This window comes from Drosophila takahashii, chromosome 3L, assembly GCF_030179915.1.
Source record: "Drosophila takahashii strain IR98-3 E-12201 chromosome 3L, DtakHiC1v2, whole genome shotgun sequence".
Lineage (NCBI taxonomy): Eukaryota > Metazoa > Arthropoda > Insecta > Diptera > Drosophilidae > Drosophila > Drosophila takahashii.
The window spans coordinates 2,799,315-2,907,410 of NC_091680.1; the positions used below are offsets into that span (position 1 = coordinate 2,799,315).

General features: G+C 43.7%; 4 protein-coding genes across 6 annotated transcripts; 1 reads left to right on the forward strand and 3 right to left on the reverse strand.

The window, feature by feature from the left end:
- Positions 1 to 3,625: 3,625 nt before the first annotated feature.
- Positions 3,626 to 4,951, forward strand: Grl62c (Gustatory receptor-like 62c). Its single transcript, XM_017140876.2, has 2 exons — positions 3,626 to 4,600; positions 4,658 to 4,951. The coding sequence occupies exons 1-2, from the start codon at positions 3,626 to 3,628 to the stop codon at positions 4,949 to 4,951; spliced, it is 1,269 nt and encodes a 422-aa protein (XP_016996365.2).
- A 12,184-nt stretch (positions 4,952 to 17,135) lies between these two features.
- Positions 17,136 to 18,138, reverse strand: LOC108056875 (protamine-like protein 99C). Of its 2 annotated transcripts, none has more exons than XM_017140899.3 (4): positions 17,814 to 18,138; positions 17,444 to 17,764; positions 17,320 to 17,384; positions 17,136 to 17,250 (listed from the first exon to the last, which is right to left on the reverse strand). In XM_017140899.3, the coding sequence occupies exons 1-3, from the start codon at positions 17,979 to 17,981 to the stop codon at positions 17,346 to 17,348; spliced, it is 528 nt and encodes a 175-aa protein (XP_016996388.2). In that variant the 5' UTR covers positions 17,982 to 18,138; the 3' UTR covers positions 17,136 to 17,250; positions 17,320 to 17,345. The 2 variants fall into 2 exon arrangements, with proteins under 2 accessions (XP_016996388.2, XP_016996387.2); XM_017140898.3 differs by having other exon boundaries at positions 17,441 to 17,764; positions 17,814 to 18,137.
- Positions 18,139 to 19,756: 1,618 nt separating this feature from the next.
- On the reverse strand, positions 19,757 to 104,796 carry LOC108056855 (titin). Of its 2 annotated transcripts, XM_070215934.1 has the most exons (43): positions 104,573 to 104,796; positions 103,275 to 103,645; positions 98,781 to 100,365; positions 97,817 to 98,046; positions 96,394 to 97,758; positions 93,497 to 96,295; positions 87,879 to 93,437; positions 87,533 to 87,820; positions 87,236 to 87,467; positions 86,987 to 87,158; positions 86,740 to 86,926; positions 85,634 to 85,982; positions 84,260 to 85,571; positions 83,930 to 84,059; positions 74,712 to 80,174; positions 73,219 to 74,454; positions 72,800 to 72,867; positions 72,412 to 72,715; positions 72,029 to 72,103; positions 71,113 to 71,217; positions 69,983 to 71,046; positions 69,686 to 69,746; positions 69,437 to 69,478; positions 62,895 to 68,750; positions 62,561 to 62,733; positions 58,589 to 60,004; positions 51,560 to 53,902; positions 48,291 to 50,708; positions 46,967 to 48,077; positions 46,530 to 46,754; positions 36,396 to 45,971; positions 29,110 to 34,251; positions 28,849 to 28,890; positions 28,534 to 28,785; positions 27,445 to 28,413; positions 25,694 to 27,361; positions 23,827 to 23,968; positions 22,392 to 23,407; positions 22,014 to 22,319; positions 21,695 to 21,799; positions 21,436 to 21,630; positions 21,073 to 21,375; positions 19,757 to 20,733 (listed from the first exon to the last, which is right to left on the reverse strand). In XM_070215934.1, exons 2-43 carry the CDS (start codon positions 103,471 to 103,473, stop codon positions 20,543 to 20,545), a joined length of 56,274 nt encoding a protein of 18,757 aa, XP_070072035.1. In that variant the 5' UTR covers positions 103,474 to 103,645; positions 104,573 to 104,796; the 3' UTR covers positions 19,757 to 20,542. The 2 variants fall into 2 exon arrangements, with proteins under 2 accessions (XP_070072035.1, XP_070072034.1); XM_070215933.1 differs by lacking the exons at positions 19,757 to 20,733; positions 21,073 to 21,375; positions 21,436 to 21,630; ... (26 more) ...; positions 103,275 to 103,645; positions 104,573 to 104,796 and adding an exon at positions 100,505 to 100,655 and having other exon boundaries at positions 83,403 to 84,059.
- LOC138912841 (titin-like) lies at positions 53,965 to 58,464 on the reverse strand. Its single transcript, XM_070214335.1, has 3 exons — positions 58,422 to 58,464; positions 54,041 to 58,380; positions 53,965 to 53,976 (listed from the first exon to the last, which is right to left on the reverse strand). Exons 1-3 carry the CDS (start codon positions 58,462 to 58,464, stop codon positions 53,965 to 53,967), a joined length of 4,395 nt encoding a protein of 1,464 aa, XP_070070436.1.
- Positions 104,797 to 108,096: the final 3,300 nt, after the last annotated feature.

Genomic DNA, 108,096 nt, shown 5'->3' on the forward strand with positions numbered 1-108,096 from the left:
CAAATGTTGATATCAGAACTTTTGTATGTTGAAGGTGCGGTCGTCACTAGTTTTTTACCTCGTTAAGAGGTGTTTTTATTTGATATCAGAAGTTTTTGTTTGTTTACATTTGCTCTCATAGGAGCTAATATATACATTTAAATTTAAATTGGTCAATCATAATTTTTAAACTATTGTATTTTAACAAATTAAGTTAAAAAGGCGTTGAAGTATTTCAAAATACCTTTTAAACAAGGTATAGCACATGTCTGTACCTTTAGTAGTATAGAACTTACAAACTAACGAAATTTAGCTATTTTTAGCTTTTTCCCGCTAAAGTAGCGGCTTTTTCCAAAAGTCGTAGAACAAAAGATTCCTATATGGAACTCTTAAGTGCAAATTTACAGATTCCATGACCCTAAAATACAGTTCGGATACCCTCCCACAAAATTCAATACTCAGGGAGCGTTAATTGTTCGAGCTGGCAAAAGTGGCTATTTTCGTATAAAAATAACTTTTAAACGTGACTTTTTACAGTAATGTGTTATATACCAAAATTTAAGGAATCTCAAGGGCTATACAGTTTAAAGTTTTCAAGAAAATCGTTAGAGCCGTTTTTGAGAAAAATAAAAAAAAGCTAAAAAAAAAGTTTTAAAAAATTGTCTTTTGTTCATATCTTTTTAATTATTACATTTACACAAATTGCATATAGAAGGCGTTTATAGCATTTAAAAATACCTTTCAAACAAGATGCAGCACAAGTCTGTAGCTTTAGTAGTATAGAAGTTACGGTTTTCCGAATTTTAGCTATTTATAGCTGTTTTCCCGCTAAACTAGCGAGTTTTTCCAAAAGTGGTAGAACAAAAGTTTTTTATATCGATGGGATGAACGTCATATTAAATTTTCAAAACTTAAGAAACATGTTTTGGACAAACTGACAAACTGACAAACTGACAAACTGACAAACTGACAAACTGACAAACTGACAAACAGAATTAAATTTTCATTTTGGGAAGAAGAAGGAAATCTTATTTTGGCTATAACTTTTGAACGGAGCGTCGGATTTTGACAAATGACCCCTCATTCGACGGGTATTTTCAAAAGGAATACAACTAAAACATTGCGAGGGGGCATTTATCCCCACCGGCCCCAACAGCTCCAAATTTCGAAATTTTCATTTTTTCACTTTCACCGCTCTCTCTCCCAAGCCAATTGATTTTCTTAAAGTCTTGGTATGCAATCCTTTAAGTTATTGCAATACCTTTCGATTGGTGTATCATTCATTATGATCGGACCATCACACTAGATTTTCATTTCTTCGTGTATATATAGTAGTCGCCTTCGCACACTCTCCTGGTGCGCTTCGTCACTACATGGACTGCCGTCCATAGTGATAAAAAGTAAAGTGGCAGCAACTTTGGTGGTAAAAATTGTGGCAGACTTTTGTCCAATTAAGCCATGGAGAGGCTTAGAAAATTAGACAAGCTGAAAAGTTTAAAGGGGGAAAATACCTTCGTAAACAGACAAGTTTGAGACTAATAGTAATGATGATGATAAATATTATGGAAAATTAGTTAATTTAATAGCTTTCTAAAAAAAAGAGGTTTGCTTAAGAAATACTTCTAAAGATTCCGCTACCCAAAAAATTCTTAAAAACCTTTAAATAAAATTCCTAAAAATTCTGTTTGCCAAATAAATTAAGCTGAAGAGCTTCTGGCATTCCACATTGAAAGCCTCAATAATATCCCACCCCTTTTTTCCCCCACAATGACGTCTTATTTAACTGCCGTCGTAAATTCGCACTTAATGAAGTGGTCGCCGGATATCAGCCATCTACTTCGCTTAGGTGTGATGGTGATGTGGCCCAGACGGCAGCTGCTAACGCTGATTGTGATGTTTTCCAACGCCTACATTCCTGCAGCTTTTCAGCCTCCACGCGACTGACGTCTCTAATGATTGTTTGACAAACATGCCCGGCTAACTGTCTGCCCTTCTTCCTGCCTTCCTTCCCTTCCTTTCCTTCAATTCTGGGAAAAGGAAAAGGCAAAACCCAACATCCAACAGCCTAGTGTCCCGACATCGGCCGGTCGAAGCTCTTTATTGAATTCCAACGTGGCGCCCGAGCAGGTCCTTGGTTCTCAGTACTGGTGCCCAGTCAACTCGGTCCTTGGTCCTTGGTCCTCGGTCCTTGGATATCCGTGCCTGGGCCGACATGTACAGGATTTTAAAAATGCCACATAAAAGCGCTGAACGCTACGACACGAATTCAAAATTGAAATGACAAAGTAAACGGCGAGCGGTGAAAGCTGAGTAGGAAAGTAGGTGCACCCAAAGAAAATGTTTAGCAAGAAATAAATTTAAAGAATTTAGAAACTATAAAATTAGTATTTTTATAATCATCGGGATTAAGAAAACTTTTATTAGGGAGCGCAAAAGTATGCAGTAAAATCAGTATGTATTCAAAATTTATTGTTGCAAACTTTCCGACACCTTTTTAAGAATTTGTAAGAAATCAATTACAGAATTATTTCAGTAAGATTTACACAAAATTTGTTTTGTGTGTAGTACGTTTAGCAGCGTAGAAAAGTCGCCTAAGGAAGGAGCCGCTTGAGTTTGACAGTTTTGGGTTATGCTGCGATGAACATGGCCGATATGCTGCCATGCAAATCTCCTTCGCAAGTGGCAAGTGGAGAGTCGAAACTCGAATGAGGGAAGTGAGTGTAAGCAGCGATTGAGACCTGAACAAATTAATCGCCATTCGGTGCTGAACTGAAAGTCAGGTTTTGACCGAGTTTACACACTCTCCGCTTTATTTTACCCACTTTTTTTCCTTGTCGCTTTTTGCAAAGGTGTGCTGCCTCTGCTGCTGGCTCTGCGGTGAATTCCCAGTTTGCAAATAAATTAGTTTGCTACGTGAGCGACGCAAATCTGAAGTGGGTCTGACAGCAGCGTTGCGACGGTTCGGGTAAATTTTTAAATATTTAAGCGTGTGCAACTTATCGATTTGGGGGACTGACTACAGAGTCCGCTAATTGAAGTGGTTTCACTGTGTGGCGATGCCATCAATTATCCGCAGCTCCAGAATGCTTTTTTCTGCTAAAAGCATTTGCGAAGGGTTCTAAGTAGAGAGGAGAGCAACACTACGAGGAATTTTAGGGTAAACAGACAATAAATTATTTTTTTTTTAATATACGAGCTTAATACTTTATAAATAAATAAATATAAATCATATTTATTTTAAAATAATTAAGATCTTATTTAATAGGGTTATAAATTAGAAAACTTCCGTAAAACTTTAGTAAGTAACTTAAATCACTAATAAAGGTGTCTAAAAGTATGCAGTAAAAACTGTACACAAAATATCCTGCTTAAACATAAATTGTGGCATAATTTTAGACAGGTTATTTCAAACCACATGAGACTCCAAAGTTGATTAAATTAAATGCTTTTAAATGCAGAACTTTTACTTTTACGAAACTGTTGTTACATTTTATCACCGTGTAACTCTATCCTCACATTAGAGCTAAGTACTCACCAAATTGTTATTGCCCCCCCAGTCGCATTTTTGCTCCTTTGACTGCACAGGACTCGTCGACTCGCCCTGTTGTCCTGTCGTCCGATGTCGTTAGTCCAATTAGTTGGAAACATGCCGCTGTCAGGGCCGCTGCACAAACTGCTCTGCGTGTGCCACATTGTCAGCTACTTCGATTACCAGAAGAAGGTGTGCCACCTGCTGTGCCTGTACAATCTGCACTACAATGAGGACACCCAGAAGTTCAGCTTTGGCCATCAGGTGTTCATCTACTTTGTCTACTTCTACAGCCTCTTGTGCCTTGTTTTCTACTTTCTCTGGCTCGATGAATTCATCATTGATCGCGGCAGCCTGTATGTCTACATATTGCCATGCCTTTACTATATACACCTGAAGAAATCCCTGCTGAGAACTTTGAATCAAATGGCAAAGGTTCACAGGGAGCTGCAATCCACAATGGGAATTCTGTTTTGTGTGTCTGTAAAGAGAGCCTTTTGCTGCTCCTGGCTGATTATCATTGAAATCTTTTTCGTTATCTACTGGCAAATGACGTCCATGAAAAATGACGTCCAACGTTGGACTGTATTCACCTGTCTGCTTGGTTGGCATCTTCAGCTTCTCTTCATGGTAAACAGCTACATTTGGCTGCATTCCATCTATGTGGTTATGAACCAGGTTTTAACGGCGGAACTCAGAAATAAACAGCGCTGGAAAATGCTCAGGAATATTCTAAAACAACACAGTCGTTTGGCAAAGATTCAGCGAGATATATCCCACTATTTCAGTGTCTATATATCATCAGTGATCTTGCTCATATCAATAATTTTCTACAGATCTGTAATATTTGAAGCTGGCTTTGACTATGAACAAAACCGATTGGTTTTGCTAAGATTGGAAGATTGGCAGTTTAGATATCTAGCGAACTTAGTCGTCTTGATTGGCACTCTGCTGATGGTTGTTTGGAACTACAAGTCGCAGAGAGATAAGTTACTCAGGGGTCTTTGGAAGTCGCAAGAAATATGTCAGAGAACTTTGAATATCAGAAACACAAAGCGCTACAAGCAGACCCAAGATATTGTGGATATGATGGTAATATAACTTAAATATTATAGCTTTAATTATTTATTGATCTATTTCAATTCACAGATTCTAACTGGCAATACACCTAAAAATATGATCTGCTCTAACCTCATATTTTGGGAACTGAGATTCAAAGAAGCCACCATCTTCTCCCTGGAGACCGCTTTCCTCATCAATTACTTTTTACTGCTGATGATCACCGTTTGCTTTATACCCTTTGTGGCCATCTCGAACGGATTTGAATTCGTCCTCAAGGAAAGGCCCTTTAATTTCACATACTTTGAAAATTCAGAGGAATTTACAACTATTGAAAACTTTACGATGAATACCTATATTTTGAGCCATGCACTGGGTGGATAAAATCAACGGAGGCCTGTCAATCGAGAAATAATTATGCAAAGCACGTCCGCTGTGTGGGTTGCACAACCAAAATAAAAAAGAGCTGAAAAGCAAAACCAATAAATCAAAGGAAAAAGGATGCTAACCCATTCATTACACAGCAAACACTCAGCGGGCCGCAGCCACTTAAACAAACCCCTTTTCTCTGAATCTCTCAATATACACAAAATGTCAAACTGGAAATCTATTAAATTTCTCGAGGGGCTAGAGTTGTTCGAACCTTAATTAGCTCATAGCTGTGCAACGTGGCGTATGATTAACACGCGAGTAATGAACGTCATTGCTGCACGGTTAGAAAAAAGAGCAAAAAATACTTATTAAACTTATTAATTTGTAAAGAGTTTTAAATTTGGATTATTTCGATATTTTTGTCTTTATTAATCGATAAATATATATATTTTTAAATGCGCGCTAGTAAATATTTCTATTCACTTTTTTTCTTTTAATAAATAATTTTTTTTAAGTTTCGATATTGTTGATAATTTTGATGATTCGATTATTATCGATAATTTCGATATTTTCTATTATTCGATTTGTGTTCTTATTATTATTATTTTTTAAATCTTCTTTAGAACATTTCGTTAACCATATATATTTATAAATATTTAAATCTTGATTTATTACATTCAATTCGATTATTCAATCTATGTGTACCTACGACTATTCCTCTACTGCCGCTGACATCGTTCAGCTGTGAATGATTGAATTAAAATCCATTCGGCGGACCTGGCATAATCAATGGAATTATGGCCCTGGCCACGCCCACTTCAGTTCAGTGCACAGGCGGAAACTATTTCCGTGATTTCTAATTTTCGAACTGCCAGTGTCCCGAGTTCCGAGTCCCGCGAGGCCAGTTGACTGGAAAATCTTTCGATTAACTGCATTCGGATCGCGGAGCCCTGCAACATTAATGAGGCACGCCCACCGCCCATTAGCAGCCTCATTGTCGCCACGCCCCCCTTTTCGCCGCCCCCATTTACACACCCATACAAAAACCCACCCACCCAATTTTCGGGGCTTAATTGATATGCATGTGAGTGGGTGGGTTGGTAAATGCAATTTCCTTGTCGCTCCTGCTTCTATTTCCCTACTACTGCTGCCTTCTCTAATGAGTTCGAAATAATTCCATGTTATGGCATATAGCTATCTGTCCATCTGCACTTATATACACCCCATTAAAGTCCCCCGAAAATCATTTGATATGCGGCCCAATAAATTGTGTAGTTGTGCAAAAATAACAAAAAAAATAGAGGTCCACTAAAAGACAACACAAAAATGTAGAGGATAGGATAGCATGGGTTAGGAGCAGAAAAGCAGAGCTTACGTATTGCAATTTGTGCAAAATGCAAATTTCCTCACTGATGACAGCCGCAATTTTGTGCTCCATTGTTGTTAGTGGCACTCGGGTTGTTGCTATTGTTGTTATACTTGTTGTTGTCATAGTTGTTGTTTGCAAACGTCCCCATTGTTAAGGACATGAGTGTGGACTTGTGTGGATGTGTTGGCCTGTATGTTTGGATGGACACATGTCCACAGGCGGGGTTAAGTTAATAGAAACAGATTAGGAATATTTAAGTGGAGTAATAATATTACGAAAGGGCGAATAATTTAGTATTTATAACTATAAAATAAAAATAAACTGAGATATAAACAAAAATTTCATCGATACATTTTAATACATTTGAAGTAAATGAGATATTTGTCCTACGCCTTAAAGAATGCCTTAGTTTCTATACATGTTTGCTACAGCTATTTTGTATAGCAATATTTTAAGCGGAGTCAACATGTTTAATTGCTTATGTTTAATTACTCAGAACTCCGTTAAAAAAGTTTTTAAATCTTTTGGAAATAATTATCAGAAAGCTAAATAGTTGAACTTGGTTTTCTTTAAGAGAACTTACTTTGCCGTTTGCCTGTTATGGAAGTTCAAAAATAGTCGAATACAGTAATTTTTTAACAAAAATATATACCCTTTTCACACATTCATACACAGGTTTAGATACCTAAAAATAATACTTTTTTGCCCCAAAGACCTTTTACCATGGTCTTAACCTTGATTGTGTGCCTGCATGTCGGACAATAAACACAGAAGGCAGCAGGCCGGGCCAAAAGCCAGCCAGAGTTGGTCTGAATTCCTGACTAGCAAATGTCTGGCCAACGGATCGGCCATTGGCCATTGGAAACTGGCCATTGGCCACCGGACAGCAAAACAATGGCTGACCAGCGTCAGCAAATGGGGTTACTCCCCAGATCCTTCCTATCTTCTCCTATGTCCGCCTTTGATTAACAATGATGGGCATTATTTTTGCAAATAAATTCTGATGAGCAGATGAGCTGAGGGAGGTCAAGGCTTCAAGGAATGCTCGGCTGTTTGTCCAATCGTTGACATTTTTCCATGCTCAAGTTGCACTTTATTGATTTATGGCAGTCGGCTGGCGTCAATCATCGGGCCCATGTATGTGGGTTCTAGGTTCTGGTCATAATTGCACATTTGCTCTCCAAGAGCAGAGCAACAAGGACACACGCTCCTTGGAGCCTGTTGGCAGGAAGCTTTTAAGCAAACAGGATGTGCTTGTGCAACAGCTTTTGGGAACAATACTTACAAGTCTGAGAAGTTGAAGGCAAAACAATGCATTTGTTATGCAAAGCCTTTGATGTTGTCCTTGGGCCAAAGTGCTGAGAGGAAGGACTCTCTGCAGATGCAGATGACAAAATGATTTCGCAGTAAGCGGCACAAAAAACACTTTCTGCCTTTTTATCGGAAAATGCTCTTCAAGTTTTCGAGTCCAGTTTTTTGAGTTTTTGGGTCACCAGCAAAACAGCGAACTTGGCTGCCCACAGAAAGTTTTTGGTGAGACGAAGAAAAAATTTATATAAAGAACCAAACAAAATAATTAAGGTTCTTCAAACTTATTGACGTTATTTTATTTTGTGAACGGGTGGCGGACCAAGTTTATTTTTTCGAGAGATAATAATTAGGGCAGACCGCAAAAAGAAGAACAAAAGCCAGAAAAAAGGAAGCTTAATAAATATAAAAACTCAGCTAGGATAAAGAAATAAGAGAGAGGGCGGGAGTTAATACCCTGCTAAATTCCTACATAAACGAATGTCGGGCGCACTTAGCAGGCAATTGCGAGATAATTTAATTATGCGCCACTCCTGGCAGCAGCAGAAGCTCCGCAGGATAACAGGATAATGATAACGAAATAAGCAAACCAAAAGGGCTTACACCGCATTCAGGCTATAAAATGGTGGCACAGCACAAGGAATAAGGCCCAGATAAATGTGAAATGAAAAATGGCCAGAAGAGAAAGGAGTGTGTGAATGTGTGTTACAGACCGATAACAATAATATCAGCCAAGTGGCTTATACAAATTGCCAGCAAACCAACCAACCAACCGACTTAATTGCCAACCGGAAGCGGACAAAACTTGTCGCCGGATGCGAAATACACCATATATTCTATAACGAACAGGTAACAGCTGGAAAATGACTGTGAAAAACTACGAGGGCATTAAGCATAATTAGCGTGCAAATAATTTATTCAAGAATTGGAAAATGGAAAAGGTCAATTGCGGCCAACTCGACTAATTGCCGTTCTCTTGTTTTACACATTTTCAATTTGAAATTCGGTTTCATTTTCCATTTTCCATTTCCATCATGGATTATGCAAAGTTTGCCATTGGGGTGTCGGTCGGTGTCACATGTGCATCAGTTGTGAATGATGTTTTGCGGTTGAGCTGATTTAGCGGAGGTTAAACTATTTGACTTACCGAGAAATTAGTGTGACTGACAGTTGTTTTTGGTAATTTATGGGTGGGATTATTATTTAAGATAATAAAATCTTAATTACTTTGGGTAACATACATAGAATCACTAGGTTTTTAAAATCACATTTAAATGTCAAAATAGGTGTCTAAAAGTATGCAAAAATATTTTTTAAACTCATACGAGCTATGAGTTCTAGAAGGAAAAAGATTATTCTATATTTACATTTAGAAGAGATTTCAAATGGAAAATTAAAATATTACTAAGCTAAGATTTTAGCTGATAAACTTGCAAAACTTTAAATCTGCAGTTTATTTTCATAATTAATAACTTTTAAAACCCCTTTTGCTTGGTTAAATTTCAATAAAATAAGCATATTCATAGAACTCGCTTTTCTTAGAAAGTAAAAGTTTTACAAAATATTTTTCACAACTTTATTAAACTTTTCATCAAACTTTTTTTCTGATGCCTTCCTAGAAATACGAGAACGTTCTACCTACACTACTCATTTATCAAATAAAAACACCTCTTAACGAGGTAAAAAACTAGTGACGATCGCACCTTCAACATACAAAAGTTCTGATATCAACATTTGTGACGAAAAATTATTACACTCGTCATTAAATAGACTTTCTAATATTTTCTCATTCGGCCCGCCCTAGCAGACTATTCCAGCCTTTTTCCCTTCACAGGCATTTTCTATTGCAGCGTGCCGAATGAAAAAATATTAGAAAGTCTATTTAATGACGAGTGTAATAATTTTTCGTCACAAATGTTGATATCAGAACTTTTGTATCCACCGGCCCCAACAGCTCCAAATTTCGAAATTTTCACTTTTTCACTTTCACCGCTCTCTCTCCCAAGCCAATTGATTTTCTTAAAGTCTTGGTATGCAATCCTTTAAGTTTTTGCAATACCTTTCGATTGGTGTATTACTCATTACGATCGGACTATCACAGCAGATTTTCAATTTTGCGGCTATATAATAGTAGTCGCCTTCGCACACTCTCCTGGTGCGCTTCGTCACTACATAGACTGCCGTCCATAGTGAAAAAAGGTCTGCCCTTTAAGAGGCGTGTACTACTTACTACCATTTTCCATTTTCGACACTTCTGCTGCAAAACTTTCCCCTTCTCTTTGGCCAAAAGGATCCTTCATACATTTCCCGCTGGAACCAAAGCCAATGGGCGATTTGGCTTTAACATTACGGTTAAGCATGCATGTCAAGCACATTGCCACACTGAAAAGTTTGTTGCCCCAGCTGCAGTTGTTGCTTCACTTGCGAATTGCAGTTGCAACTTGCAACTTGCAACTCGGCGTTGGTGTGTTGGTAGTGGTAGTGTCACCCCCAGGCGAAACGCCTTGGTGCCCCCGTTTCAGTTCCTTGTGCAATAATTAAGTGAGTGCCAAGTAGAGTGAAGCGTGAAGCGACGCCGGCGCTCTCATTTTCCCATTTACCGCCATCGCAACCCAAGAAGCCCTCCTGCAAATTCATGCGTAAACAAAACAAGCAAAGGCGGTGGGCTGAAGGGTTACGATTTGGGGATACCCTGTAATTTTGGGATTTTTTAGATGAAGATGTGAACATATAATTTAATCAAGGGTATAATAGAAAATCATATAAATGTTGAAATTCTTTATGAAGGTGTCTAGAAGTACGAAACAATTTATTTTGAAAACAAAAATCACGGTTTTTTTTCACTGCATACTTTTAGGTGTCAAAGCAATTGATTTCTAATCTATAGTGATTTCTTCCTTTTTTATTCAAATAACATTTAAAATATATTATTTTTTTAACAATAAAATAAAAATAAAAAACTAACTATGACAGAAAAGAATTGCTAATTTAATGGCCAGCACAAATCCTTAAAATAATTGCTAATGAAAATCACTTTTGTTTAGACAGTAATGATAATAAAATTTATAAAATGTATTAATTAATATCATAAATTTCTAGTCATCATTAAAAAAGTATCATAGAACACCTTAACTTCGTATACCCTATAATTTAAAATACCCATTGCCTGGTAAAATGAGCCGGAGATTCTGGAAGAGAAGGGAGAAGTTCGACGGGATGTGTTCGTGTGTGTGTTATTTTGGCTACCCTCGCGGGCACCGAACGCGGCTGAGTAAACGTTGCACGCATGAGAAATCAAAAGCAAGCAGCACCACGCAGCGGACTTCACCGCCCACTTAGCCACCAGCCACCCACTTGGCCAACCACCTACCCTATCCCAATCCTCCCCCTCAAGTGGCAGCTCCTTATGCCCCTCGTTTTGCCGCTTGTTATTCTTATTCTTATTTCTCCTCTGCCAACGAAGGAGTCCTCCTTGGCTGGAACTTCTGCCTGCCAAGTGCTCCAAACTGTAGCCACATGCACATGAAGGGTGCGCTGATGGTCCAGGGGATGTGGCATGGCAATGTGGCACATTTCAAGGAAATGGTAAATTACAATAAATGGGGGAAAAGGAAAAATGGAAAATTAAATGCTTAATCGAAGCTGGGGGCAATTAACAAGAAATTGGGGTCAAGGAAAAAATGAGCAACAAAATATTGGCAAAAAATGCAGATAGCAGATCAGATAATTTTAATTGGGGAATTGCGACTGGTTTACTAATGACATGGTAAATGAAATTTTAATAAGATAGCTGAGACTTTAAACTGATATAAACCAGTATTAAATAAATCTATATTTAAAGAATCTTTTTCCCTATAATAAAAATCAAGGATATATCTTTAACTTTCCAACTTTGTTACCATAATCACATAAATTTATTGCTCTGGTCAGTTATTGAATGAAGCCAACTGAAGCCAAAAACCAGGGCACATTTTATCGCTTTGAAAATTGGGGTTTATCTGCTAACTTCTTTATAGTTTTGAAAATCACTGAGGAAACTAGCTGAAATTCCCCAGCGGTTGATTGAAGTTCGCCAGCAGTCTTATCGTTCGCTTTAAGCTCACTTGTCTTAACCTGTTCGGAAACTCGAGTTGAAGTTTCCCTTAAATGCTCTCGACTCGCCTCGAACTTTCATCGTGAACTGGAAAGTTCGGGCCATAACAAGGACACGTAAGCAGCCGCAACACGCATTCACTTATTTCGCCATCAAAATGCTAGCACTTGAAATCAAATTTAAACATCTCCCCACAGAACACACACACTCGCATTTATTTATCCCCTGTGGTAGATGGTTGGTTGGCAAATGTGCGTAGTTTTTTCTATATTTTCTATATATTTTCTCTATTTTTTGCACCATCCTGGCTTCTTTTGAGACGAGCGACACGTACTTCCGCTCATAAGCCAAAGGCAAACTAGGCGAGAAGCAAAATGGTGGCGAACTAAAATGGTGAAAAGGGAAAAAATAGAAAAAATATAATAGAAGCCAGGGCAAAAAGTCCACCGCCCTACACTTACACTCTCATACTTTTTAACATTGTAACGAGATAATATTTTTCCAACATATTCGTGTGTTCGCCCAGGACAAGGCTAAATGATATTACCTGAAGTAACATCAGCCCAACTGACAGACAGGTGCTGCAGTTGGTAGAAGGGGGCGTGGCCCTCGGGGCGGAAGGGGGCGTGGCTGGCTTGCACAACTAACGGAAACCGGATGTGCTCGGCTTGGCAGTTGTGAAGTGATGTTTAGGCCAGGATGGCAATGCTCGTAGGCAACCAACCACTATATATAAGTACATGTATATATGTTCGCTTAACCCGATGTGCGAAGTCGCCCATAGGCATCATCGAGTGCCACGTTTTATGTCTTGCCAATGGAAGCCTCGAGCAGACGCAGCGACTCCAGTCGAGTTACACGCTCCGATGTGACGGGCAATAGAAGTGTGGGATCGGCAGGTAGTGGTGCACAGAAATAGCTGATTTTTAAGTATTATATTCATAGGAATATATTTTTCAGAAAACTTACAACCATTGCCTTTAACTCCAGTCCTTTTGAATAAAAAGTAAATAAAGACGCGAATTCTTAAGCAACTTAACTAACAATTTCTTAGCTTACTTCTACAATTGCCAAAAATACTTGAATAAAAAACTAAATAGGTTATGTATGATGATATGAAACTAATACAATTGTTTCTTTGAAAATTTTAAAATTAATATTATTTGCATATTTGTTAAGTGCTAAAGCTTTATAGAATTTTAAACTAATTATTCCCACATGTGTGTTAACCGAATTTAAGGACTTTAGCATTATCAAAAATATACGCGAATTCTTGAGGAGCATATTTCTTTTAAATTCAATCAGAATCCAACCTAAGGTACTTTTATAATGTTTTTTTTATACATACAAATATTTATTTTCAAAATTATTAGTTTAAGGACACAAATGATGCATAAATTTTCTAAAAGATCACCATAAAAGTCTGAAATGTCAGCCAACTGCTGATTTGTCAGCACTATCGCTTCGCTGTATGTTTGACTGCGAGTAGAGATGTTATGGCCCCACAGGCGCCGCTCACACTTGCTTCTTTGTCTCCTCTGCCTCCGTCGAAGTCGCCCACTAAATGTGACAGCATAAATCGCTGCCACTGGCACAAAACTGGTGGCAGAGAAGAGGATGTGGAGTCGAGATCCCCGAGAACAATAAAGCCATATTGGCAATTTAATGTGCTGCAAAACATTAGAACATTCGATTGGCGCCGAGCGAACGACAACACGCATACGCACCGTATGCCCAAGCCGAGGAGTGCATTTTAAGCAGCTGAGGCTGAGCACGTAAACAGAAACATTGCCAGTGAATAGTGAACAGTAGTGCACTTGTGCAGCTGGAAGGCAAAGCTAAGTTCACCGTTTACTTATCTTTGGCAATGCCCAACACGTATCCACATTAAGTCACACAGCCGCCCAGAGAACCACCTCATTTCCTCCCCCCGAAACAACTTCATTTTCAGCTGATTCTCCAGCCAGAAGTTCACAGAATTTAAGGAATTTTTTCAGCTGCCTTTTGCCATGACCCTCATTCGGCAGCAACATTTCCACACGGGACACAGGACACCAGACCACCACCCATTGTCATTTGCATACTTTTCGTTGCAATTTTCGCAGCGAACTTGTAAATTTGACTTTATATATGCAAGGTGCAAATCTGTTTAGCGTCCCTCGTGTGCCGGAAAAAAGCTGCATCAAAATGCATTTATGCAAAGGCCAATGGAACTTACAGCGAAATTAAGTCACCATGGCCGGAACATCTGACTGATGACTGATGAGGCTGACGATGGAGTTGAAAGTTGGAAGCGCGAAAAAATTACTGCGGGGTATAAAAGTGTATATATATCAATGGCAGCTGATGCAGAAACTTCTGCGGCATTTGCATGGAAAATTCTTGCGGGCATAAAAAAAATATTTTACTTCATTCAACCGGGGATTTTTCGTGAATTATGGAAAGTATTAACCAATAAAAAACAGGTCAACGGTAATTAAATATTTATAATGTGCGGGAAAAACGAGAAATATTATACAGGATTGTAAATTTCGTAACGAAAACACGAACTTTCATTTTATGTAACGTGAGAATAATTTAAAAAAGTAAATATTTATGAAATAAAATTTTCAATGAAGTGAATTCAATATCAACAATTTAATATTTCCAATTTAATCTTTCCAGAAACTTAAAAGGTAAATTTAAATAGCCTGAGAATAAATTTAATAACTAAATATTTATTAAATTTAATTTATAATTGAGTGAATTCATCAACAATTTAATGTTTCAATTTTATTTGCACAGTTTATAGTTTACGAGCTAGTCATAAATATCTTATCGTTCTAGATAGCTCTAAGTTATCGCTCATCCTATTCATTCCTTTCCAGTAGTTGATTCATATTCAAAAGTGTGCCCAAACATTATCTCCACTGGCCACAAAAAATATGCTCGTAAATGTGAAAACACTCTATAATGAGCTAATCAAGCAAACTCCCGAACGGCAAAAACAACATAACAAAGTTGTTTGCGGATAAATGCAAATGGTTTTCGTTTTTCGGTTGCTGAACTTTTACGACGGCATTACAAAGTCATAAAACATCCGACTTTATTTTTGGGATAGCACCTAGATTGGCAAACGCAGCACAAAAGTATGAAATCAAAATTACAAATAAAGCTTAGGGTTTTAGCGATTTCCTCGGATTTTGTAGCGCCAAGTTGAATTTTGACAGACTGTTTTCTAATAAATTATAACACAGTTTTGTGGTGTTTGCTAATAGCTGGAAAGTCAACGAAGCTAATGCTGTTGACAGAGGGAAAGGAGAGGGGTGAAAATAGAGGGGAAAAGAGCCATACCCCAATCGCATTACGTATACGCCACGTTGAGCGCATTTTGGCAGAATGGCAATTGACTTTAATTACTTCGCCTCTGAAAAGTCATGTGGGAGTGTGTATGTTGGCACACGATGTCATCAGATGTGTGAAGAAAGTGTAGGTGGTCAGGGGGCTAGGAAGAGGAAGGAACTTTCATTAGTTTTTGGGTGGAACCAACCGACTGATGCCATGTCGGAAGCCACTAAAAGTCTTTACATGCTCCTCCTCTTTCACCCACTACATATGAAAACAGTTTGTGAAATTTAATTTTCAGCACTCTTGATTTTTAAATGGCAGTGCGCGGGCGGAAGAAAGAGTGCAATGAAATTTGCTGTTAATTTGTACAGAAATGTCTCTATTAAATTTTAAATTGGTTTCTGCTGGTAAATGTTATGAATTGCCTCAAAGTGTGGCCACCAAAGGTTGTAAATGCATGTAAGGCAAAAAAAGGAGAAAGAAATGAGAACGAGGAGGAAAAATTGGCACGTTCTTGCTGCGGATGCTTTCAATGCTATGCATTCAATGGGAAGGAAGCGCCTCAATGGACAGGGTATGCTGCATATCTGCCTGTGAAAAGAAGCAGCTGCACAGCAAAATGTTTTCACTGTCCTGCAGTTGTGAAAATGTTTTTCAGGTTGAACTAAATTCATGCGAAATTAAAGTCAAATATATAACCTATTTTTTAAAAAAAATCTTAAGAAATAAATTTCTAAAATAAATAAAAATAGTTGAGATTAAATCTGAATGCTAAAGCTTTTTTGCTTGTGGCTGTGCGGGGACTCTTTAGCATTTATAAGCTTTTTTTGTATATTTTAATATATTAAATTGCTTAAACATTTTTAAATATTTTATAATCTCAGTGAGACGTAAAATTGCTTTTATAAAGTTTAGTTTTTAGATTGAATTAAATTCCTGCTCAATGTGTATTTTAATAAATTAAATTGCTTAAACATTTTTAAATATTTTATAATCTCAGTGAGACGTAAAATTGCTTTTATAAACTTTAGTTTTTAGATTGAATTAAATTCCTGCTCAATGAAAAACAAATATATTGATTGAAACTTATCTCACAGAAAGATCTAAGTAAATAAATAAATTGAATGGCATAAAAGAAGAAAGGAAAGTATTTGATATTCTTCAGCAGTAAAGATGCAGCTTAACACGCATAGTTTTTCGAATATTTTATTATCTCAGCGAGATGTGAAATAGCTCCATTAAACTTTATTCGAAACTATATTAAATTGATTTCTTAACCAATTCTTTTCCGTGCAGGAAGGTGCTGTTGAATGAAACCAACTGCTGTTGTGGGATGCGTGTGCAATCTGGCAATAAATATTTTATATTTACAATATGCTGCTCTGCTGGGAGCCAGCAGCAAAGTCGGGCATATTGATTCTCCTCGAATGTACGCAAATAGTTGGGAGGGAAAAAGCGAAAAAAAACAAATTGTATTGTTATTTAAATCGTTAAAACTCGCCAGCTGAATTCTTAATGGTCGTGTAGATCCACTTTGAATTTTAGTTCGCTGCGATGGCATTCCACACGGGCCTCGTAATTCTCTACCGTTTATGGTCTTAAATGTTTGCTCACTTTAACCCAACGGAAATCGGTTGCACAGCCTCACCGGAAGTTGTCTGTTTTTTATATTTATTTTATGTCTTTTATGACGCTGCATTTTGTGGCATGTATGGGCCGGGTCAGCTTGTTCTTGGCTTTATTATATCCCGGCCAAGGAGTTGGCCTGGGCAATTAAATAAAGACATTTATACAGCTGCTTCGGCCTGGCTGTTTGGCTATTTGGGGACTGAACCGAACTGAAACTGAACTGGACCGTGTTGCGCATCGTAAATGAGTGGAGATATTTTAACAGGGGCTAATGTCTGGCCAAGCGACTCATTGGGGGCCATAGCCTTGGCATAATAAACATGTACTGTAATTAACATTTTATTGGAGCTTCTTTGTTAGATTTAAGACCATAGTGTAGCCGAAGGAATTTCATAGCGTTTAATATTAAATGAAGTAATCATGATACCAATTATAAAACCTATATAAAATAAATATTCATTTACATAATATTGGAGTTTTATATTAGGTTTATAGTTTATTCCTGGAAAAAAAATACACGATGTTCAATTAATCATAGTCCATAGTACTAAAGCTCTTCTGCTACTTCCTTTTCCTTTTTCCAGCCTTTAAAATATTTACAAATATTTTAGAATATTTTATAAAATATAAATTAAATTACTGAAAAACACTTACTACTACTTAATCATTTTCGATGGTTTTCAAGCCCTTCCTTTCTGCATGCTCTTCCTTTTGGCAGCCTTTAAAATATTTTAAAATATTTTACAAAATAAAAATCATTTATTTTAACACTTACTACCGTACGAAATTGATCTTGTTGCTGCTTGGTGAGCTTTGACCAAATTCTAGCCGCCTTTTGCAGCCTCTTCTTAACGTCCACGTTGACATTTCGCTTCTGGTGTTCGCGCAAAAAGTTTATAAAAGCGGAACTCATCACGGGACTGGGGAAAGCCTTTCTAGTCCTAACTGTAATTTTCTTCTTGCCCTGATTACGCATAGTACGGACGGCTTTCTTGGCTGCATTATTACGCTTTCCGCAAACGGATTTCTTTTGCTTGGTCACTGCTTTCCTTTTCGCAATGGCTGGCTTTTTCTTGACGGGTATAACTCTTGGTCTCACCTGGATAACTTACTCTATAGATGCTGTTAATCAACTGACAAAAACTCACTTCAAAGTGCTTTTTCTGAGAGGGCAATAGCTTCCCCCAGGCATTTTCTCCCGATCTCTGGACCTCCTCATCGTCCATGTAGGCATGATTCCTCTTATAGGTCCTCATGAAGTTCTTAAGGGCCTTGGACTCCGTTTCCGAATAGGGCTTCACATTCGAGGCACCCATGGTATAGATTAACTATTGTATAATTTATAAGAATTTTGGTAAAAAATAATATTCTTGAATTTTTAGGAAATTTCTTTACAAAATATTTTATAAATTTTATCACAAATTTTGGTTGCGTTTGGCTGTGTTAAAAATTTGATGTTGATCTGAATACTGGAGGTTTTATCAACGCCTGCCTATTTCTCTATATTACAAGATGTGTTCCTAATTCGGTTTCCTTTGGGCTCACAAGTTGATAATTAAATTTATTTGGCAAACAAACGTCTTTGTTGTTCTGCCATCCTTATTATTTTGGCAAGTAATTAAGCAAACTTTCTACTGTCGTTTTTCTTATGTCTTTTGGATTTTGTTTTTATTCGTAGGCCATCACGTTTGACATGCCTTGACATGGCCAAAAGGAAGAAAATAGGAAAAAGGAAAAGAAAAACCTCACAGAATGGGCCTCAATTTTCTACGTGCACACCATAAAGTTGATGTGTAATTTGTTTTTATATGCATTCAACAGAACTTGCCAAATTCTATTACAAGTTTACAATTGTGTTACTACTACGAAGACGAAGAGAGAGCTTTCCGACTCGTCTTCACCTTAATAAACCATAACTAATGGGGTCGCACAAGCAGAAGTATCTTGAGCATCTCGAGTATCTTGGCTGTGTGTTGTGGAAAATGTGTGGAAAATGCAGGAAAATGCTTTAAAGCGTCGAAAGCAGCTTAGCAGCTTTCAATTTTGCAAAATAACAACGTGGGGAAAATTGTAGCCCCTCCAAGAAAGGAAAAAAGGCAAACAAGTAAATGAAATTTCCGTTGTGAGCTGTTCTGCCTTCCCGATCGTTTAGTGTATCAATAACTGAATAACAGGCTAAGAAGACTGTGTGTGTTTGGTGCTGCTTTGTTTGCCTCTGCAATTTGAAGTGCCGGAAATATGCTTTAGCTTTATGGGCTTCTCGCAGATAAAGTCTGCCTTCAACCTAGAAAGTTCTGGCTAAAAAGTTGACTCAAATTACTGCGTCTAGCCGCACAGAGAGTTACATCTCGGGAGCTCCCTCCGAAGAGATAATATCTTTTGATTAGTGGCAACCGCAAAAACTTTAATTAAATTCGCACACACAATGAATGCTCCTCTGCTCGGCTGCTGCTGCAAAAGTTTATGCAGCATTTGTGCCATGTCACCAGATAAGTTTTCATCGCCTGGACAACACACACGCATTTGGACTCCAGACCTGCGCTTTAAGTTTTACAATTCGAAAATAACTTAACGGAGCAAAAGTTTTCCATACAAAAGTTATGCCGAGTTTTAAGAGGGAGTGGGCGAAATCTAATGAATTAATTAGTGGATTTCAGATGAAGCCAAAAAGCTTCCGCCAAACCAGCAAACCACTTGAAGCCGTAATTCATTGAAAATTCATCGTTTCATTTATTTTGTTTATTTATTTGTTTGGCTTTGATAACTTTGAGCATTGTTAAGTTGATTAAGAACCATATTTCGTCTCGAATTTCTAGTAATTTCTGTCCTTTAATATTACAAAATGCATGTATAATTTATTGAATAGATTTAAAGATTTTTAATTTATTCACTTTTACTTTATTTTTATTTATTTTAGAGATTTTGGAATTTAAATTATTTAAATAGATTTAAATTGTTTTTTTTTAAACGTAGTTTAAGGAGCCCAAATTTATTTATTTAAATATTTTAAAATGACCAATCGCTTTTTCACCCCCAACTTTAAAAGATGTCGCCATTCCCGCACCCAAAATGGCTGCGGCGCAGTAAAAAATTCATTGTTATATTTTATTTTATTCATTTATTTATTTAGTTCTGGTAACTTTAAAGACATACGAGTATATTCTCCCTCACATTCCTATGCCATAAATTCCGAACCAGGGCGAATCGCAGGACAAAGGCAGCGGCAGCCAGCGACTCGCAGCACACTCCCCAGAAATAACTCATATCGAATTGCACCATTTGTTGTTTTGTCTCCCTAGGGAGGATATTGAGTTACGCTGGCTGGGATTGGGATTGGGATCCCAGGGTGAAGTTGTTGTTTCATTTTTCGGAGGGCTGCGGCTCGTTGGCTCCCATTGCCCGATGCCAATGGATCGCCACTTGGTGGCACTTTTATTCTGTTTCATTTTTTGTGTTTGCTTCGTTTGACGCTTTCGATTTTGATTTTGATAGATTTATCACAGCTTACAAAAATAAGGCGAAAAGTAAAACGATAAAAAAGGAACTCTATGCAAATGAAAAATCTAAAATTATGTCCATTAACTGGACGGTGTAATGGCCATCCTAATCATTGAGCCACGCCCACGCCCCCGAGCCTTAAGTTTGTCTTCGCTCGCACTCTTCGACCGGGTGACGTGGGCATCGCTGGCAATGGGATGCCACATCAACATTACACCCTCCTTACAATATCATCGTCATCTCCTGTCTAAAAGTACAAAAAGCTAGAAAATCAGGGGAGCTTATCCCCTCACTCTCTTGTCATATATAAAATACAATTTGAAATACGCTTAACCTAAGGACTAAAGTGTTTCTTATGTTTCGTTGTCGTTCAGTTCGACTATTTGGAGCTCTTCTTCTTTTTGCTCTTGGGCAAATCCGCCCACAGCCGGAAGAAGTACTCGTCGCGTTGGAGCAGCCTGCCGCGGGCATACGAATGGATGTCCGCATCCATGTTGTGGTCACGCAGCCACGAGGAGGTGTTGCACGAACTCATCTCCGTGCGCGGCTCGTCCGGCAGGCTCTCATGACCTGGTTTTGGATGAGAAAATGAAATATATGAACGTTTTGACAAATTGTTTTAGCCAGATTCCCAATTCTATTTCCTTAAACGGGAACCTTCAATAGAGAACTGGCAAGTTAAAAAAAAAAATATTTTTTTCATTATAACAAATATTAATGCATTTTTAATTAACATATTTTCATGTTCAAACTCATTAGAGATTTGAAATCACCTAAAAAAAGTGTCTAAAAGTATGCAGTGAAAATAAGAATAAACTTTAAAAATATTGTTGCATACTTTTAGACACCTATACATAGATTTTGTGAATTAGGATTGCAGTTTTTCAATTAGATCTAAACGACACTCACCAGCAGTCATGACCTTGTAGGGCTCCTCCGATTCCAGAGGTTCACTCAGACCAATCTCGTTCTTCGCGAATATACGAATCATGTACTCGTGGTTCTCCTGCAGATCTCGAATCTGGAATTTCTGCACACCGGCTGGCACACGACCCACCTCAATCCACATGGTCTTCTTCATGTCCCTAATCGCAATGTGGTAGCCGAGCAGAGGCGCACCTCCATCTGACTCGGGTATACCCCATTCGAATATGTGGGCATTGGCGGCGAGAACGCGCGCCTCCAGTGGAGCGGTGGGTGGTGAGGGTACGGCTATAGAAAGATAGATATTAGTATAGGATTTATTTTAAATATCTCCCAATTTAAACGTACTGGCATGTGTCTTGAGCGATATGCTCTCGGTGACGGCTGGTGCACCTAGTCCAACCTCATTCTCCGCAGACACACGGAACCAGTACTCGCACTTCTCCTTCAGATTGTCAATCGTGTAGTGCAGCTGGTGAGCATCCAGAGTGATGACCTTTGTCCAGGTGGTAGATGTTGAGGAACGTTTCTCCACGCAGTAGCCTTGAAGATAGTTAAGAAACAGTAGAGGATTTTTAAAATATTCCTAAAAATATCCATATCTTACCCGTGATTTCTGATCCACCATTGCGGGCTGGCACCTCCCAATCCAAAGTGACACTTCGGCTGGTAACATCTGGCGCCCTCAAGTTCTGGGGTGGCGATGGAGGCGCTGGTTATAAAAAAATATTAGCATTTAGTAGCCCAACACACCAAACTTCTAAAACTTGTACCATACCTAGACTTTCACTTTCATTAGCTGTTGTCATTTTGGGGTTAGAATTGCGCATGTTTAAGCATTAGTGGCATTTTAAAAAAATATATAAGCATTTTGCGAAAGCAGTAAGCAATTGTTATAATAGGAAAAACCTTTTCAGAAAACTTACTTATCTTGCGGCCCACGACGATCTTCTCCGTGGTCTCGAACGCCTCGCTGGTGCCAACCTCGTTTCTCGCATAGATGCGGAACAGATAGCCCTTGTTCCTGACCACCTTCTCCACATGGATGTTGGTGACAGTGCCCAGGGTGACGCCCACCTTGCGATAGGTCGTCTCAGTCTCTTCCCTGATCTCCACAATGTACTCGATGATCTTGGAGCCACCATCGGTTTCCGATGGCTCCCAGGCCAAGTTGAAGACAGTGTCGTTCATGCCCGACACAGTGGTTGGACCACGTGGTGGGGATGGTTTTTCTGGAAAATAAAAAAATAAAAAAAATATAGCAATTTAGCCGAGAGCTCTATACAACTCTTCCGCACACTTACCGAACTTCTTGGTTATAGTCACAGGATCACTTTCCGTTGGCTCGGACTCGCCAATGGGATTGGCGGCCACCACACGGAACATGTACTGCGCATTCATGGATAGTTTCTGAACCGCATAGGACTTAATGTCCTTGTCAAAGTCGGAGACCTTCATCCACACATTGTTCTGGATGTCGCACTTCTCCAACGTGTACTTGTTAATCTCCAGACCGCCATCATCGATGGGCGGTGTCCATTCCAGGACGATCGAGTCCTTCTTGATGTCCTTGATCTCCAGGGACTGAGGTCTGCTCGGCTTGTCGATCACCTGAACCGTGCACTCGACATACGTAGAGCCCGATTCATTGGTGGCCGTAACCTTGTACTTGCCGGACTGTTCGCGGGTCACCTTCTTGACGGTGTACGTGGAGCTGATCTCAGTGGTCTCAATGGTGACCGTCTTGGTGGTCTTCTGCTCCACGGTCTCCTTGTGCCAGGTCACCGAGGGCTGCGGATAGCCGCGGACTGTCGCTGGAATGGTGAGAGTGCTGCCCGTGCGCAGCTTCTGCGTCAAATACTTGTCCTCCACCTCGAGAACTGGTTTCTGCTGCAGCTTCAGGCGGCACGAGGTCTCCACGGAGCCCTTCTCGTTGGTCGCCACGCACGTGTAGGTGGCTTCAGTCTCAATGGTTGTCTTTTCAATGGTGAACTTGGCCACGCGGTTCTCGTAGCGAATGCTCGTCGACTCGAACACCTGGCCGTTCTTCTTCCACGTCACCTTGGGCTCTGGAATGCCGCCGAAGACGCAGGACAGTGTGACCTCCTTGTCCAGTTCGATGACCACATCCTGCAGTGGTTCCCGCACGCTGGGCGCCTCGGTCTCGACCTTGGGCACCAGCCGGATGGGTGGCGACAGTGGAGAGGGTGGCGATGGTCCCACCTCGTTGACGGCAATCGAACGGAACACGTACTCCGTGTCGATCTTCAGCTTGCTTATGGTGTAAGTGGTGTCCTTGATCTTTCTAATTTCAGTCCATCTAGGGGGTGAATAATAATAATTGTTTAGTACTTGGATAACTCAAGGGAAATAAGGAATATAAGGGATAAGGAATATAAGGGAAATAAGTATCTTGTTTTAATTTAAAAAAAAAAATAAATAATTAAATAAATAATTTAAAACTCGAAGTAGAAAAACTTTCGAAAAAGCATTTTATAAAATGATTAATTTGATATTACTTAATATTTAAAATAAATAAAAAAAGAAATAAAAAAATAAAAAATGTATAAAACAATAAAACCACCATAACTTTTTCTTAAATGTCTACGAATTCTAGTTATTTAAATCTTAGAAAGACAATTTTAAATGAAGTATAATAACACTTTTGTTCAGACAAGAAAAAGCTGTGCTTACATTTTTTATTTAAAATCCCCTTAAGCATTTTCTTCCTGTACTTACTTTTCTTCCTTAACATCGTGATACTCCAGAATGTACTCGATAATTTCCGACTTGCCATCGTCCTCTGGCGCCTTCCAGTAGAGCGTAATGGAGTCGTGCATTATCTCCAGCGGTTGCGGCGTTCCAGGTGCCGTTGGCTTGCCTAAGTATTTGATTAGGGTCTTCAGTAATTAACTGGCATATGGGCGGTTCTTTTACAAACCGAACACCTTTTATTGGCTCACATTTTTGATTTGCCTGAAACTTTTTTTACACGTACTATTCGGAAAATAAGTAAACACGTGTATCAGGATTTGACCGAAAAAAAATTATTTTCCTAGTTAGAATTTTTTTAAGTGTGCCTAAAATTGTCAAATTTGAAAAAGTACCCTCTCATTGTAAATCTGTATCTCCGGTTATATGAATCCAATTGACTTCATGTCTTTTGCATTAATTCCTCTAAAACCTCTCCTTTCAAAATAAAATTTCTTAAAAAAAAATTTTTTTTAATTTCTTAATAATAAAAACAAATTAAGATTTAAAAAAATTTTTTAACTATTGCCCCCACAAAAAAAATTTTTTTTTTTTATTTTAATACTTGCGCCATATTGTTAGTTACAATCGGTTTTTGTAAAAAGTTGGAGCCACTTTTAGTTTTTAAAATATCGAATTTGTTTTAGCAAGGCCTCGGCTTTTTTCTATGAAAAAACGTCGCAGCAAGTAGATCTACTCTCTCACTCTTATCGGATCCTAATGGAATTTATGTTTTCTCATTGTTTATTCGTCCTTTAACAATTGTTAATGATTAAAAGTTAAGTTTTAAGTTTTTTGACAATTTCTGAATGACAAAAAGTAAAAAGTCATTTTTTAATCAATTAAAAACTTACAACTATTTATTTAACCGTCTATTTAATAAACAATAATTTTAAATTTATTTTATTTATTATTTTTTTATATTATGTAATTTATTAAACATTTTTAAATATTTTTTTTTAAGTTTTTAAAAAAATTTATTTAATAAAAATAAAAAATTATAAAATTTAATTATTTTTTTTTTTTAATTTAAAAATAAATATTTAAAAATGTTTAATAAATTACATAATATAAAAAAAATAATAAATAAAATAAATTTAAAATTATTGTTTATTAAATAGACGGTTAAATAAATAGTTGTAAGTTTTTAATTGATTAAAAAATGACTTTTTACTTTTTGTCATTCAGAAATTGTCAAAAAACTTAAAACTTAACTTTTAATCATTAACAATTGTTAAAGGACTAGTAAACAATAAGAAAACATAAATTCCATTAGGATCCGATAAGAGTGAGAGAGTAGATCTACTTGCTGCGACGTTTTTTCATAGAAAAAAGCTGAGGCCTTGCTAAAACAAATTCGATATTTTAAAAACTAAAAGTGGCTCCAACTTTTTACAAAAACCGATTGTAACTAACAATATGGCGCAAGTTTTAAACCAAAAAAAAATTTTTTTTTTTGTGGGGGCAATAGTTAAAAAATTTTTTTAAATCTTCATTTGTTTTTATTTTTAAGAAATTAAAAAAAAAAATTTTTTAAGAAATTTTATTTTGAAAGGAGAGGTTTTAGAGGAATTAATGCAAAAGACATGAAGTCAATTGGATTCATATAACCGGAGATACAGATTTTCAATGAGAGGGTACTTTTTCAAATTTGACAATTTTTGGCACACTTAAAAAAATTCTAACTAGGAAAATAATTTTTTTTCGGTCAAATCCTGATACACGTGTTTACTTATTTTCCGAATAGTACGTGTAAAAAAAGTTTCAGGCAAATCAAAAATGTGAAATTTTTTTTTTTGCCAAATCTGTTCGGTTTGTAAAAGAACGGCCCATATATAAAGCAGGGGCTACTTACGCATAATGACCAAGTGAAGGCTGGCCTCCGCCTCGCCCACCGGATTGACGAGCTTGACGGTGTACTCGCCCTCGTCATCGTCGACAACCTTTTTGATGGTTAGCGTGGCCGACTGCTCATCGATGGCCGGGATAGTCCGCTTTGACTTGGGTATGACAACCTTGCGCGCGGTCCAAACGGCCTCGGGGGTGGGTACTCCCGTGTACTTGACAGTGAAGGTGGCATCGTCGCTCTCCTTAACCTTGATGGTCTGATCCTTGTCAGAGGTAATGACGGGTGGCAGTTTGAGCTCCTCGACGCACAGCTTAGTGCTGCTGGTGACATTCTCGGCCACGCAGCTGATCTCGCCGGCATCCTCGTCGCTGGCATCGTGGATGACCAGCCGGCGAACGGTGCCCTCCACAAAGACCTCGTGCTTCTTGTCGGGCTTGATGGGTTTGCCCTTCTTGCACCAGGTCACCTCAACATCGGGCTGCGACAGCTGTACCGTAAACTCGGCATCTGTGGTCTTGGTGGCCAGTGTGACATCCGGCAGGCGAATGACAAAGTCCACCAAGGGTTCTTCCACTGTCAGTTTGCCCTTGGAAGACTTATCACCCACCTGAACGGAATATTCACCCACGTCTTCGGGTTTGGCCTTGACAATCCTCAGCGATTGCTTCTTGCCATCGATGGCCAGTTGAATGCGCTCATTGAACACAATCTCCTTGCCGTTCTTGAACCATTTAACCAAGGCATCGCCCTTGCTTAGTTCCACCTCGAAAATAGCATTTTCACCCTTGGTCACCGAAACATCCTTCAGAGGCTCGACAATCTCGGGCGGCAACTCGATGACCACCAGCTCACAACTGCACTCCTGTCCTTCAATCTTGCAAGTGTACTGACCCTCATCGTGGATGGTGGTATCGCGAATAACCAGGCGACGGGCCTTGCCATCCTTGATGAACTCAACGTTCTTGTTTTCGGGAGTAATCTTCTCGCCATCCTTGTACCAAGTGACTTCAGTCGATTCGGTAGTAAGTTCCACATCCAAAATGGCGGTATCCTTCTCGGTTACCTCGTAGTCCTCCAGCACCTTGATAAAGTCGGGCTTACGCTGCAGAACTTCGACAGTCGATTGGGTTTCCTGCTTCTTCACCTTGCACGTGTAGGTTCCGGAGTCACGCAGGTTAGTGTTGCGAATGACCAACTTGTGAGTCTTGCCATCCTCAACCACAACACGATGATCCATGCCGCTGAGTTCCTTGCCGTTGAAGAACCACTTTGTGGTGACCACGTGCGAGGTTTCGCACTCCAGCGTGAGAGATTGTACCTCCTCAATGGTGATGGTCTTCTTCAGCTTCTTGGTGAAGGTCACTTCGTCGACCTCGACAATCACTCGGGCACCATGCGATGTCTTGCCAATTGGGTTACTGGCAATGCACTTGTAGTCACCCGAATCGGTTTCCGGATTGGCATCCTTGATGATGAGCTCGATGTTCTCGCCATCGTAAACCTGCTGGATGCGCTCGCTGGGGAACAACGGAGTGTTGTTGAACAGCCATTGAACCTCGGGCACCGGATTACCAGAAACCTTGGCTGGCAAGTGAATCTCGCCCTTTTGCGGAACATTCTGCTCCTCAAAGCGTTCGACGAACAGTGGTGGTTCGGCATTTCCACTGGTGGGTTCTAAATTATAAGGAAATAAAATTAGTTAGTACTTGTGAAATTAAGACACCTTTTCAAAATTAAACATAAAACAAAGAACCTACCTTCAATGGTCAGATTGGCAGTGGTCTCCACACTTCCCAAGGGATTCACAGCCTTAACCGTGTATTCACCCTTCTCAGACTTTTTGGGCGTGATCAGTGTTAGGGTATGCAAATCCTTATCGGACTTGGCATTCTTAACGGGCTTGCCATCCTTGTACCAGGTTACCTTTGGTGGTGGGTTGCCCACAATCTGGGTGGAGAGAACCACACTCTCGCCCTCGCGAATGACCATGTTACGCAGGGGTTCCAGGATCTGGGGGGCCTCCTTGTCGGTGGTTCGCACCTTCAGGGTGATGGGCAGACGTGCCTCACCCTCGCGATTGGTGGCAATCACCTCGTAGGTGCCCTCCTGCGACTTCTTCACCTTGGTGATGTGCACCACGCTGCAGTACATGTGCATGTCCGATTCGGTGACGATGCGCACGTTCTTGAGCTCCTCCTCGTCAATGTCCTCGCCATTGAAGGTCCACACAATGTCCGGTTCTGGCACGGCCACCAGTCGGCACTCAAGAATCACATTCGTATTCTCGTCGACATACTGGGCCTTTGGTTTCTTGGAGAAGGTGGGTGGAATGCCCTCCAAGATGTCAGCCAGTGACGATTCACGTGACATGCTGCGACGTGAGAGGGCTGTGGCATCGGATCCATGATCGGACAGTGGGCTCTCCACAATCAGTTCCGTTGTGCTGGAAGTGAAGCCGGCTGCATTCTTGGCCACTACGGTGAACTGGCCAGCATCCTCGGGAAAGACCTCGCGAATAATCAAAGTGGCCACATTGTCGTCATCGTAGAACATTTGGAAGTCCTGCGAGGGTTTGATGATCGCCGTTTCGCGGAACCAGGCAATCTGTGGTCGCGGATTGCCCTCGACCTTGCACTCGAATTGCACAGTATAGCCATCAGGAGTGTGAATTGGCTGCAGTTTCTCAATGAATCTCGGGGCAATGGGCTTGTCTTCCGGTCCAGGACCTTAACAGTTCACAATCACAACAAGAAAATACAATAATTTGTTAATAACAAAAACGTGGACGGCGACCAAACAGTGTTTAGGCAGACAAATAGACATTTCTCTTAAAGATAATAACTTACGTTCGAACACAGGCAGCTTATCGATTTTCTCGTGCAATTTGTTTTGCACATACTGCGCGTATTCCTCGGGCTCCATTAGATATTGCGCTGGAACCCAGCCCTCCTCTTCTGTAATGCTCTTCTTGACATACCACCACTCGGAGCTGTGACGTCCGACGACCGTTACCTTCTCACCCTCGACCAGGTTAATGGCCTCATCGTTGTCGGCAATGTAGTTGCAGATGGAATACATAACATTTTGATTGTCGGACTCTAAAATTGATAAATTAACATGTAATTTCAATGTTACAAATATCTAAATTAAAGTCTACTTACCTTCAACATTCATTTCTCTGGTTATATTAAGAGAAGCTCCATCTGTGTAAAAATAAAACATTGTAAATACCTTCTCTCGAAGTCATTTTAATTATTTTTAAGTTGTGAACAATGAATGGTTAAGCGTTAGCAACCGACATTCAAGTTGGGTATTTTTACCTTGCCACTCTGATATCATATAAGCTGATATTTGTTTATGTAAAAGTAAAGCATTTTGATTTGTATGTAAATTACCGTTATTGGTGACAAAAGCCGACTTACCTTCATTGAAAAGTTGTTGAACAACTTTACGCTTCTTCTTAAAGGTGAGCGAATCCTCGTCGTAGGTCACCGAATCGCGTTTCGGGTGACGGATGCCAATCAGGAACTGTTCTTCCTCCTCGTCTTGAACGGAGTAGGCTGGCTTGGGTTGTTTCTTCGGCTTCAGCTTGAAGTCCACTTCGTCTGGTGGCAATTCCTCGACAAAGTATTCTTCTGGTTCCTCGACTTCATCGATGGTATCCTCATCGTCTCTGATTTCTTCGATGATGGGCTCCTCACCATCGTCGTAGTCCTGAATGATCCTGATCTTGGCCTCGTCGGCTGCTTCAGAGAAGGTCTTCTTGATTGGCTTCTTGAGCTTGATCTTTCCAGACATGGAGATCTCCTCCTCGGCATACGAGTCTAGGGCAATGTTGAACTCCTGGTCGACATCTTCCTTGGTCTTGGTACTTCTCGCACGGAATGTGACGTTCTCAACGTCAGCGTATTCGGGAATGTCTACTTGCTTGCGACGCTTCAGTTTCTTCACCGTGTAGGCCTCCTCATCCTCTTCGGTGATCTGCAGAGGCTTTGGCTTTCTTCGCTGACTGACGACGAACTCCTCAACATCCTCGCCCTCTTCGTATTCCTCTTCTTGCCGCTTAATGGAAAGTTCAGCAGCAGCTTCATCCAAAGTAGTGGGCTTGACGGGTCGTTTCTTCAGCACAGTGGCAGCCTCCTCCACACCCTCGTTAATAGTGTGGGGCTTTTTGAAGGAAAGACTGAACTCAGTTTCTTCGAGATCTTCAACAGTTGGCTCGAAGACCTTCTTCGGCTTCCTGCGAACGACGACCGCTTCTTCGACGATCTCCTCTTCTTCAATTTCCACGGGTCTTTCTTCAACGACAGTTTGCTGCAGCTTAAGCTCATCCGCCGCCTCCTCCACCGGTTTTTGTGGCTTCTTCTTTTTCTTCAGCTGTACAGTTTGGTCAGAGGTTTCCTCGGTTACCTTCTTTTCCTTCGGCAGCTTAACATCAACAGAGAATTCCTCTTCGGTAACCTCCTTCGGGGCCTTGGGCTTCAGGGTGACTTCAGCAGCCACCTCCTCTTCCTCTACTGGCTGTGGTTTCTTTAGTTTCACAACCGCTGCATCGACAATGTCTTCTGGCTCAGGCTTCTTCTTTTTAATCTGGACTTCCTCGATGACCTCTTCTTCCACGATCGGCTCGGGGATAACTTCTTCTTCAACCTTGACCGTAAGTTCCTCGGCGGCAACTTCTTCGACAGGCTTCTTGGGCTTCTTCTTTACTATCTTTGCTTCTTCCTGGACTTCTTCAATCTTTGGCTTTGGTTTCAGAGTAACTTCGGCTTCTGGTTCTTCGACCACCGGAGATGCCTTTGGTTTCTTCTTTGGTAAGGTAACTTCTTCTTCCTCTGGAACTTCTGGCTCAGTTTCTTTAACGCCAATCTTGTACTCAGTGGGCTGTTCTTCCGCGACTTCTTCGATTTCCTCGATGATTTCCTGAACTTCTGGTTCCGCGGGAACTTCCTCAGCGATAGTTACCTTAAGCTCAGCAGCAGCCTCTTCTTCCTTAACAGGCTTCTTAGACTTCTTCTTGATCTTGGCTTCCTCGGTAACTTCTTGTACTGGCTGCTTCGGCTTAACCACGAACTCAGCCTCGGGTTCTTCGACAACCTCGGCAACTGGCGCCTTCTTTTTCTTCTTCTGGAGCGTGACCTGTTCCTCGGGCAATTCTTCCACAGTGGGTTCCTTTTCGGCCTCCTTAATGGCAAAGCTGAAGTCCTCAGGTTTTTCTTCTAGGGCCTTTGGTTCCTCGACGATTTCAATTTCTTCGATCTCTTGGACAAGTTCTTGTGGTGCAGCCACTTCTTCAATTATTGTTATCTTCAGATCAGCGGCTTCCTCCTCGGTCGGTTGTTCTGGAACAACGGGAATACTGGCCGTGGCTTCCACTTCATCGACAGGCTTTGGAGCAGAGACAGTAACTTCCGCCTCGGGTTCCTCCTTAACTTCTGGCTTAGGTTTCTTCTTGCGAATAACCTTGACCTCCTCTTCGATGACTTCCTCAACCAGTTCACGAGGAGTTTCCTCAATGACCCTAACCTTGTGTTCTTCGTAGACTTCTGGTTGCGGCTCTTCCACAATTGGCTCCGTTACCACTGGCTCTTCTTCGACAATTACTTCGGCAGGTTTCTCTGGCTGAGTCTCCTTAATGCCTATTTTGTATGTCTTTTCTTCAGCCACCGGAACTTCTTCCTTGACTTTAGTGATAACCTCTTCCTCTTCGACTTCCTCAATTATGGGAACTTCTTGTGGAATCTCCTCGGTGATCTGAATATTTAGTTCCTCAGCTTCCACCTCCTTGACCTTCTTCTTCGGCTTCTTGGTCTTGATTTGAGCTTCCTCTGTAACTTCTTCAATGGGCTTGCTCTCCTTAAGAATTATTTCAGTTGCGGGTTCATCGGCGAAAGTGACAGATGGCTTGCGTTTCTTAACCGTAAACTGTGCCTCACTTGGTTCTTCGGGCTTGACTTCAGTTTCTGAAACACGAATTCTGAACTCCTCAGGCTTTTCTTCGACAACGACTTCCTCCCTTTCTACAACCTCAACCTGGGGAGCTTCAATCACCACTTCTTCGGGAACAGGCGCTTCGGACTCGACAACCTTGATTTCCAACTGAGCTTCTTCTTCGGTCTTCTTTGGCTTTTTGGTCTTCTTCTGCTTGATTGCAGTTTCCACAGTAGTTTCTTCCGTGACCTTTGGTTCAGTCACCACAAACTCGGCCTCGACTTCTTCTGGTTGCTTGGGCTTCTTCTTTTTGAAAACAACCTCTTCAGGAGCTTCTTCCTCTGGCTGTTCTTCAACTATGGCAACCTTTTCTGCTTCAGTTTCCTTAAGAGTGATTTCATAGGAATCAAACTTCTCAACAACCTTTTCTTCCTCTACCACTGGGATTTCCTCAGGAGTTTCCTCAACAACTTCGGCCGGCTTCTCTTCGACAGCTTCGGTTTCTGAAATCTTAAACTCATAGGACTTCGGTTTCTTTGTCTTCTTCTTTTCTTCCTGTTTTTCGACCTCCACAACAGTTTCTTCAACTGGTTGTGGCTTTTCTTCTTCCTCCACCACTACAACCTTGTCCTCCTTGACTTCCTTAACAGGTTTCTTCTTGGTCTTTTCCTTGACTGTGACCTGTTGTTCAACTGGCTCTTCTGGAGTGGGCTCAGTCAGCTTAAGTTCAACCTCAAACTCTTCTGGCTTCTCTTCGGCTTGTTCAACTGGCACCACAATTTCAGCCGAAACTTCCTCTGGTTCAATCTGTTCTTCCTTCGGCTCCTTCAAAGTGACCTCGAATTCTTCCGGCTGCTGTGGCTTTGGTTTCTTCTTGCGCGTCACCACCCTCTCTTCAATAACTTCCTCGGTAGTTTCATGACGCTCATCGAAATCTTTGACTCGCACTTGATATTCCTTTGGTGCCTCTTCTGGTTCCAAGACTGTGGTTGTTATCTTGTACTCCACTGGTATTTCCTCGGGCACCTCTTCAGGTTTCTGCTCTTCTTCAGTGACGACAACCTCTGCAACAGGTGCTTCCTTGGGTTTCTTCTGTTTCACCTTTACTTCCTTTGGCTGTTCTTCTTCAACGGGCTCTTTCACTGGAGCTTCCTCTTCCTTTACCAAGACCTCGAATTCTTCTGGCTTCTGCTCAGAAATCTCTTCCTCCTTTGGTTGCACCTTCTTGGGCTTCGATTTCTTCGGCTTCTTTTCCTCCTCCACAGGTTTCTCTTCAATTTCTTTGGTTTTGGGCTCCTCTTCCTTGGGCTTCACCACTGCTTGCTCGACAGGCTCTTCAGCCTTAGGAGCTTGAGGGACGGGACGTAGCTTAATTTCAGAGTCAGTCTCTTCTGGAGCATCTCTCTCGGGTATGCGGAACTTAACTTCCTGTTCGGGTACCTCCTCTTCCTCCTTTGGTACCCCAGGAACGATCTCCGAGATAATTGTCTCCGGTTCGGGCTTTGACTTGTCCTTGGGCTTATACTTGGTCTTAGATGGCTTCTTGGGTTTATCGGGCTTCTCTGGATGTTCGAAGGGCTCAAGCTCTTCAGGAACATATTCAGGGCGATCAAATTCAGATGGTTCGAATGGCTCCACAACAAACTCTCCTTCCTTGGGTTGCTTTGGTTGTTCCTCAACAACAACCACCTCCTTCGGTTTCATTTTCAGTGCAACTTCTTCCTCGACTTCTTGTGGCTTTTGAGGAATCTTCTTGAGAGTAACATTTTCGGGCTCTTCTTCCTCCTTTGGCTTCTTCTTACCCTTGCCCAGCTTGAGTTTGACTTCCTCCTGCTTTTCTTCTGGCTTTGGTGCCTTTTCGGGCTTCTTATAAGGTGCTTTCTCCTCCGGTTCCTCTTCGCTACTGACATACTTTTCGTACTTCTCAAGCTCTACCTTTTCTAAGTCATCCTTGATTTTCTTTATTTTCTTCGTCTTATGTGGCTTGAACTTAAGGACTTCTTCTGCCTCTTCGATGTTACGAGACAGGTCACCATTATCTTTAATGGCGCCAATATGAGAAATTTTCGGAATAAGCGGAGCCGGAGGGTATTCAACCATGACCATACGGGCCTTGAGTCTGAACTTCGGCAATTGTACAGTTTGTTCCTCGGCGGGTTTCTCCTTACGTTTGCCGGGCTTAAGCTTCACTGTTTTGGGAACATCAGTGGCCTCGACAATTGTCACCTTCGTCGGCTTCTGTTCCTTGCGCTCGATTTTCATGGGCTCAAGTGTGGCGAATTCGGGTTTAAGCTTCTTGGGAACATCGAATTCAATTTTCTCGTACTTCTCCAGTTCCGTCTTCTCGATCTCCTGCTCCAACATCTTTCTAATGAGTTCATCATGATCATCGGTCTTCTTCTTGACAATCTTCTTTTTCCTGGTCTTTGGCTTCGAGACGTCCTCAATAGTTCCTTCTTCAATGGGCTGTTCCTCCTCCTCTTCAACCTCTTCTACAATGGGCTGTGATTCTTCGACCTCGGCGACTTCATCGATAACTCGGACTTCCAAAATCTTCTGGGGTTTCTCTTCCTCGACGGGCTCTTCGTGAATGATGCTTATTTGATAATCTTTTTGAACCTCTGGTAGTTCACCTGTTACAAAAAATGCATTAAAGTTTAAGTGAATGTTGCTTAATACGGTAGATAAACCCGGGGAACCGTGCGTTGCTTTTGCAAAGCAAGCTGATCGGTGAACTGGACAGAAGACATAATTTGAGGCTATATTTACATAGATAGCAGTTGAAGGAAAACATTGAAAAACTTAACCAAAAGAAAGGATTAAATTGGATAGTTTAATAACACTAGTTTACAAAATAATATTCTTGGTGTGCTCCCCAGCAATTGATGGCAAATTCTGTTAGTGCTGGACCCCTAGATCACAAAAATAGCACTTATTTTTTTTTCGATGGCACAGTTTTTTTTTAAAGATTTTTTAAAGTTCGAAATGTTAAATTTCGGACTTTTTTCGAATTTCTTCTTATATCTCGGCAGATATCCACTCGGTTGGGCCAGTTTTAGTTTTATTTTAAAGTCAATAGATCAGAGCTTGACTTTGCCATACAGAGCAATACGATTGGATGAGTAATGGCAGCGCAGAAGCTCGACAAAGATGAAAAATGTGTTTTTTGGTCGTCTGTAAGTCGGCTGTAGATATCGTAAAAACTCAAAATAAATCCGTTGAAAAATCATAATGGGTACAAACTTAAAGTTTACATCCTAACGAATAAAACAGGCCGGATATGGCCCAAATCCATGGAAAACTGGATTTATGGTGGATTTTTAAAGTTCGGATGTTTCCACTTTTTTCGGTTGACAGAGTCCAAATTTAAGATTTATCATAGGCGGCGACATGTAAACAAAAATAATTGGTGTTGGCAGCCGGGTAAATTTAAAAGCTATAAAATTATAAAATAAATTCAATTTCTGAAAATTCCTTTAAAAATATAAAATTGCTTGCGTTATGACTGTGAGTATTTTTAACTAAGTACTATCCATTTGGATAGTTCATTCTTATGAAAAAAGTAACTTTAATTAAAAAATTAAATTCACTTTAATAATTTTCTAGCTTTTAAATATCTGATTTAGCTATTTAGTGACCCGTCTGCCAACACCAATTATTTTTGTTTACATGTCGCCGCCTATGATAAATCTTAAATTTGGACTTTGTCAACCGAAAAAAGTGGAAAAATCCGAACTTTAAAAATTCACCATAAATCCAGTTTTCCATGGATTTGGGCCATATCCGGCTTGTTTTATTCGGTAGGATGTAAACTTTAAGTTTGTACCCATTATGATTTTTCAACGGATTTATTTCGAGTTTTTACGATATATACAGCCGACTTACAGACGACCAAAAAACACATTTTTCCTCTTTGTCGAGCTTCTGCGCTGCCATTACTCATCCAATCGTATTGATCTGTATGGCAAAGTTAAGCTCTGATCTATTGACTTTAAAATAAAACTAAAACTGGCCCAACCGAGTGGATATCTGCCGAGATATAAGAAGAAATTCGAAAAAAGTCCAAAATTTAACATTTCAAACTTTAAAAAATCTTTTAAAAAAAACTGTGCCATCGAAAAAAAATTTAGTGCTATTTTCGTGATCTAGGGGTCCAAATCTAACAGAATTTGCCATCAACTGCTGGGGAGCATTTTGGCTGTAAACTAGTGTAATAAGAACAGTTACAAAGTTACACGTTTAATATGTGGGAATGTGGGTAAGGTAATCGGATTAGTTGAAGAATGAAGAAATATATAGGTGAACAACATTTTACATAGCGAATTAATGATTAAAATGAATTTTGATACCAATTTCTACACAAGCACAATTTATATGTGTTGCCGCTATTTACCCTTTACTAACAATTGAAAACAGTAGAATAAATAACGACAATTATAAAAGGCTTAAACTTTGAACATAAATTCTAAACTACTTGGTGGTTAAAAACATAAAAACATCATGCATAAGAGATTATTATAGAGTTACTGTGTTGGGAGGCTTTAAAGTTGAACTGGAAAAGATTAGGACCGCAGTAAGATTGGCTCAAATGAACAGAGCCGAAAATCAACAGCGAGAGAAAAGAAGAGAAATATAGGTGGGAATAGGCGCAACATTTGGAAATCAACGTGGTTTCAAGGGGAATAAACAAATGCGAAAGACACACACAAAGGAGCAGAAGGTGCTGCAAGGGCGGCGGGATTTTGTAGGCTCCAAGAACTCTCTTCTAATAACTTACTTGTTTCAACGCTTTTTTGTGTGTCTGGTTTTGTTTTCTTATGTTTAACTGTTTTCTGAATGGTATCTTTAGTGTCATCTTGAGTAGGTTTCTCTTCTTGTGCGCTTGGTGTAATTTGTGCAGTGGCTGTGTCCTCGGGTTGTGCAAATTGGGTTGGTGTGATCTCTGCTGTGTCAGTGGTGTCTAAAGTGGTTTCGGTCGGTACGTCAGGTGTTTTGTCGTCTACGGTTTCTGTCTTTGGCTTAGAAGTCTTCGTTTTCTTGGGTTTGGTCGGTTCGCTGTCTATTGGTGCTGGCTCAGTTGTCTCAGATTTAATCTCTTCCGGAATAATTTCAGAAGGAGCTGGCTTGTCAGTTTTTTCTGGCATCTCTACTTTTTCATACTTCTCAAGTTCTACCTTTGGAATTTCCTCTTCAATTAGCTTCTTTACATAGTCGTCCAAGTCGTCCTTTTTTATTTTCTTTACTGTTTTCTTGGGCTTTGGCTTTGGTTTTTCCTCGGCCTGCTCTGGCTGTTCTTCGATGGACTGTACGGGAACTATTTCGGGCTCTTCATCAACAATAACCGTAACTGAATCGTTGTCCTCGCTTTCAATAGTTGTAATCTTGAAGGTGGTTTCTTCTTGAGGTCCCTTCTTCTTCAAAACTCGTTTGGTAGTCTTTTCCTGAACTGGCTTGCCCTCTTCAGTTACAACCTCTTGAACTTGAACCTCTGCCGGCTGAACTTCTACAACTTCGATTGGCACTTGGGGCTGTTCAGGAGCTTCCTCCTCTACCACTTTAACTTCAGCTAACTGTTCTGGAACAGGACTTTCCTCCTTTGGAACATCCTTGGACTTAGTCTTCTTATCCTTTTTGGGCTTTAGAGAAGGCGATTCTTCTACTACTTCAATTACGTTATCAGATGGCTTGTCCTTGACTGTTGGCTCAAATTCTATTTTCTCATACTTTTCAAGCTCAGTCTTGGGCGTTTCCATGTCAATTAACTTTTGAATGTAGTCATGTAGATCATCCTTCTTAACCTTCTTTGTTTTCTTTTTAGGTTCCTTGGTCTTTTCGTCTTCCTTCAAAGTTTCTGGTTCATACTCAACAATGGTTATTTCCGCCTCAGGCTGATCGTCCCTAACAACTTCAATAATCTCTATTTCACCTTCGCCGTCGGGGCGTTTCAACTTTCGCTTGGTGGTAACCTGCTTATGAACTTCCCCTGTGTCATCCTTGGTTTCTTCAACCTTTGTTATGCTTTCAATTACCTGAATTGTAAACGGCTTTTCTTCCTCAGGTTCCAAAACAGTTTCCCTAACCGAAATTTCGTATTTTTCCTCAGAAGGTTGCTCTGTTTTTTCAGATACCTTTTTAGGAGTTTTCTTCTTTTCCGGTTTGATCTCTGTTTGCTCTTCTTCCTTGATGGAAACACTAAACTCCCGATCATCCAATTTTTCTACGTCAGATTCCTGCTGCGTAACCTCCAAGGGCTTCTCTTCAGTGTCCTCCATTGGTTGTTCCTCCTGAACTGTAACTGTAGACTTTGGCTTCTTCTTCTTTTCTGGCTTCTTAGCTTCTTCAACCACGTCTATTTTCAGTTCAGGTTCTTCTACAATTGGAACTGATTCCACCACAGTTATAAATTCATCACTAACTGTAGGTACCTCAGGAATTGTCTCAATAACGGAAACTTCGTCGTCCTTTGGCGCCGTATCCTCAACGGAAGGTTGTTTTTCTTTCTTTGGCTTCTTCTTTGTTTTTTCAGAGGTTGGCTTAGGCGTGGACTCCTCTATAACGGTCACAACGTCCTCAGCTTCAACTGGCTTTGGTGCATCCTCCTCAATAACTGCCTTTATGAAGTCTTCGACTTCGTCCTTCTTAATCTTTTTAGTGCGTTTTTGTTTAACTACAGGCTCTTCCTGATCTGGCGTTTCCTTGGGAGTGGTGGTCGTGACTGTTATTTCAGATTCATCGGTATCCTTATCAGTCACCTCGACTATGTCGTGAACTATTTCTTCAGGACCCTTCTTCTGCTTGATTTTTTTAGTCTTAACCACCTTTTCCCTTACTATTCCCTCTTCATCTGGTACCTGCTTAGTTTCTACCGTTTCTTCAAGAACAACAATCTCAAAAGGTTTTTCTTCTGGCTTTTCTGGAATGAATTCCTTAATAGTAAATGTTAGCTTAGGCTCTTCGTTGTCAGCCTCAGGAATTTCCGAAATCTCTTCAACTGGCTTATCCTCCACCGGTTCTTCTGTGCCTTCCGTTGGCTGTTCCTCAGAATGCTTAACCTTTTTGATGGGCTTTTTCTTCATTTTGACGGGCTCGTCCAAGTCGATCTTTTCATACTTTTCCAGTTCGGTCTTTGGTATATCCTGCTCAATAAGCTTCTGAATATAGTCATGAAGATCGTCTTTGGGAACCTTTTTGGTTTTGCGAATCTTTTTTGGTTTTTCCTCCTGCGGAACTTCTTCGCTAACTGTTTCGGCCTCTTCAGTGGTCACAATGACTTCGTACTCTGGAGTATCTCCGGTCTTGGTTTCCACAATTTCGATAATTTCTTCCTTGGGACCAATCTGCTTTTTGATTTTTCGCCTGGTAACAGTTTGTTTTGCAGTTTCCCCCTTATCGTCGATTACTTCTTTTTCAACTGCCTCCGTTTCGATTTCTTCAACCTGGAAAGAAGGTTGCTCAGATGGTTTATCTTCTTCGGTTTCGATCACAACTGCTTCATGTTCGGGAAGTGGCTCTTCTCTTAAGCTTTCTTCGGACTTTACCCTTACAATATAGTCTTGGCTTTCCTCTAAAGCTGGCTGCTTGACAGACTTAGGCTTGGTTATCTTTTTAGGCTTGGGTTGTTTCTGTTCGTCAGCCACAGTTTCCTCTGTGATACCGATGGTATATTCATCAGATTCTAATGGCTTCTCAGGAACGGACTCAATTGGTTTCTCTAATTCTTCCTCCACCACTTCAGGTACTGTGCTATCTGTGTGTTCTTGCTCTGTGACGGCGTATGTTTTTGGAGATTTCTTTGATTTTTTAGGTTTTTCCTCCTTGACTTCTTCTACCTCACTTTCAACTTCGTCAACTGGAACAGGCTCTACGAATTCTTCAATTACATTAATGATGTATTCCTCAACTTCTTCCTTCTTTAATTGTTTAGGTTTTTTTACCGTCTTCTTTTCAGCCTTTGGTTTTTCTTCAGAAACCACTAAGTCATCGATGGTTAACTCAACTACTGTAACTTCGGCCGTAGGCTGGTATTCACTTGTTGTTTCCGTAATTTCGAAGACGTGCTCCTTTGAACCCTTTCTACGCGACACCTTGCGTTTCTTTACAGTTACTTCCTTTACAGTTCCCTCCTCAGTGGGTTGCTCAACGACTTCAACAGTGCGATCGATTTCTTCCAATGGAGCGGGAGCCTCAACGACCTTTTTCTTTTTTAATGGTTTTTCCTTTTTGATTGGTTTCTGTTCTTCCGTAGGAGGCTGTTCGATTGGCTCGTCAGCTTCAACAAATTCATCGGAAATGTTTACAAGGTATTTTGAAGAATCGTCTGGCTGTTGTGGTACTTCCTTGACTTCCTCCAACACTTCTTCTGGTTGTTCCTCTTCTTCAGGTTCTGGTACGATTTCTTCAACATCAAACTCATGAATGGTAACGGGTAACCCGTCAACCACTTCAACTGTCTTCTTGTGATGAGTCTTCACCTTCTTCTTGGGCTGTTTGGGCTTCGCGTCCATTTCCGTTGGTTCATATTCTTCGAGAGGTGTTTTTGTGATTTCCTGTTCGATTAACTGTTGTATATATTTGTCAAGATCGTCCTTTACTGGCTTCTTCTTCTTCACCTTTTGAATGACCTTGACTGGTTGATCTTCTGCGACATCGGGTGAGTCTTCAGAAGGTAGCTCCGTTGTAGTGAACTCGATTTCGGCCTCTGGCTTGTTCTCTTGATATGTTTCTGTTATTTCGATGAGATACTCCTTAGGACCTTCCTTCTTCTTAAGCTTCTTAATTGTCTTAACTTGTTTTACTTCCTCGCCCTTTTCGTCAACAATATTCTCTATAACGGTTTCAGGAGCCATTTCTTCAATAACGATAGTCTTTTCAAGTGGTTTTTCGGTCGGTTTCTTTGGCTTCTTGGTTTTGGTTGTAGTATCGATTGGTTTTTCCTCAGGAGCCTCTAGCTCCTCAAACTGTTGTGGCTCACCAAACTCCTCTAGAACATTAATTACATAGCTTTCAACGTCTTCGGGTCTGAGTTTCTTAGGTTTCTTAATTGGTTTCTTTTCTTTAGGTAAAGGAATCACTTCTTCCGGCTTCTCCTCTGTAACGTCGACGATTGTAACTTCTGCCAAAGGTTCATCACTTGTCTTTGTCTCGGTGATTTCAAAGATTTGTTCCTTAGGACCTTGCTTGCGTGATACCTTCTTCTTCTTAACCTCAACCTGCTTAGTAACGCCATCTTTCTCTGTAACCTGAATTTCCACGGACTCTGAAATGTCTTCGATGACTGGTTCCACAAACCTCTGCGGCTCATTAAACTCTTCAAGAACATTAATCACATAGCTTTCGACTTCTTCAGGCTTAAGTTTTTTCGGCTTTTTCACTGGCTTCTTTTCCTTAGGCTCAGGAATGTCTTCTTGCGGCTTTTCCTCAGTAACCTCGATGATTGTAACTTCTGCTAAAGGTTCATCACTAGTCTTCGTCTCGGTGATTTCAAAGATTTGTTCTTTAGGACCTTGCTTGCGGGAAACCTTCTTTTTCTTAACCTCAACATGCTTGGTAATTCCATCTTCTTCCGTTACTTGAATTTCCACAGACTCTGCAATGGGTTCAATGACTGGCTGTTCGATATCCTCAAACTTCTGCGGCTCATTAAACTCTTCAAGAACATTGATCACATAGCTTTGCACTTCTTCAGGCTTCAGTTTTTTTGGTTTTTTCACTGGTTTCTTTTCCTTAGGTTGAGGAATGTCTTCTTTAGGCTTTTCCTCAGTAACCTCGATGATTGTTACTTCAGCTAATGGTTCATCACTTGTTTTTGTTTCGGTGATTTCAAAGATATGTTCCTTTGGACCTTGTTTTCGGGAAACCTTCTTTTTCTTAGTTTCGACCTGCTTAGTAACGCCATCTTCTTCAGTAACTTGCACAACTTCCACAACCTCCGAAATGTCTTCAATAACTGGTTGTGGCTGGTCTTCTGCTTCCTCTTTTTCGAATCGCATAGGTTCCATGAACTCTTCCAGAACATTGATCACATAATTCTTGACATCTTCAGGCTTCAGTTTCTTCGGTTTTTTAATTGGTTTCTTTTCTTTCACCTCTTCAACTTCTTCTTGGGGCTGTTCTTCTGTAATTTCAACAATAGTGACTTCAGCCAGAGGTTCATCACTAGTCTTTGTCTCTGTGATTTCAAAGATTTGCTCCTTCGGGCCTTCTTTGCGAGAAACCTTTTTCTTCTTAATTCTAACCTCTTTTGGTGTGCCGTCTTCTTCGATAACTTGCACAACTTTCACAACCTCCGAAATGTTTTCAATAACTGGTTGTGGCTTGTCTTCTGCTTCCTCTACAAGTTCTTCGAATCGGGTGGGTTCCGTGAACTCTTCTAGAATATTAATCACATAATTTTTGACATCTTCAGGTTTCAGTTTCTTCGGCTTTTTAATTGGCTTCTTTTCTTTCACCTCTTCAACTTCATCATGGGGCTGTTCCTCTGTAATTTCAACGATAGTGACTTCAGCCAGAGGTTCATCACTAGTCTTTGTCTCTGTGATTTCAAAGATTTGCTCCTTTGGACCTTGTTTGCGGGAAACCTTCTTCTTCTTAACCTCAACGTGCTTAGTAACGCCATCTTCTTCAGTAACTTGTACAACTTGTACAACTTCTGAAATGTCTTCGACGACTGGTTGCGGCAGTTCCTCTTCAACGATCTTAGACTTAAACGATTTTTTCGTTTTTGGCTTAGGCTTTTCTTCTGAAACCTTTATTTTGAGATCCTCAGGAGCTTCTTCTGTATCCTTAAGATCAATTTCTTCTACGATTACCTCATCCGGCTTAAAGTCTTCTTGTTCGGGCTCAAACTCTTGTATGGTTACTTCGTGCACAGTAATCGGTATGCCGTCGATAATCTGGGTAGATTTTTTGTGGTGTTTCTTGATTTTCTTGGGCTTTCTTTCTTCTGGAGATGACTCCAATACAGTCGCTTCATATTCTTCGAGATCTACTTTAGGAAGTTCCTCTTCTATGAGCTGTTGAACATAATTGTCCAAGCTTTCGGCCTTAGGCTTTTTCTTCTTGACAATTTTTATCTTATGCTCCTCCTCAGGTTTAGAGTCAATTGATGGTGTTATTTCAGTAGTCTGAATGACAAGATCTGCCTCAGGTTTGTTGTCCTCATATGTTTCGACAACTTCAATTAGATATTCCTTCGGTCCCTCCTTCTTTTTGATCTTCCGCTTGGCTACCACTCGTTCAACTTCCTTACCTTCCTCGTTTACTATTTTTTCGGTAGAAGTTTCCGGAGCAAGCTCCTCAATTCGAATCGTATATTGGGATATGGGCTCAGCAGGAGATTTTTCCTTTGGTTTCTTTGTCGGTTTCTTTTTGGTTTTGGGCAAGTTATCCCTTACTTCTACCGAATATTCATCCGTTTGGGGAATTTCCTCAGATTCCGCGATTTGTGTTGAATATTCTGTGATCGTTGAATCTTCAGGAATCGGAGAAGGTTCAGTTTCGGATATTTTGATCTGCTTTTGCTTATCAGTTTTCTTTTTCTTATCCTTTGGAGTACTAGGAACATCTTCAGATTTTGTTTCTTCGGTGATTAAAGGTGTAACTGTTTCCTCGTCAACTACTGTTGTGGTGAAGGAAGTAATATCCTCTTCCACAGAGCTTTCTCTGGCAGGAGCTGGTGTAATATCTTCAGAAATTTCAGCGATGTGTTCCGATGGAGCTTCCTCGACTATTCTGACAATATACTCCTTTAGATACTCTTTCTTCACCTTTTTAACGGATTTCTTTGGTGCTTCCGGTTTGGTAAGAATAGGTCCGTCGGTTGTATCTTCAGAAATTTCGGTCGTTATAACTATAACCTTAGCTTCCTCTGGTTGTTCGATTGGTGCCTCGGTTTCAATTAATTCGATTTCGTACTGCTTTGGTCCCTTTCGAGTTTTGACCGTGCGTTTCTTAATTATTTTCTCATCCGTTAAAGAAGTTACTTCAGGTGCCAGTGGGACAGACACAACTTCTTCCTCTACTACGACAATAGGTAGGGATTCACCCAAATCTGCTATGATTTCATCCAAAGCCGGTATGATTTGTTCTTCTGTTTGTTCAATAACTTCCTCTGGAGCACGTTCCGAATCAATCTTTTTGATAGTGAACTCATCGTATACCGGAATTGCCTCTGTCTCAACCGATTCTTCCACCTTAGTTGCCATCTTTGTCTTTGGTTTCTTGGCTTTCGGTTTTTCGATTGGCTCGTGCTCTGTGACTCCAATTTGAAGAGTTTCGCCCTCATCGATAATGGGCTTCTCAGGCTTAACCTTTTGCTTCTTGGGTTTTTTCGGCTTTCCATCCACATCGATTTTCTCATATCTTTCCAGTTCTGTTATTGGGATCTCAGCATTTATGAGTTGCTGAATATAGGCATCGAGCTCATCCTTTTTCATTTTCCTGGTTTTCTTCTTAAGCTTTTCAGCTGGCTTTGCTCCCTCTTCATCATCCTTTGTTTCACTAGAAGTTACAGTGATTTCATAGAGGGGCTCTTCACCGGGAGCGACAACCGATTCGACGATTTCCAAAACTTCCACTTCATCTCCCTTTTCATGTCGTATCCTTCGCTTCTTAGGCTTATCTTTTTCTGGTTCTAACGGCAATTCGGTCAGCTTCACCTCATAGAAGTCTTGCATGCTAGTTTCATAGAACTTTTGATCTGGTTCTTCTTTTAACTCTATGACAAAATCATCCAATTCCTGTTTGTTCATGCGCTTGACCTTCTTCTTAAGTACTTTGCTAGGCTTTTCGTCGCCTTGAACAATTTCAGAGCTTGTAACTGTAACTTCAAAGATTTTGTCATCGCTGTCTTCAGGAGAAACTTCCACGATTTCGATTGTGTTTTCTTCTTCTTCCGTCTTAAGCTTAAGCTTTCGCTTTTTCTTGGGTTCCTTTGCAAGCTTTTTACTAGTAGGTACTGTTTCAGTTGGGACATCTTCAGGCTCCACTTCTAACTCTTCAAACTTGTAGAAGGGTTTGAGCTTGACCTCTTCCTTTTCATTATCAGGCCTCTCACCTTGACGCTTGCGCAGTTTAAGATCGTCTTCTGGGGTTTCTTCTTGTTCTTTTGGTTTTCCAGGCGTTATTTCGTACTCGTTTTTCTCGGGCTTAGGAGTCGGCTTCTTTTTCCTTTTGTATTTCGGCTTCTCCTGTGTGGACGTTTCCTCAGTCGCAGATGTGTCAGACCCCTCTGGGAATTCTGAGGTGGTTTCAAGATCCTTAAACTCAATGGGTTCGAACTGAAGTCCTTCGTCAGTCTTGTCGGTCTTTTTGGTCTTCTTTTTCTTGATTACGTCTTCTTCTACTACCTTAACAATCTTTTCGCCGACATCTTCCTCTGCAATTTCTAGCTTAACCGGTTTCAAGTGAACTTCCTCAACAGCCTCAACATTTTGCGGAATTTTACCCTTTCCGAGCTTCAGTTTCCTAGTTTCTTCGGGTACTTCTTCCTTTACCTTTTTAGCACGTTTGTACTTCGGTCGTGGTTGCTCCTTATCAGATGGCTCTGAAGTTTCAGATTCGAATGCCACGAGATCGGCTTCTTCTAGTTCTGCCTTTTCGGGTTTCGTATGCTTGAACTTCCTTGGTCGCAACTTTAATACCTTTTCGGCTTCTTCAACATTTCGTGAAAGTTCACCAACTTCGCGATTTGTTTCCAATTCGGTAACCACATATGGGAAGCAGTATGGTGCGTATGGTATGAACCTAATCCAGCTCTTTAATTTTTTGTTCTTGAAAGATGCTTCAGGTTTCTTCTTTTTCTCTTCCTGAGGTCTTTGCTTAGGAGCTTTAAGCTTAAGCATTTGTGGGAATTCAACCACCGAACTTATTTCCACCATTTTAGGCTTTTTAAACTCTACTTTCTCGATTTTCATGGGTGTGAGCTTAACTGGTTGCTTGAAAGACGAGTCACGACGAGCCCTTTGGGGCAGTTCCATTTCCGTACGTTGGTAGCCTTGAATTACAGTTTTTGGAATTTCTTGGTGTATAAGGAATTGGATGTAGTCATCCATTTCATCACGCTTCGACTTGACCACTTTCTTTTTCTTTGGTTTTTCCTTCTTTTCAACTGGGGTCTCATCAGCAACAACCTCCTCAACCCTACCCTCAACCTTCTTTGGCTTTCGTTTCTTAACTGTCTTGTCAGTCAGTTCCCCTGTACCCTCTTCTTCAGTAATAACAGTCTCGTCAACTTCCTCAATAGGAGCACCTAGTGTCTTCTTCTGTTTTGGTTTTTTGTCTTTAGCCGGTTTTTGTAAGGCGTCAGCACTTGCCTCTTCAGGTTCAGTGATTGTGTACTCTTTGTTGTATTGGTCTGTTTAAGAAAGAATTATGTGTTTTGTGTTAGCACTAAACTAATTTTTACACTTATATTTGCATTTTATATAATGCTTTACAACACACGAACTTTGTACGGAGCACAAAGTTTGGCGTTTAGACTTGCATGGGTTAAGAAATGATGTGAATTTGAAATGTGGGTTATTCTTTAACAAACTTTCACTAGTTTATTGCAAAGCTTTTTTCTACTAATTTGGACAACAAGTGTTCTGTTTGTAAAAGATTGACCCATGTACGTCTTAGGCTTCTTGGTAAAGTTTTAATTTTCAGTCCCACGTACTTTCAAGTGAATTAGGTAAGTTTGTTAGTAAATATATTTTCCACAAAATATCAATTATGTTTTTGTGTGTGCAGTTTTTGTAGTGTTTAATCTATATATATATAAATGTGTAACAAAATATGAATCTGAGATCTACTGTGCCTAACTTTTCAATTGGGAATGTAATTTGTTTAAACCTCAAATGGTTTACTCTTTTAAAAGTTCCTGAATGTCATATGGATATGTAAATATATGTGTTTATAAAGAAAAAATCACCTGTTGGCTCGCTGACTTCGGTTATTTCAAGGTGTGATTGTGTTGTGTCTTCTGGAATGAGTTCTGTATCACTGAGGACTTCCTCAACAACGATTCCTTCCTCCTGAGAAACTCGCTTGTTTTCAGTTTGTATGGTCGTTTCTCCATCTTCATTTTGTACAGATTTAAATGTCGTGATGTAAACTGGGTGTTCCGTTTGTGTGTTATCGGCCTTTGGTTTCTCCACTGTATTAAGGTATTTATGTTTGTTTGTGTTTCGTGGAATGGTCAAAAAAATATGTTATTAGAGGCCTTTATAACAGATCAAATAATACTAAAGGAAAACAATAATACATTTATGAAGTAAAATGTAGAAACTAGGATTTTTTGCGTATACTTCAATTGGAGTCTTTTATGAGGAATGTGTGTTTGGATAGTGTGTTTGTTTGTGTTCTTACCCTTCTGCTTGTGTGGCTTTTGTTTGTGTTTGGGAACCTTTTCGTCATCAAGTTTACTAATATCGATAATATCAGCAATATTTTCATCGCTAACAACTCGTATAAGCGAAACGGGTTCCTTGCCCTCTTCATCAACCGTTTGAATTTGGAAGTATTCGTCGTCCTCCGGACCTCGTTTTTTGAAAGTTCGTGTTTTGGTGGTTTTCTTCTTTGGCTTCTCATTTTCGTCCAATTCTTCGGTAAACACGGTTTCCTCAGGAAGTTCTTCTATCGGTATGGGTGTGATGGATGTTTCGTCAGCTGGCACAACTTCAATTTGAACTGTAGTCAGTGGCTCCTTATCTTCTTCCTCGATTATATTAACAGTTGTAACTTCGTCGAGGTCATCGTCGATGGTCTTTTTGAAGGCTCTGGATTTAACGGTTTTCTTCTTTTTCGTTCCATCAGGCGAAACAACTACCAACTCTGTCAAGTGTTCGGGCAACTCAATTAATTTACTGTCATCTGGCTTGGAATCCGTTAACGGCTGTTCTGTTATAGATATCGAATAGATGGGCTCAGTGTTGCCTTCTTCGATGATTCCTATTTCAGTAACCTCTTCGGTATTATCAAGTGCAGGTTTTTTAATGACACGCTTCTTGGTTTTAACTATCTTTGGATGTCCTTCCTCGTCAACCGTTTCAGACTCGAACACCTCATCAGGCAAAATAACTACTTCAGAAATTTGTTCTTCTGGAAGTTCCGGGAATGGCAGCTCAAACTTCTCAACCGTTACTTTAGTTTGTGGTGCTTTTTCATACTCCTCAACAGTTTGAACCTTTGTCACTTCCATGTTTGAGCCTTGAATCTTTTTAATAATTCTCGTTTTGATAACCGTCTTGGTGGGAGTTCCATCTTCTTTTTCTGAGAGTATAACTGATTTCCGCTCAGGTAATTCAAATACAGTTACTTCATCCTCTGGCTTTTTAACGATAACTCTCTTCTTAAGTTTTACTTTGCCTACACTAGGAGCACTTAAATCAGTTTCTTCAACAGTGACCGTTGTTTCGGGTTGTTTGTCGTCTTCCTCGACGGTTTCGATCTTGGTAACTTCTTCTTTGTCACCTTTTACCTTCTTAATAACGCGAGTGCGGATTTTCTTTTTCTTTGGCGTGCCGTCTTCGGTAACGGATTCAACGACGCGAACTTCCTCTGGAAGCTCTTCAACTTCTTCAGGTATTTCTTCCTCAAATGGAAGTTCTTCAACGGTTACAGTGGTTTCGGGTTGCTTGTCATCCTCCTCGACGGTTTCGATCTTTGTGACTTCTTGTTTGTCACCCTTGACCTTCTTGATCACACGAGTGCGGATCTTCTTCTTCTTTGGCTTGCCGTCTTCAGTAATGGTTTCAACCACGCGAACCTCTTCTGGAAGCTCTTGAATCTCTTCTGGTTTTTCTTCTTCAAACGGAAGTTCTTCAACGGTAACTGTGGTTTCTGGTTGCTTGTCATCCTCCTCGACGGTTTCGATCTTTGTGACTTCTTGTTTGTCACCCTTGACCTTCTTGATCACACGGGTGCGGATCTTCTTCTTCTTTGGCTTGCCGTCTTCAGTAATGGTTTCAACCACGCGAACCTCTTCTGGAAGCTCTTGAATCTCTTCTGGTTTTTCTTCTTCAAACGGAAGTTCTTCAACGGTAACTGTGGTTTCTGGTTGCTTGTCATCCTCCTCGACGGTTTCGATCTTTGTGACTTCTTGCTTGTCACCCTTGACCTTCTTGATCACACGAGTGCGGATCTTCTTCTTCTTTGGCTTGCCGTCTTCAGTAATGGTTTCAACCACGCGAACCTCTTCTGGAAGCTCTTGAATCTCTACTGGTTTTTCTTCTTCAAACGGAAGTTCTTCAACGGTAACTGTGGTTTCTGGTTGCTTGTCATCCTCCTCGACGGTTTCGATCTTTGTGACTTCTTGTTTGTCACCCTTGACCTTCTTGATCACACGGGTGCGGATCTTCTTCTTCTTTGGCTTGCCGTCTTCAGTAATGGTTTCAACCACGCGAACCTCTTCTGGAAGCTCTTGAATATCTTCTGGTTTTTCTTCTTCGAACGGAAGTTCTTCAACAGTTACAGTGGTTTCTGGTTGCTTGTCATCCTCCTCGACGGTTTCGATCTTTGTGACTTCTTGTTTGTCACCCTTGACCTTCTTGATCACACGAGTGCGGATCTTCTTCTTCTTTGGCTTGCCGTCTTCAGTAATGGTTTCAACCACGCGAACCTCTTCTGGAAGCTCTTGAATCTCTTCTGGTTTTTCTTCTTCGAACGGAAGTTCTTCAACAGTTACAGTGGTTTCTGGTTGCTTGTCATCCTCCTCGACGGTTTCGATCTTTGTGACTTCTTGTTTGTCACCCTTGACCTTCTTGATCACACGAGTGCGGATCTTCTTCTTCTTTGGCTTCCCATCTTCTGTAATGGATTCAACCACGCGAACCTCTTCTGGAAGCTCTTGAATCTCTTCTGGTTTTTCTTCTTCAAACGGAAGTTCTTCAACGGTAACTGTGGTTTCTGGTTGCTTGTCATCCTCCTCGACGGTTTCGATCTTTGTGACTTCTTGTTTGTCACCCTTGACCTTCTTGATCACACGAGTGCGGATCTTCTTCTTCCTTGGCTTGCCGTCTTCAGTAATGGTTTCAACCACGCGAACCTCTTCTGGAAGCTCTTGAATCTCTTCTGGTTTTTCTTCTTCAAACGGAAGTTCTTCAACGGTAACTGTGGTTTCTGGTTGCTTGTCATCCTCCTCGACGGTTTCGATCTTTGTGACTTCTTGTTTGTCACCCTTGACCTTCTTGATCACACGGGTGCGGATCTTCTTCTTCTTTGGCTTGCCGTCTTCAGTAATGGTTTCAACCACGCGAACCTCTTCTGGAAGCTCTTGAATATCTTCTGGTTTTTCTTCTTCGAACGGAAGTTCTTCAACAGTTACAGTGGTTTCTGGTTGCTTGTCATCCTCCTCGACGGTTTCGATCTTTGTGACTTCTTGTTTGTCACCCTTGACCTTCTTAATCACACGAGTGCGGATCTTCTTCTTCTTTGGCTTGCCGTCTTCAGTAATGGTTTCAACCACGCGAACCTCTTCTGGAAGCTCTTGAATCTCTTCTGGTTTTTCTTCTTCGAACGGAAGTTCTTCAACAGTTACAGTGGTTTCTGGTTGCTTGTCATCCTCCTCGACGGTTTCGATCTTTGTGACTTCTTGTTTGTCACCCTTGACCTTCTTGATCACACGAGTGCGGATCTTCTTCTTCTTTGGCTTGCCGTCTTCAGTAATGGTTTCAACCACGCGAACCTCTTCTGGAAGCTCTTGAATATCTTCTGGTTTTTCTTCTTCGAACGGAAGTTCTTCAACAGTTACAGTGGTTTCTGGTTGCTTGTCATCCTCCTCGACGGTTTCGATCTTTGTGACTTCTTGTTTGTCACCCTTGACCTTCTTGATCACACGAGTGCGGATCTTCTTCTTCTTTGGCTTGCCGTCTTCAGTAATGGTTTCAACCACGCGAACCTCTTCTGGAAGCTCTTGAATCTCTTCTGGTTTTTCTTCTTCGAACGGAAGTTCTTCAACAGTTACAGTGGTTTCTGGTTGCTTGTCATCCTCCTCGACGGTTTCGATCTTTGTGACTTCTTGTTTGTCACCCTTGACCTTCTTGATCACACGAGTGCGAATCTTCTTCTTCTTTGGCTTGCCGTCTTCAGTAATGGTTTCAACCACGCGAACCTCTTCTGGAAGCTCTTGAATCTCTTCAGGTACTTCTTCTTCAAACGGAAGTTCTTCAACGGTAACTGTGGTTTCTGGTTGCTTGTCATCCTCCTCGACGGTTTCGATCTTTGTGACTTCTTGTTTGTCACCCTTGACCTTCTTGATCACACGAGTGCGGATCTTCTTCTTCTTTGGCTTGCCATCTTCAGTAATGGATTCAACCACGCGAACCTCTTCTGGAAGCTCTTGAATCTCTTCTGGTTTTTCTTCTTCGAACGGAAGTTCTTCAACAGTTACAGTGGTTTCTGGTTGCTTGTCATCCTCCTCGACGGTTTCGATCTTTGTGACTTCTTGTTTGTCACCCTTGACCTTCTTGATCACACGAGTGCGGATCTTCTTCTTCTTTGGCTTGCCGTCTTCAGTAATGGTTTCAACCACGCGAACCTCTTCTGGAAGCTCTTGAATCTCTTCTGGTTTTTCTTCTTCGAACGGAAGTTCTTCAACAGTAACAGTGGTTTCTGGTTGCTTGCCATCCTCCTCGACGGTTTCAATCTTTGTGACTTCTTGTTTGTCACCCTTGACCTTCTTGATCACACGGGTGCGGATCTTCTTCTTCTTTGGCTTGCCGTCTTCAGTAATGGTTTCAACCACGCGAACCTCTTCTGGAAGCTCTTGAATCTCTTCTGGTTTTTCTTCTTCAACGGAAGTTCTTCAACGGTAACTGTGGTTTCTGGTTGCTTGTCATCCTCCTCGACGGTTTCGATCTTTGTGACTTCTTGTTTGTCACCCTTGACCTTCTTGATCACACGAGTGCGGATCTTCTTCTTCTTTGGCTTGCCGTCTTCAGTAATGGTTTCAACCACGCGAACCTCTTCTGGAAGCTCTTGAATCTCTTCTGGTTTTTCTTCTTCAAACGGAAGTTCTTCAACGGTAACTGTGGTTTCTGGTTGCTTGTCATCCTCCTCGACGGTTTCGATCTTTGTGACTTCTTGTTTGTCACCCTTGACCTTCTTGATCACACGAGTGCGGATCTTCTTCTTCTTTGGCTTGCCGTCTTCAGTAATGGTTTCAACCACGCGAACCTCTTCTGGAAGCTCTTGAATCTCTTCTGGTTTTTCTTCTTCGAACGGAAGTTCTTCAACAGTTACAGTGGTTTCTGGTTGCTTGTCATCCTCCTCGACGGTTTCGATCTTTGTGACTTCTTGTTTGTCACCCTTGACCTTCTTGATCACACGAGTGCGGATCTTCTTCTTCTTTGGCTTGCCGTCTTCAGTAATGGTTTCAACCACGCGAACCTCTTCTGGAAGCTCTTGAATCTCTTCTGGTTTTTCTTCTTCGAACGGAAGTTCTTCAACAGTTACAGTGGTTTCTGGTTGCTTGTCATCCTCCTCGACGGTTTCGATCTTTGTGACTTCTTGTTTGTCACCCTTGACCTTCTTGATCACACGAGTGCGGATCTTCTTCTTCTTTGGCTTGCCGTCTTCAGTAATGGTTTCAACCACGCGAACCTCTTCTGGAAGCTCTTGAATCTCTTCTGGTTTTTCTTCTTCGAACGGAAGTTCTTCAACAGTTACAGTGGTTTCTGGTTGCTTGTCATCCTCCTCGACGGTTTCGATCTTTGTGACTTCTTGTTTGTCACCCTTGACCTTCTTGATCACACGAGTGCGGATCTTCTTCTTCTTTGGCTTGCCGTCTTCAGTAATGGTTTCAACCACGCGAACCTCTTCTGGAAGCTCTTGAATCTCTTCTGGTTTTTCTTCTTCGAACGGAAGTTCTTCAACAGTTACAGTGGTTTCTGGTTGCTTGTCATCCTCCTCGACGGTTTCGATCTTTGTGACTTCTTGTTTGTCACCCTTGACCTTCTTGATCACACGAGTGCGGATCTTCTTCTTCTTTGGCTTGCCGTCTTCAGTAATGGTTTCAACCACGCGAACCTCTTCTGGAAGCTCTTGAATCTCTTCTGGTTTTTCTTCTTCGAACGGAAGTTCTTCAACAGTTACAGTGGTTTCTGGTTGCTTGTCATCCTCCTCGACGGTTTCGATCTTTGTGACTTCTTGTTTGTCACCCTTGACCTTCTTGATCACACGAGTGCGGATCTTCTTCTTCTTTGGCTTGCCGTCTTCAGTAATGGTTTCAACCACGCGAACCTCTTCTGGAAGCTCTTGAATCTCTTCTGGTTTTTCTTCTTCGAACGGAAGTTCTTCAACAGTTACAGTGGTTTCTGGTTGCTTGTCATCCTCCTCGACGGTTTCGATCTTTGTGACTTCTTGTTTGTCACCCTTGACCTTCTTGATCACACGAGTGCGGATCTTCTTCTTCTTTGGCTTGCCGTCTTCAGTAATGGTTTCAACCACGCGAACCTCTTCTGGAAGCTCTTGAATCTCTTCTGGTTTTTCTTCTTCGAACGGAAGTTCTTCAACAGTTACAGTGGTTTCTGGTTGCTTGTCATCCTCCTCGACGGTTTCGATCTTTGTGACTTCTTGTTTGTCACCCTTGACCTTCTTGATCACACGAGTGCGGATCTTCTTCTTCTTTGGCTTGCCGTCTTCAGTAATGGTTTCAACCACGCGAACCTCTTCTGGAAGCTCTTGAATCTCTTCTGGTTTTTCTTCTTCGAACGGAAGTTCTTCAACAGTTACAGTGGTTTCTGGTTGCTTGTCATCCTCCTCGACGGTTTCGATCTTTGTGACTTCTTGTTTGTCACCCTTGACCTTCTTGATCACACGAGTGCGGATCTTCTTCTTCTTTGGCTTGCCGTCTTCAGTAATGGTTTCAACCACGCGAACCTCTTCTGGAAGCTCTTGAATCTCTTCTGGTTTTTCTTCTTCGAACGGAAGTTCTTCAACAGTTACAGTGGTTTCTGGTTGCTTGTCATCCTCCTCGACGGTTTCGATCTTTGTGACTTCTTGTTTGTCACCCTTGACCTTCTTAATCACACGAGTGCGGATCTTCTTCTTCTTTGGCTTGCCGTCTTCAGTAATGGTTTCAACCACGCGAACCTCTTCTGGAAGCTCTTGAATATCTTCTGGTTTTTCTTCTTCGAACGGAAGTTCTTCAACAGTTACAGTGGTTTCTGGTTGCTTGTCATCCTCCTCGACGGTTTCGATCTTTGTGACTTCTTGTTTGTCACCCTTGACCTTCTTGATCACACGAGTGCGGATCTTCTTCTTCTTTGGCTTGCCGTCTTCAGTAATGGTTTCAACCACGCGAACCTCTTCTGGAAGCTCTTGCATCTCTTCTGGTTTTTCTTTTTCGAACGGAAGTTCTTCAACAGTTACAGTGGTTTCTGGTTGCTTGTCATCCTCCTCGACGGTTTCGATCTTTGTGACTTCTTGTTTGTCACCCTTGACCTTCTTGATCACACGAGTGCGGATCTTCTTCTTCTTTGGCTTGCCGTCTTCAGTAATGGTTTCAACCACGCGAACCTCTTCTGGAAGCTCTTGAATCTCTTCTGGTTTTTCTTCTTCGAACGGAAGTTCTTCAACAGTTACAGTGGTTTCTGGTTGCTTGTCATCCTCCTCGACGGTTTCGATCTTTGTGACTTCTTGTTTGTCACCCTTGACCTTCTTGATCACACGAGTGCGGATCTTCTTCTTCTTTGGCTTGCCGTCTTCAGTAATAGTTTCAACCACGCGAACCTCTTCTGGAAGCTCTTGAATCTCTTTTGGTTTTTCTTTTTCGAACGGAAGTTCTTCAACAGTTACAGTGGTTTCTGGTTGCTTGTCATCCTCCTCGACGGTTTCGATCTTTGTGACTTCTTGTTTGTCACCCTTGACCTTCTTGATCACACGAGTGCGGATCTTCTTCTTCTTTGACTTGCCGTCTTCAGTAATGGTTTCAACCACGCGAACCTCTTCTGGAAGCTCTTGAATCTCTTCTGGTTTTTCTTCTTCGAACGGAAGTTCTTCAACAGTTACAGTGGTTTCGGGTTGCTTGTCATCCTCCTCGACGGTTTCGATCTTTGTAACTTCTTGTTTGTCACCCTTGACCTTCTTGATCACACGAGTGCGGATCTTCTTCTTCTTTGGCTTGCCGTCTTCAGTAATGGATTCAACCACTCGAACCTCTTCTGGAAGCTCTTGAATCTCTTCTGGTTTTTCTTTTTCGAACGGAAGTTCTTCAACAGTTACAGTGGTTTCTGGTTGCTTGTCATCCTCCTCGACGGTTTCGATCTTTGTGACTTCTTGTTTGTCACCCTTGACCTTCTTGATCACACGAGTGCGGATCTTCTTCTTCTTTGGCTTGCCGTCTTCAGTAATGGTTTCAACCACGCGAACCTCTTCTGGAAGCTCTTGAATCTCTTCTGGTTTTTCTTTTTCGAACGGAAGTTCTTCAACAGTTACAGTGGTTTCTGGTTGCTTGTCATCCTCCTCGACGGTTTCGATGTTTGTGACTTCTTGTTTGTCACCCTTGACCTTCTTGATCACACGAGTGCGGATCTTCTTCTTCTTTGGCTTGCCGTCTTCAGTAATGGTTTCAACCACGCGAACCTCTTCTGGAAGCTCTTGAATCTCTTCTGGTTTTTCTTCTTCAAATGGAAGCTCTTCAACGGTAACTGTGGTTTCGGGTTGCTTGTCATCCTCCTCGACGGTTTCGATCTTTGTGACTTCTTGTTTGTCACCCTTGACCTTCTTGATCACACGAGTGCGGATCTTCTTCTTCTTTGGCTTGCCGTCTTCAGTAATGGTTTCAACCACGCGTACCTCTTCTGGAAGCTCTTGAATCTCTTCTGGTTTTTCTTCTTCGAACGGAAGTTCTTCAACAGTTACAGTGGTTTCTGGTTGCTTGTCATCCGCCTCGACGGTTTCGATCTTTGTGACTTCTTGTTTGTCACCCTTGACCTTCTTGATCACACGAGTGCGGATCTTCTTCTTCTTTGGCTTGCCATCTTCAGTAATCGATTCAACCACGCGAACCTCTTCTGGAAGCTCTTGAATCTCTTCAGGTACTTCTTGTTCAAACGGAAGTTCTTCAACGGTAACTGTGGTTTCTGGTTGCTTGTCATCCTCCTCGACGGTTTCGATCTTTGTGACTTCTTGTTTGTCACCCTTGACCTTCTTGATCACACGAGTGCGGATCTTCTTCTTCTTTGGCTTGCCGTCTTCAGTAATGGTTTCAACCACGCGTACCTCTTCTGGAAGCTCTTGAATCTCTTCTGGTTTTTCTTCTTCGAACGGAAGTTCTTCAACAGTTACAGTGGTTTCTGGTTGCTTGTCATCCTCCTCGACGGTTTCGATCTTTGTGACTTCTTGTTTGTCACCCTTGACCTTCTTGATCACACGAGTGCGGATCTTCTTCTTCTTTGGCTTGCCATCTTCAGTAATCGATTCAACCACGCGAACCTCTTCTGGAAGCTCTTGAATCTCTTCAGGTACTTCTTCTTCAAACGGAAGTTCTTCAACGGTAACTGTGGTTTCTGGTTGCTTGTCATCCTCCTCGACGGTTTCGATCTTTGTGACTTCTTGTTTGTCACCCTTGACCTTCTTGATCACACGAGTGCGGATCTTCTTCTTCTTTGGCTTGCCGTCTTCAGTAATGGTTTCAACCACGCGTACCTCTTCTGGAAGCTCTTGAATCCCTTCAGGTACTTCTTCTTCAAACGGAAGTTCTTCAACGGTAACTGTGGTTTCGGGTTGCTTGTCATCCTCCTCGACGGTTTTGATCTTTGTGACTTCTTGTTTGTCACCCTTGACCTTCTTGATCACACGAGTGCGGATCTTCTTCTTCTTTGGCTTGCCGTCTTCAGTAATGGTTTCAACCACGCAAACGTCTTCTGGAAGCTCTTGAATCTCTTCTGGTACTTCTGCTTCAAACGGAAGTTCTTCAACGGTAACTGTGGTTTCGGGTTGCTTGTCATCCTCCTCGACGGTTTCTATCTTTGTGACTTCTTGTTTGTCACCCTTGACCTTCTTGATCACACGAGTGCGGATCTTCTTCTTCTTTGGCTTGCCATCTTCAGTAATGGATTCAACCACGCGAACCTGTTCTGGAAGCTCTTGAATCTCTTCTGGTTTTTCTTCTTCAAACGGAAGCTCTTCAACGGTAACTGTGGTTTCGGGTTGCTTGTCATCCTCCTCGACGGTTTCGATCTTTGTGACTTCTTGTTTGTCACCCTTGACCTTCTTGATCACACGAGTGCGGATCTTCTTCTTCTTTGGCTTGCCGTCTTCAGTAATGGTTTCAACCACGCGAACCTCTTCTGGAAGCTCTTGAATCTCTTCTGGTTTTTCTTCTTCAAACGGAAGCTCTTCAACGGTAACTGTGGTTTCGGGTAGCTTGTTATCCTCCTCGACGGTTTCGATCTTTGTGACTTCTTGTTTGTCACCCTTGACCTTCTTGATCACACGAGTGCGGATCTTCTTCTTCTTTGGCTTGCCGTCTTCAGTAATGGTTTCAACCACGCGAACCTCTTCTGGAAGCTCTTGAATCTCTTCTGGTTTTTCTTCTTCAAACGGAAGTTCTTCAACGGTAACTGTGGTTTCTGGTAGCTTGTTATCCTCCTCGACGGTTTCGATCTTTGTGACTTCTTGTTTGTCACCCTTGACCTTCTTGATCACACGAGTGCGGATCTTCTTCTTCTTTGGCTTGCCGTCTTCAGTAATGGTTTCAACCACGCGAACCTGTTCTGGAAGCTCTTGAATCTCTTCTGGTTTTTCTTCTTCGATCGGAAGTTCTTCAACAGTTACAGTGGTTTCTGGTTGCTTGTCATCCTCCTCGACGGTTTCGATCTTTGTGACTTCTTGTTTGTCACCCTTGACCTTCTTGATCACACGAGTGCGGATCTTCTTCTTCTTTGGCTTGCCGTCTTCAGTAATGGATTCAACGGCGCGAACCTCTTCTGGAAGCTCTTGAATCTCTTCTGGTTTTTCTTCTTCAAACGGAAGTTCTTCAACAGTTACAGTGGTTTCTGGTTGCTTGTCATCCTCCTCGACGGTTTCGATTTTTGTGACTTCTTGTTTGTCACCCTTGACCTTCTTGATCACACGAGTGCGGATCTTCTTCTTCTTTGGCTTGCCATCTTCAGTAATCGATTCAACCACGCGAACCTCTTCTGGAAGCTCTTGAATCTCTTCAGGTACTTCTTCTTCAAACGGAAGTTCTTCAACGGTAACTGTGGTTTCTGGTTGCTTGTCATCCTCCTCGACGGTTTCGATCTTTGTGACTTCTTGTTTGTCACCCTTGACCTTCTTGATCACACGAGTGCGGATCTTCTTCTTCTTTGGCTTGCCGTCTTCAGTAATGGTTTCAACCACGCGTACCTCTTCTGGAAGCTCTTGAATCTCTTCTGGTTTTTCTTCTTCGAACGGAAGTTCTTCAACAGTTACAGTGGTTTCTGGTTGCTTGTCATCCTCCTCGACGGTTTCGATCTTTGTGACTTCTTGTTTGTCACCCTTGACCTTCTTGATCACACGAGTGCGGATCTTCTTCTTCTTTGGCTTGCCAACTTCAGTAATGGTTTCAACGACGCGAACCTCTTCTGGAAGCTCTTGAATCTCTTCTGGTTTTTCTTCTTCAAACGGAAGCTCTTCAACGGTAACTGTGGTTTCGGGTTGCTTGTCATCCTCCTCGACGGTTTCGATCTTTGTGAGTTCTTGTTTGTCACCCTTGACCTTCTTGATCACACGAGTGCGGATCTTCTTCTTCTTTGGCTTGCCGTCTTCAGTAATCGATTCAACCACGCGAACCTCTTCTGGAAGCTCTTGAATCTCTTCTAGTTTTTCTTCTTCAAACGGAAGTTCTTCAACGGTAACTGTGGTTTCTGGTTGCTTGTCATCCTCCTCGACGGTTTCGATCTTTGTGACTTCTTGTTTGTCACCCTTGACCTTCTTGATCACACGAGTGCGGATCTTCTTCTTCTTTGGCTTGCCGTCTTTAGTAATGGTTTCAACCACGCGAACCTCTTCTGGAAGCTCTTGAATCTCTTCTGGTTTTTCTTCTTCGAACGGAAGTTCTTCGACAGTTACAGTGGTTTCTGGTTGCTTGTCATCCTCCTCGACGGTTTCGATCTTTGTGACTTCTTGTTTGTCACCCTTGACCTTCTTGATCACACGAGTGCGGATCTTCCTCTTCTTTGGCTTGCCGTCTTCAGTAATGGTTTCAACCACGCGAACCTCTTCTGGAAGCTCTTGAATCTCTTCTGGTTTTTCTTCTTCAAACGGAAGCTCTTCAACGGTAACTGTGGTTTCTGGTTGCTTGTCATCCTCCTCGACGGTTTCGATCTTTGTGAGTTCTTGTTTGTCACCCTTGACCTTCTTGATCACACGAGTGCGGATCTTCTTCTTCTTTGGCTTGCCGTCTTCAGTAATGGTTTCAACCACGCGAACCTCTTCTGGAAGCTCTTGAATCTCTTCTGGTTTTTCTTCTTCGAACGGAAGTTCTTCAACAGTTACAGTGGTTTCTGGTTGCTTGTCATCCTCCTCGACGGTTTCGATCTTTGTGACTTCTTGTTTGTCACCCTTGACCTTCTTGATCACACGAGTGCGGATCTTCCTCTTCTTTGGCTTGCCGTCTTCAGTAATGGTTTCAACCACGCGAACCTCTTCTGGAAGCTCTTGAATCTCTTCTGGTTTTTCTTCTTCAAACGGAAGCTCTTCAACGGTAACTGTGGTTTCTGGTTGCTTGTCATCCTCCTCGACGGTTTCGATCTTTGTGAGTTCTTGTTTGTCACCCTTGACCTTCTTGATCACACGAGTGCGGATCTTCTTCTTCTTTGGCTTGCCGTCTTCAGTAATGGTTTCAACCACGCGAACCTCTTCTGGAAGCTCTTGAATCTCTTCTGGTTTTTCTTCTTCGAACGGAAGTTCTTCAACAGTTACAGTGGTTTCTGGTTGCTTGTCATCCTCCTCGACAGTTTCGATCTTTGTGACTTCTTGTTTGTCACCCTTGACCTTCTTGATCACACGAGTGCGGATCTTCTTCTTCTTTGGCTTGCCGTTTTCAGTAATGGTTTCAACCACGCGAACCTCTTCTGGAAGCTCTTGAATCTCTTCTGGTTTTTCTTCTTCGAACGGAAGTTCTTCGACAGTTACAGTGGTTTCTGGTTGCTTGTCATCCTCCTCGACGGTTTCGATCTTTGTGACTTCTTGTTTGTCACCCTTGACCTTCTTAATCACACGAGTGCGGATCTTTTTCTTCTTTGGCTTGCCGTCTTCAGTAATGGTTTCAACCACGCGAACCTCTTCTGGAAGCTCTTGAATCTCTTCTGGTTTTTCTTCTTCAAACGGAAGTTCTTCAACTGTAACTGTGGTTTCTGGTTGCTTGTCATCCTCCTCGACAGTTTCGATCTTTGTGACTTCTTGTTTGTCACCCTTGACCTTCTTGATCACACGAGTGCGGATCTTCTTCTTCTTTGGCTTGCCGTCTTTAGTAATGGTTTCAACCACGCGAACCTCTTCTGGAAGCTCTTGAATCTCTTCTGGTTTTTCTTCTTCAAACGGAAGTTCTTCAACTGTAACTGTGGTTTTTGGTTGCTTGTCATCCTCCTCGACAGTTTCGATCTTTGTGACTTCTTGTTTGTCACCCTTGACCTTCTTGATCACACGAGTGCGGATCTTCTTCTTCTTTGGCTTGCCGTCTTTAGTAATGGTTTCAACCACGCGAACCTCTTCTGGAAGCTCTTGAATCTCTTCTGGTTTTTCTTCTTCGAACGGAAGTTCTTCAACAGTTACAGTGGTTTCTGGTTGCTTGTCATCCTCCTCGACGGTTTCGATCTTTGTGACTTCTTGTTTGTCACCCTTGACCTTCTTGATCACACGAGTGCGGATCTTCTTCTTCTTTGGCTTGCCGTCTTCAGTAATGGTTTCAACCACGCGAACCTCTTCTGGAAGCTCTTGAATCTCTTCTGGTTTTCCTTCTTCGAACGGAAGTTCTTCAACAGTTACAGTGGTTTCTGGTTGCTTGTCATCCTCCTCGACGGTCTCGATCTTTGTGACTTCTTGTTTGTCACCCTTGACCTTCTTGATCACACGAGTGCGGATCTTCTTCTTCTTTGGCTTGCCATCTTCAGTAATGGATTCAACCACGCGAACCTCTTCTGGAAGCTCTTGAATCTCTTCAGGTACTTCTTCTTCAAACGGAAGTTCTTCAACGGTAACTGTGGTTTCTGGTTGCTTGTCATCCTCCTCGACGGTTTCGATCTTTGTGACTTCTTGTTTGTCACCCTTGACCTTCTTGATCACACGAGTGCGGATCTTCTTCTTCTTTGGCTTGCCGTCTTCAGTAATGGTTTCAACCACGCGAACCTCTTCTGGAAGCTCTTGAATCTCTTCTGGTTTTTCTTCTTCGAACGGAAGTTCTTCAACAGTTACAGTGGTTTCTGGTTGCTTGTCATCCTCCTCGACGGTTTCGATCTTTGTGACTTCTTGTTTGTCACCCTTGACCTTCTTGATCACACGAGTGCGGATCTTCTTCTTCTTTGGCTTGCCATCTTCAGTAATGGATTCAACCACGCGAACCTCTACTGGAAGCTCTTGAATCTCTTCAGGTACTTCTTCTTCAAACGGAAGTTCTTCAACGGTAACTGTGGTTTCGGGTTGCTTGTCATCCTCCTCGACGGTTTCGATCTTTGTGACTTCTTGTTTGTCACCCTTGACCTTCTTGATCACACGAGTGCGGATCTTCTTCTTCTTTGGCTTGCCGTCTTCAGTAATGGTTTCAACCACGCGAACCTCTTCTGGAAGCTCTTGAATCTCTTCTGGTTTTTCTTCTTCAAACGGAAGTTCTTCAACAGTTACAGTGGTTTCTGGTTGCTTGTCATCCTCCTCGACGGTCTCGATCTTTGTGACTTCTTGTTTGTCACCCTTGACCTTCTTGATCACACGAGTGCGGATCTTCTTCTTCTTTGGCTTGCCATCTTCAGTAATGGATTCAACCACGCGAACCTCTTCTGGAAGCTCTTGAATCTCTTCAGGTACTTCTTCTTCAAACGGAAGTTCTTCAACGGTAACTGTGGTTTCGGGTTGCTTTTCATCCTCCTCGACGGTTTCGATCTTTGTAACTTCTTGTTTGTCACCCTTGACCTTCTTGATCACACGAGTGCGGATCTTCTTCTTCTTTGGCTTGCCGTCTTCAGTAATGGTTTCAACCACGCGAACCTCTTCTGGAAGCTCTTGAATCTCTTCTGGTTTTTCTTCTTCGAACGGAAGTTCTTCAACAGTTACAGTGGTTTCTGGTTGCTTGTCATCCTCCTCGACGGTTTCGATCTTTGTGACTTCTTGTTTGTCACCCTTGACCTTCTTGATCACACGAGTGCGGATCTTCTTCTTCTTTGGCTTGCCGTCTTCAGTAATGGTTTCAACCACGCGAACCTCTTCTGGAAGCTCTTGAATCTCTTCTGGTTTTTCTTCTTCAAACGGAAGTTCTTCAACGGTAACTGTGGTTTCGGGTTGCTTGTCATCCTCCTCGACGGTTTCGATCTTTGTAACTTCTTGTTTGTCACCCTTGACCTTCTTGATCACACGAGTGCGGATCTTCTTCTTCTTTGGCTTGCCGTTTTCAGCAATGGTTTCAACCACGCAAACCTCTTCTGGAAGCTCTTGGATCTCTTCTGGTTTTTCTTCTTCAAACGGAATTTCTTCAACGGTAACTGTGGTTTCTGGTTGCTTGTCATCCTCCTCGACAGTTTCGATCTTTGTGACTTCTTGTTTGTCACCCTTGACCTTCTTGATCACACGAGTGCGGATCTTTTTCTTCTTTGGTTTGCCGTCTTCGGTAATAGTTTCAACGACGCGAACCTCTTCTGCTAGTTCCTTGATTACTTCTGGATGCTCCTCTACTACCGGAAGTTCCTCGACAGTGACAGTTGTCTCAGCTGGTTTGTCTTCTTCTTCAACGGTTTCGATCTTTGTGACTTCTTGTTTGTCTCCCTTGACCTTTTTGATTAAACGAGTTCGAATCTTCTTCTTTTTCGGTGTTCCGTCTTCAGATATTGTTTCAATAATTTTCACAGTTTCTGGCGTTTCTGTGATTTCTGTCTCTTGTGAATCAGGTTTTTGTGTTGGTGTCTTTTGTTTTGTGTGTGTTGTGTCTGTGCTTTGTTTTGTATCTGTGTAAAAAAGTGTGCATTTAGTATATGGTACTGTATGGATTTTGTGGCATTGCTTTGTTTTGTGTAATATGTGCTTTGGGCTTGGAGGGTCGAGTGGAAGTGAAAGTAATACGCCTTTATTGTTGAACTTCTTAATTTACACCTAATTGTATACTTACCCATATGTTTTTTTACCGTTTTATCTAAACTCTCTAACTTAATAACTTCCGGTGTCTTTTTCTTCTGAATACTATCAGTGTCGTCTCTTGATTCGTGTATTGGTGCTAGTGACTCAGTTGTCGTAGAATGTGCTTCTTCGTGTCTTGTTGTTTCAATGTGTGCAGTTTCAGACATCAGTTGTGGAATTTCAAGCATGGATTCTGAGACAAATTGTGTAGTTTGTAAAGCACTTTTTAAGCTACCTTCAACTACGGTTGGCTTTAACATATCCTCAGTATTCGGACTAACCCGAGCTGCTGTTGAGCTAAATATGTTTTGTTGTTCTGTTGTTACTGAAGTGTTTGTTTCAAAGTGTACTTTAGCAATTTCCTGAGTTTTGTGAGGCATCTCTTCCAATAAATTGGCCTGTTCATGTGATATTGTTTGTTGGGTAAGATACGTACTCTGCGTTGTGATTGATGGTAGCGCACGTTTCTCGTCAGCTTGAAACTCAATTATTTCCTGAACAGTTCCCTTCTCATTTTGCTCGCTTGTTAAAGGTGCAACTCTTACATCAGATAGTTGCGTTGTTGCATGCTCGAAAGGTTGCTTTTTGTCTCCCAATATTGGGCTTACACCTTCACAAGGAAGCTCCTCGCTGTAAACAATGTTTTTGTGTAAAACGGTTTCTGGCATTGCTTTCAACTCCTGCGGTACGTCCGTTGCAAGGCTGCCCAAGGATGTTATCGCAGTCACCACTTCTACTACAGAAACCTTCAGCTCCGAAACAGTAGTAGTGTCTGATAATAGGTTCGCAGTATTTGGCTTAAAATCACCATGGCCCTCAATGTTTTCGTAAACATTTACGGTTGATATTTCAGCTGGCTTAAGAACTGATTTCACAGAGCTTGTCGTTGTACTGTTCTTTTCGTCAGGCCTAACCACAATATTAGGACTTTGTTCATATGCCATCTGTTCAGAAACATTTGCAGCCCCGTGTGGAGCTTGCTGAGTTACGTTGGCTTTTCCTTCAGCTGGAACTTGAAGTTCATATGTTTCTTGAATAGAACTTGTGCTGACAACCTCTTCGATTAGCAAAGGTTGAAATTCAACATTAGACAGTTGAGCTGTGTCGTCCAGAACGTTAAGTTGGGGTAGAGTATCCTCCTTTAGGAATGTTGATTGAATTGTTGTCGAATGAGCCCTGTTAATATCTACATCTCTGGATATGTTAACAATATGGCCATGCTCTTTTTGATATTGAAGGTCTTGGCTTTTCTCGTAAGAAGTGACTTCAGATGTGGTTGTATGCAAGCTAACTTCATCTGATTTGATTTTAGCTTGAGCTACTTTGTCGTTAACAACTTGCACCTCACTTTCTAGTTCTAATGGCATCTGAGTTTCTACAATAGGGGACTGATTGATTCTATCGTTTGTTATCAGATTGGCTGGGAATACAGTTGGCTCTTTGGGTAGGTCCATACCACCCACATTTTCAATAGGTACTACTTCAGTTACAAGCGTTTCCCGCTGTGTTCCTTCAATAAATGGTTTTCCGAAATACTCCTTTTGAGTACTTTCCAAGACCTCTTCCTTTTGCATGATTATGTTATCCATTTGAACTTGAACTTTATTTGACTCTACAACAGCAACAAACTCTTGTTGGGCCTGCTGCGCAGAAACCTGAGTATCTTTAATTCGTTCAGATGATTCTAGGGGAACAGTATCGAGTACTGAGGTACTCTGAAGCAGATCCACAGATGATTTGGCTCTGGCTTCCGTAGGTAACTTGGACGGTATACTTGACTCCTTTTGGAAAACTCGTGGTTGATGGGATTCTGGTGTGGCCTTAAACATTGTATCCATAGACTCCACTGCAGAACCAGTAGGCAAACCTGTCTCTGGGAGATCTTCAGATTCCTCTATCGCACGGACTTCGCTAATATTAACTTCATGTTGTCTTCCTTCATAGGTTGTCTGAGCAAGCAATGTGTCTGCGGGCGAACTTAATAGATCATGAGTTCCTTCAATAGGTTGTGTCTTCGTAGTCGTCGCCAAAGCAAGCCGCGACGGTATACTATCAGTCGTTGCTACTGCATAAGATTGCTCATGGCTCCTAAGCTCTTTTTCAGCTTCAACAGTTTGCTGCAGATCCGTTGCATGAACTTGAGCGAGCTCGTGAGTGACTTCCGCTTGCTGTACATTGTACTTATCCACTTCATGGGCCTGTCCCATGGCTTCATAGGCGGTGGCTTCGCCCACCAGTTTAGCATGAAGATTTTTGACATCCTCCAGACGTTTGGCTTTCTGGCTCGGGGTAGTTTCAAGTCCAAGATTTTTCTCAGATTCCAATATACTCTGATCCTGTGAAATAATTGAAAGGCTTAAGTTATCCTGAACCTTGATTGCGGTTCGTTGGTCGGCAGATAAGCTTTCGAAGCTCTCAGTTGCATCAAATACAATGCTGCCAGTCACCATTGTATGCTCATGGGGTACCAGAGACTTTTTGGGCACTACATTATCTGGCATTGCAGACTCCTTTGATTGTGTAACAGAGTCGTACACAATGGTTTCAGATGACTTTGTTTCACTTAAAAGATCAATTCTGGGAGATGCAAACTTGTTTGATGTGTTGAAATCTTCCAAGTCACCGACGCTTTGGTTTTCTTGCATGCGTTCAGTTACAGGCAACTGAAGGAGCTCTGAAGAAACGGGTTTGGCCCTCTCTGACTGCACTGAGGGAACTGCAAGATGCTCCTCTTGCTCGAGGGTATCTTCTTGTCGAACCAGTGCTATGCCCGTCGTGGAATCCAATGCTACTTTAATAAGTTGTTCACTTGGCTGGGCAACACCTTCCAGGAGCTCCTCTTTCTCGAACACGTCAGATTCTCGTACGTTAACCTCGTATAAAGTATTCATTGAAGGTTGAATTGTTTCTGGGGTGGGGAAGACTTCCTTCAAGTCCGAAATTTGGTCTAGAACATTCGGCTGCTGTGAGAGTGGGATTTTCTGGGTAGATTCATTCAATTTCGGCTTAACATGAACTTGCTGGGTAATATTTTCGTCCTTCAACTCCGATGTACCTTCACTTACAATAGCAGTGGTCGTCTTCAAAGCTGTCGTACTTTCGATAAGCTGTACACTGCCAACAGATGATTTGCTATACTCTGGAGCACTGTAGTCGCTTAAGACCTCCAGAGGGATGGTTTCTTCAACATTCGGCAAAGTGATTTCCCCGATATTAACATGTGCCTGATGCTTGGGCTCCCTGTGTTCGTCCAGTCCTTCCAATGTCTCCATGTGTTGAGGTCTCAATGTATTGGCTACTTGCAAAGCGGACGAAGTTCCGATGGCAGCGCTCTGCAATGAATGGGGCTCTTCAGTCGATAGAATGGTCTCCCCCTCCAAGGTTACACATGTGCTGGTTTCTAGGGGTTGCAGCAAACCGAAGTGGCTTTCTGTTGTCTGTGTCTGGGGCTTCACTTCTTCCTCGCGTGGTTGAAGGCTTTCCAGGGGCGCCTGCTCTCTAACATCGGTTCCAAATTGTTGCGGCATGCTAATATCTGCTAAAACTGCCGTCGGTTTGGTGTCTTCGCGTTTGTCGATCGTGGACTCCATCGGAATCACCTCCAGGCCCTCGGTGTACTTGAAAGCTTCGGTGACAGTCTGGGCCTTGATAAGCTTCTGATTAACAAGACCATCAACGAAATCGGTGCTCGTTTCGGTTATCTGTACACTGGTAACATCCAAAGGCACTTGGTTCTCATCGAGAATTATGTTACCCGTTTTGGGTTCAGGCTTTTGAAGTTGTTCGATTTGACTGGTACTCTCTAACAAGTCAGGCTTACTAGCAACCCCAATCGTCATCGTTTCAAAGACCCGATTCGCAGATCCAGACTTGGTTTCCTCGGGAATAATGTCAGACGATGTCACGCCGGGTTGAACCTCGAATACGCTCGTTACCCTTAGCTCGGCAGGAATCATCTTTTCGGTAGCTAACTGGGATATCTGTTCTTTTTCGTCGGATAGGATCTCCTCCTTATCCACAGTTGTGTCTTGCTTAATCTCCAATGCCGTCTGCTCGATGAATTCTAGTTTGGCATCCATCATTTCGGGAACTGCGGAAATAAGCTCTTCTTCTCTGTCAATCACTGTTGACGTCTGAACTTCTGCAACGATTTCAGCCTCGGAAATAATAACTTTACCCTGCACGCTTTTGTGATCTTCAGCTGGTACCAAACCGAGTGAATCGAAGAGGGCCTCTTCTTTACTTTCCGCTGTTCCATAGGCCTTTGTTAAGGTGCCCTTTGCAGGTTTCGTTGATTCCACAATTGGTTCGATAAGCTCAACTGCCGTTTCCACTACGTTCGTCTCCTGTGTTTCGCCAACAGTCAAGGCGCTTGATTGCCCCAGCGTTCCCTCGGCAATTTTGGGAATATCTTTCACCTCCAAGTCCTTCGATGCCTGTTCGTTTGAAACTGTTTCGAGGGTTACCACATGGTGTTGTGTCTGCATATCTACAATGGCTTCCTTTACATCTGCCTTAAAGCTTGGCAAAGCCTCATCGATGGGACTCTGAGAATCTGCTGTGATATTTACTAAGCCCTCGGCTAACTCGAATAGTTCCAAAGCTTTAATTTCGCCAGTCCGTTTCTTGGCCACTTCGCCTCCTTTCAGACTCTCAAAGGTTTCAGTTTCCAGAACCTGAACTGGAATCTCCTCGGCCTTAATGGTGTAATCAGCCACACTCTTAGTCGGTTGGGTCTCAAATGGCATTCGATCCACACTCTCAAAAACTTCCGGTGCGTTTCCACTGACCGCCTTGTGTTGGACTACTGAATTCGTTGATGACTCCAGATGTCCCTTGACCGCAGGTTGAAGTTCGCCCACCGAGTCCTCTGGCTGGCACTCGCTAATGCCCAGACTTATGTTGGGTGTGACTTGTGGTGCGATATTTTCTCCAACTGGCTTGGTCTGAATGACCTCCTTTTCAACTGATTCGGTGCTCATCACTTCGGTGATGATCAGCTCCTGCTGGTTCAGTAGCTTCTGCTGAACGGTTTCCTCCGTTGCTTCGATTGGTTTCAGCTGATCGATGCTCTCCAGCGTAGGTTGTTGTTCCTCGGTTAGCTCATGAGACAACAATATGTCACCATGGGCCTGTTGAGTTATGGTCTTGAGTGGTTGCAGATCCTCGATAGCTTCTTCTATGCTTGGAGCTTCAACCAGCAAAGGACGTGACTCCTTCATCTTGCGCTGGGCCTTAACGGACTTGGGTATCTTAGAAGGCTTCAGTTCTCTTGAAGACTCGTCCGTTTTTGTTTCGGACACATTCACAGCATGCTTTTTCCTGATTTCCACCTGTTCGGTAAGCTTGCTTTCTACGGGTCTGGGGGTTTCCTTTTGCGGGCCAACCTCATCGAGTGGCAAACACTCCTCCCTCAAGGCCAATATCTTTTGGGGTAGTATTTCATCCTGAACCTGAGCCGGAATCGGTTTCGGAGTAGAAAGTTCTGTGGTGACTGCAACTGCAACGCTTTCGAGCGTGTCTGTTGGTAGATTTTGCGTGGTTAGTGTCTCGTATGTGGGCAGAAGCTCTTCGATTTGCTCAAGAGTTTCTGCCTGCGGTGATCCTGTGCTTGTTTCGTGGGCCAGTGTTTCTCTTTGTTCGTATTGTTCGATTGTTGTGGACTCGGTGACTTCCTGTTCTTGTTCTTGTATGTGTTTTTTATGCTTTTTGGTTTTCGTTTTCTTCTGCACAATTTGTTCAGCCTGAGCCTGTATTTGTAGCACTTGTTCTTGTTGTTCTTGTATTTGCACATGTTCTTGTTCTAGTTGCTGTATGAATTGTTTTTCCACCTTAGTGGTTGCTGTTTCTGTGAATGTAATGTAATTAAACAATGACAATGTCGACCTCTCTTGGTGTTTCTATTAAAAAAACAGTATACTAACAATGATGGCAACCGCTGTAGGCCGTGCAAGCAAATCATTCATTTAGTCGTTTTTGGTGAAATTCAAAGCGAGCGGTAAAGCAAAATGAGTTGCACAAAAAGGGATGGATAATCATAGTTTTTCGTTCTATTCACAGTAGGTAAATTGGAAAACAGACAGAAATTCGAGATAGACCTTACCTCATTTGACATCCGGAAGTCGTCCAGTTTGGCGTGCATAGGGAATAAAGCTCTTCTACTCTTGAAAGTGGAATGCGATTGGCAAAAGCATTAGAGTGTGCAAAAGTCAATAATAGTTAAGCTTATATGGTATATAGTAGCAGCAAGATATTGAACTTAAAATCAGGTAGATATATAGCTTTTAGTGGTGGTATTTAGCTGTTAATGGGAAATTTATTATTCGGTGGCGTCTTTTTAGAATATACACATGATTTGTTTGGTTTGACTTAACAAGATTTAATTGTTATATTTGTAGAGACAATATTTATTATTGTTTTTGTATTTGTATTCTTTTTAATAATATTAATTAGACTGTAGTTGAGTAGTTCGTGGGATGGTACATCGTTACTGGTGGGATATATATTACAGGACATCTGTGTTTATGTTCAAACCTTCTTGGACAATTATCGTTCGTTCCTCGACAAATGTTTCCTCTGTCGAAAGTGGTATATGGGATTTTATTGGCCGTGTTTTGGGGGTGGCACGAAAAGCGTAGGTAAGTTTTACAAAGCAGAGTTACATATTAAAAAAAAGAAATAAATATAAACTTTTTTCAGTATGCAAATTGCAAAAGATCTCCTTATTCTAATCAATTTGAAGTAAGGCTTGAATAAATCTCCTTTTACATCACCGACACTCACCTATTTTCACATGTGTGATGGCCTCGTGACTTTCAATTATCTGCGATGTCTCTACTATTCTCTAGATTTCCGTGAATCAAAGTAGATAGAAATTTTTGAAAAGTGTAAATATTCAACTGCCCATTAATATCTGCTTTTATCAAGCTTAACTTTAACTCTAGTTGAAATGCAAAAATTAACCCCAATTAAGAAAACGAAAATGAAATTTAAAATATTTTCTTTTAGCATTTCAACTGTCTGCACAAAGAATGTCAAAGAACGAACACAACAGAAAAACACATTGAACATGATTCAAACCTCCTTTCCACATATCTTCCAGTCCTGCGATATGAAGTCCTCCCTAACAAACTTTCGTATGACGATCTCAATGGTGATTTCATACGTCTGAATCATGCGTATGAAGGCCTTGAATCCTACGGTGGCTGCCAGGATGGTCTCGTCCTCGTTTGAGGACTCGCTCAGTATCTGGGAGATCAGCTCCTCGTGGCCCTCTCGCTCAACGAGCTGCACCAGGGCCGATTGGGACTCGGGTTTCTTCAGGGATATGAATATGTTTTGCTCGTACATATAGGTAATCTCGTAATGTTCACAGCCATAGCGCAACAGCAGTCCAATTGTGGCCAAATCTCTGAGGGCAGACTCGCCAATTTGTCCAAAGGACTCGGCCTCAATCGACTCGAGCAGCCATTGGACTTCTTCGTGGTGCGACAGCACTTGAACATCCTCAATGGTGATGATCTTCTGGCTGATCTTCGTGCGTATTAGCTCCACAGTTTTGGTTATCTCTATCTTTTTGCTAGATGTGTAAGTTTCCTTCTGCTCTACTTTCACTTCCTCTTCCTGGACTTTCTCCTCAATCTCTTCCACCTCTTCGATTTCTTCAATTTCTTCCACCTCTTCGATTATCTGACTGCTGCGCTTTTCGGCATCGGCAATTCTGCGATCTTTCACCTCTAGAACCTCGGATACTTCGCTCTTCTCCACGAGTATGGACACAGGTTGCTTCACCCTAATCACATTCATTGTGGTTTCTGCCGTGCTGGCTGGAATAATACGGATTTCTGTCTTTTGCACGGTCTGCGACTCTGAGGCCCCGGATCTCTTCACCATGGTCTTCTTGCCGGCCTTCTTCTTCACCGTAGTCTTGACTTTGACCTCCTCGACCTCGGTGCTGGTGGATGATATATCGAACTTGGCTCGCGTCATCGTCATGCCAATCTCGTTGATCAACTTGCAGTTGTAGTAACCGCAGTCTTCGTTCGTGATCTTCAGTATTTCTAGCGTTGCTTCCTGTTCCTGCACTACCATGCGATACTTTTCAGATGCCCTAAGCTGAACGTTGTTGAAATACCATTGAATATCTAAGGTTACATAAGTTTTACATAAGGCTTCTACCCAAAACTAAAGCTCTCTTCAAGATACAATACCTGGTATCGGGTTGCCTGCGAACTGTATCGAGAACTTGGCTGTTTCGCCTAAGGCAGCACGGCAGTCACGCATTTCGTTTAGTAGTGATGGCGAGCATTTAGCAGCTATAAGCACAAAGATGGCACAATATCTATGGATTAGAGACTACCAGGATAATCTAAAAGCGGGTTGGGTAGTTGCGTGTCTATCTTGTGTACTTACACCGATTGTTTTTGGTTTTTCTTGGAGTTTGGAGTATTTTTTGTCTGTTTGTTTTTGAAGTCGGGTGAGAAAAGAGCTATGAAGAGTAACACTTAAACGTTTTTTAGATACATGCAACATTGGGTTATTCGACACAATGTGAAGTGTAGAGCAAGCAGCGTTCTGGGAATGTTATACAATTTCTTTGGATTGGATTGAACACTTTTATAAAATGGTGGGTTAGTTTGTAAATTTAGAATAACTGCGAATTCAAAGAACCAATTACTTGCAGATGATATACAGATATTGATACTGTAAGAGATACATTTTATATACGAACGATAGATAATTTTCGATTCATACTAAAAGTTCTATATTGGCGTTTACTTTGGGATCATTTAATTCATGGGTTGGGGTGGGGGACAAGCCTTAGAGCTGTAGGGGACCGAGACAATCACAAAGCTACAATTTCTTGGGGGAGGGCACTTCACAGGATCACATATTTGTTGCTGTTGTACGATACAATGTATTATACATGGACAAATACAAAATAGAGACAGAGAGAGTAGATAGAGACAGGAGACAGAGGACAGACTTTGTGAATTTTGGTTGTTTTTTGTAGTTTTGTGGTTTAAGACAAAGGCACAGAAGACATTTGTGTGTTGGTAACACGAAATTAAAACACATATACACATAACAGTGGTAACAGAGCTGGCATTAGTGGGGGATACATACCTTTGAGAGCCACCTGCATCTCCTCCATCTGAGTCACCCACTCCGGCTTGCGGTAATCCTTCGATCCAACGATGCCTTTTTTGGTATAGTTGTGAACATAGTGGAAGTAATAAACAACAAACCATTATTATATTTGCTTTAAAGAGTCAACACAGAGATAGCTGTAAAGTTTGTCTGGTTAGCCTTAAACTAAAAAAGTATTTCCTTTTTGTGTACAGTTCTGCAAGTGTTTAACATATAAGTGTAGAGGGGATATTGGGTTTGGGATAGGGAGATTTTTTTATAATATGCAGCTCCAAAAATCTGAAAAAGAGTTTTACTAACAAAGCCAAGTTGATTCATATTACAGAATGCTCTACATGAGGGGTAAACCATTTTAGTACCTTCGACCGCAAAGAGCGCCGTGGTCACTGCCACACCCAGTGGATTGTATGCCTCGAAACTAATTGTGCCCAAATCATCGGGATAGACGTGGTTGATCACCAACACTGAGGTGCCGTCTTCGAAATTTTCGATTTGATATTCCTCGGAGGCGAATATCTGCTCGTCGTCGCGCAGCCACTTGACCTTCGGTTTTGGTTTTCCAACGACCTTAACCTCCAGCTTCGCTTGCTCGCCCTCTTTGGGCTCGATTTTCTCCGGTAGCTTTTTAATTATTTTCGGAGCTTGTTCGTCGATCGAGAGAGTCTAAAATAATTGGCGTTATAACATTGGGAGAATTAGCATGGATAGTCCTTCGGCTGGAATCGCAAGTACAACAATTACGCTTACTCTATCTAGTAGATCCTCCTCAGATCCTGTGAGTCCAGTGATTTCAGAATCGGGGATATATTCAAATGCTAAAAAATACACATTTGAAAGCATTATAAATAAAGGCGTGTCTCCACACGGAATTACGAGGCAACGAACTCAAAAAAAACGGAAAATTATTTACAAAAGGAGGAATTGTGGAAAAATAGGAGGAAAGGATTTTATGGACTTGATAGACAGTAAGACTTTCAAAACAGTAGAATCACATGCGCAGGCCCTCAAAGGCAGTTAGTAGAAAAGGGGGGACAATCAAAGAACTCAGTTTGTCTGGGGATAGTGTAGTTATTGGAAAACCTATTTAGGATGCATGTAGTGTGTAGAGTGGCACTACTTCCAGCTGGTTAACTAGTTAAACTACCGATAGATACCATCTCAAGTACCTTGAATCTTAACGTTTGTCTTGCTCACGCTCTTGCCAATCTTGTTTGTGGCCACGCACTCGTATTGGCCCTGGTTTTCGGGGAAAACTTCCGTAATCTGCAGCTGGCAAATGCCTTGCAAGTCTTGCGATATCGTAGTTTCCTTGTTCTCGGTGATCTTCTCGGCATTGTGATACCACTCCACCTTGGGAGTGGGCTTTCCGGTCACCTGACAGGTGAGCAGCAATGCCTCGCCATCCATAACCTCGACGGGTCGGATGAGTTCCTCAACGAATCGCGGTGATTCGAATTCCACTGCCTCCTCTTGGGGCAGAGATTCGATTAGGTTGACAGTAGCCGTCGATGTCACCGAACCACCCACATTCTCGGCTCGACAAGTGAAGGGTCCTACGAACTGCTTCTGGAAGTCCTCAATCAGCAGCGTCGACTTGTTGGCCTGGCTGACAATGCGCACTTCGTTCGAGCTCTTGATGGGTTCATTGTGCACAAACCACTGGAAGGAGGATAGTGGCTCGGAGTCCACCACCGCTTCGATAATGGCCACCTCGTGCTCGCCAAAGTACTTCGGTTCCAGGGGCTGAACAAATCTGGGCGGCCTAATTTGCTCATCGGGTTTCTGATCTGAAACCACCACCGATCCCGAGGACTTGGCCTCGCCCACCTTGTTCTTGGCCCAAACTTCGTATTTGCCAGTTCGTTTGCGCGTCATATTGACAACCTTGATGGTGGTCGTGGTTTCGGTTGTTTCTACGATGATCTCCTCGTTCTCGATGATCTCGCGGCCATTGCGCATCCATTTGATCTCTGGCCTGGGCAGACCATCGTACTTGGCCTCGAAGAAGAGAGTACCCCCGGTGGGTACAACAACGGCATTCAAAGGAGTGACAGTCGGGGCCTTGAGTATCTCCCTGGGCACTTCATCCACTCGACTCAGGATATTGGCATTGCCAATGGCACGTCCAAATTGATTCTGCGCCTGCACCGAGTAGACAATCGCTTCATTGGGCGTGGGATTGATAACCTCTAGCGCCACATCACCGGTTTTCTCATCGTAGAACATTTGCACGGTTTCGCTGGGAATAACTTCCTCTATACCTCTGTACCATTTGACCTGAGGGTTGGGCTTTCCCGTCACTTGACAGGTCACCGTCACCTTCAGCAGCTCGGGCTGCTTCTCCTCAGTAAACTCAATCTTAAGCGGTTTCGTAAACTGGGGTGCAACTCCTTGTTCTTTTTCTATATTCAATGTGAATAAGTGGTATTTAAATATTATGTGTGCTTTTGGTGTAATGTAAGGAATTATGTACATAAAGGATTGAGGTCAAGGTAAGTTAGGTTTAAAAGATCGGAATTGAAGATCGATTCAAAATAACTCACAAAAAAAGTCGTGAAGGTTACATTAGAATGAAGAAGGATTCCCGCTGAATGATACTATTGGTTCTCTAAATCGGGAATCCCCCTTAAAGATATTGCTATTTCTATAGAAAACTTACCTAAAATAATGTTGGTACGACTTGTGGCCACTCCAGCCTCGTTCTTGGCCTCACATGTATAGACGCCAACATCGCTGGGCGTGACCTTGGCTATCTTCAGCTTCGCCACCTGCTCGACGACAGTGATCTCGTACTTCTCCGAGGCAAACAGCAGGATGTCGTTGAAGTACCAGTTGATCTCGGGGAAGGGAACTCCCTCCACCTTGCACTCCAGCACGGTGGGTTCCTCGGGAACGCATTGACGGGGACGCAGCTTCTCGGTGATCCTCGGTGGCTTAATCTCCTTCTTCTTCTTCTTGACCAGCTTGCGCTCCTGACCAATCACCTCAGAGGTGGTCGTTTCCTGTTGGTTCTGGATGAGCTGCTGGTCCTCGATGAGCTCCTCATCGGCCACCCTGTCAATGCCCTCTTGAATGCGCTTCTGGGTGATCAGCTCGAGCTCCGGCAACGGTTGACTGTCGTCCAGCACCACGCGACGCTTCTCCTTCTTGATGATGTTCGATGTGACCTTCATCTCGAGGTCACGTCGCACGTCCTCCACATCCAGCTCGATGAGCTGTTCAGTCGTGATGAATTGAGGTCTTGTGTCTTCAGTCTTCTTGAGTAGGGTAATAGTCTTTTGTGAGATCTCCTGGGATATTTCGTCCACCTTTTCGATTTCAGCAATAGCGGCTTCCAGCAGCTGTGGTTGTCCTTCCACGGAGGCCTGCTTGAGTGGTTTCGTGCGCTTCTTGTGCGCCTTCTGCTTCGTCTGAGGCGTTTCCTCGGTGGGCACAACCTCCTCTTCGGGCAGTACGTCTTCGGAAACTGCCACGACCTTGACATCGTCCACCGGCAACTCTTCCACTTGATCTTCCTCTGCGATGGGCTCGTCGAAGGGCACCGCCTCCTCCTCGGACACCTCGTCCACTGAGGGTGTGGCCTTCTTCAGCTTGGGCTTCTTCTTCTTTTCCTTCTTGGCCTTGGGCTCCTTGGGCTGCTTGTCTTCGGGCAACTTAAGGGGTTCAAGCTCCAGTTCCTCCTCTTCGCTCTCTGGCTTTTCTTCTGGCACAAGCTTTGGACCGGGTATGGCCTTTTCGGGCTTTTGCGGCTCTTCAACTGGTTTTGAGGGAATTGGCTTTAATGTAACCTCTTCCGGCTGCTCTGCAGGAAGTGGACGGCGTTTACCCGTTGGCCATTGTTTCTCCTCCAGAACTTCCTCGACCGGCTTCTTCTTCTCTCCTCGCTTCCATGGCACCTGAGGTTGCTCTTCTTCGGGCTTGGGTTCCTTCTCAATGTCGATGTGCTCGGCCTCCTCCAGTTGTGTGGGCTCAGCATCGGCAATTTCGGGAAGGTCTTCGTGTTTCGGCTTCTTCACCTTCTTGGTCTTGCGCTTCTCCTCCTGAACGATTTCTTCCTCCTTTCTCTCGACATGCTGCAAGTCAACTTCCTCCAGCTTGACTTCTTCGGGCTTGATGGATGTTCGTTGTGTTGGCTTCAAGCGCACTTCCTCAATGGTCGCCTCTTGGGGAAGCTCTTTCTTTGGCCGAGTGACCCGCTTGAGGGCCACTTCTTCAACCTTCTCGACGATTTCTTCCTTTCTTGGCTTCGGTTTGGGTGCAATTTTCTGTTCGGGGGTAACATCCTCGAAGGTTTGTTCCTCCGGAACGTCTTCGACTGGTTGCACTTCTTCCGGCACGGGTTCCTCCTCCTCGAATTCTTCGATTTCTTCTGCCGGCTCTTCAGTGGATTCTTCAGTGGCAGTCTTCGTCTTGGGCTTCTTCTTCTTAACGCGCTTCTTCGTCACGTCAACTATTTGGTCCTCAGTGGTGACAACATATTCCTTCACCTCGAATTCGGTTTCAGGAGTCTCGGGTTGTGTGGTTTCCGAGACAATTGCAGTCTTTTTCAGCGGTTTTAACGTTACCTCCTCCAGTTGTTCTTTCTCGGGCAGAGGACGTTGCTTCCTTGGCGCAGGTTTCAGTGAAACCTTTTCAACTTGCTCAACATCTTGGGCTTTGGGCGCAGGCTTGGGCTTTTTGGGTTCTTCGGGAACAGATTCTTCAACCTCAACCTCCTCAACTTGAGGTTCTTCAACCTCTTCTGGCTGCTCTACGCTCTCCTCTCCGACCACCTTCTTCTTGGGTTTCTTGACCTTTTTCACCTTGCGTTGTTCTTCTACAATTTCTTCCTGCTCTTCGATTATTTCTTCTTCTTGGGGAGCTTCCTCTTCTGGTTGTTCTTCTTCCACCTCGGTCTTTTCCACAGTCTTCTTGGGCTTCTTTACCTTCTTCACCTTTCGCTTCTCTTCCAGGATTTCTTCTTGTTCTACAACCTCTTCTTGCTCTTCAATGGCCTCCTCCTCTGGAATTTCTTCCTCAGGCTGTTCTTCAACATCAGTCTTTTCAACGGTTGGTTTGGGCTTCCTTACCCTCTTGACCTTCTTCTTCTCTTCGACAACCTCTTCCTGGTCTTCCACGATCGTTTCTAGCTCCTCAACGATTTCTTCTTCTGGAACTTCCTCTTCGGGCTGCTCTTCCACTTCCTCAGTCTTCTCGACAACAGTCTTGGGCTTCTTGACCTTCTTGACCCGTCGTTTTTCTTCGACAACAACCGCTTCCTGCTCCTGAACAATATCTTCTTGCTCTTCGACAACCTCTTCCTCGGGTTGTTCCTCTTCGGTCACCTGTTGCGTAGGCTTGGGTTTCCTTGTCTTCTTCACCTTGCGTTTTTCTTCAACAATTTCCTCGAGTTCTTCGATAACTTCTTCCTGAGGTACCTCCTCCTCTGGAGCAATTTCCTCTACCGGCTGCTCTTCGAAGACCTCCTCGGTAGCTTCTTTCGTGGGCTTTGGCTTCTTGGTCTTCTTGACTCGTCGCTTTTCTTCGACAATAACCTGCTCTTCTTCAACCAGGGCCTCGATTTGGGCATCTACCTCATCGGGATGCACTTCCTCAACGGGTTCTGGCTTGGAAGCCTTCTTCTTGCCACGCTGCCACAAGACGGGCTCTGGTTTCTCTTCAACCTTGGGCTCATCGGGCAGAACATCGACTGCTTCTTCGTAGGTCTTAACAGGAGCTTCCTCAATCTTCTCTTCAACCACTTCTTGAGGTTGCGGTTTCTTCTTCTTGCCGCGTTCCCAAAGCACGGGTTGTGCTTCCGGTTGGACTGGTTTAGTCTCTTCTTCCAGAGTGTCCTCGGCAACCTCGAGAGTCTTCGGGATCTCGGGCACTGGCTCTTCCGGCTTTTGGGGCTTCTTCTTACCACGCTCCCACAAAACAGGTTGGGGCTGAGGTTCAGTGGGCTTAGGCACCTCCTCTTCCAGTGTGTCGACCGCAACTTCCAAAGTCTTTGGAATCTCAACCGCTTGCTCTTCGGGCTTTTGGGGCTTTTTCTTGCCGCGCTCCCACAAGACAGGCTGTGGTTGCTCCTGCACTTGAGGCAGTGTTTCTTCGGGCAACTCATCGGTGGCTTCTTCGTAGGCTTTTAGCGCTGGCTGATCCACTGTTTGTTGAACGGGTCTTGTGCTCTTAAACGGTTTCAGTTGGATCTCTTCAGTCTTCTGAGCCTCCTTGGGACGAGGACGTGGCGTTGGCTTCAAGGTAACCTGTTCCACTTTTTGCTCCGGCTCTCGTGGTGGAATCACCCTGCGAACAGCAGTCTTTTTGGTTTCCTCAACAATCTGTTGTTCGACCACTTGAGAGGTTTGCACCACTTCCTGGGATGTGATGGTTTCCTGCTGAGCTACCTTCTTCTTGCCACGTTCCCAGAGGACTGGCACAGGTTCTGGTTGCTGGACGGGAGTGGGTTCAACCAACTCGTCGTGCGCCTCCTCGAAGGTCTTCTCCTGGGGTTGGGGCTTCTTCTTGCCGCGCTCCCACAAAACAGGCACTGGTTGGGGTTGTTGAACAGGAGTGGGTTCAACAAGCTCGTCATGCATTTCCTCGTATGTCTTTGGCTTCTCCACATATTCCTCCTGAAGAGGAGCCGTTTGAGGTTGCACATACTGAGGTTGTTCCGGCTTCTTCCTGCCACGATCCCACATCACAGGCTGCTGTTGCAGCAACTGCTGCTCCTGCGTATCCTGACGCTCCTGGAGGTGAAGCAACGAGGAGTCCTCCACCTGGATGAACTTCTGGGGCTCGCGTGGCTGACGCCAGCTGAAGGCCTCCTGCTGGGTGCGTTGGTTTACGATCTTCTGGTGCTCGTACTGCTCCAGACTCATCATCTGCGAGTCCTCGATCTGCACGAACTGCTGGCGCTGAGCCTCCTCGATGAGGCTCTGCTGTTGCTCCAACTTTTGCCTGTCGGAAGTCTGGGAGATTTGGGGCTGTAATTGCGGGCGCTGCTGCTGTTGGCGCCAATTGACAGCCTGCTGTTCGCGGATCAACCTCTGGGCCTCCAGCTTCTCGCGCTCCGAAACATGCATAATGTTCACATCCTCGGTGGTGATAAACTGCTGCTTGTAGGTATTCGACTGATCCTCGTATTGCTGCAGTTCATCGCAACGCATCACCTTTGAGATCGAACCCTTGGAACTCTCATCGATCATGACGTAAGTCTCCTCGGCTGTACCAGTCTGATACTCCTCGGTGAGGGCCTGTTGAGCTTGGAGGTGACGCAGTTCGACTTCCTCAATCTTGAACTTGTCAATCTGCTTCGTGACCTTCTGCACACTCTTCAGTTGCTGTCGCATCTCCTTCCAGGGAATCAGATCCTTGGCGTTTTGCTGCTGCGTGATGAGCTTATCGATCTGATCGGTCATCTCCATAATCTCAACACTCTCCATGGTCTTCAACCGCTGGATATTCTTGGTGCGCTCCACCTGTTCCACCTGAGCCTGCTGTGGCAGCTGCTCGTCGGTTTCGATTTGACCCTCCAGAGGTCGCAGATAGACCTCATCCAGGTCGAATTTGTTCAGCTGTTCCTGAACACTCTCGACAGCCTTTAGCTTTTCACGCATGGTGATCCAAGGAACCGCTTCCTTCTCGGTCTTGCCAGCAATGATCTGCTCCAAAGTGGCGCCCAAACTCATGATACCCTGATCACGTTCGGTTTTAATGGACTTGAGCACAACCGTAGCTGCTTCCAGCTTGGGTGTGGGCTTTTTCTTCTCAATGGGAGTGGCCTTCAAGCTAATGGTTTCCTCGGTCCACGACTTGACTGGTTCGGGCTTGAAGCCCGGCAGGAAGACACCCTTGTCCAAGGAACGTCCTCGAGTGGGACGCGATGACTTGCGCCACGGTATCACCTTGGTTGCAGGTTGCAGGGACTTGCTGCGCACCTTCTGTTTCTTCTGGCGCGATCTTCCCTGATGCTGACCCTGCCCGTTGACGCCCAGGAATTGACCAAACTGCTGGCCGGGTTGCTGGCCAGGTTGGAAAGCGTGGGGCGACTCGGGGGCACTGTCCTCCCGGCCAGAGGAAGAGGACTCATCTTCGGCGGAATCAATCGTTCGCAATTGAAAGGCCGAGATGCGTCGTTCTAGAGAGGAACAAGGGGGATTGCATTTAGTATACCCAAAAGAGAAATTTAATAGAGTTTATCCAGAGTTCGAGAGGGGCGAGGAAACCTATTATCCTGGAACTACTTACCCAATACTTAGGAAATAATAATTTGTCATTGCAGAACATGAACGAAAGCAAGGAATTAAAAAAGACGGGCATTTAATAAAAGTTAATTTCAAAACTATTCAGTTCAAGGAAGTTTTGAGTGAGATTCCAATCTATTCAATCTGACAACTCAAGGCGCATATCTATTTAAGGCCATAATTTCAAGTGGACTCCTATATTCACCACATACCTGCTCTCCCCCATGTAAAATTAAATGATTCGCTTGAGTGGCACTCAGAAATAATTCATAATTCTCTGGCATATGCGAACAATGAACTTGAATATTTAAAATTAGTGTGCTGTATATCAGAGGAAACCCAAAACCCTCCATCTGAAAATGTGTAATGCGTGTGTGGACCACAAATCAAATTTGCCTGGCCGACAGCTCATCTGCGTTGACCGTGAATAAGCCGTAAAGGGGATTGGGCCCTAGGTCAATACATATTTTTGATAATTGGCATTGATAAAAATAGGTGCTGGTAGTCAGAGTTTATCTATGCTCCGTGATTCACCCGCTAATCGGGTGTGACGAATCCACTTGGGGATGATTAAAATTGCATTAGCCTGCACCCAAAACTGGCACATTGTCATGACGGCAATTGGGCAAGTGGTAACGAATAGTGACATTCGTTTGACTTGAACTCATCATCATTACAGGATGGGATGGGCTAGGAGGGGGGTCTTCAGATGGCCAGGCAAGTGTACAATTGAGAGCGAACAATTCAAATGCCTGTGTATACATTAAGGCCGAAAATAGATATCTGATTAGTGGCGGCTACGTCACCAGGTGGGGCTGCTCAGTTCGCCATCGGCAGAGCTACTACAGATTTATGGGCGGGGTGTGTCCGCTTCGATATTCTCGGGGCCCAAATAGACTGTATAGACTGTATAGCAGAGCGCAGTGCGGCGCACTCCAACGATCTCATTCGTTTGTAGACAACAATCGGCCGCAGAACAGAACAGATCATAAGGTAGACAGTTCGTGGACGGCGGTACATATACCCCATCTTGCATTTGACATTACCTACCTGTAGTTCCTGACTTTCGATTCCTGACGACCGGAAAGCAAGCAACAGCGGTGCATTAACAGCAATAGCAGCAACTTTGTGGCAAGGAGGTGGAACATTCAGCAGTTATCAAAAACAAGTTTCCAATCATTATGCATTTTGCTTGGATTTATTTATAGACGCGGTATTGGTTTTAAGTATTAAATACATGAGAGAGATACAATTAAACAACAAAAGAGTGTACGCGAGTGTTGGTCGTAGCCAAAATCATTTAAGTTTTTTATGTTTTAAATTGAAATGGAAAACAAATCAATCAAAGTTCAAAGTGATCGAGAACATGAAAACATATCGAGTAAACATAAACATGACAGATAATCGGGAGTCTAGATACAGTAGATAAGACTTAAAACGAAGGTCGCATGAGTTTTTATGATTAATTTTTTAGTAAAGCTTCTCTTCGCCACAAAGGAAAACATGTAACAAAAAAGTAGTCAACATATTGGCGGCACAAGCGGCAGATACTTTTGAGATTCGTTCGGTTCTTTTGTACACAATGGATGATTGATGGATTGATTGAACAAGAACGATAGAGAGTGTGTGACAAACAAAGTATGGTAACGAAACGAATTAGTAAAAAGCGGTAATAAAAAATGAATTATAAAATCTCATGCAACATCACTACAAAATAAATAAAGTTCAATTAAATTAAATTCAATTAAAGTAAACAATACAAGTTCATCTATTATCAACATCATCATCATCGAATATCGATCCTCATCGATGGACTGAATAAACTGGAGCGTACGACATTCGGTTCGGAGTGGTTGGTAAAAGTCAAGTATAGAATTGTATCTTAAAGCTTCTCCTATCGAACCCTTTCTAACATGGATCTTTCTTTCAGACAGGGGACTACAGAGGCTAGACCATTGCTTAGGGACCGTAATCTGTTTCAACCTGGCGGCTAAATATAAGACCAAGTGCAACCGTGAATCACTGAATGACTCGCGGCTCGATGACTGAACAGCCGTAACTGATTAATCTAATTAAATTCGTTTCTGCACCATAAACAGAATCATCAATTCATGTTATTCCCTAATGACCAAGTGTATGAGTCGTCCGACTAACATCGGTATATCTCTCATCTCTGCCTGATCCACCTTATAGACGGCATTAGCAAACAACAACAACAACAGCTACATCAGGTAATTTATCATTCTATTTTGCTCTCTCTAGAACCTAAGCAAACCCCAAATATATTTATTTCGGTTTCGGTGTTTTCGTTTTATTGAAAGAAAATTGAAATAAATTTCAAGATTTACTTGAGAAAATACATGAATGTTTTTCATTGTAGCCGAAAGTCTGAAAGCCAGAAAATCCAGACAGCAGCGCCCGACTAAAAATAGCGGAACGGATTTTTTAACGCTAATCTATTGGAAATTAGTTCTCGAAAGCCAAACATTCTCCAAAAAAGAAATTGAAAATAGAACTGGCCGCTGGGCGTACATATGTCTCTATATGTCTGAGTAGGGTGGCAGCTGAAAGGCTTTCGATATTTTCTGTTTTCAGAAGTCTTTGCTCGACTTGTGCTAGTTTTTGCGCACGTTCATATGGGGGGAAAAATTGGAAATGTGTATCTGGCAGATACAAGATACTCGCACCACTGGTGGTGCGCTAGATGTGTCATCCATAATATTTTATGCTAATATTCAAATGAAAAATAAAACTTTCACGCTCGAGCGGAGGCGGGACAAATGTGCGTTTTGCACACGGCCCCAAAACTATCCAACCTACTCATAGACGAGGCACATAATATCTATATATCTATGGGTATATTTACGGACGGCAACTGAAAAAATATTATTATGTATGCTCTTAAAGTGGCCTGCTCTAGAGTACATAGGCTGCCTTATATTTATAACTCAACTCAAGGGGCTAGAGAAATCTATATATTCTACATTTGGTTTTTGAGTCACTTCCACTTTCACTCAAAATCAAATTCAAATTTTCAATTTTCATTTAATGTCTGCTGCTGCTGTTGTTGCTTTTGCTTCTGCTGTCTTGGCCGTGCCAGAAAGAAAAATGGTCTATAAATATTTATGTTGCAAAATACTTGTAATTATTTTTATTATTTTTCAATTAAAATTGCTTCCTTTTTTTCGGTTACGTTTTCGTGTTAGACATCTTTAAATTAAATAGTTTTGCTTTCTTGCTTTTGACATTTTGCAATGGTTAGTAAAAATAACTCGTTCGTTTGATAGTTTAGAAAAAAATCCATGTTGAAAGTAGTTTCGACAGGTTCGCTTTAAAATATTCTTCACTCAAACTTTTACGACTAGTAGTTGATCATATATATAGGTAGGTTGAGGGGTAGTAGTAACTGTATGTAATACGTCAGTAACTCGGGGATTAATAGTAAAAGTTCTTCACGGTCGTTGTTTTTTGTTCTTTGCTTTTCTTTTCTTGTTTTTTTTTTTTCTTTTTGAGCATTCTTTGGAGTTGGTTTTGTTGATGTTGGTTGGTTGGTTTGTTTGTTTGTTTGAACACGGTTCGCTTACGTTTGGTTTTCGCTTGGTTTCGAACTCTGGTTTCGGTTTTGGCTTAGTTTTAGTTTAATCCTTACTTTTAACAGTCAGTTTGGCTGAGGATTCGACCTGGCCGGTGGACGAGGTGACGCGTACAGTAAAGATGCCCGAATCCTCCTCGTAGGTGGTGCCGATCAGGAGCACAGCGCTGTTGCCATCGAAGATCATCTGGAAGTGGAGAATAAGATTGATTAGATTTAAATCTGTACTGGAATTTAAAGGGGTAAGATTAAGTTGAGTGTAGGATGCAAAGCGTCAGCAGAGGCCGCTCTACCGATGCTCTAAGGCAGTGGATAAGTAATTCTCTGCCGCTGCGCTGCTAGCGTTTCGACGCACACGTACGCTGTAAAGCATGTACTTTAACCCACCTGGAAATCTGGTGTTTCGGGGATCAGCTGACCCTCCCTGAACCACTGGACGCTGGTGGCCTTCACTTTGCCGGTCACCGTTGTCTTAAACTGGGCAGGCATGCCCTCGGTGACAGAGACGTCCTTGAGGGCGGTAATGGTGGGCGGGGCGTCCAAGTTCTCAATAGGACGAACCTTCAGCTGGGCGCTGGTCTGAATGCTGCCCAGCTTGTTCTCGGCCACGCACTTGTAGGTGCCCTCGTCCTCGGGGAAGGCCTCCGAGATGACCAGCTGGTAGTATTCACCCTGTCGGCTCATCTGGAAGTAGCGCGATGGCTTCACAAAGTTCTCGCCACGCATCCAGCGGGCGGTGGGAGTGGGTTTGCCGTCCACGCGGCAACGGAAGACCACCTTGCTGCCCTCCTCCACGGACTGGCTCTTCAGCTGCTCCACAATATGGGGGGCCTTCTCGCTGCCGGGAGTGCTGGGCTTCTCCGGCTTGGTGGGCGACTGGACAATGCAGTCGCCATCGCAGCGAGCCTCTCCAGCGGCATTGACGGCCACACATTCGTAGCGACCGGAATCCTCGGCGAAGGGTTCGATGATGAGGAGAGTGTGAACATTGTCCTCCTCCAGCATTTTGAACTTAATGCTGGGCTGAATCTTCATGCCGTTCTTGAGCCAGTAAACATCCAAGGGTTTCGTTCCCGTGACCTTGGCATCGAAGCGAGCCAACTGTCCGGTGGCCACGGTGGTGCTCTGGATGGTGGTCACAAAGCTAGGGGGCTGAATGCCACCCTTTCCGGCACGACGACGTTCCTCGACCACCAAATTGGCACTGCACTTGGCGGTTCCTCCACGATTCTCAGCCACACAGGAGAACACGGCTGAATCCTCGACAAACACCTGGCGGATAATCAGTATGGACTTGCCACTGAAGGTGTGGATCTGCAGATCCGGCGAGTTCTGGATGGGGAAGCTCTCACGGAACCATTTAACCGTGGGATTGGGTTCGCCATCGAATTCCACCTCGAACTTGGCCTGCTCGTTTTCGAAGACGCGGCATGGCTGGATCTTCTTGGTGAAGACTGGAGCCTTGGCTGGCTTAACAGGTCCTTGAACCACACGCTCCTGAATGGTGCCCTTGTGCTCCACCTCGGTGGTTTCGGTGGCGGTGATCTTGCGGGTGATCTCAAGGTCACCCTGGATCTCCTTCTGCACCTGCTGCTGCTTGTTCATGTGAACCTCGCGTCCATGGACAGAAGATTCGGAGGGTTGAGCGGTGCCCTTGGGTGGGGCAGCCTGCACACTGGTGGTGCTGGTCTTCTCTTGACTGGGGGGTTGGAAAATTAGTTACTGATCAAGTTCCTGAGGGAGCATTTCCCAACTACTCACAGATTTTCCTCGTAGGACTGGGCCATTCCCTTGGCCTGAGAGCTGCTCACGACCTTCTCGCCGGGAATGGCGTACTGATGGTTGTCCCTACGCAGATTGGTTTCCTTCAGGAGCTGCTCAGTTTCCAGTGACTGCAGCTTGTTGTAGTATTCCTCGCTCTTCTTGGACTTGACATTGTTTTGCCACTCGGCGGTGGGTGGCTTGTATTGCTTGGGCTTCAGGTGCTCCACGCCCTTCAAGGTGTGCGAGCTCTGCTCGGAAAGAACCTGCTTACGCTCGTCGAACACCTTCTCCAGCTCGTTCTCCTGGCGCTCCTTCTGGTAGGCGGCTAGCTCGTAGTCATACCAGGCTAAACAAGGATTTAAAAAGGTTATTCACTGTTTCACAAATCCTAACTAAACAAAAATTCTTTATAACACATGCATGTTCCAGATGATCTTGAAGCGTTAGAAAATAAATTCAGCATGCAATAAGATCTTAAATATTATTTACAACTTTTTTCGACTTAGTAGAAATTGTGATTAAGGGGTTAAGATTTCAAAGGGCTTTCCACAGAGGTTCAATAGCTCTATTTTCGGTTTCTTTTTTTTCAGGGGGAACAGAAAATGAGTAGAGACAGAGAAAAGGGGTCAATGATCAGCTGGATGATAACCACAGTTTAGAACAGACGCAAACTACGTTATAACCATATTACCCCGGTTCCGGCAATACTTAGAAAGTCCCTTTCCTCGGCTTCCTCTGCGCGATTTCCTCTTCCGAAGTCTCTCGCTGACTGGAGTACTACAATCGGTATTCTTTTTGTGGGATTTTCGGGGTTTTGGGAAGCATTTTGGGGTTTTTTGGGTAAAATTGTGCTTGTTGTCTAAACTGTTTAAACTACTTGAAATTAACTTGGGTGCTACGGCTACGTAAACTTTTGTGGCATGTTGTATGTTGGTATGTATATATTTACAATGAGTTTCTTTTTGTGAGATATAGCATGTGGTGTCCATATTTAGTTTGGTCAGCTAAAGTCTACTGCATTTTGAAAATTGTTAACGTTCTAATAGCTGTTATATAAGTAGTAGTTTTCAGATTGTCTAGCCTGTATTGAATGTTAAACTTACGACGTGGCGAGTTCTTCAGCACATTACGATAATCATCCGAACGGGCAACCACCTTCAGTTCAGTGCTGGCAATCGATTCGCCCACAGAGTTGCGAGCAATCACCTCCACTTTGCCGGTATCGTACTGACGAGTCTTCGGGACATCCAGATGGAACATACCATCGTTGGTCAGCTTGTAGCGAGAGCCCTGAAGAATTCCACTTTTTAGCTTAAAGAGCTTTAAAGAGAAGTCACTAGTGAAACTTACATGTACAACAGTGTGTCCATTGATCAGCCACATAACCCTGGGACGTGGGTGTCCAGTGACACGGACACAGAACCTGGCTGAATCACCCTCCTCCACAGTCTGGGGTTCCAGTTTGCTCACAAAGACCGGCTTGGTTCTGGGCTTGGCATCGGGATCAACCTCATCGGGCACCCTACAAAAATAAGAAAATAAAAATGAAATTAATCCGAAAAGTAAAAAGGGAGCTTCTATGGGACAATTGATACTTACACTTGCCAAGAGGCTTCCATTTCCCGGATGCGGTCAATACTCTGCATGTGAGCGGGCAGCTGGGAATCGTAGACAATGCCCGGCTTGCCAGAAACCTTGATGAAGGCACGAGTCTCATCCTTGCCATACAAGTTGGTGGCTCGGCACACGTACTCTCCACTGTCTTCGGGATAAACCCAGCCAAAGTTCATGGCCACATAACCAAAATCGTAGATGGGCTGGAAGCGGTTCTCTGCAAGGGTAAATAAAATTATTTAGCATCCCTAAGAACCAAATCGAATTAAACAAAATACTTACTGTGCAGCAAGGGCTTGCCGTTGAAGAACCACTCGACCTTCATGTTGGGATCTCCCACGGGGGCCAACTGGCATTCGAACTTGGTCACAGCCATCTCGGTGAGAGTCAGTTGCTCCTTGATCTGGGTGACAAAGCGAGGAGGCTGCTTGCGATCGGGATCGAAGAGATCGTCCTCGGTCAAATGGACCTCAGAGGTGTACTTCTTGATGGTGGCCTCCATTTGGGTAAGAGCATCGGAACGCTTCATGCCGCGAGGCACCTGGTTCTGCAGCAAGATGGTGGGGAGTTCTAAAAAATAAAGAAGAAATCAAGGAACTATAAAGAATAAAGGTAAATTCAAACTCACTCTTGCAGGAAACTGTGGCCCTGGTGCGATCTTCGCCATGATTGTTGATGGCACGGCACACATACTCTCCGGAATCTTCTCCATAGACATACAGAATATCCAAAGAAACAAAGCCCATGTCGAAGATGTTCCTGTAACGGTGACCAGAGGGCAAGGGCTTGCCATTGCGGTACCATTCCACGCGCAGGCTGGGATCTGTCTTGGGTTCCACTTGGCACTCAAATCGCACCGCCTCTGCCTCGTCGGCAGTCACCGAAGCGATCTGGGTGGTGAACTTCGGTGGTCCGAACTCCTCCTCAACCACCTTCGGGGCCTCTGGAATGCGTCCACGCTCCAGTTCCTTCAACTTCTCAGAGGTCATGCCCTCGGGCAGCTGCGATTCGTAGACAATATTGTGCTTGCCCTTGCAGGTGACCTTGGCGGTGGTGGTGGCAGTGCCCCACTTGTTGGTAGCCCGACAGGTGTACTCTCCCGAATCCCTGGCATAGATGTAGTCCACATCCAGGGCGATGAAGCCAAAGTCATTCAGCTGGTGGACCCTGGAACCGGTGGCCATGGCATGACCGTTGTAGAACCACTCAATACGCATGGTTGGATCACCCACAGGCTCCACGCGGCAGTCAAAGTGGATGGGACCGCCCTCGGGCACGTCCAGGTTGTCCTTGATGTCCTCGGTGAACTTGGGCGGGTTGGGCTGCTCATCGTCGATCACCAGCTCCTCACGCTTGTGCATGCTCTCCTCCAGCTTCTGGAGGCTCTCGGTGCCAGTGCGGAAATTGGAGGGCAACTGGGGCTCCATGACGATGCCCTGGCGACCCTTGACCTGCAGCTTGCAAGAGGTCGTGGCCTCGCCGTGCTTGTTCGTCGCCTTGCAAGTGTACAATCCCGAGTCGCGCTGATAGCAGCCGGCAATCTCGAGGATCACAAAGCCGAAATCATTGATGGTCTTGATGCGGGAACCAGCCCACAAGGCCTTGCCGTTGTGGAACCAATCCACACGCATCGACGGGTCGTTGATCGGTTGCAGGCGGCACTCGAAGTGAGCGAGGGCATTCTCACCGATAACCATGTCGAAGGGTGAGGTGATGAACTCCGGCGGCTTGCCAGTGTCATCATCCGGCACGAATTCAGTGCTGCGGGAGCCCAGGCCCTCCAGTTCGGCGATGCGATCGATGGTTCCCTCCATGCCCTTGGGCAGCTGGGATTCCATGATGATGCTGCGCTTGCCCTGGATCTTCATCGAGGCCGTGGTCACGGCCTCACCGTACTCGTTGATGGCACGGCAAGAGTACTCTCCAGAATCCTCGGGATATACAGGGGAGATCTCCAGGATGACGAAGCCAAAGTCGCAGAAGGTACGGAAGCGAGAACCGGCCTTCAAGGGACGTCCGTTCCAGTACCACTCGACCTTCAGCTTGGGATCGTCGGCCGGGGTGATCCTGGCCTCAAAGTGGGCGTTCTCACCCTCGCGCAGATTGTCGATGTTCTCCAGCGGCACAGTGAAGACCGGGGCCTTGCCCTTGGTCTCCTCGGTGGTCTCCTCGCGAGTACGCACCATGCTGTACTCCAGATTGGCGATCTTCTCCAGACCTCCCTCCATTCCGCGTGGCAGTTGCGAGTCCAGAATGAGACTGGCCTTCGAGGCGCACTTCAGGGTGGCCCTAGTTACATCCTCACCATACTTATTGTGAGCCCTGGCCTCGTAAACGCCGGAGTTCTCCTCGTAGCAGTACAGGATGTCCAGGATGACGATGCCAAAGTCGTGGAAGGTGCGGAAACGGTGACCATGCGGCAGTTTCTTGCCATTGAAGTACCACTCCACCACCAAGTCGGGATCGGTGATGGGAGTCAAGCGGGCCTCAAAGTGAGCCGACTGTCCCTCCACCAACTTGGTGACATCCACGATCTGGGTGATGAACTTGGGCGGCTCAGCGACCAGAGGAGCGGAGGTATCGGCCTGCTGTCCCTGCGGGCACTCTAGCTCCCTGATCCTCTGCAGCGAGTCCGGCTGCAAGCTGTCGTAGAAGACTCCACCACGTCCACCGCAATTGAGGGTGGTGCGGGTAAAGTCCTCGCCGTACTTGTTCCAGGCCCGGCACACGTACTCTCCACTGTCGTGATCCTGGAGATACGAGATATCCAAGACAACGTAACCGAAATCGGAGACGGTCTTGATGCGATTGGAGTGACGCATCAGCTTGCCGTTGTGATACCACTCGACCTTCAGTTCCGGATCGTTGACCGGGATCAAAGTGCACTCGAAGTGGGCGGACTGACCGTCCTTTAGGCCCTGCAGCGGTTGGATGTGCGAGGTGAATCGCGGCTTCTGGCCCCTCGGTTTGTCCACGCACTCGAGGTTACAGCTGATTTCAGCAGTTCCATGCTTGTTGGTGGCACGGCAAGTGTAGGTGCCGGTGTCCTCAATCTTGGTGCCCAGCACCTCTAGAGCCACAGTGCCAAAAGCGTAGATGGTACGCACACGATGGCTGGCCTCCAGGACCTTGCCATTGTAGAACCACTCGATGACCATGCTCTGGTCGCCAACCGGAATGAGATTGGCCTCGAAGTGAGCCAACTCACCCTCGCCAATATCCGCGATATTAACGAATTCGGTGGTGAAGCGCGGTGGGATGCCCAGATCCGTTTGCTCCGGCTTAGAACCATCCTTGCGCAGGGAGTCCTCCAGATCCTGGATCTGCTCCAGGCCCTCGGCTCCCTTCGGGTGCTGGGTGGACTCGATGATGCTCTCTTTGCTCGAACAGAAGATGGTGGTCGAGGTGAAGGCCTCGCCGGCCTTATTATACGCCTTGCAGGTGTAGATGCCCTGATCGCGGGCATAGACCTCGATCATGTCCATGGTGACGAAGCCAAATTCGCTGGTCATCTTAAAGCGAGAGCCGTGCTGCAGCATCTTGCCGTTGAAGTACCACTCGATGAACAGGTTCGGGTCCTCCTTGGGCTCCACATTGGCCTCCAGATGGATGGGCTGGGCCTCCGACAGATGGAACTCGGCCTGCAGCGGCTTCGTCCAGACTGGTGGTGGATATTGGGTCTCCGGTTTGGCGGTCTTGCTGGCATAGCGATTGGCCAGCTCCTCCTCGGTTTCCTGAACCGCCTCGAGACCAGCCTCACCCTGCGGATGCTGGGTGTCGAGGAACATGGTCTTGCCACCGGTGCACTTGAGGGTGCCCGAGGTGGTGGCCGATCCCTTGCTGTTGGTGGCCTTGCAGGTGTAGACACCGCTGTTCTCAGCATACGAGTTTGTCAGATCCAGAGCGCAGTAGCCAAAATCGTAGATGGACTTGAATTTGGCCGCAGCCTGCAGGGGCTGTCCATTGTAGAACCACTCGATGGACATGGTGGGGTCACGGGCAGGCTCCACGTTGCATTCAAAGCGCACATTGTCGCTCTCCTTGCACTCGATGTTGTTCAGATGGGTGATGAACACAGGGGTTTCGTAAGTGGGCTCCGGAGCCTCGGGACGTCCCTCCTTGGGTGCCTCCAGTTCTCCGATGCGAGGCAGCGAATCCGGATGCAGCGACTCGGCCTGCAGCCAGTGACGATCCTCGATCTTAAGCGAGGAAGTCGACACAGCCTCGCCCACCTGGTTGGTGGCCTTGCAAGTGTAAATAGCCGAGTCATCGGCACGCAGTCCATTGATGGACAGGGTAACCAGTCCAAAGTCGAAGGTGCTGCGAATGCGGGAGCCAGTGGTCAGAGAAATACCATTCTTGAACCACTCGATGCGAAGGTTGGGATCCGCTCGTGGTTCCACCTGGGCTTCCAAGAGGACATGCTGACCCTCATGCAGTTTGTCGTAGCTCTGCAGGTGAGTAGTAAACACCGGAGCTTGCTGAGGAGTGGAATCCACAAACATCTCAGGCACACGGTTCATGGCAGCCTCCTTCAGGCGAATAGCCTCCCAGGACTCAGGGATCAGAGGTTGACCATCGATATTGGACTTGGTCTTGACCTTCATGGCGGTGGAGGACACAGCCTCACCGGCGGCGTTATAAGCACGGCACATGTAGACACCAGCATCCTCGGGAACCACAGCGGTAATGTCCAAAGTGACAAAGCCAAAGTCGTGGGTGGTGCGCAGGCGAGAGCCCATTTGCAGCTCCACACCATTGATGAACCACTCGAACTTCAATGAAGGATCTCCCACGGGCACAACACGTGCCTCGAAGTGGGCATGAGTTCCCTCCCACAGTTCCGAGGGTCCAGTGAGCAGTTGCGTGAAGATGGGCTTCTCGAACAGGCGCTCGGGTTCGCTGGGACGTGGAGCCACTGGTTTCTCAAGCTGGTGGATGCGACTGATGCTGTCCGGATGCTGGGTATCCATCTGGATACTGGCCTCGGAAACCACGCGCATGGAAGCGGTGGTCACAGCCTCACCCAGAGGATTAACAGCGCGGCACATGTACACGCCCTCATCCTCCTTGCGGATGTGCGAGATATCCAAAGACACAAAACCAAAGTCGTGCTGCTTGGTGATACGCGAACTATCCTCGATGATCTTCTCGTTGCGGTACCACTCCACCTTCAGGTTCGGATCTCCCACGGGAATCAGGCGAGCCTCGAAGTGAGCCGTCTGGTGCTCATTGATCCTATCGATGTTCTGCAGGGGTTGAGTGAACACCGGACGCTGGCGAGTGCCAGGTGTCTCGGGCTCCTGGCGTTGATGAGGCGCCATCGATTCCAGCTTACGGATCTTCTCCAGACCCTCGGGATGCTGGGTGTCCGAGATGATGGTTCCACGCGGAATCACGCGCAGATTAGTGGACGACACAGCTTGACCCAAAGCGTTGACAGCACGCACGGAATATTCTCCGGCATCTTCGGCCACAGCGTGAGTGATGTCCAAGGAGACGTATCCAAAATCAAAGGTGATGTGGAAACGAGAAGCCGAGGGCAAGGGCTTGCCATTGTGATAGAACTCAATGCGCAAGTTGGGATCGTGAACTGGAGCGACCTGGGCCTCGAAGTGAGCCGTCTGTCCCTCGTAGATTTCGGTTGAGCCACGAAGTTCGGCGGTGAAGTGAGGTGGACTGATGGGAGCATCTCCCACTTCGGTGCGGGAACTCGGCACCTTGGACTCCAGCTTCTGGATCTTCTCCAGAGCATCGGGATGCTGGGTGTCCAGAATCATGCTGCGGCGGTTCAACACGCGCACATTGCAGGTGTTGACAGCCTCACCCAACTGATTGGTGGCCTTGCAGATGTAGGTGCCGGTATCCTCGCCATAGACGTACAGGATGTCCAGAGCCACGTAGCCAAAGTCATGGGTGTTGCGGTAACGATGACCCGTGGGCAGTTGCTTGCCATTGCAGAACCACTCGATCTTCAGGTTGGGATCGTTGATCGGTTCCACTCGGCACTCCAAGTGGGCGTGTTCGCCCTCCTTCAGGTGTTCCAGGTTGCTCAGCGGAGTAAGGAAGATGGGCTTCTGGCCCTTCTCCTCCACCACGGGCTTAGTGGGTGGCGCATAGTTCTCCAGCTGGCGAATCTTCTCCAGGCGCTGAGCATCCAAAGTGTCCAGGTCGAGCGTCTTGTTTGCTGTGGGATATTGTCATGGGATTAGCTAACTATAAAAGAGCTTAAACTGACTATATTACCTGTTACGTTTACAGCACAAGTCGTGACAGCTTCTCCAATGGCGTTCTTGGCCTTGCACATGTAGGTGCCGGTGTCCTCGGCATGGGCATACAGAATATCCAACGCCACGAAGCCAAAATCGTAGGTGGTCTTGAAGCGGTGACCAGTCTGAATGGGTCTTCCATTGCAGTACCACTCCACCTTCATGGTGGGATCGTTTACCGGGATCAAAGTGGCCTCCAGATGGACGGGAGTTCCCTCGTTGACCTTGGCATTGCGCAGAGGACGTCCGAACTGAGGACGCTCGGCATGGAACTGCTCCTCATCCGTCTTCCGCTGGAAGCGGGAAGTATCCTCCAGATGCTGGATCTTCGTCAGAGCCTCCTCGTGCTGCGTCTCATGGATGATACCCGAACGCGAGGTCACGTTGAGAACAATCGAGTTGACTGCCTCGCCCAGTTTGTTGGTCACTCGGCAAGTGTACTCGCCACTATCCTCGGCGTAGACAGTCAGGATGTCCAGGGCGGCGAATCCAAAGTCGTAGGTGGTACGGAAGCGATGACCGGTGCTCAGGGGCTTTCCGTTGTGGAACCACTCCACCTTGAGATTGGGATCCGGATAGGGTTCAATGCGGCACTCGTAGTGGGCACTCTGACCCTCCACCAGGTTGCTGGGTCCAATTAGCTTGGTAACAAACACCGGGGCGGTGGTCACCGTGTACTCCTCCTCCTCCCTGCGCTGGTACCTGCTGTGATCCTCCAGCTGGTGGATCTTGTGCATGGCCGCCTCGTGCTGGGTCTCCAGCTGAATGGACGTCTTCGATTGCACAATCAGCGAGGCGGAGGTCACCGCCTGACCCAGTTCGTTGACGGCGCGGCAGGTGTAGGTGCCGGAGTCCTCGGGATTCACATACTTCATGTTAAGGGCCACGTAGCCAAAGTCATGCATGGTGGTGGTGCGGTTGGAGGCTTCGATGGGTTGACCATTGCGCAGCCACTCCACCTTCAGGTTGGGATCTCCCACTGGAATCAGGCGAGCCTCAAAGTGCACCGCCTGGTTCTCGGCCACACGGACATCCCTCACCGGCATGGTGAACACAGGAGCCTGGGACACAAACTCATCCTGGACGCTGATGCGCTGACGCTTGGAGCCATCCTCCAAGTGCTGCAGACGTGGCAGAGCAGTCTCGTGCTGCGACTCCAGGTAGATGGACTTCTTGGTGTGCACGACGGCCACAGCGGAGGTGATGGCCTCACCCACGGCATTGAAAGCACGGCAGGTGTAGGTACCGGCATCCTCTGGCAGAGTGGACATAATATCCAGAGCCACAAAGCCAAAGTTGTTGGTCTCGGTGAAACGAGAACCAGACTTCAGGGGCAGATTGTTGTGGTACCACTCCACGCGCATCGAAGGATCCGAAACGGGAATCAGGCGGCACTCGAAGTGAGCCCTCTGGTTCTCCTTGATCTCGACGTTCTTCAGGGAAGTGGTGAACACTGGAGCCTGCTTGGTGCTCTCGTCGATCTCCTCGCGACGGGTATACCTCGAGCGATCCTCCAGGTAGTGGATCTGCTCCAATCCCGCTTCGTTCTGGGTGACGGTGACAATCTGCTCACCGCTGCGGCACTGCAGCTCCACCTGGGTTTCATCGGAGCCAATCAGGTTGACAGCCCTGCAGGTGTAGACACCCGAATCCTCGGCGATCAAATGGACAATGTCCAGAGCCACATAACCGAAATCGTGGATGGGACGGAAGCGGTGACCCACGGTGATGGGACGACCGTTCTTGAACCACTCCACCTTCAGGTTGGGATCGGTCACGGGCTCAATCTTGCACTCGAAGTGGGCGTGACCACCCTCGCGGGTGTTGGTCAAGCTCTTCGGGTGAGTGAGGAAACGTGGACGAATGTTGACCACCTCGTCGACGAACTCGCTGCGGCGATGACGGGTCGAGTCCTCCAAGTACTGGATCTTCTGCAACCCAGACTCATTCTGAGTCTCCAGAATCAGATCGTTCTTGGCGATGATGCGCACGGAACAGGAGGTGACTGCCTCGCCCAGTTGGTTCCGCGCCTGGCAGGTGTAGACACCCGAATCGATGGCATAGCAGCCAAGCAGATCCAAGGCCACGTAGTCGAATTCGTAGGCGGGACGGAAGCGATGACCCGTCTTCACAGGCTTTCCATTCACGAACCACTCGATGCGCATGCTAGGATCTCCCACGGGCTGCAGGCGGCACTCCAAGTGCACATTGGTGCCCTCGATGGTTTCGATGTTGTGCAGACCCCTGGTGAACTGGGGTGCCTGCATGATGGTGATATCCTCCTCCTGGCGATGGTGACCCCTTGAGCTCTCGAGCAACTGGATCTGCTCCAGTGATTGTTCGTTCTGGGTTTCAGTCACAACATCCGTGTGATCGATCACACGCACGCAGGCTGAGGTGTGGGCGGTGCCCAAGTGGTTGGTGGCCCTCACAGTGTATTCTCCGGAATCGGCGGCCGTGGCCTTGATGATGTCCAAAGCTACGAAGCCAAAATCGTAATAGGTACGGAAACGGGAACCCACGGTAACGGGGCGACCATTGTGGAACCACTCCACCCGCATGGTGGGATCACCCATGGGCTCCAAACGGCACTCCAGATGGATGTTCTTGCCATCGTGAATGGGCTTGGGATCGCTCAAGGGGGTGACAAACACCGGCTTGGACTTGGAGATCTCCTCGATGTCGTACTGAGGCTCAACGAAAGGTTTGTTCTCCAAATTCTGGGTCTTCTCGTACAGGCCGCGGTGCATGCTAGATGTGTCGATACTGGAACGAGCTGGGAAAGGGGTAATGTGATTATTTAGATAATTATTTAAAAAAAAAATAATAAAAAAATAAAAAAAAATTTTTTTTTTATATAATTGATATACTTACTCTCCACTATCATCGTTGCTTGCTGCTGAGCTTCACCTAGCTTGTTCCTGGCCACCACGAGATAGACGCCAGCATCTTCGGCGCGCACCTGGGAAATATCCAGGGCGACGTAGCCAAAGTCGTAGTAGGTCTGAATGCGATTGGCGGCGGTGATGGAGCGACCATTGTGGTACCACTCAATCACCAGACCCAAATCGCTCTGGGGTTCCACGCGGGCCTCGAAGTGAGCTCGCTGACCTTCCAGGATCTTGGTGGTACCCTTCAGAGGTCCAAGGAAACGGGGAGCCGTGGTCACGTAGGTCTCCTCCTCCTCGCGACGTCCGTAGCGCGATGAGTCCTCGAGATGTTGGATCTTCTGCAGACCACCTGGGTGCTGCGACTCCGAGAGGATTTCGTTCTTGGAGATCACGGTCAACTGGGCGACGGTGGTGTCCTGACCCATGGCATTGTAGGCACGGCAGGTGTAGGTGCCGGCATCATAGATGGTCAGCTGCTTGATGGTCAAGGCCACGTAGCCAAAGTTGTGGTAAGTGGTAGTCCTGGAACTGGCTTCCAAAGGCTGTCCATCCTTCAGCCACTCCACTCGCATGGTCGAATCCCCAATGGGTTCGAGGCGCGCCTCAAAGTGCGCATGCGCGTGCTCGCGCAGATCCAACTGGTTTTGGATCTGGGTCTTGAACTGCGGCGGGGCAATTGCCTCGGCAGCCTCCTGGACATGACGACGCTGCTGGGACTTGCGGTAGTCCTCCAGTTCCTCCACCTTCTCGATGTAACGCTGCTGCTCGGGAATACCCAGATCGGCGGTGACTTGGGACCGCGAATGCACCCGAATCGAGGACTGACTGATGGCCTCGCCAATGCGATTCACAGCACGCACCGTGTAAGTGCCGGCATCTTCGGCCCGCAGGTGCAAGATGTTCAGGGAGACGTAGCCAAAGTTGAAGATGGCGGTGATCCTGGAGCTGGCCGTGATGGGCAGACCGTCCTTGTACCACTCCACTCGCATCGAGGGATCATTGACCGGGGTCACCTGAGCCTCGAAATGCACGTTCTTGCCCTCCTCGAACTCGCCGAGATCGCGCAGTGGTCGGATGAACTGTGGCGCCTGGTTGAGCTGCTCATCGATGCTCTCCGTGCGCTGGTAGCGCGAGTAGTCCTCCAGCTGGCTGATGTACTGCAGACTGTTGGGGTTCTGCGACGACTGCTCGATGGAGGGGCGCTGCACCACGGACAGAATGGCCCTCGATTCGGCCACTCCGCTGGCGTTGCTCACGCGGCACATGTACTCGCCGGAGTCGTGACCCATGATGCTCAGCAGATCCAGAGCAATGAAGCCGAACTTGAAGACGGATGTAGCACGGGCACCTTTAAATAGAAACCCATTAGCTATCTTTCTTAATTATCTTAGTAATCTTCAACTTACTGGCTGCCAGCGGACGTCCGTTGAGGTACCACTCGACCACCATGGTGGGATCACCCACCGGTTCGATGCGGGCCTCCATGTGGACGCGGCCACCTTCGGTCTGCTGCACATTCTGCAGCGGGATGATGAACTGCGGTGGTGGATAGACGCGATCCTCCTCTCCGGGTCGCAGATGGGGCTTGGCGCGCTCCACATGGCGCAGGTAGATAATTTCAGGGCCAGGAATGGGTCTGTTATAAAGGAGATATTTATTAGTATCATAAATAGATAAAGACTACCCCATAAGAAAACACTTATTGAAGACATTTCTTTGATATTAAAATGAAGTCTAGTAATAACAAACCCTGAAAATCATTATGAAGTATTCCTAATGTGGATAACTCTATTTCAAATTTCCTCATCTCAAAAAGTAAATCCGGGAGTATTTGCTTCTTAGTTTCAAGAACATTTTTTCTCAAAAAAGCGAAATTATATTGTAAATTTAAATAATTGGATCTTGGTTTTTTTCCGTTCTAAAAGTCATTCTAACAAAATCAAGAACACTCCAACTCCATTTTAAGATATCTTAGATCAAACTCAAGAGTACTTGTACTTTAAAATATCTTCATCTTATAAAGTAAGTCCGAGAGTATTTGCTTCTTAGTTTCAAGAACATTTTTTCTCAAATAAGCAAGGATAAAAATTTGATAATTTAAATAATTTGATCTTGGTTTTTTCCATTCTAAAAATCATTCTAACAAAATCAAGACCATTTCATCTCCATTTAAAGATATATTAAATGAAACTCAAGTGTACTTTTTTCTTAATTTCAAGAACATTTTATCTCGAATAGGCGATAAAAAAATCTTTTAAATTCAAATAATTTGATCTTGGTTTTTTTAAGACCGCTTTATCTCCATTTTAAAATAACAAGAGAACTTGTTTCTTAATTTCTCTTTTAGCCAAGTTACAACTAAAAACTCACTCTGGCTCGATGACTTTCGTTGGTCTCGGGAGATTGAGACGACGCTGCTCGTAATTCGGTTGTTCCCTGGGAACCTCGACATACAGCCTGGCCCGATTGGCCGTGGAGCCGGCGATGTTCTGGGCGGTGCACTGATACCAGCCGGCATCGTTGGCGGTGACGCGCGGAATCTCCAGGCAGGTGGCCCCGCCATCGATGCCCACGAAGCGCTCGGCGGTGGACGAGATCTGGACGCCGTCCTTCTGCCAGGTGATCCTCGGCTGCGGCGTTCCAATGGCATTGGCACTCATGGTGATCGGCTCACCCTCGCGCACAGTCATGGTGCTGAATCTTTGAACAAATTGTGGTGCGACAACCTGTTCCTTCTCCAGCACACTCAACTGCGCCTCGATGGCCACCTCGCCGGCCTTGTTCCTGGCCAGGCACTGCACGGCTCCGGCATCCAGACGGGTCACATTGGTGATCATCAGCGAGTGGCTGCCCGACTCGTTGACCAGAATCTTGTGCGAGGCATCGTCGCGCACCTGGCGGCCATTGATGAGCCAGAAGACCTCCGGGTAAGGATTGCCGGTGACACGGCAATCGAACCGGGTCATGCGACCCTCGGTGACCTCGCGATCGCCGAAAGCCTTCACGAACGAAGGGGGCAAAGCCTTTCCGGCCTCCAGCTGCTCAGCCATCACATCGACGGGCTTGGGCTCGTAAGCGGTCTCCGCAGCTGGTTCCACGGCCAACACGGCGGATGAAACCACACAGCCCTGCAGATTCTCGGCCAGCAGGGTGTAGTGACCACCATCGCGGGCCGTGGCATTCTTCACGCGCAGTGTGGCCACGCCACTCGAGTAGGAGATCTCGTACTTCTGCGAGGCCACCAAGCGCTGGCCATTGTGGAACCAGGTAAGCCGGGGCTTCGGGTTGGAACCCACGCGTGCGGTGAACACGGCATCGGATCCCTCGATCAGCTTGGAGCTGCGCGGCTTCTGCGAGATCTGCGGCGCCTGGGCGGGACCCTGGTTGCGATCCAGCTCCTGGGAGAGCTGGGAGTCCTGCTCGTAGCCCGATCGCCGGGTGATGGCCTCGCGGAAGGAGACCTCGCGCAGCAACCGATACTCGAAGGTGTCCACGCGGAACTCCTCCTCGATGGAGGTGTAGGAGTAGCCGTTCGAGTAGATGTTCTTCTCCAGATTCTGGATGGGCTGGAGAGCGGGCATGGGAGCTCCCTCCGGCTGGATGTAGACGCTACAGATGGCCTCGCCATATTGATTGCGAGCCGTGCAGGTGTACTCGCCCTCATCGCCGGGGCCAATCTGATTGATCAGCAGGGACACGTCGCCGGTGGCCTCGTTGTAGCTCATCCGGAACTTCTGCGACTCGAGAAGGGGTGCGCCTTTCCGGGTCCAGGTCACGAATGGCTTCGGGTTGCCACGCAGGCGTCCCTCGAACAGGGCGTTGCCGCCCTGGGCGAAGCGAGCGTTCTTGAAGATCTGCTCGAAGACAGGGGGCGAGATGTCGCCCTGCGCGTACACGTGCGTCAGCGCAGGGGGCACGTAGGCGCCTCCGACGCTGCCACCATGATGTTGTTGCACTGTAAGATTTATAGGTGGAAAGGAATTCTTATTAAGATCATTTAGGTTTAATGGGAAGGTGCGGAAAATGATTGCGAATGTGGCATTATATTAAATTAAATTGAATCCTTAATAAATTATTAATTTTTGTGATTTTACCTTCAATTCTATCATAATCAAAACAAAAATCAGCGAGTAAAGAACCAAAACGACTCCTAATAGTCAAAGTAATAATCATTTCTAGTAACTTAAATTTTATTGTATTAAAATATAAAATTGTAAAATACTATTTTATTCGGATAAGTAAATTTTGTAAACTAATATAAGGATATCTGTAATTAATTTTCTGTTTAATGCAACTAACTGACTTTACCAAAATATTTAAGTGACAAGTTTCTACAGGCTAACTGAATTATTCTTAGCAATGCTCTGATTTGTTTGAAAGAAAATTGAAATAGAAAATTGGAAGTTCCGAAAAATTCTTACATCCTAGATGCTTAAAAATAAAAATCCGGGAACTTTGAAAACAACACATTGAAAACCGCAAAAAAATTTAAAAATTTTCTTAATTTGTTTAAAGATGCTCTCCAGAAATTAAGTCTGAGTAAGTTTACCTTAAACTATTATCTAAATCTTATTAAAATGTTGATCTCAAACTTGTTATCTTAAAGTCATTTACAATCTTCATGATCTATTCTTAAACTATAACTAAAAGTTTATTCACTTTCGATGCGTATATTTAGTTGGCACACGTACCAAACTATTTATAGTTGTAATCACCCAAAAGTAAACACCTCTAAATAAATATCTATATTCGTTTCTGCACCTGTACATATATATTATATATATATGCATTTGTTTATCAATTGAATCTCCTGAAGTGTGTCATTAACGTTAAGTGGATATAGGTTGACGACTTTCAAGACAGCTGATCGGAAAAATTGCAAGAGGTAAACAAATGTGCAGATCAGCTGGCGGCTCTCTTTCTCTTATCCTCTTTCACCTCTCTTTCTCGATTCTCTCACTAGCTTCGGGTTTTCATCTTCGGGAAATCATCTTCGGGTTTTCTGTATAAGAGAATCCCAAACCCTTATACTCAACTCTCTCTGACACCTTGCACTCTGCATATTCGAGAAACGTAAACAATTGCTGGGTATACGAACTCTTATACGGTTTATATATAGTATAGGTATATGTATGTCAGTGCAGTCGTGGGAGATGAATAGATAATCTTATAAATAGACCCACATTTCGGCTGTGTTCATCAATTAAGATTTAAATGATGAAACATAAGTTGACACATGAATATATATCGGGAAATATATATCAGAAACATTTTTTTGAGGGCGGAATTTATTTTTGATTTTTGAACATTTTAATGGTGACACATGCGCGTATATATCAGAAAGAAAATAATAAAATCTAATGTGTTTAATCCCCTTTTGATTTTCTAATTTGCCTGTTTATATCTATATCTGCTGGCTCAAGGTAAATTAATCAAGAGAAATAAAACAGATTTTCTGAATTATGACCCAAGTGCAATAAACAAATGTCGGCTATATTTCATTCTCTAGAATACATTTTGTATATTTGAATTGGTCATTTTCTGAAGATCTTTTCCTGTTTATGTTCAAATTTTATAATACAGATTTGTGTAGCAATTCCGGTGTAGTATAATTATTTGGTGTATTGTTAATTTCACGGAAGATTTGGAAGGTTGAACATGTGTAATTGTAATGGATAATATCGATGTGGACCCTATAAACAGTAAAAATCAATATCAACATTTGAAATGCTCAATTTAGAAAATAAGTTAGGTTTATTTACTCTTACAACTTTTACAAACAGGCAGCTCAATTGACCGATTTAAACCTAATTAAATGAGTTAGCTTACAATTTCTGTAAAAAACATAGATTTCATATCAAGTGAAATATTCGCGGTAGGAGTACATTCTATACTGCCTTAAAAAAATCTGAGTTTATACAGGTGCAATAGAACTATCTCGTTTTATACTCAAGGTACTCTAGTTTAATTATTCCAAATCGGTATAGTTTCTATGGCAAAATAAATTGTACGACCAACAAAATTCATAACTTCTGTTACAAGAATTTTTACAAATTACGTCCGATTAGTTATAATTATTTTGGTCAATTTTAAATGGAATAATGGGTAGAAAGTAGAGATACAATCAATAGCTCAACATCGCGCAGACATCAAGTTATAGAATACATATTATGAGCATGTAGACTCTCTTTTACCAATAAAACTACTTTATTTTATGGAGTCTGTGAGCTAGGGGAATTTAACAGTATTTCCAAATCATTTGGTTTATTGATTCACTTATCAGATTAAAGTAAAACTTTCAAAAGCACCACTATATAATTTTCGATAATGAGGTAAAGAGCTTTTATTATAAAAAGCTTTATTGAAACATTTGATTTCAAAAGATATTACTTTGTCCACTCTTCTCAAACAATATTTTAATTGTTTTAAAAGACAATATAATTTTCCAAGGATTTTTTCAAATAACCAATGAAGAATATTTAAGGAAGGAAAGGAAAATTGAGTATTACCAATTTTAAAACAGTCATCACGACAAATCACACTTTTTTTATTTCAGTGTAGGGGTCTAATTTATTTGATGATTTAATTATATGTGTGTATTTTTATTTCAAGCAAGCATTTAATGACTTCAAGGCGATTTCGGTGAAGCAACAAGCAAGATGATGGAAAGCTTTGTCCTTTTTGTCCTGGATCCTTCGGCCAATCAGCGGAAATTGCTTGGGGACAGTGGGGATTCTAAATCCACGGTGTGAATCCCACCGAGCCGCGCAACTTTCCCCTGGGATTGACCGCCCTCGAGACAGAGGGTCATCCAAGGACACAGGTGACAAGGACGTGGACGAGATGGAGGACTTTACGACTGACCTTGCCGCTGGGTGGTAAATTGGCTCCGCTGGACATGCTGCTCGGTGCGGCTAATCCTTTGCTGCTGGTGCTGCTCCTGGCTGGAGTGGGAGTACTCCTGGGTGGAGTACTGCTGCACCTGCTGCTGACTTTGCTGCTGCTGAGATTGCTGCAGACTTTGCTGCTGCTGCTGGTACGGGTTCGGATTTTGTCGTTGCATTTTGCTGCGTTATATATCACTATATATCATTTAAAATGACAACCAAATCGCTGCAGAATGAACTGCACTGTAGAATTGAACACCTCGCGATCACTCTTTCTTTGATTTGCTTCTTCACTTGATATACTTTCTATATATATTTATCTCTCTCTTTGGTCGCTTCTTTAAAATGCTGAAATTAAATAATAATCATTTTCAAGGACTTTCACTTTCGGGTTATTTATCACTGAGATGTTTGGTCAACATTTATTTTCTTTCTGTGGTTTTCTGGTTTTTATATCTTTGATTTACTTTCATGTTTGCCTGTCACACTTTTTGTTTAATGGCTCTGTTTTTTTCTTTATACGTTTAAGCGAATAGATATAAATCAGGCGAGATCGGAGATCTTAGCATGACGTTCATATCATCCTTCTTCATATTCATTTTCATATTCTTTGCCTGTGAGGCATTTCCAACTATTTTTAGCCTCGAGAATATTTCACTGCGACACACAGATACGCACTCACACACACACACTCCCTCTCACACACACAACACACGCACACACTCATAAAAACACAGTCGGTGGTATCTTCTTATTTTTCACGGGGCTATTAATAAACTTTTTTCTGGTTTCTCCTATAGGAAAACCTTGCATTGGCCCAATGATCTTTGTTAAATAATATTCTTTTCACAATTTTCCTGCTATTTTCTTGGCTTTTCCAGCGGGTAATCCTTGCCAGGATCAGCCAGGATAATGCACATTCACACACATGGCACTGGCGCACATATATATGTGATATTTTTCGATATATGCAGGTTCGAATATATATATAGATCGCTTGATATCTGTTTGCACACGATTTCACAGTCCATTCGTTCAATTGGGTGCGGACCCATGAAAAACCGAAGATCCGATACGATACGATCCGAATCCGAATCCGAAACGAAGCACCCGATCGGGTGATATTTTTAGATATTTAGCGCACTGAAAAATTCTTTCGGCATTTTTCTCAAAGTGGTTTCGTAACCAGAGAAAATTTTCATGAACACTTTTCTTTTGATTTCCACTATTCCTTCAGGATTTCCTTTGATTTTCACACTTTAACCAGATCCTTACTCGAAATTGCGATATCCTTTCGACGTTCTATATATATTTGCGTGTGTGCGGGACTCTAGGCGAACGAAATGGCTGCGAACGTATACATATATCTGTACCGTGTGGTGCGTTTAGATATAGATATATGTATGTTCTTTTAAAAAATATCTATTTTCAAACTGTTTCAAGTCATAATCCCCGAGACTGAAACCAAGACGTCGATCGTTTGTGAGGTGCGAGCGAAGAATGACAAAATCTCGCGGAGAATGCGATCAAGTAGCTGTGCCTGCCCAGCCGAATTTCCACCCGAGTCCACACGATCGCAAACGATCTCCCGCCGAGAGAGAGGTGGAGAGCTCGACGCCTGAAGATCTTGCTCCACATGAGATATTTTTGCATTTTCCTCGGGACACTTCATGTGGTTGGTGTTGTTTTTGTTGTTGGGGGAAAATACTCTGAGAGTGTTGAATGCACTACACGTCACTGTGGGGCATATAGGTTTTTGGGGGTTAAGGTATAGCAAGCTTTGAAATATCACTAAAAAGAAGGTGTTCATTTTGAGTCTCAAGAATTCGCGTTTTAAGTAAAAGATTAAATATCAACACCTAAAAAATATTTAAAAATTCATGATTTTCTGTATATAATTTAGAGCTCAAGAATTCGCGGTTTAAGTTTACGAAAAAGTATTATAAATATAAAAACGTAAATATATAAATCTTGATTAATTAATCTTTTCTATTGTATACATTTATTGTTTTCTATAATTTTTCTGTTAAAGAGTATTGATTTGTCATTTATAGCTCATAAAAAACTCCTGCAACTTTTCTGATTGACATCAGAAATCCAACTCAAATTGCTGGTAGTTTCTTGGTCTGTCCATTTGATAGTTTGATGAACATTTGCCCCAGGAGACTCGACAATTTGCCTTGGATCGCCAAAAAGAGAGAGAGATATCTCCGGGGAGTCTCTACAGTCTCCCGCTGCTTCTCTTTTACTCTCGAAATCTCGTTGGGGATTTCGAAAAGTGTTCGGGTTTTTTGAGTAAGTTGGCTAAAAATATATGGCGATTTATTTTTGACACGTATTTTTCAACATTGTGTGCACGAAAACGAAAAAGAACAGAACGAAGACATCCTACAGAAATTCTAGATACTGTAAGATCTCTAAATGCATACACACGGCACAGATCCGTATCTATTGATTCCAGTCAGAGATGACGATTCGTTCCTTATGTTGCCCTCTATTCTATTTCAAAAACCACAAGGAAATATCCATCAGAATAGAAGCTGAACAAATAAATAGGAGTCACCACCAGTTGCAATCGAATCTTGGAATTACACTTTGCACAATATAATTAAAGGCTTAGGGGGATTTAACTCGTGTTCGTGGTTTTTTCACATTTTCCACATAATTTATTTTGTTTGTCTAAAATTAAAACCACATAGATGTAGAAAGATATGTATAAAATTTGGCTCGTCTGCCCGTTTGATACATATAACTTGATTATTCATTTTGTCTCTTAATCATCAGCATAGAGATAGATGTGTGTTTTAGTTCGGCCAATTGGCGAAAAAATGTCGCAACTTTCTATTTCTTTTTTTTAGCCATTTCAGAAAATCTCAAATACAAATTGCACCTAAAACGACGAGTTGCCATTTGGCCATTTATGGCGAGGAGTTGCCCCAAGGCAGCCGCTAAATCGCTTTGTACGGCAACCTGGTTTGCAATGGTCATGCAATATTGTTTTTTATTGTGCACAAATTAATTGTTAACATGGCCAGTAGTAGTAGTAGTAGTAATAGTAACACAGCCACTCGGTGAGAGAATCATTAAATTACAAACTAGGCCGAGTTAATTCTAGGCAGCCAGGCGCAGCGACGGCAAAGTTTCGACTGTCACCGACAAGGTACAAATGTTCAAATGTATCTACGACCATTAGAGAGATAAGCCAAGAAACAGGCAACACGCAGCACGGCTGGCTTTCTTCTTCTGGCCAAGAGATCCACTAAAACAACAACAGGAGTAACAGTTAGCCGGTTCTGCAAGGCAGATTGCAGAGACAGTTTGCGCTTGCTGTTAGCGATGCGCTACGAAAATGAATAGTATGCAGTGAGAACAATTTCAGGAACTTTCAAGGTCATTTAAATATCATGAATTAAAATTAATTCAAAATGGCAATAGAAATAATAAATATATGCAAGTTTAAATATGGTATTACTTAATTAAATAATAAAAACCACTTTATTGATTTCTTTTAAGAATTATTTTGGTACTACAGGCTTATAATTCCCAACCAGTTCAAGCGTTTAATAAATATTCGCTTGGTAAAAATGGAAACTAGCATTAAGATTTTCTTGATAAATAGCTTCAAAAGTAAATATTATAGTTTTCTGAAATAAAAGTGCATTGCTTGTATTCAAAGTAGGTAAATATTTATTTCGGTTCTGATAGCGTGTATAGATCATGTCGCCTTTGATCCTTGACCTTTTTTCTCCCAGTGCACTGCTTTTTCCAAGCAACCATCCGGCTGACAGCTGTCCGTAAGATTAACAGCACTTATCTATCTGAGGCTGTATCTGTATCTTATCCGTATCTCAAATGCTTTGTGCAAAAATATTCGCCCAATTATGTCACGGCCCGAGAATGTGCCAACAAACACAACACAACACGAGTACAGGAAAACATTTCACTTGTCTTTTAATTAGTATTATTAATGGTTTAGTATAGTACACATAAGGCAACTCTGTAGGTAGGTGCTTAGTTCATTTTAGTTTTTTTGCTCAAAAATTAGTTTGGCTTCTCCCAGCTCTCGTCTCGAACTCGGGCGATGCATTCAATTTACTGCAAACAAGAAACAAGAAGAATTCGAGTTCAATTAACAACGATCGGGTTGAGGCGACAAGATCGACAGGATGGAACGAACAGATGAAGCTGGGATGAGTTGACACTTGAGTGTGTGTTTGGAAGCGGGCAAAAGAACATGCAACATGCAACAGGCAGCGAGAATGATGGATATATATAGTATCTTTGGATTATGGAGATCGACCCCAAGCCAAGCCCATCTTGGAGTTATAAATACACTGCAGTTTTTTCTTATTTTCCACCCAGATGTAATGAGTCGCGTAAGCAGATCTGCATTGCCAGCGTCTCGTTTTGGCATCTAATTTCACGACCATTCCAGCCTGTCTCAATCTCAATCCGAGTCCCAATCCCAAGTCCCAGTCTTGGGCCCCTCCATTCAGCAAAACCATAAAACCGAAACGAAACGTCGACAACTGCGATGTTGCGGCGACTGCGCCCCAAGAGCACTGCATGCCAAGCGGCAATTTAGGTATAAAATGTCCAAATGTGGTCGACTTAACCCGAAGAAAAGGGTAGCACAGCTTTGTAGTATTTAAAATTTTAAAATAAGAAAATCAGAAAAAGTAATAAAAATTATATTCAATGCTTAGAATATCTATCACCTAAAATATTTTTTAAAATTTCTAATATTAATAAATTTTAATACACTAGTGCTTTAACTATTTTAAGATATACAGAAAAAT

What these genes read in the sequence shown, in the direction of transcription:
- LOC108056875 (XM_017140898.3), bottom strand. Translation starts at nt 17,981, where the DNA reads ATGGGTGCCTCGAATGTGAAGCCCTATTCGGAAACGGAGTCCAAGGCC. An exon ending in CTCAGAAAAAGCACTTTGAA is followed by an intron (nt 17,765 to 17,813) that starts GTGAGTTTTTGT and finishes TAAGTTATCCAG; the next exon opens with GTGAGACCAAGAGTTATACC. An exon ending in AAGATCAATTTCGTACGGTA is followed by an intron (nt 17,385 to 17,440) that starts GTAAGTGTTAAA and finishes AATATTTTAAAG; the next exon opens with GCTGCCAAAAGGAAGAGCAT.
- Grl62c (XM_017140876.2), top strand. Translation starts at nt 3,626, where the DNA reads ATGCCGCTGTCAGGGCCGCTGCACAAACTGCTCTGCGTGTGCCACATT. An exon ending in AAGATATTGTGGATATGATG is followed by an intron (nt 4,601 to 4,657) that starts GTAATATAACTT and finishes TTCAATTCACAG; the next exon opens with ATTCTAACTGGCAATACACC.
- LOC108056855 (XM_070215934.1), bottom strand. Translation starts at nt 103,473, where the DNA reads ATGCAACGACAAAATCCGAACCCGTACCAGCAGCAGCAGCAAAGTCTG. An exon ending in TTGTGCTGTAAACGTAACAG is followed by an intron (nt 93,438 to 93,496) that starts GTAATATAGTCA and finishes AATATCCCACAG; the next exon opens with CAAACAAGACGCTCGACCTG. An exon ending in GCTGAAGAACTCGCCACGTC is followed by an intron (nt 85,983 to 86,739) that starts GTAAGTTTAACA and finishes ATCCTTGTTTAG; the next exon opens with CCTGGTATGACTACGAGCTA.
- LOC138912841 (XM_070214335.1), bottom strand. Translation starts at nt 58,464, where the DNA reads ATGACAAGCAACCAGAAACCACAGTTACCGTTGAAGAACTTCC. An exon ending in GTTACCGTTGAAGAACTTCC is followed by an intron (nt 58,381 to 58,421) that starts GTTTGAAGAAGA and finishes AAGAGCTTCCAG; the next exon opens with AAGAGGTTCGCGTGGTTGAA.